Source organism: Empidonax traillii, unplaced genomic scaffold, assembly GCF_003031625.1.
Source record: "Empidonax traillii isolate 1590-97213 ecotype Southwest subspecies unplaced genomic scaffold, ASM303162v1 scaffold797:size354868, whole genome shotgun sequence".
NCBI lineage: Eukaryota > Metazoa > Chordata > Aves > Passeriformes > Tyrannidae > Empidonax > Empidonax traillii.
In genome coordinates, this window is record NW_020955990.1 from 114,587 (window position 1) to 258,765 (window position 144,179).

At 37.5% G+C, this 144,179-nt stretch overlaps 1 protein-coding gene across 2 annotated transcripts; it reads right to left on the reverse strand.

Moving 5' to 3' along the window:
* Nucleotides 1-23,688: 23,688 nt before the first annotated feature.
* Nucleotides 23,689-80,118, reverse strand: KITLG (KIT ligand). 2 transcript variants are annotated; one of them, XM_027901550.1, is made up of 10 exons: nucleotides 79,841-80,118; nucleotides 54,770-54,883; nucleotides 44,782-44,844; nucleotides 40,225-40,404; nucleotides 38,145-38,307; nucleotides 37,167-37,262; nucleotides 30,452-30,561; nucleotides 29,875-29,951; nucleotides 28,094-28,178; nucleotides 23,689-26,971 (listed from the first exon to the last, which is right to left on the reverse strand). In XM_027901550.1, exons 1-9 carry the CDS (start codon nucleotides 79,853-79,855, stop codon nucleotides 28,139-28,141), a joined length of 858 nt encoding a protein of 285 aa, XP_027757351.1. In that variant the 5' UTR covers nucleotides 79,856-80,118; the 3' UTR covers nucleotides 23,689-26,971; nucleotides 28,094-28,138. The 2 variants fall into 2 exon arrangements, with proteins under 2 accessions (XP_027757351.1, XP_027757350.1); XM_027901549.1 differs by having other exon boundaries at nucleotides 23,689-26,974.
* Nucleotides 80,119-144,179: the final 64,061 nt, after the last annotated feature.

Sequence of the window (144,179 nt, forward strand, 5' to 3'; positions counted from 1 at the left end):
CAAATTACCTTGTCCGGTAATTTGTTGTATTGCCTGCTGATTCACAACGTAGTTAAGAGAGTGTGCCAAAGGAATATCCAAACATAAGTCTGTTTGGCTTTTCTCTCACCAATAAAGGTGTGTTCCTACTGCCTCCTTCTTCTCACATTCATTCCTGTCTCATCAAGTTTATTTCCCATGTTGTAAAATGTATACTTTTATTATAATATTTTAAAATTATCCAGTGTACACACCATTTCAGGACTGCTGTATTTAAGAAAGTATCAAAATCATGAGCCAAATCTACTAAGAGCCATAGATGTCCAAATCCCAAACTATCATCTGAAGTACTCAGCAACAACCCAAACATGAAAGTAGCTAAATAGATGCTCTCTCACACATTTTGACTTGACAGTCTCTGTCTATATTTAACAGAAACAACTGAGTGGATAATTCCTGGAATGGGTTTTCAAAAATTGGTTAGAAGGAATACAGAGAGCTGTAGTGTGTGCATAGTAGTGTGTGCAGCTTATGTGCTTTGCTAAAATTTGATTCTTCTCAAAATGAGTTACTGATTACACACACACAGATATAATTGTAGGAAATAGGTTTTTTCTGATGTGATTAAAATACTTGCAGACAAAGCGAGAAGTCAAGATTTAATTATCTCTTACTTGAGAGAGATTATTTTTCTGTTTCCAGGAGAATCATCTTCCTCTACTATCTGAGCATCAGTTCATTTGTTAGATTTAGTCACAAGTCTGTGCTTAGAAAGAAAACACTTTTGCCAAGGAATTTAAGTAAATATTTGTGGTTTTCCACAAAGATTTTTCTTTCTAGATGAATAGTGTGGACTAGAAGGAGATAATCTTATCAACATTTCTAGTCACAGTTTTAACTCTTAAATTTCTAACTACAGAATAATCAGACAAGATTATTAACCAGATATTCACTCCAATCCGATTAAAAGTCCTACAATTATCTTCTTTACTCTAAGAAGCCCATTAAAAAAATGAAGTACCAGCATTATCATTTTCAGTTAAACACCTTTGACCCCAAATTTCTCTCAGTTTTTACTTCAGTTTTGATTTGAAATCACTGGAAATTATTTTAAAATCTTCTGAGCAAACTACTATGAATTTCACATGTAGGCTGGCATGTGCTCCATAATTACCATTGATAACTCTTTGGCCGGCATCTAATATCATTGGAAAGGTAGGCAAATGTTTTGTCTTCTTGCACAGCTAATCATGTACTGTAAAATCTCAAAAGATGACATTTTACTGTATAGTGTGAGAATTTTGGTTTTTTGAATAGCTTTTGTAACTATTAGCTACATAACTACTACTTCCCATTATAACCAGTCTTTCTCAACAGCACCTTTGATAGTTGTATTTTATATTGTTCTGGATATGATCTGACAAACTCAAGACAGTTATCCATATGATTATATGCATACCAGTCTATTGGAGAATAAAACACTATATGATATTTTAATGACTCAGCTGCTCTATACAGAAGCAAAGTAGATGATTTTTTTCTCTAAGACATTTTGGAAAAGAACATACTTAAATGGTGTTTCAGAAGATTAGCCATATTCACTTGGAGCTAAGCTTATTACTAAGTCAATCTTTTAAATCCTGGGTTCTATTCATCTAATAGCAGCATACACATAGCCCTTCAGTGTAAACAGTGCCCTTGTTTAAACATACTGATGCACTGAAAGCCATGTAGGTCTCTTGGCTTCTCTTCACAATGTCTTACCCTGTTAAAAGTATATGGATTGACCTGAGCTATAAATAATTTATTTAATCTTCAAATTAAAACTACAAAGTCATCCTTTTTACCTCCCTTGACTTCAATTATTAGACATAAAGCACTGGATTGCATGCAGAATCTACATGCAGCTTTTTGTAATGTATTATTCAAGAAGTCTGCCATTAGCTACAGTATATATTGCAGTGCCAGCTGCTGTTGCAACATAAACAGGGAGTTGCCACTTCACTCTGTGATCAGGAGTATATGCTGGATCAGTTTATGCAATGAACGAAGGATCTGGCAACAAGCTTTGCTCAGGTCTCTTCCAGCAGGGCTCTTATAAACTCAGAAATTAACTATGTGATAGGCTTCTCCACTGAAGTGCAAGGCCTTGATTTCTCCTGTGTATCACAGACCTGCAGATCAAACTGTCCGGCCCCTGTAAATGGCAGAGTAACTGGGAATGTGTGAGAGAGAGATATATACTATTAGCTGAGATTGGTGTCACAGCATGAAGGTTGTCAGATTACTGAGTAGCACAAGTGGGAAGGCAGCAGACTTCTAAATTCTTGACATTACATCATATTTACATATTTCATTTTACAAAATCAGCCAGACACAAATGACTTGTGCTACTCTGATTTGTACAGTGGCAGCATGATCATGCCAAACTCCTTGGCAATTCTCACTTCCCAGCTCTTAGAATGCCTTCCATAATATTCTGAGGGCAAACACATCACTAAGGGTAAAATATTAGGACTCTTGCCTATTGTGCCCTCCAGAGTATTTTTAGAAATTTGGAAGATGGACATACAGTTTGAAATGACCCCTCTTAAATCTAACAGCATCCTTCTCAAATGGACACATTGATTGTTCCGAATCTTCAAGGAGGCACGTATGTTCCTTTCCATGGAAGAAGAAGTACATAAATGGCTGAAAGGCTTTTTACAGCTGTTTACATTTCTGATCAGATGGTGAGTTGTATTATATGAGGGTAGGACATCAACAGTAAATGAAGGTGCAAGCAAGATCAAAGCTGGAAAGAACTGCTTATAGGTGAGAGGGAGCAGAGAGAGAGAGGAAGAACACAGAAAAATTCTTTTGTCTCAAGCAGGACAAGGTCAAGCATATCTGTAGCAGAAGTCTTGAGGGTAAAAGTTCCGTAGAAGGGATTTTGTGGCAATGCATTTATGCTCAGAAATTTGAGAAGATAAAAGAAAGTCCATTCCATTGCAAAGAAGAAGAGAGGAGACAAGAGGAGAACATAAAAGTTCTGACCCTGATGTGGAAAAGGGCAATATGCATAGGCCTGTATTTTTGTGACACAAAAACAACTGGAACATCCACTAGCCTGAGTAGGACCATCACCTGATAACAGAAAGATGCCTCTTTCCAAAAGCATATAACTTGGTGTTGTCTGAGCAGCATTTCTTAAGACGAGGGCAAGACAAAAACATGCCACGGACTTGTTGAAAGAGTGACAGTCTTGTCTCACATTGTCAAAGGCACTAGGGCTTGGATTTAGAGGGCTTAGAATTCCATAGGTTTCAAATAGTTGGCAATCCAGCCTGACCGGAGAAGTTCTTCTCCCTACTCGTAACATACAGGGGCCATTCTTAGAGATGGGTAACTCTCTAGATGCCCATGCCCATGTGGGTCTTGGTGTCCAGTCAGAATGGCATTCATGCTGCCAGAGGGTCCCTGAACTAAAGAAATGGCTTTTGTGACAGAGAGGAAGAAAAAAGGGAGTGTTTGGGAATAGTGCCTGACGGGATGCATTCATAGAGCAGTAAAGGTTCAGCAGTTTTCTCTGTCCCCTTCCATTGACAGCTCTTATTGATGGCTGTCATAGACACTCAAATTCCAACAGAGGAGAAGCAACCCTTATTTTTTTTAATTGCTCTTTGACCACAAGTTACTGCTATACTGCGACTTTATTCCTTAGCTGCTTGAAAGGCCAAACAATGGCATTGCCGCTATGTGTGTTCTGTGACTTCCTCTGAGTGATCCTCTGAGGGATCTCCCCACATTGTAGCCTGAAAAGAGACTCTGGGAACATAAATCTCAAAGGTTTTGACAGAGTCCAGATGGCCCCAGCAGGAAAGGGTGGTTTTCACTGATGTATTCTCATTGCACTGTGACTGATGTCTGCTGGACAGTAGAAAGGCATGGCCAAGATATTCTCTCTGTTGTTTTCTATTAGTTTTCCAAGAGGGCAGTCGTTTCTTGAAGTCAAGTATGGACTGGTTTTCAGGGCCAACACAGTTTGCACTTGCCAAAAGAAAAATATTTTTGTGCTTGACAGTAAGAAAATATTTCTACACTTTAAAACAGAGTGCCTGTTCTCTTTTGACTTCAGAAAACTTTTAGCTGTTTGCCTTTCACCTCCCTCCGCACTCTCAGTGGAGTGCAAGAGTCATTGGCACGTTGATCTAGGCAAGGAGGATCTGTGCTCCAGCTGGGGAGCATTCTGTATGGCCCTTAAGTCATGTACTTAAGAGAAGAAGGACAGTGCAGAGATATGTGAGTTTGGGCAGTGAGCACCAAGGGACAGAATGCAAACCAACCCCCTCAAGACTTCAGTACCATAGCAACCAGATAGTAAAAATATCAGAGGAAAGTAGGTGGGATGCTATATTTTAGTCACTTACTCACAAATAAGAGTTGTGGGTTTTTTTAATAGAAGAGAGCAGGGAAGACCTGTGTGGGCTGAGCATCCTTAAAAATTGTGATGGCAACAGAGGGAAAGCCTCCATATGCAAATGAGACAGAGAAAGGAAAGGAAAAACTGTGTCAGACTGAGAAATCAGAGTTATTTGGGAGGGGTGTGGAGGATTATGGAGGATTATAATGGTGCACATGCAAACAGGAGGCTCTATGATGAGTGCTTGATGCTACCATACTTATGGGAGCCCTAAGAAGGGCCTGGTGTGAGCAAGCCCACCAAAGGCTGGAGGGAGCTTGCAGGTCTGCTGAACTGCAAGGAAGGAGCAGCAGTAGATGGTAGTGGTCAAACAGAACAGCTCAGCTGTGGGCACGTTTGGGAAGGGACACATAACTCTGTGCTGTAGGTTAAGTTCAAAATCTTATTTCAAATTTCTTTTTCTTGATAAGCTTTTAGTTGCTCTGGAGAAAGTAACTATGTCTCATGAACACTATGTTATGCCATGATTACAAACACTATCTCATGTTAGCATTGAAAGCACTTTAAAGTGAAGGAGGGTGGATACTTGCTTCAGAGCTGTATCTAGCATCTTTTTACACTGCCTGGTATTAACAGCAAGGATTATAAAAAAAATTTGCATTAACTTTTTAACAAAGTATTAAATTGGAAGATGTTATTTTTGCACATATTTATTTAAATTTATTTACTGCATTGAGTTCAAAAATAAGTATTTTATTTTTGTGACACTTGTGGCATCTGTTTTTTCAGCCACAATACTTCATAAGTCTTTTTAAAAGGTCATATTTTGGACAAACTTCTTCAGATTAGGTACGGTGGTCTTTGGATTGTGATTATTTCATTGCTGGACAGCTGTTCTGTGGCAGTCTTTGCCTGTCTTTCCTTTTTGATAAAAACAAGCTTTTTTTAAAAAAATCCCAACCCCATGCATGCAGGTGTCAAGTGTGTCCTATTTATACCAGCCCTTAAAAGAAATTTCTAAAGTACTATGTTTACCTCAGAATCAAAGTATATTATATTTATTGGGCAACAGGGATGATAAACTAAGATTATTGTCATTGACGAGCATTCCCAGAGTGGTTCAGACAACGACTTCCTAAAATTACTATATTATCTTGTCCGTATACCTGCAAAGTAAGAAGTAATAGGTTACTTATGATTATGATGATTTCAGTAATACCAGCTGGGGCTTTCTTCAGCCACGTGTAATGGAAGTAAAATATATGAGGTTTTTTAATTAATTCTATTTATAGCAATAAAAATATGGGATAGTAAAGTATGAAAGTGCTAAAGGGAAATTGAAATTAAATGTAATGCAAGTATCATTAATGGCACCTTTATTATATTACATTGATGGACTAACTTGCATTGCTAAACTAACACTGCACTCAATAATACTTGTGCTCATCACAATAAAACTGAGGTGTAATTCATGAAAGAAATTATCTTTTGTTAGAAATCAAATTATATTAGCTCCTCACCAGAAAAGTCTCTTTTGTTCTCAGACATCTGCATTAACATCCTTAAAATCAGCTTGTTCAGCTTACATGGAAGCATGCTCTTGCTACTACTCTTCAATCCTTTAATTAAAGGCACTGGGAAACTGAATGTTGTCAGCCTGGGCCAGCATCTGCTTTTAAGCCCTCCATGTCAGTAAGAATGGAATGCTGTGGGGTCATGCAACACACTTAAATCAGCTTTTTTCTCAAACAAGGCTATGTAAGAACAAACAGAAGTAGTATTTATTTACCAAATATAAATACATGATACTGTTTTGAAAACATTCAGAATAAAAGGAAGTAACATAAATCCACACAGCATTTTAGCTTTCAAGGTCCATCCACCCTGCAAAGGTCAGCTAGGAAGCTGAAAGATACTTCACAGCCTTCCTGACTGAAGTCTGTTTTGCAAACAACCCAACTTTGTCTGACTACATTCATGGAAGAAAATCCTGGATTTGCTGTTCCTGCCTCACAAATACCATAATTCTCCTGTTCAGGTTTAATGGAATTAAAGTTCCCTCTGCAAGACTCAGGAATTCTGGGCAAAGTTTCAACATTCCTACCACCAGAAATCTGTCTGCTTTATCTAACCTGGAAAAGTTAATGTCTCTTGGTTATGACCCAGGGCTAACCTTATTTGTTAATACAGCAAATGAAAGATTATTTTCAAGGTGAGCTGAGCAAGTAGCTAAGTCATGCATTTTACTTTCCTGCTTCCTAAGTCAATGATTGGTATCCTTTCACACTGATGCTGCTATTTTTAGAAATAGCATTTTCACAACATAGTTGCAAATAAAGTGTGTTGATTACAGCCCTGGATTTTCATAGTAAACAGCATTAGCCTAGTTTAGACTATGCCTATGTGAAAAAGAAAGGACCATATCATGTAAGCAGGTAATATTTGTAAACATTTGATTATGCAAAAAAAGAGATAACATAATTTGTTTAACTTAAAAGTACCAGCTTGGTAAGAACCCTTTCTGCCTTCACAAAAAATTGATCTTCACATCCATCACAGTATATCTGAATACTTGGCTGCAACCCTGAGTTTAGCAGCTTATGCATAAATATGTTCCACAGAAATGAGAAGTGGCAACCTATGCAGAACTTGCATCTACTTTTCCATCTGCTTTTCTTTTATTTTGTGTTTTCCCCTTCTTTACAGGGTCCTAGCAGATTCTGCAGAACTTCAGGCAGAAAGCAATTTGCATATGCAAGTACAAACAGAATGACACTGGAGAGAGGAAGGGCTCAATTTGATTATCTCTCTTAGTTAAAAGCTGAGAAAATCAGTGATCTGAGGGGATTACTTAGAATGTCTTAGGAGACTGTAAAAACCTTATCCTGATAAAAGTTACTTTGAATATATCCTCTAACCTTACTATGTCAAAAAAGGTTTTTCTCTCCCATTGTCCTGCTAAATTCTGGCAAGCTCTTTATAATATCTAAACCCACTAGCATTTCTGCAGCTTCAGGAGATGATCTACATAATCCCAAGGAATCTACATTACCATCTCTGGGGCTTGGCTAGGTTTAGTGTTCCTTGCAGACTGCTCTGGGGATTGTATACACTTTGTGCCAGTGTGTTGATGGATGTTTTGTGATGCTAGGTAAATGTTTTCTTACTTTTTACATTATATTAAACATTACAGGTGGAGAGTAGATATTTTTTGTTCCAGCTAGGCTGACTGTGACAAACCTTATCAGAAAGGCCAGGTTAAATTGATTGCTTCCCTTTAAAAATTCACTTCCATTTAGGACACTAAAAAAATGCTGAGAATGCCACATTTTCTTTGTTTATGCACTTTGTGGCTGTGCCATTTTCCCTAAATATTCCGTTGTGAAAGCACATGGATGTGTTCAGAGAAACACATATCAGGCTACAGGACACATCTTTGCTCTAGCTCATTTGCTGTAGGGTGCCTGACGTGATAATTATCAAGTTAAAAAAGGCACTATATTCTATTTCTGTTGGGCCAAAAGAACGGGATTTTATAGAGAGCTATTCCCAAGGGCAGGCCTGTGGGAAAAGTTGTAATAAACTGCCTCCCACCATTGTATTGTCCAGCAGATCAAAAAAAGTAAACAAATACGTGCCTTCCTTTCTTTTTAAAGAAACATATATCATTGTAATTCTGTTGTCTAATCTCTAGGTATTAAGAGTAATGTACATAAATAAAAAACATTCAGATCTTTTGTCAGGGAGTTACAGAATTACCAAAAATGAGACTGCTCTCTCCAAAGAGGAATGGTACAACACTGTCCTAATTCATTATGAAGAGGTCTTAATTCCTTTAAAAATCTTCTTAGGTGCCCTTCAAGTACTTCTTTTAGTATCAATCTTCTTTAATAAAGCAGTTCTAATTCACTATGCCCACTCAACAGCACGTCATTCAAAGCTAATGACATATTGTCTCATTTACTAGAAAATCATGCAGAAGAAATAGAAAAAACCCACTGCATTTTCCGACAGAACATATTCCTTATATCTTTTCTATTAATGTTTTTAAATGAATGAATAAAAACACCACAGCCAGAGCCAATACACCTATTAAACCTAGAAACACTTTAAGCTAGTTCTTGAGAAGGATTGTCTTCCATAAGGAGAAATACAAGTTATTAAAAAGGGATCAAACCCATATTCTATGTTACAATCTAGTAATGTGCGCTTTCAGTGAAATCTACTGCTTAAAAAGTTGGGTGCTGTTTCATGGGCAGCTTCAGAGTTCCGGTTGATATGGGTTCGGTCTGTGTGTACACTGTAGGACAGCTCAGAATGTGAAAGTCACAGGTTACAGAAGCCAGTTGCTGCAATGGAGAACAAGCCTTATACCTTGCACAAAAACACAGAGTTTTAGAGACTGAACCTAAAATTACTAGTTTTTATGACCACCTAACCTCTAGTAAGCATAAGCCCTTTAATAAGCATTTCTAGATTAACAGATATAAAACAATATTTTATGAGATTAAACAGAAAATTCTGCAAAAAAATCCCATGCTTTTCTATAGACTTTATTAATCTCTTACTCTCACATGAAAGATGGACACACATACCTACAGACAGAAGGAATAGGAGAATTTGGTTCAGACTGTAGTAAATAAAGGCATGAGAGAGGTAATTTTGTTCGGTGAAAAACATCAAGTAAGCTAAGGTGAATAGCTGCATTTAATACTTACTTCCCCATGAGTTAATGAAATGGATTTGGGCCAGGACGTTCTCTCTCTTTCTCTCTCATGTTCAGTACCACTGATGTCACATTTAATCTTATAAAATTTCTAGAGAAATCAATTTCTTAGATTTAGCTCAATGTGTATGTGCATACTTGATGAGAGTACTGAGTTTTCACAAGATTATGAGGGAATTATTTCCATCTGGCATCTTCAAAATAATAGCCAACATACTTTAACGGGAAGTACATTTTGCATTTCAAATGCAGAATTATTCAAGCAGTGACTGAAACACTGCTAATTTCATAAGTTCATATCAAATGGTGCTTCTGTACATTTCAACGCTGTTTCATTTAGTGAAAGATGATATCATGTTTGATTACTATGATGTAGTGATTTTTTTAATCAGATAAGACTGCAAAAATTAAGAGCTTGGACACAGCCCTTATACTCTTGATGAAAATCATCTGATTGAGCTTATTAGCAAGTAATGCTTAAATTAAAAAAAAAGCTAGTTCTGCTTGAGATCTATTTATTTTTAGTCTGTCTTTAATCTAAGTTTATACAGCTTCATTCACTCAAGAGAAGTTCTTATAGGCTTTTCTGAAGGCGGATGGGAATGGGAGGGTGGGAACAGCATAGTAGTAACTCCTTAGTTATTTGCAGGCTTCCTTCCTGACTAAGATATTTTACTCTCTATCTTTAGTGATCAGTTTAACACATTATGCATTCACATCACAATTTTGGTCATTTAAAAAGAATCCAATTATGAAAACTGGTAAAACTTCAGTCTTATAAATAAAAATACTTTTATTGTGTTGACATACCCAATCCTTGAGTTGAGCAAGGGAAAAAAGAGTTAACAAGCTAAACATATCTGAAGTGGCTACTGTTGGCTGTTTCTCACAGTATTTCAGAAATGTTCCATATGGAAGGAGGCAGATTTGATAAGTTTCTTCAAGAGGGAACTAAAAAATAAGAGGATGAAAAAAGACATAGAATCTTCTGTCATAATTAGAAGCATTTGGTCCCTCAGTTTTGACAAGTTTGCCAAGAGAAAAAGTAAGTTTCCTAAGAAGGGATGCTAGGGAGGAAAGAGAGATGACAGTAATACTATCAGTCTCAGATATGAGGATCAGAAAAATAAAAAATATCAGATCAGTCTTTGACACTAAAGTTTTTGAAGAATAAATACTACTGTGCAAGTTTGAGGTCTTTTTGCCTTTGTCAGATTTCTGATTGTTTTCCTAAAATTATTTTGTAGTATTTCTCCAACGAGATGATACAGATTTAACATTTATATATGGAGTTTGTAAATAATGGAGTAATTCCATATGTAAATAGTCTTCTACAGACAATTGTCATTATTGCATTATCATCATATCTTAATTAAACTTAAATTCCATTGTAAATCAATCTGGTTTGATTTTAAGTGGAAGGCTATGAGTCACAGTCTCAGTTAATGGCTCTTGGCATTCCTATTCCACCTAGCCTCTCACGATTCTTTTTCTTTATTGTTTTCCTCACTGACCTGTTTATGTCACATACCTCTTGTTGTCCATAATAAGTCTTATAAAATCTTACACTCAGACCTTATATCTGCATCCCCCTAGGCTGAAGCTGTACACCTGCGAGCAGCTGGGTTGACCTTACAGCCTTCCAGAGCAGATGGAAGTCAGCTCCTGCCTCATCTAGCCCTCCTTATTCCCAGCCCTTCACACCCAGTCTTACCTGGGAAGGGCTCTTTTGCTGGGTTCCTCACACCCTTGTACTTACTGACCCAGCTGCTCTTCCATGAGAGGAAGAAAAGCTTTCTGGGAGCTAGAATGAATTAAGTGGAAGGAGGACATAACAGAGTGTTGAACACTTTGATGGGTATGAACAAAGGAGAGGAGGGCAAGGGAAGAAATGGACATGTGCAGGATGTGGGTTTAGGGGCAGTAAGAGAATAGGGGTGAGAGCTGGACAGAACAGAGGATGGTCATGGAAAGCCTGTCAGAAACTCTCAGAGACTCTTTAGGAATTGCTTGTGGAAGGAGCAGTGCTGGGATCCTGGGCACACTGATGCTAGCTGTTGTACCCACCACCCAAGAGCTATGCTGGCTCTCTTCTACCCACCGCTATAACCTGCTTGCTGTGCAAAGGTTTTATTTTCTCCCAGCTTTCACTGAGATCAGTGAGAGCCTGAACCTCAGCTGAATGGGTATTTCTCTCTGTTTTAAGTCTGCTGTTAATCTGCCCTGAAATGTACTTTTGATCCTGTAAGCTTTGTGAAGGCAGAAGATAGGGCAGGATTATAGAAAGGTTTTGGTTTTCTCTTGATGCTCGGGTGTTACCTCACTTAGTAGACTGCCAATTTGTAGATTCCCTGGTCTACAACCTATCTCATCCATAACTGTACTTCTGTTTCAGAGTTTGCCCTACCTCAGTGCTTGTAACTTCTAGCAATAATTGATCTGTACACAAATTTTACTTAAAAAAAAAACAACTTCTTGCCTGAGAAGTTTCAAACTTTAAGGGACAAATTACTGACATAATTATATACTCATTAAAATGTGAATAGAAGGAGTTAAGGTACAGAGCTATGAATCTCTAACCTGGGCTTTATATCAGGGTCTGCTTTTCAAAAGTTATGGAGAATGCTACCTATGGTCTTCAATGGTTGTTTTTGATACTCAGTAGCTAAGTGAGGTTCTAAGAATGGGTCTTGTAGTAAAATTTAGCAGTTAGGATATGGCAAACACTTTCTTACTCAGATATTATAATTTCTTGTGTATCTATAGATAAATTGTATCTATAAATGTGCTTCTAATTCACTTCAGTACAAAATAAACTAGGTTAATTCAGTCTTTTCTGGAATAATATTGTACCTGAAAATTTTGCTTAAAATTTGAAACTAATAACAAGTTAATGTTTTTAAAGTATGTTTACATTATTAAAGGCCAAAATAGGCCCCTGATACTTTTTTTTTTAAATTATGATGAAAAATGAAACAGCTGTGTTTTTAGTAAAATTTTTATTCACAATATAATCACAGAGTTTTGCTTGCATAACTAGAGAAATAAAAATACCAACAAAGCAGTATTTTTCTTGCTCAGAAATACTCAGATATGTCACCTGAGTAACCTTATTTATGAAAAAGCTTTGGCTTCTTTCCTTCTTCCTAGCACCATGTTTTAACTCCATCTGCCTTTGTCCTTTCAGAAACTCACAGTGTGTGTTGATACTGTCAACCCTACATTGGATCCTAGATTAGATTTGGAAAAAGCTCATGATTAAATGCTTGAACAGTAGCCCTTTTCATCTGCAGCTTATTTTATTATGGACTTGTTTTGCAGACATGATGGAATACCAAACTAAATGGAGACTTATGAAAATCCTCATTGAGTATTAGTGTCTAAGATCTAAGTACTCTGGAATTTCCTTCCAAATTAGTTGTTGTTTTAATATTAAAAAGACCTTGATTGTTCTTCTGTTGAGCCTGATGACATGTGGCTGGGAAAGTCACTGGCTGTATGAGTTGTTCCTTTTGGTTCAAGACTCATAACATATTGCAGCTGTTTGCCCCTTTCTGAAAAACATGTTGTAAATAAACATAGACTTAGAAATACTACCCTGAATCTTGTGTAAGATAGTAAAATTGACCATAATATAAACTGTGGTAAGAGGTCTTCCACAGTGGCTGTTCTAGAGCGTCTTTCTATGCAGGCACTCTCTTTGAATATCGGAAACTCAATAGTTTCCAGTGTAGAGGCAGGACACACAGTTTTGTATAAAATATATGGAATTTCTGGTATAGAAAAAATAATTTTACAGTGATTATTCTAGGAAAATTTCAAATTTCATATGCTACATATTTTCTCATCTTTTTTTCTTTAAGGATCACTCAGTCCAGATAATTTTAGTCTTTCTTACTTCTTGAAATCAGTAAATAATTTCACTTAGCTCTTCCTTTCTCTTCCACATCACCTGTCATAGTGTTTGCTTTTTTAAAATTGTCATGTGGGTTTGTGGTTTGTAAGGTTTTTTTTCACTCTCCAGTAACTAATAAGGAATGGAAACTGAGTTCCACAGAGATCAAACTCATACATTTGAAAGCATGGTGTATGAGTAGCTTTGAAGTAAGGCAGAACACATATTTTTGTTGTAAGGATACAGAGTTAAACTTTTCTATACTTTCTACGCTGTGATGGGCCAGGACGGAATGCTTTCTCCTTGGGAAAATGGAGGCAATATCTGGAAAAAATACAAAGTTTCCAGGCTTGGGTGTCTGATTCATTGCAAGTCCTTTCACTTGTCATACACACAGCCTAACACTTTGTCACAATGCCATGTTAATTCACTTCTTTAAAAGGCTGAAAGCTCTTTCTCTTCTCAGTCTCCCTAGAAAATTATTTTATGTCTTGGTGCCTACATAAAAACAAAAAACCAGAAAACCTACTTCAGGGTAAAGCAGATTGTACATTTAGTCTCAGTCTAACAGATATTCTTCAAAGGGGTGAAGTGAAATATTTAAGTAGTGATCCATGTTCCAGCAACTTTCCTATTAATGTGGAGGAATGTAATCACTGAGTGTATTTCATTACACCTCATTTAATGAAGGGGACAGGGATACACAGTATGAGACAGAGAGCAACGGGTTCTAAGGAAAACACACAGTGTGGGTATGATATCCTTCTGAAAGTATGAGTATTGTTTGGTATTTTTTGCTACATCTTATTCCATTTCCAACTTCCTTTCTCCCCTGTGTTTTTCATTTGTTTTTCTTCACATAATTTAGGTGCCTTCTCCTTGTAGTTATCCTGTACATCTAACTCAGGTGCTACACAAAGAAATCCCACTTCCCACACCAAAAAGTATTCTAACTTTCTCTGGAATGTTAGAATACCCTCTATCACAATGGTAGTAGAGCTGCTAAATGTTGACAAGTGTTGGACCAGACAATCTCCACACAGCCCTTACAACCTACATTCCTATCTATGGTTTTATTTGGATACTGTGGTTTAAACACGGACAAAGGAGCACATACCAGTCAATTGTCCCACTTTGGGGACTGAACTGTACCTTTTATGGCTTGACTGCTGGCTCTGGAATTTTTTATGTGTGATAACATGTGCATGGAAAAACAGATATTCACTTGCTTCCTCGCTAATCTTTCAGCTTTCCTAATGTGCTACGAGAAAAAAAAAAATAGGAAGAAAAGCAATCCACATCCCCAAGCACTGTCAGTATGTCTGCCAACAACGGAGAACTTGTCCTTTCATCGTCCCCTAAAACCCTTTACACTAAACAGCTAGCTCTTCCTTTGCATGCCTGCAGTTGAGACCACTCTGCTGTGTCCAGCCTTTGGAAGCTGGCATCTGCACAAGAATGTTTCACAGGGCTGTGCATGTTCAGATGAAATATGCTCCAGTGTGTTCTGCTGTGCTCGAGTGTCTGTCCTGCTCAGGCAGGAGGAGATGAACAGCTTCACAAATAATCTTTGCTGCAATAGGAGAAAGCCTTACCATTTGGGGAGTTGTATTCCTGGAAAAATGGTGAAAAATAAGGAAGTCAGAAAGGCATATTCTGAATAAAACTGTAGTCCTAAACAACAGTCTCTTTAATGGTTCTTACTGCCAAATGCTGTTTCACTTGCTTTCAGAACTGTCTGCACTAATGACAACTTCCAGTTTCAAGTTATTTACATAAAGTATTGTTCTCATGTCACTGCTAGCAGGTGGATAGCTGCATCTCACTAGGTGAGATGAAAAAGAAATAGATAGAGCAGGTTTCAAATTGATTCAGAGAAAGCTGGATTTAATGTGATGGCAGGAAGAAATATTCCCCCCATAATGTCCCCGCCACGCACAAGAACAAATGCATCACCACTGGGGATTCCCATACATGAGACTTTCACAGATAGGTTTTCACAGTGAAGATGATGATCTCTGCTAAGGTAGTCTGTGCTTCATTAGATCTCATCACTTGGTGTGTTTGCTTCCCAACCTTTCCTGGCAAAAGTGGGTGGGTCTAAGGGNACAACATCAAGGTTCTTGAGGAAAAGTCATAGGAAATAAGAAATTACAGACCTGCTCAGTGTTTGGGCTGGGTAGCACTTTTCCATAATCTCTGATGGAAAAGCATGGTGTCTAACCCTTGAGACTGATTGTGAAGATCTTCATACAGCTAGAGAGGTCACCAGTCCATTTGCCAAGCCTTGTGTTGCCGCATTGTTCCCACCCATGTCAGCAGGTTTGTTTAATATGGAAAAGGCTGAAAAGACCCAATGTTTAGAAAAAATATGTAGAAAGTTTCTGTAGAGAGAAAGGTAATAGTCTGTTCTCCATTATGGACTCTTTAGTACCAGCAGGTAAAAACCACTTACTTCAGAAGTGACAAAGATAACACTGACTCTGTACTGGAAAGAGGATGGATTATTCTTTTAGTCCATTTTCCCAAAGCACCAAATAATAAATTGATCAATTTTAAAGCTTTACAACATAGTAGGAACTTTTGATAAAACATTTAATTTCGTATTTCTAGGTACATGGGAGAGGAGAGCTTACAGATAGTTATAAGTAGGGGAAAGCAAACAGGTAATGTCTCAAAACCTGAAATATGCCTTTTATTACTGTGAGGCTTATTAATATTTTGTATCAAGAAGTGGATTAAGCTTAAGAGCAAAAGATTGTGAAGAAGAAAAAAAAGAAAAAAGTACAATACTCCTTGGAATAAGCAATGCATATACTATGCTTGGCTGAATTCTAAATGGAAAATTTTTGTAGACATTAATCAATTTTGTACATGGTAAAGTAAATATTCCCAATAGATAGATAAAATGTAACTGGTGTTATTTTCTAGGGCAAAAACTGAGCCTTTGTCCTCAAGGTTACAGCAGAAAGTAAATGCTGCATGTCAGTGCTTGCAGCAAACAAATCGGGTGACACACAAGTTTTTTTAAAATGTAATGTTTTAGCAAAAGTTCTTAAAAACCATTTCCCTTCCATAGTTTTTTGCAGCTGCAACAGCCAGTGGATTTGGTTATTTTTGCCCCGCTGGTGCTCTAAGGTCCTGGCTGTCATTGGGAAACTGGAACGAGTAAAGTGTGCCTCATATAATGGGAAACCAGGTAAGAAAGGACAGTTTAATCTTCCTGACTGTTGTAAATCTAGTTTCTAGAGAATAACTTCAAAACTAGAGCTTGTCCTTTGTTTCTGAAGATCTTATGGTATGACCAAGCATCAGCTTTTTTGTTACTATGCTCAGTTTGTTGTCTGGATGGGGCATTTGGCAGCCCACTCTGTCAGCATGTTTGCGTGCTAATTTTTAGAAGCGGACTACAGACAGATGATTGCCACTGGCTGTGATGTGATTTTTTTCGCGTTTTCAGGTGTCCATTAGCAGTTGTCTTTGCCTCTTCCTCCAGAACTGGCAGAATGTGTGATGAGAGAGGTCCTCAACCCCCGTGGTGCTTTATCACCTACTTCACCTTCATTTATTAAATAACAGCAGTTTTTAAAAGTGTTTCAGGTTTGCCCAGTTGATTTGGTACTGAAACAGGTGAGGAAGTCTTACCTGAGCTGTTCTGCCAGCTTTGCTCTGAAAGCATTAACCTCAGGCAGAGGAGCTGTGATAAATGGTGGGAAACTGTAACACACACTACCTCTAGAGACTTCTCTGCAGATAAACTCTCACTAGAGCTGTAGATTTGGTTGATTTCCAGAAGCGCTAAGATCCAAAACATGTTGAAACGGAAAGAATCTTGTAATGAGACTGGAAACAATTAATGAAAAATCCCATGAATGGAGTTCGGGTCAAAAATGTTTTTGGCGGCTTTGAAAGCAAGTTGCTTACCTTACTGATAGAGCAGAGAAGTATTTAAGGTCATAAAAATGGTTGTGAACAGAAAGGATATCCTACACTTTTCAAAGAAAAACCCACTTGTATTTTCTTGTTCTGTTGCTTACTCCTGAAACAAATTTTTACATTTCCTTGAAAAGTACCATCTTATCAAGTAGATGGCATGTTCTGATATTTCAGATGCTTTATGTAATTGCCAAAATAATGTGATACTTCCCTCTGTGTCCTGCAGTTGAACTTTGCCCTTACCAGAGCACTGTTATCACTTCATAGAACCACAGAGAAAAGTTTGAAGTGGAAATTATTTTTTTACATAATGAAAGTTAATAGTTTTCCTCATAGTAACTTTGCTTTCATATCTCTTTCAATTCAGATTAAATGGTTATTTGCAACGTAAAATGTCCATTAAAAATTGTCAGATTAAATTCAGGAATCCCCGTGTGAAGTTCCATGGTTTATGCACAACAGTTTCATATAATTAGCTGGTTAATTTGAATTAATAATTTGCTATGATCTCCTTTTCTTTTAAATGCTTACTCTACCCTCCAAAGAAGTCATAGAATTCCAGAGCTTGAAAATAATTTTTTTCTAAAAAATATATTACCTACAAACTTCTAAAACCTGATGTCTTGAGTGCAGAGCTGCTGTACATGAACTTGTTTATTGGGTGTTGTTTTCTTGGCTTTGGATTGCTTACTGACAATACAGTTAGGTAGACTTACTAGAATTTAAAACACTAGCATTTTTGTGAAGGCTATTTATCTTTTTTTGCTGATGTGCCGTTTCTAAGAGCTATTACATTTTTCTAACCTTAAAAATGTAAAAGAGTCAAGATTTCCAGTTTATTTTTAAGCTGCTGGCATGAAAGTAGACATGATATTTGCAAAACCATCAGGGCATTTGACAAGAATCTTGGGCTGCATGCGGTCATACTGACTTCCTGCATTATTGCTTACCTTTACATTTTCTTTAGAAATGGTGCTTTAATTTTGCTGCTTTTATTTTTAGTATTGGGGATCCTGTCACCCCCATCAGTGCACACAAGGAAAACAATATATATTCCTCCTGTTACTCATTAGCTTAATCCTTAAAGTGTTTACCTGTGAAGGAGGGAAAATGAAATAAAGGGCTTCTCAATCCCCTGCTTACTAGGCTGGGTGCAAGGCCATGCTTCTCCCTCCCTTTGAATCTAGGTTGCTGTGCAAAGTATAACACAGTACTCCTGGGACCAGGACAGATGGAAGCTAAAGGCTGGCACTGCATGGCTGCCCACAGCCTATGGAGCAGCACTGGAGCAGCACCGCTGTTGCAGGGTGAAGAGGCAGTGGACACTGTTTGCATCCAAAGACATATGCCTTGGGGTCTGACCCATCAGAACATGCAAGCCTGGCCCAGAGTACTATAAGAAGGTGAAGGAGGTCCTTGGATGGCTGTGTTGCATGTCTTGAGTCTGGAAACACATATTGCTCCCCAGCCTTGGTCAATACAGCAACACAGAACTAGAGGCAGGAAAAGGTGGGGCTTGAGTCAATTCATGGTTGGATAGGCAAGGTTCACAGAAGGTAGTGATGCAGCAAGATGAAGCTCATACAGCAAAATGAGCTCAAGCTATAATCAGTCAGTTCAGGAAGTTTTATTGACAGGAACCCTGTGAGAGAGGACCACACAAAGACACATCTGATTAATCTGACCAGCTCTTGCTATCTTCAATTTCACAGGCAAATAGTTTTAGGAGAAAATAGGGTTAACATATTTATGCTGCATAAATTTTGTTTGTTCTTCTGAGGAAAAACACTGTAGAAATTTCTATGCTTGCAGCCAGCATGCATACTGCTGTGCAGTACAGTTTACAGTGAGACTAGCAGTATTCCAGTTATAGCTGACCCCAGAAGTCTAATCTTTTGCTAAACAATTTGAAGTGTTTTCTTCCTAAACGCTAACTCAAATGTTTACTGACTACATAAAACTGCTAATGGTAGGGCTGCTAAGTGCAAGTGGAATACATGAGGCTTTAATAGCAGAGTATGACTCAAGAGGAGAGCACAGGGAGTCTGGGTGGGGGCTGAAGGAGGGATTGGATAATGACAGGACACAAAGGTGTGTGTATGCAAGGGAAAAAACCTGGGGCTTTGCTGAGTTTCCAGTTTTGGTCCAGGTTGAAATGCAGAAGAGACCTGTTTGAGTCATGCAACCCGGAGACAGATTTTTGGCTCTCAGTGAAATAACGTTGGTGGCCTATATGGAAATATAGATGGATTCATCTCAGGAACCCCCAGGGACAGGGTAGGTGCGTGTGGTTCTGGCACTTGCAGCCACTGAGCAGGAAGGGCAACGGTGTTGAGCTGCCAGTGGCTGGGGAATACAGTGCAGCGTGGGATGCCCAGCAAGCCTTTTGATCAGCACATGGGACTTGGCAATCTTGAGGCTCACTCTTGCCAAGGGTTGGATTTGTGAAGAGATTCTGTAACGTGCAGCCATTGCTTCAGGGTATATGATTGAAGTTCACAGCAGTTACCTGTAAAATTTGCTAAATCCAACCACTGTCTCCTGCTCCACCCCCACCAGCACCCGCCATCCCATACTACATTACATGTACATTAGTATGCCTGTTTAAAACTTTGCTGTGTATCAGTGATTTTATTTGAAATGCAGTGAGCACCCAATTGTTGCATGTAACCGCATCCTTGATTCACACAACTCTTTTTTTTGATCCAAAAGTTAGAGCATTTAAAATAAAATCAAGGAAACACAGTGCTTACGGACTGAGGCAATTGGATTCCTCTGGAACAATATGAAACAAGACTTAACAACAAACTGCTGAGTGGTACCACCGTGTCAGTGGGTTGCTTTCTTCTCAACTTCTGCAAAGGAGGAATAATTGCCACAAAGAAATCATTGCTTTATTCTTGGGGATGAGATTCAAAAGATTTAGATGCTATGTCTCTGCCTTCACTGATGCTATTAATTGGTTTTGAGACACATCCTCATTTTGTCATTTCTAAAGGTGAAGGCTGTTCTGTGTTTTGTTAATGATGACAGCACTGCTGAGAAAAAGGAAGGTCTAAAATATTTAACTTTAGGAACATGACAGATTAAATAACCTGGGGGGTCCTAATAATCATCATTCACAATGTAGGAGATGACAAGGTGAAATTTCGAAGATGACATTTTGTCACTTGTGGTAGTCACTTAAACTGACAAAAGCTATACATTCTGCTCTGCAGCTTCTTTACTCTAATTGGGCCAATTTTACTATCATGCTATTATCCTGCAGAGCAGAACTGGTGACAAACAAAGAAGCTTTTGTGATCTCAGTTGAACATTTTTTCATGAGCTCAAGAAAATTTCTTGCCAAAAAAGAATGAAAATTGTCCCTGTATTTTGTGACTGGCCAGAAGCTATATCTGTCTGCAAAAAGTCTCATCTGTATTTTAGTTCCTGCTTGCTTATCGTGGGATCTTGCAGAAGGGGCCACAAGTCAGATGAACTATAATTACATTTGGGATTTTTCCTTATACATGTTGTAATAACTTACCTTGGGAAATGGCAGAGGAAAAAGAGGCTAAACTTCCATTCCCTCCCTCTCTGCAGTTCTGGCAGCCTGCTTTAATTTAACCTAATTTTCTATTACACACCAGCACCTAGTAATTCCGTTTAAGTATATAATAATTATACAAGACTTGATTGTGTTAGCACATGCTTCTTTGTAGATATTGGGAAACTTAATCCATTTTAGAAATGTTTGAACTTTGGAAAAAAATTTATCATCAACAGCTACATGAAGAGTAGTAAGGAAGTGATTCTATAAGTTGTTAATATAGTGTGAAATACTGAAAGAACTCATTTTGTTAAGACTAAAAACATCTTATTTATGACCATTCAGAAACTTTGGGCAAAAAATATGTTTAGTAACACACATTTGTTAACATGGAATGTAATTACACTAGAGTGTAACATGGAATGTATGCAGAGTGGGAATGTATCCAGCTCATCCAAAGTAAAGTCATTTTGTGAAAGCGTTAAGCTGTTAAAATCTAGTGCCATCAAGAAAAAGTTGTTTATTATAATATGGGGTGTTCTTCTGCATGACACAAGTAGGAAAACGCCATTATTAATGCTGTCCATGCCTCAGACAAAGATAGCCTTTGTTTTTATCCTCTAAACGAGATGTTTATATTCATTGTTTTGGAGAGACTAAAATTGGAAAACTGAAGGTAAATATTTCTCTCAGTCCTTTAGCACATTTAAGTCTGCAGGGTTCAAATTAAGTGATGGTGGTGGTATGTAGTTAATCAGCATTATGTAAGGCATCAAAATATTATAGTGGTGTCTCTTTTAGCTGAAGATTTACGGCTTTTCAGATTTTCCATCTTTCCCTTTACTCCATCTACATATGTTACAATTCATAGTCATAGAGTCATAGATTAGTTTGGGTTGGAGAAGGCCTTTAAATACCATCAAGTTCATCCTCCCCGCAATGAGCAGGGACAACTTTAAATAGATCAGGTTGCTCACAGCTACATCCAACCTGACCTTGAAAGTTTCCAAGACATCTAACACCTCTCTGGACAACCTGTTCCAGTGTTTCACCTTCCTCACCTTCCTTATATCTAGTCTGAATCTCCCCTCTTTCAGTTTAAAACCATTAACCTTTGTCCTTTTGCAACATGCCCTACTAGAAGTCTGTCCCCATCTTTCTTATAAGCCAACTGTAAGTACTAGAAGGCTGTAAGAAGGTCTCCCCAGAGACTTCTCTTCTCCAAGTTAAACAGCTCCAACTCTCTCAGCCTTTCTTTATAGGAACATATTTCATCCCTATAACCATTTTTGTGTCCTTCCTCTGGACCCTTTCCAACAAGTCCATACTTTTCCTATGGTGAGAACCCCAGAACTGGATGCAGTATTTCAGGTGGGGTCTCAACAGAGCAGAGCAGAGTCACTTCCCTCAGCCTGCTGGCCACAATCCCTTTTTATGCAGCCCAGGATATATTTGGCACCATCCGATTGGTGTTGTCTGCAAACTTGCTGAGAGAGCACTTGATCCCACTGTTTGTGACATTGATATTAAACACTACTGTTCCCTCCTCTGAGGGTCACCCCTCACCAACAATCTCCACACCACAGTCAATCTGGACATTGAATCAGATTATCACTTACCAGCTTCTGACTTCAGTTTTGTTAGCTAAGAGCTCTTACATCTCATTTCCAGGTGCCCAGCTGTTACTTTTGCCATCTTGAAATTCCAGGTCAAATCTGCCTCCTTTTTGCTGCATGAAGTTTGCAGTTTCCACATGAAGTATGCTCATTTCTATCTCTGCAGCTACGTGGTACTCATGTAGCCCTATGTGAACTTGAGCGCCCGTCACACTGTTGGCCCACCAGTGCTGCTCCTCAAGGCATGACTTCTGCTACATCATCAGTGCTACTCCGCTGTTCCATAGTCTCCTTCAAGTCCATCTGCTCTGCATTTCTGGCTGTGTCCAGAACAACAGCTACAGTTCTCATTCTTGTCCATACCCTAAAGTCTGTCATCCCCAAATCCTGTTGCCCTGTGTCCCAGTCCACTAATCCTGCTCTCCACTCTTCCTCACCAATCCTGTCTGTACCTCACTCTTATTTCCCTCTGTATCTGACTACTGCAGCTTCACCTCTCTTTCTTTCAAGGCTGCTTAATGCTCTCCAAGGAAGGCTGAAAGTCTCAGCAGGTTTATCTCTTCCTCTTAGGCCAGAATCCTTTCATTCTCTCTCAGGAATGGAGAGGTGCCAAAGCTCCCTGAGCAGCTTAGTTTTTTCCTCCCAAACTCATCCTGTCCTGGACTTCTTACAGAAAAGCCACAATAAACTGCTGAAACTTGAAAAAAAGAATGCCATTCTCACAGGATAAACTCTGGTTTCTACTGAAAAACCCTGGTAAACGCTACTTATTGGGCAAGAAGTGCACCAAAAACATTCATGAAATGCATCTAGTAGCATATGTTCTGACAGAGAATTCTTCCAGGTGATATGGGACTTTAAAGAAAGGTCTTAAATGGGACTGACACAAAGCAATATAATAATTATTTGGCAGTGCATAATATCTTTATTTAGAACAATAAAGTATAAGTATATTATGTAAATTCCAAATTTGAAATGGTATAAAAAAAGGATGTGGGAAAACATCTATCTTCAAGAGGACACATATGTACACACATCACATTTTATAAACTTTTTTGATTACCTTCAGTCAAAATGTAACTATGCAAAACTGTGCTGACATTTACATTTAAATAAATGAATTTTGTCCATGATGCAACCAGCAAATGTCTGTCTCTGTCACTTAAGAGTCTGAAGTTTCCGTGTTCCATCAATTTGATAACATAATAGCAACATGCCACCATTACTGTAGATCTGCATTTAAGGCAGTTGAATCAGATTCCTGAACTGAAGAATGTCAGATAACTTTAAATGTAAATCTAACTCAAAATACCAGTATTTTATATATACAGTTAGATTTTCAATTTAATAGTTGTATCGTGTGTACTGAACAGTTTCAGCACATTACAAAGAGAGAGCAACAGAGAAAACAGAGCTGGTGAGGATGAGAATCTAAAAAAATGTGCTGGTTGTACACATACTCCATAGTTAAGCATATTTATAGTCAAGTACATTTTATAAGCAAGCTTATAAAATGACCTTATGATGAAATAAGTACCATTAATTCATTCAAGTAAACACAAGTCTAAACAGAGTTACTCAGCATATTACTATCTGGTGGGGTTTTTTTCCTCATAAGGCCCTTAACAATTGCATGCAAAAGTGAACTATTTCAAAGGAAACCTAAAAACGTTAAGTTTCTCACCAAACCACAGATATCCAAAAGCCAAATTTGGCTGACCTTTGTTTAAAAAAGTACAACACCCATTTTCCCCCAGTTTCAAGAGGAAGGGTGTTAATTTTCCAACTGTGTTAATGCATAGCCTCTGTCTACCCAAAAAGAAGACTGAAAAACTGATCACTCTCCAGAAGCTAAATAGCTTACAGTGGAATACAGAGGCAATTAAAGGTCTACTTCTGCCACCCCAACTCCCACTGAACTGTAACTTATTCTGTTTCCATTTATTTCAGAGATGTCTTACAAGTCAGTTTTCCTTCAAAATTTGATTATGTCCAAAGATGTCCTCAGTGGCCACAAAAAGTTTCCAATAAATTCACAATCCCATTTCCAGTGCCATGCTCTCTACTGTATCTATAGAATGTCTAGAAGCACCCTTCTGCTTTGCAAGAGAACTAAGAACAGATGACGTTATGTTCAAATCTCTCAAAATGGGTTGCTGAGAACAGGAAAACCATGAAGTCGAACAATTCTGCTTCTCCATGTGTCATACGACTTTGCTGCATATTCAAAGAACAAAGTTTGTGATGCGAAGGTGGGAAGTTTGCCCATGAATTTTCTTTCTATTCTCATATAGCCTTACATTTGCCTTGTTCCACAGAAAGATTAAAGCATCTAACATTATTTGAAAGTGATTTAGCTACTACTTTAAGGTGTTGCTCTTGGAAGGTGAATATTTTGTCGCAATCTGTGTTTAATGCATGTTTCAATTCATAGCTGATATTTTCTGTAGTATTGAATAGTAGACTAAGAAGCCTAAAATATTACACATTTTGAATACTGAAGTATAATTTGGAGCACACCAGTGTGCAACATTATTGTGTATTTGATTTTCTGGAAGGAATGCATTTAGGAACATTAATAAATACGAGATAATTGTTTGACTGAATCTAAGGTTGTTTTTTAAAACTTCAAATGCATAAACTTGCCTTAATATCATATTGCATGAAGCATTTAAGGTTTTTGTACAACGCTGCTGGATACTTTTCCATTCAATCAAAAACAAAACACAGTTATTCTCTGCATTACCAATAAGGTGCAAATTTCCATCAAATAGGTCATACTGACTTTTTTTTTTTAGGGTAACTCTTAAATAGGTTTGAAACTCAAAGTCTGAGGGCCTTGAGAGTAAGGAACTACACAATGTCAAAGGGGACTTAACCGCAGACAGGGAATTCTGTTGGTTGAGGAATGCACTTGCTTTTTAGATGTGATGAGCAATCTTGATTATTAATTGGATGAGTTCTATAGGAGCATCTTTCTGAATAAACATGAAGCTTCTCACACTAAGCTTCTTTTGATCTTGTCTAAGAGAAGTTCCTCAGATGATGCAAAGTTCTGTTATACTTAATGTAATTATGCTAATTTATACCAGCTGAGTAGGACTTGAGGCCCCTTTTCTGACATCCAGGAAGTGCAAAAAGGGCCTGAGTATAAATAAAAATTCCACATGATCAAATCCTTGCATCAGTGAATTCAAGAGAAGTTTTAACAGTGATCTCAGTAGAGTAAAAATTCCACACAGAGTGGCTACATACACACATCAGCTCTGTCATCAAACATGGTAAGGTTCTGAGTTTTTTTCTTTTTAGTAGGTATGTAAGACAGTTTTACCAATAATACACACACACACACACATACATACATATATGCACACATCCGTATATATTATATGTATGACATATTCTTTTTATGCATGGTTCTCAGGAAATTCAGCAGAAGAAAAAAATTACACAAGAACTCTTAAAAAATTTAGTAACTATACATTTTAAAGAGAATTTCAACTTTATGCAAAACATTAAAAGGGATTTTTTTTAAGTTCTTAAGTGGCTTAAACTAAAACTCTTGCTGACCTGATCAATTTGATCACAGATGACAGTTTGATATCTGAAGTGGGCCTTTAGCCTTTACCTTTCGGGAGTAAACCCCCCTAATACCGATAAATAATCATAGCCATTATCTGAAAAGAGCCAAGATGAAAAGATGCACAACTACACTTGAAACTTTTACCATGGTATTTTTAGGATTTTTACTTGAAAATACATGTCTGTTCATCAGTCCTGTACATATTCCACTGATGCTATAACAGCAACAGATGCAGAAGACAAGTGGGAAACAAAGTCTTTCTCTTTTGTTTCAAAAGAATTAACCTTCAAGAGTGGAGAATGCCAGGATATTAAAGCTTACTTATCACTTAAAACACATTGCAAACATTAATTATAGCTGATGTAAGTAAAAGCTAAATACACTCTCAGTATCTTTCAGATTTCCTACGCTAGACATTTAAAGACAAAGTATCAATGGCATACATCGTCAGAATTTAAAACACATTTCACAGGTTTGTCTTTATTCTGATGTTTGAACGCAATTCAGACTCTTTACTTTCCCTAAGCATGGCTGGAAATTTCACCAGTTTTCACACACCCAGCAGTTACTCTGAATGCTTCGAAGCTCTGTGAGGTACATTCACCTCCTGTTTTCTTCGTCTTCATCCAGTATTTGCTTCTCCTGAACAGAGACCACCAACGCTGATAAATTCTTGAGGCTTTCTGGGGTGGGCAACCAGCCACCTGGCACCCGACAGAGACCACATGTTGCTGTAGACACGGCCTTTGCCAGGCATAAACACAGCTCCTTATAAGTAAAAGTCTAGAACTCTAGTTCATGGCATAACTTTACTTTTGAGTTTTATATACAACATTGAAAAGTATGTTATCTGTATCCATTTCTGCATTTTCTGTCAGTTCCGAGACCTCCATCTGAAGACATCAATGTAAGGTAGAGGACACAAAATTTAAATTAAGGATGGAAAGGTATTTATGACTTGCAATGATTACACATAGTTGGAGGCATTTGAAAGATGCTCTTTGTTCAGGACATACTTTTTTTGCCAGAGTCAGATGAAAGTACTAATGCAATTAGAAATCCTCAAATGTCACACAAGGTAGATATTCACATAAGAGACAGTCCTGCTAAGTGCACACTCTTCTTGTAATTGTTCAATTCACTGTTGGTTTCACAGTAACAAACGTAAATTGTCCTCATTTCTATATCATGTCTACGGAGTCATGGGCAGCAACAACAGATGCAGACTCAGTCTGTCACTCCAGAAGGAATACGAATGTGCTTAAAGCTGCTTCATTTATGAAGCGAACATGGAACTGTTACCTGCTTGAAGAGAAAAACAGAAACTGATTTTGCTGATTAGTCTTCCTCTCCGTGTAACTAAACAATAGAGCTTTTCACAGACATATAACAGAGATGTTTTTTCCTTATCATTTTGGAAGCAGATAAATTTAATGACATTGTGTAGACATTTCTTTACTCAGAAAGAAAAATGTTATAAGATGTACTTTCCTGGTCAAGAACACACTTGCCTGCAAAAGCTCATCTAAGATGATGAAACAACCCCCATGGTTTTACAGGTTGTTTGTGCATTTTGGTATTGGCAATCTCTGGCAGGAAACTTCCCTTTGAAGTCATCTTGGACAAGTCAATACCAAATTGAGTTTACATGTTTGGAAAAACTGAATGACTTTTTCAGTGCAGTGAATTTTCCTTCTCACTGAGGAGAAAAGCAGTTAAGGAGACTGAAACTCACTCAAACACCTGACAGTGACCACTACAGGATGAGCTGCAAAACCTGGATTGCCTGTTTACTCTTACATTGCTCTTTCCACTCATGATATAAAATGAACCATTCAGTGCTGCCTGAATCTTCCAGACTCTTTCATAGACGCCATGGGTTAAGTACAGCACAGTTCCTGTGGTAAGAAGCCCCCTGCCAGAGAAGCACACCATTCTGCAGAGGACAGCTGGAACTGAGAAATCTCACTTGCCTTTGCTCTTCACTCTTGCATACTAAAGCAAGAATGATGCATCTGATGAGGCTACAGAGACTGCAAACTGTGCTGACTAAGCAACAATTAATAAAAGCTCAGCTCTGCTTGGCCTGTTCTCCTACACTCACCTGCTACTTTTAGCAGATTGTGTTTTTAGTTCATATTGCTTTCAACAGCTGCAAGACAACAGCTCTGTATCAGCTCTTGAGCCAAAAAGGAGTAGCAATAGCTATCCTTCATTTTGGAATTCCTGCACATTTCATTTTGAATCATTCAAGTTAAAAGTCAAATGTCTAAATTAATGGTACAGGATTAATTAAATTAGTTGCTAAAGATCTTATGCAGCTTATTGACAGCAAGATGTATTTTTTTTCCTAAAATGGGCTGCTGAATTGCCACAGCTGAAAGTAACTAAGTCTATGGTAAGACTGTCACCAGAGCAACTTACCAGTACATGAAACAGTAACAGTGTTGAGGGGAAAAAAAGCAACAGCTACACTTGTAGATGTTCCTTTTCTTTTTGCTGCAACATACTGGAAAAAAAAAAAAAAAAAGGTACTTTATTAGTATAACAATAGCCCTTTAATTCCAATAGAATAAAAAGGTCCATAGAATCATAGAATCATAGAATCATAGAATAGATTGGGTTGGAAAAGACCTCCAAGATCATCAAGTCCAACCCCTGATCCAACTCCAATTACTATATCATGGCACTAAGGGCCACATCCAATCTCTGCTTAAAAACCTCCAGGGATGGTGAATCCACCACCTCTCTGGGTAGGCTGTTCCAATGCTTGATTACCCTCTCTGTAAAGAATTTCTTCCTAACATAAGTTAGTTTAAATGAAAGGGAACCCAAAGTATTATAATTTATATTTGCTATTAGTTCCTCCTATTTGTAGATGAATATCCCTAATTTCTCACGAAGGTGAAATTTCTTATCTCTGCTGTATATGCCAACACATACGCCATATATTTAAGAAGACATGCGATGGAGAATGCAATCTGTCTAAATTTCCTGCTAAGGCTCTCTCCAGCATTTAACTAATTTTTTCCTCTTTTCTTTCTGTATAACAATGTTTTATATTTCCTGTGAAGTTAAAAGGAAGATGTATGTTCCTTTTCACAGGTTTTAATATCTGTGAGGATGAGGTACAGAATGAGTTACTCGTAGCAACTAATATACCTGGTGAATATACAGTCTTTCATTCTATATATCATACATGAAGGAAATTTGTTTTAAGGATTTATTATTTTAGCAAGCCTAAACACTGAAAATTTCAGCTTCTGTGACCAAAATGGTAGATCAGAACTTTGACTATTTCTGTGTTCAACAGTGGGCAGCACAAGATATTTCACACAGTGTGAGACAACTACAGTTTGTGTCCTTCTACCATCTGCATCAGATCTTTCCCTAAGTCACTCAATTAAAATCTGACCAAACATCATAATATATGAAGTTAAACAATACTCTCAAAATGCTATAGCATGAATATCCCTAAGCCCTTTTCTGGATTTCACGGAGTTCTTTGCCCAATTCATATCCAAGGAGCTTCAAAGTCTTTGATTGTTATTTCTAAGGTATACTTGATTGGCTGAGTGACATAGAACTTTTTCTGTTGAAAAGTCAGATAAAGCCATGTTTACGTATGAGTTTAACTATGAACAAAGCCTTGAATTATTTCAGGATGACAGTTGGAAGTGATTGGGATTTTAATGAGTCCTCATTAACTTTCTACAAGCATAAAAAAACTCCCTGGAAAACATAATATCCTGGGGAATACAAAAAAGTAAAAGAATGGAAAAAACATTATTGTAAAAAGTATTTAACAGGATTTAGGAACACAACCAGGAAGACATTGCATTCTATTTATTTCCATAATATCAGCCTAGCTTTACACCACATAGCAAATAACAACATTCATTTTATTTTGTTGCTTCTCCTATAGGTCTCAGCAATCCTTTTTCACAGTGGGAGTAAGGACAGACAAAGCAAAGGTAATGTCCTCTTTATAGAATTTTGTAAGCAGAAATATTCTCCATATCAATTTCTATATTTACACCAGAAGGTTCTTTAAAGGGCACACCCTAAGCACATATTTTACCTGTGCAGCAAGACCTTGTGTTTGCGGGTTTTTTTGTATTTGTCATAGAGCTAGAGAGTAACAGAAGTAGCTCTCAGAGATAAAATCACACTTGCAAATGCAAATATCAAGTGAAATACTATACCTTATCTCATTTTCCTCTTGACAGTCATGACACTGTGTAGTTTCAACACTTTCTGGTCTGGATTCAGGATGGGTTTTCTAGGAATAAAATGCATTAAATATAAATATTCTAAAGCTTTCTTTAGTAACTCACTAAACAATTGCTGTATGTTTCAAGTTGTTCAGATTTTCAGTATCAAAGTCAGCTTGCAAAATGCAGGTCAAATCTTACCCCCTAACATACATCTGCTACTGATATAATTTTACTGTTGAAGTCTTTGTATTGTAGGCAGGGGCACAAGGAGCAAACGCAAAAAAATTCTATTCCCAATACACAATAGGAGAGATGGAGAACTGGGTGAATCCCACATTTTTAGTTTCCAATTAGAGAGCGATCATGCTGATAAGACAGGATTTGCACTTTGACAGTGAAATTCAAGAATCTGACACACAGATTTACAACTGCATGCCACAGTTCAGTGAAAATCAGAAGAGGTGTCTCTTGTTTTCAACTGCAGAATGGTTCTGCTCTTCCCACCTCCACCATAGCTAAGAAATGTAGTATCACTGTGTAAACAATTAAATGTAGCATTTCTTACCTTCCAGTATATGGCTCCCAAAATAAAGCCAATAAGAAGAGACAGCAATGATGTCAATGCTATGCTGATCCCTTGCAGGCTGGAGCTGCGAATGAAGCCAAGAGCTTCTTCTGTAATTAAAGATACTCTGTTAGTGAAGACAGATTTATAGCAGAAAACTATCCTCAGGGCAACACTATTAGCAAGAGCACTTTCATGCAACACCTACATAACAGCATCTTAAATCGCAGAACAGATACTTCAAAGTGCTATGTGCATGAAGAGCACTTCATACAAAATCTTACAGGAAGTTTTTGACCACGAGGATGCTTCACCCAATTCTGAAATAACTGTGTTGAAAAGTATCAACACTAATTCTCTTTCTGTCACCTGTAGAGAATTATCGCTTTCCCACACTTCAAAGTTTTGGATTTATTAATTTTTGGAGGTCTGAATTTGAAACACAAAGTAATTATCTGGAAAAGAATATATGTCAATTTGTGCATTTTCCTAAGATCCATCAGAGACCTCCCACTGACTGCAGACAGGCACTTTGCCTTGACACTAATGAATGATCAATGTGAGGCCACTTGAGGGTGGTTAATTTAACGAAATAAGCTGACCACTTCTAACATCTTCTTGGAAAGGTGCCACTGACTTCAGCAAAATCAAACCCTTGGTACCTTGAGGTGTAGCTGTGTTTTATTTGGTTATAACCATTTCTTGATAGCTTTTAACATTTTAAATGGAAGGGCAGCAATCCTAGTCTTTCCATTTCCCTCACAGGGAGCTGCATGCATGCTGAGACTAAAATTTGGCCTTGCAGTTATTTAATCAAGAGCAGGATGTAAAAAGTCCTACAGAGTCACCTGGGGATCCTCCTTCTGAAAGGCAAAGCAAGCCACAGACTGTTAGACACCATCCAGACCCGTTCTGTTTCATTTCAAGGTTGGGAGTCTGCAGTTCGAGTGGTGGGTGTATTGTCAGATTATAGGAAAAGAACCAAACTGTAAGCACTGGAAAAGTATAGGTGATTGGATACATAGAAAGGAAAATGAACTGACAGCACTCCAAATTCGTGTGACTCATGCAAACACAAATGTCTAAGCACATACAGCATGATATACTGGGTCAAACAATGTATGTTTAGTACATTATTAAACAGCCTCCAAAAATGCTCTAGTTTGGAAAGGAGCATCTTATAATTAACTATCAATTAATTTTCAACTTTCTGAGATTTTCTGGTTGATATTTTCCAAGTTTTAGACAAATATCCTTTTTAATCTCTGAAATCCAGCTGTGTTTTCTAGCCTCAGTGAAGAGAGAACTAAAAAGACAGCATAAATTCTGCATCTTATATATTCATATAATATATATCTCTGTATCTCATACACTGTTTAAAAAGTATAGGTTCTGACTGTAGTGGCTTGAATTTCACTTAGATCTGGAAGACTCGGCACACTAAAAGAAAGCATCAGTCAAGCAGAACTGATACTAGCGTACCGTGAAAGAAATCTGTCTACAGAGAAGGGAACAGATAAAGTCTGCCTCTGCCTGCTCAGAAATTAAAGACAAAATCAGAAAATAATTGGGGGAACATATCTTTTCTAACTTTCTCTCACAGATTAGGCACAGAGGATGTTTGGTTGCAGAACTGATCTTCAGAAAAACTGGGTAAACTCAAGTGGGGTAGAGCTAGACTAAACAACTCAAAAAAGCCTTCCTGTCATTAGTTTATCTGAACTGTATTCTCAGAAGAAAATTCCTACATTGCTCTTGTGCTCTAGGCAAGAAAAGTGCAACCCTCGTTTGCCTAATGCCATTCCTACCAGTGAGAGACTGCTGAGTTATACAACTAAATTATGTAAATCATATGGGGATGGTCTTGTTTTCCAGATTCTGACCTGCAAACTTCAGAAAAAAATTAAAAAGTGAAATAAAAGTCAAAGGAAAGACTCTTCACTTCATGTAGAGCATAATGTATTTGATAACGTTGTGGTAGAGTGCATAACTTCAGAAACCCTTTGCCTACCTGCAATGTTGGGCAGCATGTCATGGCAAGCATGCTGTTTTTTAAATGAACTTCTAGGGAAATCTTCTGTATGCAAGGCAACCAGTGATAGTTTAGCACCCTTGTTTTTAACAGTATTTTTCACAAACTTAATGGAATCTTTGACAGCAGAAGAAACCCTTTACAATGAGGTATCTAAAATTGAAAAAAAAATCTGATTTTTGAGAAGTTATCTCCAATGCAGACAATTTCTGCATCATCACGGAAAACTGAAAGGAATTCATAATAAGCTTTCCATGTGGGGACCTGTAACCCAGAAACAGAACCTAAATATAGTCCCATTGTGACACCCTTCCCAGTTCATCTTTTAAAAATGACAATAGATTTTTTTTCATGATTTGATATAACATGTATGAATTAATTTGAAAATTAAGTAACCTATAACTACCTTAAAAAGCAGACAACAACAGATTATTTAATTTCGCATTGAAGTCCTGAAAAAAGTCTCTTGAAAGATCTGGGGAGAATGAAATGAATCATGACAGGTTTCTTCATTGCCTTTTATTTATATTAACATCTAAAACAGAACAGGTTGGAGAATTCTGAGTCTGGAGCACCTCACAGAGACTTGTGTCCTAATGAAAAAAAGGGAGATAAGGAAAGTAAGCTGGCTATCATTAAGTTTTTATTCCTTCCATAGGGACCTTTTCCTCTGTTAGAAACTTCAGAGCTCTACACAGAAAGATTCTGACTCCCATGAGTTGTAAAGACAGAGCAGGAGAGGGAATAGGAGGAAATCAGGTGTAACAGGAACTCTGTGAACCCTTTGGGCAATGTCAAAGAAAGTGCTGGCTTTGCAATTAGTATATTATCCGCTTTAAACAGATTCTATCCAGAAAAGTACAAAAGGGGAGTGGATGCAGGCCAGCACCTCTCGGAACTCTCACTCTACATATCCTGGAAGATTCCCTAGGGAGTCAAGCTCAATTGATGCTGATTTATGTATAGTCTTCATGGACATTGGGATGTTTAAGCTGCAAACAAAATATATTTACAGTAAAAACCACTCAACTACACAATAAAGTTACTGAGCTGCTTCCTACCGAGCCCTATGTGATGAGGATTCAAAGCACTGACTTGGGTTTTTTTTGCCATATATGTCTCAAAGGAATTTTCAGTTTACCTCTGCTCAGCTCCAACACAATTACCACAAGATCTTATCTATAAAAAATTCAGAGCAGCTCTCACCTGTTCATTAGGGTTTTCCATTAACTATGAAGTTGGAACAAAGGCACAGAAGGCAACATCAATTGCATTAAGCCACGGGTGAACGTTTTCAAATTGTAGTGCAATTACTGAATTAAACTATGGTATTCTTTCCTTAATTAAAAAAGGAGACCTTATTCCTAAAAGCAATCATAGAGATCTCTGTGTTTACAGACTCTTTGAGCTGCTCGGTATGGAATAACAAAGCTCAATTATTATGAGGAAATTATAGGCAAAATTGGAAGAAGGAAATAGAGAACTTTTCATGAAAATATTAAGAACATCATGGCATTAAATTGAGGGACAAGTGTTAGTAACAGCTAATAAGTTTGAGCTTTAATCAGAGCAATGTGAGATTCATCTTATGGATGAAAAAAAGAGACTATTATTTACTGCTTGGTTCAACCACTGAAAGAAGAGATCAGGACTCTAGTCTTCCTATCCTTTGTTCTTTACATAGGAACCATCTCATCTGAATTCTCTAGGCTGTGCAAGGTATAATGATCCAGAAAAATACCAGCAAGGTTCAACTTAAACAGTTAAATGGAATTTCAATTGGACTACAGTCATGAATCACAAAGAGGAAAAACCAAACCCCTTTAAATAAACTGGGAATGCTAGTGGTGGTGTCTTGAGAATTTTATGGAGGAAAAGATGAAGTGGGAATATGCCACAAATCTACATTCTATATTACAGGAATAAAACCAGCACTACTACCATTAAAAAAAAAAAAAATAGAATAGCATAATTGTTCTACTTTACACTTAGTTGGGCTAAGACTTTTGGTGTAGATTTAATTAAGATTCTACTATATTATTGTAATTTAGTGTTATTTTTGTGTAAAAACAATGGAGTCATGAAACATGGTTCTTTCAACAAAAGTAAGAACAACATTAAAACACATAATTTAGCTTATTTATATACAATTTATATGATAATTATTACACAAATTATTTTATTAGATGATGCACTTCAGGTTTGTCTAAGCTGAATTTAAAATGAGGAGCAGTCCAAGTCATCTGACCACACAGACTTTATTAATAAATTCAAAATTTATTATTAATCTGGAGGGGTTCTTCTGCAAATACTGAATGCTTCTAAATGCTCTAGGAACTATTAAACTAAAAAAATAGCTCAATTTAAAACTACTTAAAATTGAAGAGAGTTATTTTTTAAAAAATTACTGCAGTTTGTATCTGGAGATGCTTTTTTTCAGGCCTCCTCTCTTCTCCAAATATTTTTGGTTTTGAAATTTGAATCTAGTGGTGCTGTTCTGAGAACAGTACTGAAGCCAGAGGACTCTGTGCTGGGGAGTCTTCACATGGGAAGTAATAAAGTTTATTCATTGTTGTTCCTTCCAAGAAGGTAAGGATTAACTAAAAGCAAAACTTCCTCAGCAATAAAGTTAAGACAAAACTAAAATCAGTACTGAAGGTCACTTCAGGGAGTAAAACAGAGATGCCAATAAAGATTTCACAGCTCTCTCCCTGCAAAAAACTCCAAACAAATAACTATAGCGCAACCAGTCAGCATTCAAGTTAATGTAATTTAATCTGATTATGAGTTCAAATTATCCCCAGCCGCAGACATGCAGTCCTCATGTCATTTCTACATAAGGCTGTTAACTGATATCCAATTTTCCAATAAATTGCTTAAGAGAATGATAATCAGTTAAAACACACCTGTACAGCATATGGTAGCCAAGCAATTTCGTTGACTTACTGCATTATTTTAATTAGGCTTCTTTCCTACTTGATTACCAGTTCCAATTATAAAACAAGATTAATAATCCTGCTTCTGTGCTCTCCTCCACAGTACAGACACAGTTTCCACACTCCACTGCACTGCCTGGCATCCCTCCTATTACTGTACTGGGTCAAAATCCTTTCATCTGAACTGCTCCTGTAATCTATCTGTCTGTCTTTTGGCTCCTTGATCCATTCCCATTGCTTCAGGCTGTGGCTGAACATTTTTCCTCTAGCAGTGACAGCAAAAATTATCACATGTTCAGACCCGAGAGAGAAACAGGTATGCATTCTTTAACCCCCTCCTGGTGCCTCACAGTTAGCCCTGAGTTCAGCAAGTACTTGCAGACAGCTCTGTGACCTCTTGGCAGGGAATCTATGGCAGTGAGGCTTCTCTTTTCCAGAGAGGTAGGCTAGCAGCCAGGAGTTGAGGGTGGTTTTTTATTCCAGCATTCTGCTCTAAGGGTTCTGGGGTATGATAACTTAAGACCTTCTCTTAATTAGAAAGCAGTCAGGAAGGGCTTCAAATCTGATAGCAGCTGTGAGCCAGCTAAGAGATAGTACGCATAGTGCTAAAAGCCCAGAGAGTAACTAGATTGCACATTCCCAAGAGAAGGAGCGCAAGAAGAAACTCAGGCTTAGTAGTATCTGTCCCACCAACAATTGTGTCCAACAGGCTATGTCAGGCTGCCTCCTTGCACGTGATTTCTTATGCGCAAGGGAGTACCAGCCATACGCTTCGTCATCACACACTAAGATAACATAGATTTTCGTGAAGTGAAAAGGGGAAATTTTAAAGAGAGACACACACACATTGTTATCCTCATGTGTCTGGGAAGCAGGAACAAGGAAACAATAATATGGTTGAGCTTTGATCACCATTTCAGAAACCACTAAGGAAAATCCCCTTCTTTTGTTCACATGGGAAGCTCCAGAGATTATTCACCTTATTGTATATGATGTCACTAAAAGCCCCTGAAATGTCACTGTTTTCTTCCACCTCAGATTCCTATACCCCTTCTGACCTCATGATGGGTAATGTTGAAGCTCTTAAATCAACTATTCTGGGCTCTCTTATCTGTCAGTGACCAGTCATATAATACAGTGACCAAGACAGATGAGAAACATGGAGATGATTAAACAAGAGAGAAGACTACAGCCTGCCAAAAGCGTAGAAACTTTGTCATTGACCCCAACCGAAAGCGCGCTGATTGTGGAGGCAGCCCTACTGCAACTACAGCAAGCAAACATGGGGACTGTCTTCTGGTGTGGTATAAAAGCAGACTGACAGTACTACCAAATCGCAGTGTACAGGCAACCTCTTTGTCCATGTGAGTACCCTCAGCTGGTTTAGGATAGCTATTCTGTTCACTTGGAGCAACTTCCTTCTCAGAGAGTTAAAACAAAGTGTCTGGCACAGCCAAATTTGCTGAGGCCACATGACTAGTGAGACCTCACGACAGCCAAAACAGAGGCCTGCCCTCTCCAAGTTGTAGAGAGCTGTCACATCACTGTAACTCGATAGTATCTATACATTTTGGTTAGATAAGTTCATTGCATTTCAGTATGACAGCTGAGAAACACATGGCACACCATCAGGAACATGGAACTTCCCATTAATTTGCACAATTAATGACATTCTTTTCCTCTGAGCTCTCATAAAAATCAGCTACTAGAACAAAATGGAGACATATATTTAATCACTTGTACTTACTGTTACTGCTAGTGCTAGTGCCAATGCTGTCATTCCTAAGGGAGCTGGCAGCAACAGGAGGAAACAAAAATGTTTTTGTGACAGCGACTCTGGAATCTAAATAGAAAATGAGTGTGTTAGTATTATGAAACTTAAAATACAGTTCCCTCTATGTAAGTTGATGGGCTATAGGGCTACTCTGATGTGGCTATAGGACTGTTTTTAAAAATTGGATGTAGGGCTTTTTATAAAGTGGATTAAGCAAAAAAAGTCAGTTTTATTAAGAAGCAGTCATGTCTAGAAGCTTAGATGCTGCTGAATAGCTAGTCTGGAAAAGCAACTGCTGCAAACAAGTTCTTAGGTTATGGCACTGATCTACTAGCGGTGTAACTGTGCAATTGTATATATTGCCCTAATTGAAAAGCTAATAGTTGTCAGTGGAGAGAGTAAAAGAAAAGATAGTAAAACCCCTCCATTTACTGGAAGGATGAGAAAAAACTGCAGGAGCCTGCCTTGAGCTTGTTAAAATTTTTAAATGAAGTAAACATGGCCCTTTTCAGTAGAGGTAAGATGAATATGAAGGTGACTTGAGGCTGCTGAAATTTGCAGCTTGTCCTATCTTCCTGTCCTTTCAGTAGTTCAATCATAGGCTCCTTTGCTGCCTTATAAAACTAAATAGAGCATTAAAAGAAGATAAGAGCAATGTAAAGAGACAATCCAGGATATATTTGGAATGAAAAGAAACAGAGCAGTGTACTGTGAGGTTATTTGGATTACATCAAGGAGTGATGTGTCTAGGAATGAATACACTAGTTTTTCTGTCACATAGAACTTGACTTCAAACAGAAATACAACCTTCATTGTCCGTAGTAATTTTAACTTGCAGTAAAAAGGTGACATGGAGGTACAGTATCAGAACCTAAGTATCTCTGAAATTCAAGGAAAATCACCCATTTATATCTACTTAGATTCTGTTCCCCAAAAGAAGAGCCATCTTACCATTCTTTGGTGTTTCTACTGTTGAAGGCAGAATGCAGTCATTCTTATCCACTGTGTCTGCAAACTCCTTGTAGACCTCAATGGTAGTATTAAAGTGCCTAAAAAAATCCTCAGGAATGAAGCGACCTTCTTCGTAAAGGTGACCATTCTCTTTTACAAAATCCTAGCGTAAAATACAGAATTCAGCTTGAAAGAAGGTCAAGAGAGACATTCATTTCAAAATCTCAACAGATGATAAAAATAGCCAAAGATGACACAAAATAGTTTAAATTTTTAACCTGTGGAAGACCAGATTGGCTGTATACAATTTTTTATAAAACATACAAGTCTTCTGATCTGAAGATTTTAAATTAGCTTTGCAAATAGAAATGAATTATTAATACAGTGTTGTAAAATTGCTAAGGAATGATAGACAGTCTCCCATCCTACACTGAAAATGAAGAGATGTTTTTTTAATTCCCTTCATTAAAAAAAATGCCTTGATTTCACATTACTTGGCAATGTTTCACAAGATCCTTTTAACCTGAACACATGAAAACAACACAATCATTGGTAATGTCATTAAGAGAACAGGGAACAGAATACAATAGCTGAGATACGCCACTGCACAGAAGCAGGCTGAGATCCCTGATAACGTATCTAAAAATAAGAGCAGGACTATAAACAAGGAAGCCCAATCACTCTGATGTCTAACAGACAAGTGCGTTATACCACACTAAACAACAAGATTGAGATCCATGTTAAGATGATTGATGGTTATCTTATTTTTTTTTTCTTTTTACCTGATTTCGGGTTTCATAACAGCTGTTTCTTATGCCAGGAGGTCAAATTTGGCCTGGAATTACTCTGTACTCCCAAGAAGGAGGACAGCATTAAGAATGTGGTTTAAATATGTCCTGAGGAAAACTTCCAGGTTTTGGCTCCAAAATTGTTTTATATTTAATGCTGAAAGTACTAGACTTAACATAATTTTTCTCTGAGGAAACCAATAGCTAGTTTTTTCTCTGAATTACAGAATATTTACTTCTCTGTTCTACAAAATAAAATTCCTTTTTCCCAACCACATCCCAGCTGAGTGCTTTGAATCACCAGGACAAAAATAAAAAATAAATATATATACATTGAAGATTTAACAGAATTCAGTTTGAAATGGAAAGTAGGGAATGTCTAAATATTCTCACCAGTGTAGTGCAAATACATGACAAGGTTACACAGTTTTTCCACTCCAAATGCACCTTAGTGTTTTAGTTAATTTGATTCATTCTGAGTGTTAAAAAGGTGCAATTACAACAGCTAAGAACTTAGCTGACAAAAATAAACATAGATGGAAGATGAAATCCTTGCTCTAAAGAACATGATAGATTTTGCCTGTTTTATCAGTGGAAACTTCAACTACAGAACTTATTTTTAATTACGGATAGTCTGGTTACAGCTGTATAAGGGACTAGAAAACTAATTTCTCCCCACACCTCCCCGCCCCTTTACACAAGAGAATCAGCTGTCTCTTGAGCACCTGGAATCCTTCCAGCTGCTGTAGGAATCCAGAAACACATGGAAATGGGCCCATATGCTATGGTCTTCACTGTGCCTTTGTATAAAAAAGTTCATTAAACCATGGCAAAGCTTTCAGAGCTTCACACACTGTGATACATACTAGGAGTATATTAATAGCTTCAACACATCATCTTTAAATTTTACATTAAGATCACTAGCAAAATCAATCATTCAAGCTGGATGCACAAGGAATATACCTGTTCATTTCAAACAGTCCATAATGAATGGATTATCCTAAATATGATGGTCACATTTTTAACTATTTAAATAACTGTATACAGGTCATTTTATACACTGTAATACCTCCTGAGCCATTTTTGTTTGAAGCAGGAGATAACATCTAGCCAACGTTAGAATAGTGTAGACTGTTTCTAAACAAAGTAGGATTTCAGATGTACAGAAATAGAAATGAGAACAAATCTAAGGAAGCTTTGGACATTTTTAAACTACTACTGAGTACTGTGTAACAGCAAGTTAAAAAAAAAAATATCCAGTATAAAAGCAGAAACTCAAGGTATAAGGTTACCTTGTTTTTATCAAAATCGAGGCATGCCATAAGATCATTAATTATCCTTCTGAGATTATTGATGATTGAATAGTTGCTTAAAACATCTGACATATCTGAAATATCCGAAAATTTCTGGAGAAGATTATGTAGACTCCTTGAAAATTCAGGCACCATCAAATGCAACCAACAGTGATCAGGCTGTCAGGGGAAAAAAAGGGAAACACAGGTAGATTAAATATCAGACTTTTGTAAAAACTGGTTAAGCAGCTCAATGTGCAAAAGCAGATTAGACTGTTCTTTCCAATTTAAATTATGCTGAGAGTCTAAATTAAAATTATTCTTCTTTAGTGTGGCCAACTTTCTCCTCACTCCTTTTGGTAAAATTTCTATTCTCACTCATACTGACATATTTATGGTTGTCTGTTAAATGACATTCATTAAAATTCTTAATGAATGCCAAGTATCAGTGTGTTGAGAGTTTGAGCCTTGGGACATGTTGCTATGAACCCTAATCCATGGTTTCATTAACCTATTTATTTTATTCAAATACCCATTGCTTTAACAATTCTTTAAACCAATATCAGTTTTCATTTTATTATTGTTACCTTACATGACTCAGTTAACTCCAAAGATTCTTGATTTAAATTTCTTCCCAGGAAGGTTTCCATAAACATTTTGCATTAAATCCCTGTGTGCTTTCATCCACCTTTAAACTAGTTAGTTTAGTTAATTCCTTCTCTTCAGCTTTTTCACTAAATACCATTACTGGGAACAGTTTCTAGATCTAAAAGCCTTTTTTTCCCTGACAAAAGGTTTTTGATGACAAAAGTGTTCTGTGCAGCCTCTTGCTGTATGTGCCACTGGAAAAGAGTTCAAATCCTTTCACTGACACCTATGCAATTAGTTTGCAGACGAAGTTTGTACAGCTGTTCACGTGACTGAAACCTTGTAATTCATCTTGCTGTTTTAGAGGGAGCCAATAAATTCTTTGACTTAGATTTACATAACAGTAGGCAAATAGATAAAACAGTGGCCCAGCCCAGGAAAAACCCTAACTCAATATGATCAGCAAAAATACAGGTAATGCAATAGTTGCACTGCAACTCATACCTGGAAATCTCTTCCCAATAAATGCTGAATTTTTGCTGGTAAATGTTGTGGGAATTTATTCCATGTGTGAAGTTACTTTTTCTGTCGTTAAAAAAATCCTGGCCCAACAAAACCTAAATACTCTCAGTAACACTAAGTTTCCAAATGCTGCCCAGTGTGTGGACATCATCCACAGAATCCACCTTCTTCAATGCATAGCAAATGTTTGGTGATGTATACACTTCTAGGCTTAATCTCATTTTACTCAATTTCTTTAATAAACCCTCATACAGATCCTTTGTTAAAAAAAAAAAAAAAAAATTATCCACAGGTGTTGTTCTGCTTTGATGTGTAAATGTTTTTGACAAGAAAAAATATACTTCATGTTTTTGAAGAATAATCAGAGTATTAGACTTTCAGGCTTAGAGAACCAAATGTAAATACATTACTCAGCTCCACTTGACTTCCCACTTCTGTGTACAGCTCTCTCACACAGTGGTAACAAGTGTCAAGTCAGTGATACCACCTTCTGCAATTATTTCAACAATTACTTTTTTTTTTAAGAATTAAACAAAAGCAAATAAATCAGAGAAAGCTTGTTGAAACATACTCTGTTCAAGCAGCATATGTTGTGCCACATCCCACTGCCACCACGAGACAGAAAACGCATTTTATTCTTCTGCTTTGGTGCAGGAACAGTGACACAGAACTACCGTGCTTCCCTGAACTGGAAACCCTTTTCCTCTGAGGTTTTGAAGGTGAGCTTTCTCCTCTGGCAGGAACTAGAAGCTCACTGCTTCTCCTAGTGAGCATTTGGCAATTCCAGCAGGGAGTCTATTTTGTTGCTCCTGCGGTTTATCATGTGTGTAGGAGTCTCCTCTGAACTGTTCTGACCTACAAAGCTGTATTTCATGAGAGCTCTAAGTTTTCTTTTCACTAATTTCAGGCTGTGCAATCACTTACTACCTTAACACTTGCCAAAACAAGGATGAAACTGCTCAAACTGAAAAATGTCACGTTGTTTGCTAGGAGAAATGGAGGTTTAACTCTGAATTTTTTTGTGTAAACTTTGACCAAGATTTACATTTAGGGCGACTGCAAACCTAACTTATCTTTTACTGCTAGGTAGCCCTAAGTTAGCTTTTACTTACAGTTTGAAGTTTATATCATCTTCTGAATTCAGCCTCTTCTGCTGTCATCTTTGCCTTTTAACCTTCAGGCTAGCCTACACAGTTCCCTCTATGTAAGACTACTTTTAAAGACACTCAGTTGCCTTGAGCTCGTGCATAATGCAACAACCTTTCTCATTAATGGATGGGTCAGTCTGTTCCCGTTACATGCACTACACTGGCTTCCCATCTGCTTTGCACTCACCCTGCCTTCCTACCTCTAGTCATCTATATTTGAGACTTGCTACTTTGGGTACACTTCCCACTTTATGCATGCACAGAAGATTGAAATCTAGTGAAAAAAATTGCAGAGCACCATTTCAGTCCCTTCAGAGCCAAGCAAAGGGCATTTATTTTAGGGAAAGCTGTGGGTTTCCCAGCTTGCAGGAACCTTGCAGAACCCAGAGCAAAGCATACTTATTCCACCAGCCTTTGCTGTGGTATGCATAACACAACCTGAAATTCCCAGAGAGGAATTTGGCAGAGTGGGATGTGAATACCCCTGCAAAGGCATGTGGCCAAGAGCCACACCTCCCATTACAACGACTGAAAGTGGTGTACTAGTGAAGTGAACATGGAAATCTCAGCTCTGAACTTCTCTTCCTATTTATTTCTTGGCTGCTCGTCATAAATGTAAACTGGATCTAAGTTTCTGGATATGACACATCGAGATGACATGGCATTTAAAGTACAGCAAAGAATCTGCATATTGGCAGTCAAAACAACCACAGAGAGAGGCAAGAATTAGGCAGTGAGAACAACCAGGACTCATCGCTCAAGCAGGCTCCCTGGCCTTCTTCATCTGCAGTGACAACCTCCCCAGGAGTGCAGCGGAGGGAGCAGCCTCAATCCAGTCCAACAGCTACTGTGCTCATTCTGGAAGCTGGGGGAACAGCATTCAGACTATGGCTGCCCTCCACAGACATGAATCTCATCACATCCGGCACCAAAATCATTGAATTTCAAAAGGCACAGCAGCCAGGGGATGGTGGCAGCCAGTCTTATTTCCTTTCTCTCTGAATATTGGCCATCATAAGAAATGGAAATTTTTCCGTTAGTTTTATTTATATAGGATCTAGTACCTGACTTCCACAGCTTTTGTTTTGCACAGTTTTTCTCTCTAAAGAATAAAGTTTAAACTGGGTTTTCTAGAGTACTCTAATTTTTATTAAAAGCCTTGAGCTTCCAACAAAACTCATATCGTAACCCCTCATAACCTCACAACTCAGGGCCATTCACTAACCCTCAGCCTCCTTTTCCTCCTCCCATATTCTTGTTATTCAGCACTGAATATCGCTTCTGGCATCATTCTCCACTATCAATATGGAATATTGCTAGATTTGCTATAACGTTGTAGGATAGGATGCATTTTTAGATGTGTGTCACACAGAAACTGGGCTTTCTTAATGAAAACCTTGTACAGACGCAAAACCAGCTTCTTATATCTAGCAGATGACTTTCAGCTACTGATGTATGTAAAATGATTCATTCTTAAGACAGGCACAATATTGTTAAGTTTAACTGACAAAATCATCCTTTTCTTACTTTTTCCTTTCCTTAAAACAATATAGCATACAGCATAACCTGTACTTTCACCTTGTTTCCTTTTCTCCTTTTTCTTGCAGTGTTTCCAACAACCAAGAGAGCATTTACAATACATCATTCTAAATTTTTTTTTTGTTAAATTGAGGAAAACCAAAAAAGTATTTAGTAGATTAAGCAATAAGATAATGTGATTTTAACAGAAAATGTTATAGAATTTTAAAATATATAGATGATGTTTATTTTAAAGTATCACTATGTATTAAACATGGGATTATACAGAAAGAATAATACAAAGAAAGTTGTTTAGTTCCTGATGCTACCATTTGCTGAACTTAAGGTTCTCCTTACTGGCTACTCAGTATTTGTTGTGCTTTAATGGTATTTCCACTGGCTGAAACAAGAAGGCCATCGTGCAGCAGTTGCAAAGTATAATTAGAGAGAACATACACAGGAAATTATTAGTTAATAAATATTATTTTCAACTGATATAATGAAATAATACTGTAGTTTGACTTTTTCCAGAAAAAAAAGGTTAAAAAATTTAATGTGAAGAAACATTTTTCTAAGATTCCTGTAATTTAAAAGGCTTTAAGGTACTGTGGGAATCTCTCTACATTTCTTTTAAATAAATACTTGGGAAGCTTATGAAAAGTTAAATAATCATTATTTAACTGTAACTTACTAAGCCATAGGACTAAGCACAAAATGTTACAGCCATCACTGGTTCCAGTGGGCTATTTTATTGGAATTATTTTGAAGTGGTTGTACATACCAGACTATCCATCTTTGGGACATATTTAAGGGTTATCATATAATCATTTGGAAGATTTCCAACCTACAATAAAAAGATAATAAAAATGTTATTACTGACTACACAAAACAACACTTAATTTCCATTACTGCATTCAACAAAAGCTACCAAATATTCAACACAAATTTTCAGTAATTTACCAGGTGCAGGTAAAGTTAAAGGTTTGTCTCCAGTAAAGGTGCAGGTAAAAAAGGTTACTTACATACCCAGTTTCCTGTGGAACTGTTATTTACCCTTATTTGTTCACGAGTGAACCACCTCTCCACCATAATACACCCAGATCATGTTCAATGCTACCGCTTCCCAGCTGAACTAAAGTCAACAGTGTGTTGAGGAGTGGTGATCTGAAGTTATTAATTACTAGAGAAACCACTGCATTTTCATCTTTTAATGGCATGTGTTGAAGTGTTTACCTGACAGTTTCTACATAACCCCAACCCCTGTAGACAGTAGAGGACACAGAGGCAGGTAACTAACCCCTTTTCCTTCAAATAATTTCTAACTTCAACATGCATCTGTACCTAAAGAAATATTTAACTGCCTTGTGCTTAGTTACGTACCAGGTCAAAAAAACACTTGTTCACAACTTTAACTTTGAAGTTGTTTCTCTTACTAATGATGAGCAAATAGTTATGTCACAGCAATGTCCTGAGGCAAAGGAGAACTTCCATACATGTTAGCTGAGTGAGGCTTTGCAGATGTGGGAGAGCATGGAGTGTGGTGCAGCAGAGACAAGGAGTGGAAGAAGGATTCTAATTGAATTATACAAACCAATCTGCCACAGATGGGATCCAAAACTACTGTGAGACATGGCTGAATATCTGGGGAACATGAAGACTTGTGAGATGAACAGTCCAGCAGTCAGTGAACTGCCACAGTCTTCTGAAGTATTTTTTCAAAAGGTTTACCAATAATGTGGTGCTTAATGATACAGTAAATCTATTTTCTTTTGTATCAATGAAAGATTCAATTGATATTTCTCATCCTCATTTGAAATCCATTTACTTAAAAACAATATGCACAGACATAACTCCTTTGGTGCAAAAGCATTTTTACTTCAGGTTAAAGATCATTCTGTTATGGTACTGCTTTTGATTCTGCTGCTATAGCAACCAACACAGGAATCGTCTTTTTTCCCCTGTGCAGTTTTTAGGTAATATTTTCTTTGACAAAATATGTTTTATTTGTTAATTAAAATTTAGTTTCAAATAAAAATTAAAACGGTTGTTTCTAAATGTTATGGTTCTAGAAATGATCAAGGACAATACTAATGCACAGTCAAACACAAGTGAATTCCAATTCCAAACATTTTTTTTTTTTTAATTTATCTGGGCTAAGTCACAACCTTTCAGTTCAGTGTCATTTATCTTTCTCCTGCAGCTTTAAAAAAACCCAATTACTCTACAAATGATCCAGGTAAAATCCTTTCCTTTTTCCTTTTTTTTTTTTTTTTTTTTTTTTTTTTTTTTTTTTTTTTTTTTTTTTTTTTTTTTTTTTTTTTTTTTTTTTTTTTTTTTTTTTTTTTTTTTTTTTTTTTTTTTTTTTTTTTTTTTTTTTTTTTTTTTTTTTTTTTTTTTTTTTTTTTAATACCTACACATTCCCAAGGTAGCAGTTCCAGAAGTGTCACTAAAATTCTTTGTATTTCCATTTACCTATAATTTTGAGAAGTCGATTCAATATGCTATAAACACTGAAAAATATTCCAATATATTTGTTCTCTCTTTAGAGCATCTGATTTATTCTAAATCCTCACCCAAAGTTTTTGTCTATTTTTCCTTTCTCTAAAAATATGGCATCATGACATACTAATAAGTAATCCAAGTTTTTTTCTAGCTTCCTTTGCGTGCCTAGAGAGGTAGGATTAGCAGCACTTCATGCAGCACAGATAGTGAAGATGCTACTCTATGTGCAAAGTTTCCTATACTCACTCTAGAGGGATTCCATACTTAGCAATATCAGCAAAACCACTGCTCTGTAAGAAAGGTCACTGGAAGATTAAATTTGTTCCATATCAATGAACACTACAAGAATTGATATGCATTATGTATACAATCTACTTTTGTGGCATGAAAGCCTGCGAAACACTTTCCATGTTTAGTTAAAAAAACTTAACTACCCAAGAGCTCAACTTCTCAATCAAAGCTAAACAATACAGCTCAGCCTCAGATATTTTTCTCCTTGACAGATTGTGAATCAGAAAAGATATTTTTGAGTTTACTACTAGAAATGAAGATCACTGGGGAGACCATGGCAAAGACAAAATGTATGCCCTGCCTCAAGACAGAACTTGTTAAAGTTTTATCAACTAAACTCCACATGTCAGATGCTCTGCTGGTAAATGATGGATCTCAGTCTAAGTGAGAGAGTAACACTTGTGTCTCTCTTGCACTTCCTAACTCACACACAGAAAATAGGGTAAAGCCCCTGACATAAGCGTGAAGAAGTCTATACTAAATCTCTGCATTTTGTATTCTCTTACTTTCCTGAAATGAATCTTGACATTTCCTTGAACACTAGCCATTGCTAGCCAGCTGCTGAAATAATCCTGAATGGAACGAATGGACTCTGCACACCCACTCAGTGCAGGGTGCCTGACTGCTGTGGCTTCCAGAAGGAGCAGATGATGAGGGGGTTCTGACCTGCCTTAGCAAAGGTGGTTGGAAAATGACTGTCCTCTGAGACTCCCTGCATCCTTGAATGGCTTTTCTATTAATTCTTCTACTCGACTCCTTAACTACAGTGACAAATTTGAGGGGCCATAAAATACCTGCCTGCATGATTTACCTTGGTTTAAACAGAAGTAACAGTTTTGATGATTACAGAGAACATCAACTGATAACCTTGGAAAGGAATGCATAGAACTAAAAGTATTCTGCATTGCAATTAAAATGTCACAAAATCTTTATCTGATTTAGTGGATGTGTGTACTTGTAGAAATCCTATTAGACTCTGAGAAAAGCTGAAGAGAAGGGAATCCACACTTATGTCTTCAAATCCATATAAAACCAACATTAAGCACTTTATTTCCAGTTGAAACAAAATCTCAAACTGGGGAATGTAAGACTACTTTTGACATAAAGCAATCTGAATATTTAATACAGCACTGTTTACACTGCAAATATACTTTAAAGAATATGCTCACAATCACATAGATGGGAGAAGAAAAAAGAATGAAAAAGTGGTTTGGGTTCCATAAACTACTCTTTCATTGCAAGAGCAGACTTAAGAGAGATGACTTATCTCTGCAGTCACACACTTTGTAATGAGGGCTACTGTTCTTGCAAATTCTCTTTATTGTGACTGTTCTGAAAATTATAAGCAGACAAGCATAGATGTCATTATTTTTTTATACACATTTCAAAGATAAAGGAAGTAAATAAAATAAAAAATACCATTTTCCATTGCCAGTGTTTTCTTTTTCACTCCGAGGCATATGATGGGCAAAAACATACTATGCTTTTGAATATCATTTCTTGTTTCCCTTTTCCTATTCTTTTCATAGAATTTGAGAATGGTTTGGGTTGGAAGGGACCTTAAAGATCATAATTTAATTCCAACCCCTCTGCCATGGAGAAGGACAACTTCCATTAGACCAGGTTGCTCAGACCCCATCCAACCTGGCCTTGATACTTCCTTAGACAGAATATCCATAACTTCTCCAGGCAACCTGTTCCAGTGTCTCACTGTAAAGAATTTCTTCCTTATATCTAATCTAGCCTACCCCTCTTTCAGTTTAGAGCCACTCCCCTTTGTTCTATCCTTAAATGCCCTTGTCAGAAGTCCCCCTCCAGATTTTTGCACCTCTCTATCTTCCTTACTGCATCCCTGGCTTTTCTTTTCCTGCAATAGCTTCCATCCTCTCTGTTTCTATCATCTCTGCAATCTACTCTATCTCATCTGTTAATGAAGCAGTTAATAAAATCTTCATCATTTGGCTTAAGACAACATGCTAACGATTTCCGTTCACACTTCTTACAGTCACAGTGGCAGGTTATTTGCAAGATAACAACACTGGGTAATTTTTCATAACCCCTTCATGCATGAGAGTTAGATCCATTTTAAAATAAATATCAAATGTTGCAGAGAGTGTAAAGTACATATTTACAGCAAAGATGTAATGTGAAAGCAAAGTATTTGAAACAGCAGGTCTCAAACAAGCAACCTGGTCAGTAAATGCTGACTATTATTTGGGCTTCCAACATTCAAAAGTAGAAAATTGCTTTAGAGAAGTAGATCACAGATATCTAGGTATATTCTGTACATACTGTAGAGCTCAGTGAAAATTCTATTTTTTATATGTAGGTTTTATGTTCATATTTAAAAAATATATATACAATAGATTCCTAATTCTTATGCAAAATCTAAGTCACAATTACATCAATGCAGCTTTCTGCTGACTTACTGTGCTGAAAAGAACAATGGGGACAGGCTTTATTGACAGGTGCTGCAATTACAGTTTTATAATACGGAACATTTGTTCATCAAGTAATGTGTTTCCCTCCAGACATCTTCATTAAAAAAGAAGCAGGCATTCAAGTGATTAGTAGTGCAGAATGAATACTCTCTAAATACTTTCATTCTGCATAGGTATGAAATTATGCTCCTTTAAAATTCTCATTACTAAAAACCAAAAATGATTGTTCAATTGTTTTTCGCTTCTTAAAATCATTCTACTTAGGACATATTCTTCATATGACAAAATTATATCACATAGATGTTAATAAATTTAATCTTACAGAAAATACGAGTCACTTTTTTAAGAACAGATACCAGTCTGGTTTGGTAAACCTTATTATTATTGAATTTGCTCTTCTTTACAATTTTATCTTCTGGTATAAGTCTAGCATGATGCTAGTGAAAATCCAGCTTAAGACCACTGAAAACAAGTTACACCACACATCTGTCCTCAATTTATTACTCAACACAAAGTTGATTAGGCAAATGACCCACATTTTCAGGCACTGCACAGCATGCCTTATTTATTCTCTGATAGCTTAGGCTTAGTAGACATCCCTGGTCTACATTCACAGAGCATCTTGACTGAGGCATGTACTTCTCATGCCCCTATAATACAATACAGCTGAGCAGAACACAGCCACAGCCATGCTCAGGAGTTTTCTAAAAGTAATGAAGAAGGTTTACAGTACTTGGAACAAGCCCAGTACCAAATAAAGGAAGACCAGGTTGTAGGGAATTGTGGCGCTGTTTTGAAAACTGTAGGCACACTGCAGGAAAAACAGGGAAAAACATAGTAGGAATAAGAAAAAGGAGGGATATGGATTCATGCTGCAAGGAGTTTTAGCAAAAGATAGGAAAAGGATGAGAGTCTGCCTGGAGTACATCAAGGAGCATCTTTCCTGCAGCCACAGTGTAACAGATACCATGGATATGATGAGAGGCTGGTACAAGAGGGCAAACTGAGCATGTGTTACAATAACACAGGCAGTGTTAATAGTACCTTTGAAGATAAACCCAAGAAGCTTGCCATTGATAGTAAAAAAAAAAAAAAAAAAAAAAAAAAAAAAAAAAAAAAAAAAAAAAAAAAAAAAAAAAAAAAAAAAAAAAAAAAAAAAAAAAAAAAAAAAAAAAAAAAAAAAAAAAAAAAAAAAAGGGAGGAACAGCTTGAAGGATAAGGTCAGAGCAGCACATTAACAGAAAGAAGGGCAAAACTATGGAAGCTGAAGATAGGAAAAGACTTTTCATAGACTGGATTTTTATCCACCAAGAAATTGGAAGGAAAATATATTTGTATGGACAGAGAGCTACAAAACTCCCACATTTTTTCCTATTATGACAGGAAAAACAATGAAGGTTTTAACAGTGAACTCAGAAGGGTCTATGAAGCATCAGGAGAAAAGGCCCAGGGAATACGAATATTTTGGGGACACAAAGAAATCATAATCTACCTCAGTGGAGAATTCAGGCCAAACTGAATCTAGGCTGCTATCTAAGAATTTGTGATGAGACAGGAGGAAGAGAGGCCAATATCCTAAGCTAAATTATGCAATTTGCTTGCTGCCACCATACAGATAGTTCACTGTACACAGATACGGGACTGCGCAAAAAAAGGTTTAAAGAACATGACTATGAGAATAAAGCGCTTAGAAGCAACTATTCTATCACTGTTGGTAAGTGGGACAGAGCTTGTGGATAACATCACAATAAATTATGGGCAATAATTGCACACATAACATTATTTGCTCTGAAATCCTCTGTGCTACAACTTGTTCTCAGTGTGAAAGGGGAGGATATTTGTTAAAGACACCATGTTCTACTAGAACAGATTCCTTGGATCAGCTAAGAAATAAGACTTTCAAAGGCCAGTAGGATCTCCAGTCAGAGAGAAAGTCTGTGAATTTAGTCTACATCGATGTAAGGTCTTTGATGCTGTCTCCCACAACATTATTCTGGGGAAGCTGGCAGCTCATGGCATGCTTTGCTGAGGTGAAAACTGGCTGGATATTTGGGACCAGAGACTGGTAGTAAATGGTGCCACATCCAGTTGGCAGCCAATCACTAGCAGTGTTCTCCAGGGATCAGCCCTGTTTAATATCTTTATTGATGATTTGCTCAAGGGGATCGAAGGCACTCTCAGTCAGTTCACAAATGACACTACGATGGGTGGCAGAATTGATCTGCTGGAGGGTAGGAAGGCTCTGCAGAGGAATCTGGACAAGCTGGACTGATGGGCTAAGACCAACTGTATGAGGTTCAATAAAGCAAATTGCCAGGTCCTGCACTTGGGTCACATCAACCCCATGTAGAGCTACAGGCTGGGGGAAGAATGACTGGAAAGCTGCCTGGAGAAAAAGGACCTGGTGGTGCTGGTTGAGAGCCAGCTGGACATGAGACACCAGTGTGTCCAGGAGGCCAAGAAGACCACTGACATCCTGGCTTGTATCAGCAATAGTGTGGCAAGCAATGATTGTCCCAGGTACTTGGCATTTTTGAGGCCACACCTTGAGTGCTATGTCCAGTTCTGGGCCATTCACTTTAAGGAAGACATTGATGTGCTGGAGTGTGTTCAGAAAGGGGCAGTGAAGCTTGTGAAGGCTCTAGAGGGTAAGTCATATGAGAAGTGTCTGAGAGGTTGTTTAGCCTGGAGAGAAGGAGGCTCAGGAGAGACCTTATCGCTCTCTACAACTACCTGAAAAGAGGTTGTAGCAAGATGGGGGTCAGACTCTTCTCCCAGACAGCTTCCAGGACAAGAGGAAATGGCCTCAAGCTATGCAAGGGGGGGTTCAGGGTGGACATAAGGACAATTTTTTTTTCACTGAAAAGGTGGTTAGGCATTGGAATGGGCTGCCCAGTGAGGTGGTGGAGTCGCCATTCCTGGAGGTGTTCAAGAAACAACTGGACACCATACTTAGTGCTATGGTTTAATTGGCTTGGTGGTGTTTGGTCAAAAGTTGGACTCTATCTTAAGAGGTCTTTTCCATCCCTAATGATTCTAGGATTCTAATAAAGAACCCAACCACATATGGGTGCAACATCTAATTTTGAAGATACACGTCATCAGAATATCATTCTTTAATCCAATGAGCATATTGTGTTTAGAAAAGCAGAAGTGGTACAAGACTTTTACTGTAATTTACATGAGTTGTAGGGTCTCCTGAACCATGCGTTTAAGCAATATAATGTTAGAGTCCCTATTATATTTACTAAGGAAATAGTCCATATAGCATAAAATATTGTACTTGCTGCAAAGTAATGTGATCAGTCAGCATTCTCTGTGTACTTCTCCCTTCTTGTATTTATACTTTCAGCTAATGATATTTTGTTTTAAAAGTACTTTAAACCTTATTATATATTTTTCCCTTTTATTCTGTGTCAAGTTGTCATGGTGAAGAATTTCAAAACAGAATGACCAACATATACTATAGTCACATTAATTGAAACAAAGAGTTCTTATACTAAATTGAAGATACTAAATTTATTTTCACCTTATCCTTTCAATTCTCAAGTAGCTTGATTGAAATTGTTTCTGAAAATATTAATACAGACAAAACAGGATACAAACTTTCCTCAAAACATTCTCAAACAACTCAAGCAAATCAAAACAAAGACAATCCATGCATCTGGGCTTTGTATTTCTTGTATCTCTCTGTTCTTTCTCCAATCCAAAATATCTTTGAACTTGCTAGTTAACTTCACCCAAATTTTGCATTTGGTAGGAAGATCTGAAAGATATGGGTCTAAGTCAGGAAAAGGACCATACAGCATCCTCATGGAGGAGCATCTGGAGGAGCTCAGCCCTACCCCACTCTGCTCAGGCTTGGCAGCAGAAGCACAATGCAACCTGGACAGTTGGCAGGGGTTTTCTTGCAGGACATGCAGCACATACACCGTAACAATCACCACACAAAGTCCTTTCTGCCTAGCCAGTAGCCCAAGAAAAGGGGCTAAAAAATCCAGCAGGCACTGGTAGGCATCATGCCTAGGGGGTATGGGAGGGAACTAGTCACCATGCTGCATGTGCAAGAGGGCGCATGGAGGGTAGGGGTACAGAAAAATAATGCTGTGGGGATATGTGCAAGAACTGCAGCTGCTGGATTCTGGAAGACAATGTAGGAAGATGATATGGAAAACCACAGTCAAATTAAAGACTTACCTAATTTTTACAAGATTAGGTTTCCTCCAGAATTTATCTCAAAAGCAAAGCATGATCATTCAAGCTGCATGCAAATTTTTTTGAAACGTGTATTTATAAATTCTTAAGTTTAAGTTGTACTAAAGGGAAAGTTAAAGCACTTGTTCTGAGGAAACTTAAGTGACAAAGTTATTGATAACCCTGCACGGCACAGTTTCACCAGCCCTCACAGGAATTCTTTTGCTCTTGCATGCTTTCAAAAGGTTTACATCAAAGCTTAATACTCTTCCAAGAGATGAAATATTATCTGGAATAAATATGCCAATACTTCAAAATTCTGCCTAAAGGGACTAATTTGAAGCACTGAGCACTCGAGTACGACTATAGAGCACCCCTAGAGATTTACACTATGTGCCAATGTATATAAAAATGCTCAAAGAAGACAAGTTAAGAACACTGCACTGGCAACAAATGCTAGGGACGCCAATTTACGTGTTTGATAATAATAACGCTGGTGTTGCAACTCTTTTCTGAAAATGAAACAAAAATTTTCAGCTAGATTCCATATGTAGATGAAGATATGCTTATTAAGTGTCCAGTGTGTGTTATTTCTTAAAAACTTTGGTGTTATATCCCACACTACTGCAAGTTAGCATAATTGCTGACTTCAATGGAGTTAAATACCAACTGACACCAAAAGAAGATGAAGTTTTTCAGGTTAATATAGCAGTCAATTAAGTAGTTAAAATCTACTTAATTGAATTCAGTTCTTATATGAAGCTTTGAGTCCTTCAGACTTAAACTTCTGGGTACAGTAAGTAGAGAAACACTTAACAAGTGTAACCCACTCACACCAAAAGGCTGCAAAAGCTGTTCAATCGTCATTGCCTTGATTGCTACAATGTTGTCTAACATCACATTATTTTTACATATGGCACTAGTCTCATATACACGAAGTAAAGACTTCTGGTTCAATTCAGCTAGTTTGCCACCAGTCTGCTTCATGCAAATCAGCAGACAGACAATCGTCTTTCATCTGTGTGGGAAACAATCTGATCCTAAAGAATGTTTGATGAAATTAGGACTGCTGACAATTTTTATTGAAGTTTGGAGTCAGGAAACCACATATGTACCTACACTCCATCTTGGTCAAGGTCACCTCTTCAACAAACACTGAAACTACTCTCCAGTCTTCACAAAAAAGATTTTGTTTAAGTGACAGATTATGACGGATTAGTTTTTCTTTTAATATTCCACTGATTCTAATATAGATTTACTAACTTCACTTAGAAATATAAGCGCCATTAGACACTGATTATTGTTTAACATAAAGAATAATTGAAAATAAAAGCTACTTACCAATTTTGCAATGTCATTCACATCATCTGTGACTGGATTCCCGCAGGAACTCTGGGCTTTGACAAGAGGATTAAGTAGGAGTAGTTGAAGACAAAAGCAAGTGATAATCCAAGTCTATTTAGTAAAAAAAAAAAAAAAAAAAAAAAAAAAAAAAAAAAAAAAAAAAAAAAAAAAAAAAAAAAAAAAAAAAAAAAAAAAAAAAAAACAGAAAGGAGACAAGAAACCCCAAGTAAGCAATCACCAAACGTGAAGTAACTACAGATTGTAGTAAGGCTTTTCATATATGAAATCTAGATGCAACAATACACTTTATATTTCACAAGGACATACCCATAACTCTATAGTATAATCTTCATGGCAGGAATCCAAGGAAATGCACTTAACTGATCTTTTCTGGAAGCAACTATCTTTAGAATCTTTAAAGTAATAATGGAAAACTTGGTATCGAGCCATCAGATTACTTGCACAGGATCTTGTTTAGTTTGAGTTTTTGTAAAATTTTCAGATACAAAAGAGAAAAATATATAAACTTTGCAATATTCTCTATCAACAAAATAAAGTTGACGAAATACTTGTCATTCATCTGACAATGTATTCATTAAATCTGCATCTCTAATGCGATAATGGTTGATAAGGAACAAAATTATACCAGACCACAGCAAGATAAAATGAGAAAATTCATAATCATAGCCATTTCATTTGAGTACTTAAACTGCAAGCAAACCCACAACTGGACTCTGCCCAAATACTGAGATCTCAAGCAGCAATACAGTACATTTTCTTCAAGTGACGTGCCCTGGCATCTCAGAAGTGCCAGCTTGGCTTTGGCACTACATTCCCCTCCTAAATCCGATTAGAAACAGCAATCCAATGTACTCACACAGGCTTGTGAGACTCAGCCAGAAAAGCACCAGATAACTAGCTGTGATGCACCTGGGTGTCTCCTTGGCTACACTGCCTGAACTTCCTTGCCTTCTGTTGTTCCTTGTGCTTCACTGGTTTCCCATAGAGTCTTGTGCCAAGTTTAAGCTGCAGATCTTTATTTCCAGAATGTTAAAGCATTTAAGCTATGGATAATCAAAAGTTGCCTCAGGTTGTGAAGCTTCTTGTGCCAGCTGACTGAAGCTGTCAGCAAAAGTGGATGATGGTGTACATTTATGGCAAGTATGGAATTTGCCTGTGCAGGCTCCTCAGCCTCCATGAGGGAACGACTGAGATCAGAATTTGCTTTTACACAAACCAAGATACCTCTCAGCCCCGTCAGTTCCCTGTGAAAGGTAAAGAACACCAAGTCTCCAGCTTTGCCTTCATACACTATCTAACCTTTCAATTTAACACCAAAACAAATGAAACAACATAGACAAACTTTCTAGGAAAACAACAAAAAAATCACAGATTAAAAAGATTAAGTATCATTATAGTAACCCAGAGGGCCTAAGAAAGTATGATAATAAAGATCAGTCAGGAGCTACATAAATGTCACAGAACAGTGCCAGGCACTTTACCTAAAAGAGCTGCTAAATTACAAGAGTAATCTCTCTCTTGTATCTCTTAAATCTTCTATCTATCATACAAGTAAAACTGGTCATTTGCTTTCTTAGAATATGGCTTCCTGACTCATTTAGTTAAAACCAGTGTGGGCTGTTGGTGGAAAAGACAATCCAGCCTTCTCTCCCTACTTCTTTCACTGGCTCTGGTGAGATGGTTTAGTCAGTTATACCAGGCGGACAACTTCCATTTTTGTCTTCCTTTTCAGACAGACCAGCTCTCTGATCCAGGTAACTGAGACAGCCAAAATGCTCTGTAAAGGATGGGACAAGCTAGGGCTGCCCATTACCATGAAGCCTGCACTTGGCTTTCCCTGAACTGTACCCACAGGCATACATAGGACATATAGGGACAGAAATCAAAAATATTCTGAGCAAAGTGCACATTCAATATGCAACATGTTTTTTGAGAATGTCTCTTGCTTCAACAAAACTAGCATTTAAAAATACTTCTATTTTAATATTTGTACAAATCATTACTGAGCATAATTCCCTGTGTGAAGACTTAAAAATAATTTACAGTCCTTCTCACAAAATCCCTGTATCTTATGCTATACAAACCTTTGCATTTTTACATATATGAACAATTTGAGGTCTGGGGAGATGCAACAAAGATGCTGTTAGTCTCTGAAATGACCCTTGAGAGCTCCCTGAAGTGTATAATAGGTCAAAGCTGTTTAAGAACTAGCTTGAAGTGGTCAGAGAACCACAGTCCTCCCCTCATGTAAGATCCAGAATCACAGAGGAAACCAAAGGGGACCTCAGGTTAACAGACTATCTCTTCATTCATGACTTTTGGAACTAAATTGTTGGAAAAAGGCAAGGAGTTAATGACAACCAGTTCCAAAATTACCTACACTGCTTTCAGTAACAAAAAACCCCTGTAGTTCTACTTTCAGAGTTAAACAGTACACTAGCAGTTACATTCAGTTTCCCTGATGTGTTCCTTGGAGATGGAGCTCACACCAGAAATGGACAATTTCTTTACTGAGTTCCTCAGTATTGACTAGTAAGTAAAGATGGGATTTGCTCACTGTGTCACAGTCATAGGATGATGCTTAACTTAACAATCAAATAATCAAAAAAGTAACAAAACTCTTTACCTGGAAATACTTTTTCACCAGATCAACTGAGTAATATTAATAAATGCAGTAGAACACTTCAAATAAGGGCAGAACTTTGAAGTACCCTGAAAATTTTCATACTTCTCAATCTAAAGACAGTCCATACACTGAAGTCTAAAATCACTACACATTTTATAATTATGCAAATCAATAAGAATACGCTTTTCCCCCCTATGTAAATAATGGGATTTAAAAACATACTAATTTTATAGCTGCTATTAAAACCAAATGATTTGTAAATTTTGAGATTTGAGGGTTTTTTTGCTTATTTGCTCCCTATGTTATCCAACAGGAACTGAAAATCTTCAAAATACTGCTAGTTTCAACATGTCTATTATCCAAAATCCTTTATTTATTTGCACTTACAAAATATTTATATTACACATGCCTTCAGGCACATTGTACGTAAAGACTGTACAGATCAAAGAGCTAAGCTATTTTTGCGTTATTTACTAATGACCAAACCTGCTGTTTGAGCAAAACTTGAATAGACCGAATTAAATCAAGGACAGAACAAAAGGGAACCTTAAACAATAGCTTTATAAATAGAGATGCTAGTTTCATACTTTACTAAGCATAAATAAAAGTTACCCACACAGCACTCATAACAGATTTCCATATATAATTACCTCTAAGCTAACATAGGATTTTTCAAAGCTTCCCTCAGGATTTAATCACACATCATATATTAGCATTAAATTGAAGAGCTATGGCAGACAGGAGGCAGACCTGTATACCAAAGGGCCTCTTCCTGTTTTTGGCTCAAAAATTATTTAATTTTTCTTAGATTCTGTAATCTCTTAAATACTTTGTGAAAGGGGAAAAATCATGATTAGACTGAAAAGGATAATTAAAACAGAAGACTTCCAATATCCATGTTTGATAATTCTGAAAATGTTTTGCACTATTGCCTGTAAGCCACAATCTAGAATTTGAGGAAATAGCATTTTAGAAGCTTAGCTAGCCATTCAGTATGTTGAAGGCTATCCTTTCAGATTTAAAACAACATCCTTTTCATTTCTATTCTTCATTTACCATCTGAAGTGTTGACAAAGGCTGCTGAATGAGTGGTTTACCATCTCTTTCACAGTATGCTATCAAAGATACTCAATCAGCTGGTTAATGTTCAGCTAATTCCTGAAGAGGGAAGTAAAAAGGGGAATACCACATTGCTAAATAATGAACACTGGAAAGTTTGGACATTGCCAAATATCTAGTTTGTCTAGTTTGATAACAATTCTAATCACAAGTAGCGAGAAATCATTAAAAAAAAAAGGGCAAATAAACTGCAAAGAGCATTAAACATAGGGAAAGGTAGTAACTAAAGAGATGAATGGGTTCTCCATCATAAAAATTTTTGCTTTTAAATCACATTGTCCACAGAATTTTTCAGCCCAGTTTCCTGAGCAAATTACCTAATTAACCACAACCAAGCCACTGCTGCAGTAGGGTTAGCTGACAATATGAAACAACATTTAGCCTGGAGCAGGCTTCCCAAATTTATTTTTCACTTTTGTTAATGCTGAGGTAGCAACATCTCTTAACATCAGCTCATCAGGAAGTGTTTGCATGCTGCTTTGCTGAGGTACAGCTTGTGAAGTTCTGTCACAGACAACATCAGTTGGTCAGTCATAGATAGCTAACAAGCTTTATACTTATGACTCAAAAAGCCTTTTGTAAGGAGATTCAGAGGAAATGAAAATAGCACAAAAGATATTTCTCATCTTTTTTTAAACCACAAAGCATTGAGATGCATAAACACACAGTAATTCTCTCCTATGCCTATTAATCTATTCAGTTACATAGCTGTGATAGAGATTAAATAATAAAAGTTATGGAAGAACTGTCTTTAACCAATTAATAAATTACTGTCAACACGGAAAAATCTTAAAATGAAAGAAAAGCATTTATACAGACTGTAATCCAATTCCCATTTTCATGGTATACAGTGATACCTTCACGCCTGCAAATTACAGGGGTAACATAACACATTTAGGCTGTGCCTAAATACTGCTTAAATGCTAGACATTGCTCAGGCCCCCCAAAAATTGAGTTAAGTTTGGAAAAAGAAGTCACCCACCCATGACCACCTAGACTTGGAAACAGTAAAGTATTTTGGTAACCGCATTTGGAACTGGCAATGTCCCTGCACACTCTCAAGTATCCAGAGGAGTAGCTGAAGGAACCACTGCATTAACACTGAGTAACACAGAGTTGAAGCATTAAGTCTAGTGCACACCCACTGTCCATCAAAAGACTGGCACTGGTTTCACCAAACATAATAGCCTATTAACTAGGGTGCTCACTAACAAGTGTCAGGCCTGCGTTAAAATTTCTATAACCAAGGTAATTCCAACTTATGGGAGTTGGGCTCTGTTCCTCTTGTATCTACATTCTTATTACCACAGAATCATTTAGGTCAGAAAAGACCTTTAAGATCATCAAGTCCAACCATAACCCCAGCATTGCCAAGTCCACTGCTAAACTATATCCCTAAGTGCCACATCTACACATCTACCACTGCAGCTACTTTCCTATCTATGATGACTTCCTGGATAAAAAGGGCAAACTAGGTGTACACTGGTATTCCCATCCCTTATTTTTCAGAACATTTATGCATTTTATACTATCAAGCCAAAACCCAGAAAAAAATACATGTTCACTGAAGAGGTATCAGAAGGTTTATGTGTATCCTTGCCTCACACATGCACTCCCATTGGGCACCTTAACTTCTGTAGAGCTCCCCAGTCAACATGTGAGTTTTCTTGAATGTCAGTACATTGAACAAAATGCAGACTAGCTCCATCTCTGTAAGTCATTCTGCTGGGGTGAGACACCTAAAAATCTCTGATCACGCCCTACATGCTTTATTATGATTACAAAATACAGTTGCATAGTTTTCTAGTGACAACACTCTTCATTTTTTCTTTTTAATAATGATTTGTAGTAGGAAGCATGGTAGAAGTAAGCAACGGAGTATCAGAGTGATTTATTTAGATTCTGATTTAAACACAGACTATAAAAATGCTAGTCACTCTTTCTCAGAGTTAAGTTTTGGAGTGTTTTAGATGAGATATACTTGAATGTATATTCAGTTATTTATAAAACATAGAATACTTTTCTACCCAGTTCATTATTTAATATCTCAAACACATAACATGAGAGTAATTCAAGGGGTAAAGTGGAAGGAAATTAACAAATTCTTTTTACATATATGAGCAGGGGAAAGTGCCATTGTTCCCTACATTCAAGTGAGTTTGTCAGGCAACCTGCTTTCACAGCTGTTTGATCTTTTTGTGACAATTCTGTATTTGCCTTTCCATGATTTTCCCAATCATAGAACCTCTTTTCCCACACCTTTTCTCTCACTTGCTTACCCATATGGCACTCTTAAAATGCCTAATGATAACTGACAAGAACAGGACTTTTCATCTAATTTCTCATTTGGTGGCAGAATGTTAAAGCAAGCACTTGCTAAACTCTGCCAGCCACGTGTGTAAAAGCAAAGCCAATTGCATTCAGATCCTTGTAGACCATCTTCTCTTGTAAAGTACACTCTTAGTGAATTGGAAATAATTCTATTCAGGTCAATGGATAAAAGATAGTCTCAAAGCTGTTCAATGCTAATGCAGAACTACTTTTTTCAATTATGTCCTTTTCTTCAGCTGGAAGGAGAAACAATTCTCTAGTTCTGCCAAGTTACGCACATCTATTTCCCGAGACAGAAAAATTTAAGATATATAGTCTTACTGTGCTGAGAAAATGATGAATCACACCATTTTTTCCCACCATCCAGACCTTGGGAAAACTAGGAACCTGCTTAGACTATGTGCCAACTTCATTTCATGCAACCTCAGGCTAATTGCTATCATCTTCTACTCCTTGGAGCTCTTCTCCACAGATGCAGAAGCAGCTGGCTGCTCCAGCCAATGTGCTACCGTTGTACTTGGTAAGGTGCACCCAAACTCTTGCTGAGTTTGGTTTGTGTGTTTCAGCTGAAGCCAAGATGAACATGATAAGCAAGAAGTGTAAATTGATATAGAGTTTGCCTTGCAAATCAATGCAATCCAGGTATTTTGTAATTACATCCAGTAAACTACAAAACAGTCTTCTTAAGGTGTAAATTAACATATTTATTTTCAATCACTGCAAGGATACCATTGAAAAATATTTGGCTGTTCTAAAAATATAGGCTTTGGTTCTTTAAAAATGTTATCTGATCCACAATAAATTCTGTCCATTCTTTAATCTCACTTGACAATCAGGTAGCTTCCATGCATCCTAAATCTGTCCTGGATGACAGCCAGTGAGTTTAGTTCCCAAATACTGGCAAGGGAAGTTACCAAGAGACAGGTAACTATACATGAACGTTGCCTCTGGTACTTGTGTTAATGGCGTCCATATAAGTATTTACTGATGATAATCTATCAGATGGTGTTTTAGTTCTGTAAAAGAACCAGGAGTTTTAAAGGACAAAAGTGTTTCAGTTGTAAAATTCTGTAACAATCATCCAGGATTGCTACTGAAATTTTTCATTTTTCTATCCAATTTTAGAATGATAAAGGCCAATACTTGCTTGTTCTATTAACAAAACACTGAGATTCAAAATACATGCACAATGAAAACAGAAATAAGCAGAAGATCAGACTTAGCTGACTCAACAAAACCTTCCATAAACTCCAAAGAGGAAGTTATCTTTTTTTTTCCCTCTTGGGAACTTATTGTGGAGTTTTCCAGCATAGATCCAAAGGTATTTTTAAGTAATTGAAAAGGGAAAACAGCATAAGGTACAAGATTATCTTTGCAGGGAGGACAAGCTTCTCACACTGTATGGAAATGGATGATCTGACTTCCTCAGGGAATGAAAAGACATTCTCTTAAATAAAGTACTTAATTAAAGATTGTTTCTAAAGATCTATTTCAGAGGTCTTGCTTGTTTGCCAAATTCATGCAAAAAAAGTCCACTATGCTGAATATTCTTTTGAATTATAATGAAAATATATACAGAGCAAACTTTTTTAATCTTAGACCTTCAAGCACCAGTAAAGAAAATGGAGTAAGACTTGTTACAGAAATTCTGTACTGGATATTTTCCATCTGCTTTAAGGTACCTGGAATTCAGGTTGGAAGAACTATTGCACTGAAAAAATAAAAGAAAAAAGATATAATTATCGGGAAGAGTGAAAACAACAGCCATTTTATTACTGGGCATACTCTAAAATTCATGTACATGATGAAAATGTCCTCCTTGGTACTTCATTCTCTTCTGTTTCTGAACACTGAATTTTTTTGATAACACCCCTGATAGGTGCTATATCTTTATAGGGATACAAATTCAGAACTAATTTCTCCAACCTGCTTGATATGACACCTCATTATGAAAGGATAATTTCTGAACACAGACTAAAACTAGATGCCAGTATAGTCGAGACTAAGTGTGTTTCATCCACCTCTCTTAATTGTACTACATCTTTACAATTACAAGCTTAGATGTGATTAAAGGACACTATTTGAATCTCTTGGATGAGCTAACATCAGTATAAGCTTTGACAGTGCTGATGGGTGATAATTTTTCACATCAGTATTGCACTATATACTGTGAGATAATTAATTTCCTGATTTTTACAGCTGCTGTCTACATTGGTGGTCTGCCAAGGCATTCAGGGTCAGGTGAGAAACAGAGGTTGCACTAATGATATGGTTAGCATCATGATAAAGATCATGTGATTTAGCACCAGCCCCTCAGTCCCTCTGTCACTGTGAAGATCTCATGACCAACATCAGGCAAATGTGGTACTCTGCGGTCCATCCAGAAAAGCTCTGGCATCAACTAGTACCTGAATTCCAACATACAGGGAAGTTTTCCTCAACAGGCATTCAGAAGACTGGTATTCTTGGAGCATAAATCTCTTCACTGACTATCTGCCACCACTCCACAGCAGGTATCAGCTTTCAGAGTCACCGTGGGCTTCAGGTAACTCCGGAATAGGTAGGTTCCAGATAACAGTTCTGTTATATCCCACTCCTTTGATAAGATAGAGTACATTTTTAATAGGACTGGATAAAACCTAATAGAGGGGAGGAGTAAAGTGGGAGTGGAGGTAATAATCACAGAATCATTTAGGTTGGAAAAGACCTCTAAGATCATCAAGTCCAACTCTTAACCCAGCACTGCCAAAGTCCACCACTAAACCATGTCTCTAAGCACCACATATACATGTTTTTTAAATACTTCCAGGGTTTAGGACTCCACTTCCCTGGGCAGCCTGTTCCAATGCCTGACCACCCTTTTGGTGAAGAAATTTCTCCTAATATCCAGTCTAAACCTCCCATGGCACAACTTGAGGCCATTTCCTCTTGTTCTACTGCTTGTTACTTAGGAGAAGAGATTGTCTCTCACCTGGCTGCAACCTCCTTTCAGGTAGTTGTAGCAAGTGATAAGGTCTCCCCAAGCATTCTTTTCCCCAGGATAAACAACCTCAGCTCCCTCAGCTGATCTTCAATAAGACTTGTGCACTAAACCCTTTACCAGCTCCACTGCCCTTCTCTGAACACCCTCCAGCGCCTCAGTGTCTTCCCTGTAGCGAGGGGCCCAGAACTGAACATAGGGTTTGAGCTGAATCTTGGGAAACTGTCCCAGATCCTCACTGTTCTGATGCTTAAAAGCTTAGTGCTGTGCAGTCTTAGTGTATGACAGTGGTTTTTACCAACATGTTCTTGTGGCAACGCTGCTCCTTTGCTTATATATTTATACTTCTCTCTTTCTAGTTTGTTCTCTTCATGCACTTGTGAATATCAACCCTACTATCTGAGTCTTTTTTATGCATAATTATAAAATCCATTTGACTTTCATTGCTTCATGACACAAAAAACAGCATTACCACCCACCCTACCCCCCCCCAAAAAAAAAAAAAAACCAAAACACTCGTGGAAAATAAACAAAACATTCTCTTTCTCTTACCTCTTTTCAGATTACAAATTGTACTTATTTATTCTTTCCAGCACCTTAGTTTCACAGGCTCTCCTCTCTCCTCTCCAGCAAATGTAAGTAGAGGATTACCCTAACTCTTACTGAGTATTATTGCAATTGTCACAATGGATGCAGTATCCAGCCAGGTGGTTGCTTTCTAAAGTGAAGACGAGCAAATCAACAGTAAGTCATGTAACCTTTAAATGAGATCCCTCCTCATTATTCAGAGCAGTTTCTCCCATTGATAAGTAACTGCTGACTTAAAAAATACTCCAAATTTACTTTTACAAAAACTGGTTTCTTTGGATATATTCCAGACAGTAGCACCTGCATCAACTTAAAAAGGTTTGAAATAGGAAAGGAGAAGTTTTTACTTTGATCCTCCAAAACCTCAGCTGACAAATTTCAAATTCTGATGTAACACTTTTTTTGGTGAGTAAATTGATTTTGTATTGTGAATAATGTCACGGTTTAACCCCAGATGGCAACTAAGCACTACACAGCTTCTCATTTACTCCTCCTCCCCAGCAGGATCAGGAAGAGAATTGGAAGAATAAAAGTGAGAAAACTCATAGGTTGAGATAGAAATAGTTTAATGGGACAGAAAAAGAAGAAAATAATAATGGTAACAACAGTAATAAAATTATTAGGATATACAAAACAAGTGACAAACAATGTAACTGCTCACCACCTATTGACCAGCCAGTTCCCAAGCAGCAGTTGCCCTTAGCTAGCTTTCCCCCCGAGTTTATATGATAGCTTACCATGTGGTATGGAATATCCCTTTGACTACTTTGGGTCAGCTGTCCTGGCCGTGTGCCCTTCCAGCTTCTTGTGCCCCTCCAGCCTTCTTGCTGGCAGAGCATGAGAAGCTGAAAAGTCCTTGACTTAAGGTAAGCACAACTTTCTAACAACTAAAATCCTCAGCATGTTATCAACATTATTCCCATCCTATATCCAAAACACAACACTATACCAGCTACTGGGAAGAAAACTGACTCTATCCCAGGTGAAACCAGGACAAAGAGATGTAAAAAAAAAACAAAACAAAACCAAATAGATAGTTAGCCAGGCTTATGGTCAAAGTTTTCAACACCAACTATAACATGCATGAAAGAAGGTCATTCTGCTTTTCCATTGCTTTAAATCTTGGTTCTTTTCGGAAATACTTAAGGGATATTTTAGGTTTCCTTCTATCATCAGTAGTGACACCTAAAATTTTGAACATAAGTAATCAAAGCTGTTAGTAGTTCTTTCAGAATTCAAAACATACTTTTACAAGCACTCCTCTCAACCTAAATTATTACCTTGGGGCATGTAACAGGGATGAAAAGTATTTTGCACACCCTGATCTACTCTAGCAAAGGGAATGCCAATACACAACTTAAGTGGCAGAAATGGGGCCAGGTTATGGTCTTCCATAGCAAAGCCTGAGTTTCTGCTCCTTCGCACTAATTTTCATTTCATTGAGAAATTTACTGTATTCCACATAATGTCTAATAATGATGTGCTATTCATGATTTAGAAACATGGTTTTACAGATTTATTGCAATGTTTTACAAGTATCTTGTAAATGCTAAGTCAGTAGAAGACTTCAGTATGTGCCATAAGAGAATGAATGAGGAAAACTCAACATAAACGGTTTCTAATAAATGAGGCACTGTTGAGTTTTAAGATAAATACATAACCCTTTCCACAGTTAGGCAATGAAGTCAGCTTCTGGTCCCATAAACAGCCACTGCAAACATTTTAACAATAATCTATAGTCAGCTTTTACAAAAGCTGCAAAAAGTTTCAGGAAGACAATTTGTCAGTGGAAAAGATTACAAGCACTTAAAGGAAAGCCGCTCAAAGGCCAGCATACTGAAAACGAACAAAAGTGAAAAATGAAACCTGTATCTCCTGACTCTGGTGCTAAGTTTTCAACTTCTTTCATCAGGAGATACAGGAAAACCACTGAGGACTTTCAACATGTTGAATTCATTTGACACAACAAAAATTCTGTTCTTCTTTGTACATAGCATTTCTTGGTACAGTAGTTAGCTAACTAAAAGCTAGCATAACATCTGCTGGGATATTTCCCTGGGAAATGTGTATATTTAAACCTTACCAAGGTTTAAAACTTGGAGCCCATGATTCCATATTTGTCAATAATCAAATTAAGTTTCAACTAGCCCTTCAGAAACATTACTAGGCTTAGATTCTCCCTAAACCTACTTAAAAGTATACATTTTGGAGGTTTCACTAGATGTTGATTTTGTACTTATCACTGTACCTGGCAAGCTGAGCCATACATACTAGTAGTGTTCCAAGAGATGTTTGTGAGAATCATGTAAGTTTATCTCATCTGTTTCCAAATAACACAGAGGAAAAGCAAATCAGATTTAAAACATTTTCTGATTGGGGAAAAAAAATAAAACAAACAAACAAACAAACAAAACACCACTACTTTTCCAAAATCTTGATTTCAACTCTGTTCTCTCATATTTTTTTATGAAGGCTACCCAGTAAATAATTTTACTTCCAAAAATGCTCTAAGCTCTCAGACAGCGTTTTATTTCCTACATAATTTGAATTGTATGTCTAAATACTCAAAACCAAAGTGAACAATTTAGTTTTAAGGTAATGATCTGTAAAAGGATAGCACATTCTTACACTTACATTGTCATTAAAAAATAAGTACATTCAAGATGGATCTATATTTCTTTATGAAAAGAATATTTATCCAAAGTGATGGACCAATAGATGAGAATAATCTCAAATGCCTTGAAGCTTGTGGGACTGCCGACAAATCAGGTAAGTGACACATTAAATTAGAAACTAATCTTCAAAACATTTAAGTATGCTTGCAAGACAACGTAAGCACTGGGCAGCCAATAAGCCATTTACCTCAGCAAGCTGGAATTAGACACATTTTGCCTTGTCTTAAAGTAATTACGCTCGTATATTAGTAAGAAAAAAAAAATCAACTACTCTTTTTCAAGTTTTTGATCTAAACTGAAAATATTTTCATATGTCAAAAATGTCATTGTTTTTCAAGATTTACTAAAATGCATCATGCCATTGTTAATTTTAGAAGTTCTTTCTGAAATTACTTTCCCGAGTCATAGGCTTTTTTTTAAGAAAGCAAATTGCCAGAATGGCCATTTTAGGAATTTCAATCCACATGTAAGATTTTTTTTTTTTCCAGGATAATGAAAATTGAACATGGCAAAACATGGGATGGGACTGATCAAAATGCTTCCTTTAACACAAAAATCCAATAACTTCATTACTGCACCAGAAAGCCAAGTACATTTTTAATTCCTATGCACCCCTAAAAGGGGACAACACACTTTTAAGTGCTTTTTCTTGTTGATACTGAAGTGCTGTACAAGAGTGTCTTTCAGGGACAGTACATGGAAACTCCACTGTTTTTCGATGACTAGAGCTATGCAACATGACAATTTTGCATAAAATTTTGAGTTCTCACCATTCATAGTCACATGCTAAAAGAATGATCTTTCAGTATAAATGTCTCAGCTGTCATTATTTTCACATGTAATTTGAGTTCAGCTACAATATATCTTAAAGTGTTTTCGTTTTCTCAAAGCTAAAGGCTGAATTGTTACAGATGGTAATTTTGGCAGATGGTTGTATATGAAACTGAGTTTATAATTAGGCCAAATCTGACTGGTACAATTAAGGCAATGACGATTTGGAAAATGAGAAGTGTCAGATTGGTACATGATTGGTCTGGTGGCCAACAAAAACTGAAGAAAGTTGATCATTAACATTTACAGGATATATTGTCTATATGAAAATTTCTTCCTAATCACGTGAATTAGAAGATAAACAACCTTTCATGCTCAGAGTGTAAACTCAAGTAACCATGGCTTTTTTACCTACTTAAGTGTATAATCCCTTTTCTTCACTCGAGGTTAATGAGATGGTCTGAAGCAATCTAACATCTTCCTGCTGCTGAGAGAGGGCTCTCAGCTACTCCTTCTCCACAGCTTCCCTCCCTCTGACATTCACCTGACCCCTAAGCAAGTCAGTACATTCAAAGACAGTGACCAGCCAATTCAGCTCAGAGACAAAAAATAATCCCTGACGGATGAGGGGAGGAGGAAATGAGATGTGCAAGGATGAGAGTACTAGGACTACCCATTTTTCTGGAAGTGACTCTCAGGCTCACTTCAACATTTCAAGTCGCATTACATCTAGTGTCAAAAACCTTTCCAGAGTGGTAACTGTGTGTGAAGGTAGCATTGCCTGTTTCAGCATCTTCTGATTTTCAGCTGTGTTAAACATTTATTTGTTCTTATACCAAGGAAGAATCAGTAATATCCAGCCATCTTTCTCTCTTCTGCTTCTTGCATACCATTCAGTAGTTTCCTGCCATCAGCTTTCAGTCCCCTTCATATGCACACTGTTCCCATATAATATTTGTGCTTATTTTAGGACTCCTATTTCTGTTATGCTCTTTTTTCCAGTGGGAAAAACAGAACTTTTTCCACAGTGGCTGATGATCACCATCATGAAATTACTCCCCTTTCAAATTTCTTTCTGTTCCTACTGCATCCCAATATGTTGGCTGATTTGTTCTAGGATGGGTACAATACAGGGATTTTTTCACTCCTTTTTCCCTACCAAGCATTGCTACAGGAACATTAAAAAAGAGCTTGCAAGTAGCTTTTATAACTCCTTGAAACTGCCATTCTTAATGTAGTTACAATTAGTTCAAAACATTCCTTCCAAAATGCATCCCCCTTGCTCTTCAACACAATGAACTCCATTTGCCATCATGCCATCTGTTCTCCTGTCTTCTCTAAACCTTAACAAAGTTCCTCAGAATCTCTTTTAGTTTCAATTAACCTGAGTAACTTATGTAGCTTGCACATATTGTCATCAATCTGTGAACCCTCTTACCAGATTGAACTATATGAGGTTACTGACAATTAGAGAATATTACCTCTTAGGTTTTTGCCATGTTACAAATTAATGGCTTAGTCCTACACTTGCTTTCTATGGGGCTACTTAGGATTTTTTTCTTTGATTGTTAAAAAAAAAAAAATCTAAAAAAGTAATTTTAATTCTTTCTTCTTACGCATGCATTTTGAAACACAAAGATTTTTAGTGCATTAAAAAGGTTTCCTTTACAGGAATTGAGCTTTTCTACTCCTTTCATTGAACTCTATTAATATAGATTTCCCATCTTCTTTCTACCAAGTTTGCTGATTTAAGTACAGCAAGATCTGCTGACAACACAAGCTGGTAAGAAAAATTCTTTTAAACATAGTCACTAACCCTAAAGACAAGAACTAAGAGTTAAAGTGTTAAGAGTTACTATATACAAAAGAAAATTAAAAAATAAACACCAAGATCACCTATTTTTATAGAGTTAGAAACACCTTGCCTTTACACTAAATTTAACCCAATGTATAATTTATATAACTTGACTAATAATTTATATCCTCCCCCAAACCCGAGACCTGTACACACAAACTGTATTTTTAACATCCTGGTGGTTTGTGAGTGGGTTTAGGGTATTCCTTTGGGTGGTTTTTAGTTTGTTTTTAGTTTTGATTGGGGTTTGTATAGGCGAACAACTACAAACTCCATTAAAGCGTTTCTGGTATCAGTGTTTCCCCATAATTCTCCTATGTTTCCAGGGAGAACAGGAACATTCCATGATATATACCAATATGCAAGTGCTCTCAGCTTACAGCAGAGACATGGGATATGTTGCGGCTATCTTTGTTGTCACAGAATTGTGTTCACAGAATTAATATGAATGTAGTTCAAATGCTGTCTGGATGTTTTTGCTTGAGTTATGCTAACTAGAGAGAGGTTTTCCTTAAAAAACACAGAAACTGTGGGATAAACATTCCGAAAGAAGTTGAGTCACTCAGTTTGCAATTCTGTATGACTATGGAGATGCAGATATAACTGGACAAAAAAATAATCTGAGAAAAAAAACCTCCCTAAGTCTTTGAACAATTTTGAAGAAATATAAATGTCTATTAGATACAGATGCCTATAATTCCCTCAAACCAGTAACACAGTACTCTGAATTTAGTTAAATACACTGACTCAAAATATTAAGTATCCTCACTGCATCTGCAACAATACAACAGAATGCAATACCCTGACAAAACTGCTTTTTTACTTTAATTTTACTGATAATTTTCATAGAGGTTACTTACTAAAAAAATGGAGTTTGAAATTGTATGTAGTGTGATTATACCCTTTTTTGGGTATAATCTTTATATTTATATATAAATAAATAATATTTATATATAAATAAATAAATGTAATCTATATATTTATACATAAATTTTTGAGCTTTACATTTGATCAAAAGTATTGATGTGAATTAGAACATGCAGTTGTCAGTGGGGAAATAATTCCGGTACATTTCAACAGTATCCTTGTTACAGATGTGCTGATAAACTCATACAAATATTGACACAACATAATATGATTTCTTAGGTTGTTTTTACGCCTAGTTCTCAAATGTTTCCTAGGATCACTCTTATTAAAGAGCACACTTTAAGTTGCCTGGCCTATTATAAAATCTCTTTTGCTTCCTTAATTAGGAAAAGAAAATATCAAAGTCACAGAAAACATAACCCATCATTAAGAAGACTCATGTAAATCTCCACAGAACATATACTTTTTAACGTATATACTCTAAAATTCCAGTAAGACTAGTATTTTCGTAACTGATGACATTTCTTAGCAAGTTTACTTGAGTGATATTTGTCAACTTGTAGAGAAAAAAAATTCTTCCCAATTTTGTAGGAATTGTGCCATTTACTTTGAAGTAAGTAATAGAGTATGCACGTTGAGAAGACAACTATCATAATGAATAAAGCCAAAAAGAACATAATTGTTTGATAATTAGCACTTTAAACAGGTACTAATTCAACAGTAACCGAAATAATGTTCTTGGATACAATGGACTTGTTTCAACAGAAATAAATCAGATTTTAGCAGGATAAAATAGATTAACTTCACATATGTCACCATTTGTAAATGTCAGTAACATTACGTTAAAGTGGAAAATGGCCAAGAGTACTGTAGAGAATCTGAATATTACTGGCAAATGTCTAGTTGATCCCTAAAACCTGTGTGTGAGAAGACAAAGGAAAAAGAAGAAAGACAGGAAATTCACTTCAGTTGAAAGAACTTTTTAGACCAAAATTTTTTAAAGGTCAAATGAAAGCACCATATCAGGTATTTCTGACTTGGTTAGGTACCGAAGTTGAAAGAGGGGAAAGCAATAACAATTACTTCTAAAAGGATTTCCTTTCGTCTCAATAAGTATATGACTGAAAAAAAAAAAAAAAAGAGATAGGAGTTTTCTTAATATATTAAGAAAATTACTGACTTTACAGAGTAAAAGGTATTGTCTCTTCTAGAAATAACAGACCAATATTTCAGAGGGCTTCTCCTAACTGTAGTAATAGCTGGTGAGTGTCGTAATACAAAAATACAACAATACAACACATCCCACAGAACAGTGGATTCATTCTTATCCTGAGACATTTGGATTTTAAAGACGAGACAAAATACAATAAGAACATTTCAGAGGACTAATATTTGAAGTGGGCCTCAAAAAGATACTAGGAAATAAAAATGGCCACTGGATAGACTTCTACGAAAATATGTAGAGAACATTCACTGCAGATGAAGCTTAAACTTCATGGGAGGAAAGATGCTGATACACACACCTTCAGTATTTTAGATGCTAGAAGTGCAAAAGTTCTATTATAAGAGGTTAGAATGCTGACTTAAACACAGAGGTGCACAAAGGAAAGATACACAAAGAAACAAAGTTAGTTTTTTGTTTTAAGGCTGGGAGGAGAGAAACTTGCAGGATAACCAAGTATCCTGTTTAGTAGACTGAAACAAGGGCTTTCACTGCCCAGTGTTATGCTATCAGTGGAACAAATACTGAAGAAATGTATCTAAAGTTTAGAATAGACTACAGTTATGGCTAGAATTTTTAGAGACTTCATGGCAAATCTAGGGCAAATTCTTTGCCAAGGATTATAATACAGAAGATCAAAACAGCTTCAGTGACAGTATTTAAACTTACCATTTATTAGGAAGGTTTGTATTTCCTTGAAAATGAAGCAATACCCATCAGAACCATTTAAACTGGTGTCAGCTACAGTGCTGATAGTTATTGCTATTGGAATGCAAATGCAATCTACACATTGCTGAACCACAGTAACTTGAAAAAGGCAGCAATTATGAATACTGGATATATTTTTTTTCTCCTTTTTAAAATAACCACTAAAAATCTCTGTTTATTCAGGAACACATTTTTTAATCCAAATGAAAGATGGTGCCAAGCAGTGTTATACAAGCTTCCTAATTTCATTTGGCTGACTAATGTTCCTATTCCTGCGTGCTTCAAAGTAGTTAAAGAAAAACAAATCTCAGGAAGAACTGACATTCAGATCTGTATCAGTTTAAAGACATAATGCATAGTATTGTCTGCTTGCCATTTAACGCAAAAGACAAATTTTGCTGAGTTCACTTAATAACAAGTAAGTGGAGGCTGGAAATTAGAGGGCTGGAACTTATGACTTCTTTACAATGGACTATTAGCATGTTTAAATTTCAATCTTCTTAAATTTCTAAGCACTTCTTTTCATTTCCTTAATTATTTTGCATATTTACAACATATTATTAATTTAAATGTATCATGCCTGACTCCTTAGTACCATACTTCTATTAGACCACAAAAGTCAGCACCTTGATATTGCACTCCCATTTTATACACAATTATGAAATCTTCATAAAGAGACAGGAATTTTTTTGAATCAACATGAAATGGAGGAAGAAACTTCCCTACACACTTTAAAACCTCCACATTTACAAGCACTGTACAACAATAAACATTATTTTTGGTTTTCATTATTTTATATTAATATTATATAATAATATACTAAGGTTTATACAAACTTTTTTATCAGTGTATTACTCCATATTTTCAGTATATGCTGTATACACATCATTAAGTTCATTCTTTTGTACAGAAGCAACCGTAACAAAAAGAGTTGCTCTATGGTTTGTAGAGTTCATTTTCTGTTTTTAACACAGATAGATTGTTAGGACATGCACAACTTAGTTTCACATTCTGATTTATACTACTAGAATAACTTTTTCCCAAAAGTAATTAGAAGTCATGTGTTCCTTAACAGACAAAAGAATCCATCCAGCGATGATGTATCATGCTGCAAACATAAATAGAAGACATACCTTGGTCTGCTCCTACCAAGGAAGCACAAGGTAGTGAGGAAAATTACAAAATTCATTTAGGAGGAAAGACACCGGAAGATTATCAGTACAAGCAGTCCTGACTACATCGAGTAGAGAGATTTCAGACATAGCAAATGCAGAATGTAGGTCCACAATAAATACACTCATATTCTTAACATATTTCTAAAGCTATACTTAGGGTGCTTCTTAAAATATATCTAAAGAAGAGATCATAGAGCTAATTGGACTAAACTTATCTCTGGCCTTAACTGTCAGTGAACTGATGTCCCTGGAGCTAATGTTAACAGAACAAATAAAAAGCAGAGGGCCCACTAAATACGGCACTGGATGAGGGTTTACTGTCATTGAGACAGTTAAGGTGAGTGCATTGAAGTCAGGTTCAATCACATGGGACTGGTCAAGCTACATGAACAGACAGGACTGACAGTCTGGTATTTTCAGACTCTGACTAGAAAATGCTTAATTCTTTCCGAATGGAGGTTCAGAGGGTGGCATAATTCACAATCTGTGAATTTGGACCAGTGGTCTGAAATAGTCCCCCCACATTCCTAGCTCACATGTAAGCTACCCTCAAGACTGAAAAAATAAACCTTCAACATAACAGCTTCAATAAGACAAACTGGATAGTAGAACCTTCCTAGAGACCTAAGAGGCTACTCAAGAAAAGATGTAAACCTATCTCTCTCTCACTTTAGTGAGTGTGCTCATGCAAATTCTTCTAGATTAGCTTTTTTCTGTCTGTATTGAATCAAGGTTGTTCGCAAACCCAGAGATGATCTCTGTACACTCATCCTGTTGTGACAGCACAGCCTAAACCTGCAGGCTTTGCAGAGCATCAGTCTAAGCTAAAACATGTAGCCCAACTCCAAGACTGCCAGAAAACCCTCCTCTCTGACTTTCTAGCTCTGCTGCCCAAAATCAGTGAAAAGCCAGTGAAGGTAGAATAGTACTGAGATACCCAGCCAGACTCCTGGAAATGCTTCATTGGAACATTAAGAAATACAGTGTGAATGACTGTTATACAGGTGGGAGAAGGGGTAGCTTTTGTGGCTTGGGCTAAATATGATCTTGAGGGTCCTGAACCTGATCTTCTCCATCCAGTGGGTTTTACAGCAAAAAAATGAAGAAAAGTAACCAAATACTGCAGTCCCTGCATGCTTACAACTGCTCTTTAGCAGCAGAGAAAGTTTAGTGCTAGGAGTTAAGTAAAAGCTGGGTCTACAGAGGACCTGCTTGAGAGAGCCTTCTGGGAGCACTGACCACAGTGAACTTGTAGTCAGCTATTGGGCCTGCAAGGGAGGAGCCTGCACTTCATCCCCTAAGGCTGCACCACCTGGTCTCACTTTTAGTGTCACTTCAAGTGGTGATGAGATAGTTGGAAGCTCAGAATTTACCCACTTTGCGAAACAGTGTGCTCCAAAGCATGGCTGCAAAGCAGTGAGAACCACAAGGGCCTTCTTCAGGCAATACCTGCAGTGACATCTTAGACCTGATGCTATTTTCACCTTGCACTCAAAATTAGGTCTGCTCCACACAGCAGCAATAATGGCAAAACACATATATAGCAGAAAATTCCTAATCAGATTTAAAGTCATTACCACATCCATCTACCTTGTATAATTTAAACATGGTTCAAACTGAAACAGCAACCAATCGTTCACTCGGTGTTTATTAGATAACAATAGGAAATTAGATGATGATTTATTTCCTATATTAATGTGATCCAAAGTGTGCATTAATCTGAGTTCCTAAGACGGCTTGTATTTAGACATACAATAGAGATAATGTCTTCATTAGCATATCTGCTGTCATCGGTCTCTTAATATTATGCATGCTATCAGCTTGAATCAAATAAAATAATTCACACTATTTTTGTTTTCTCATCTTTTCATTCACATACTAATAGATGTCTGATACTATTTACATTTGTCAATAGGTAAAACCATACAGCAAAGAAGTTTGTATTTCATGTGCTCCCTGCAGCCAGTTATTTCAGCATCGGTGATATTTACAAAAGTTGGTTTTGCAGGTTTACATATGACTGGGTAGGCAACACAAGCACAGGACAAACAACAAAATTAAAGAGAAGTGCTACCCTTTTCCACTCACCTTACATTTGTCCATCTCCTTTTCCCACAAACACATGAAGAAAAAAAACAACCAAACAAAAAAAACCCCAAGCACTTAAAGCACTTAAAAGGTTGACTAACCTCAGGTTTGGGCAAAAACAAGTACTTTCGTTTTCATGTCAGCTCCCACAACACTCAAATGGAATTGCGTAGGGAGACTTTTCCTGCCCTGCTTCAAATAAATGGGTGTTGTGTTTACATACTGCATACTGAGCATTGCCTGTTCAAAGCCAAGGGCTGCATCTTGCCAACTCTTAACTTTTGTACAATATGGCGATTACATGAGCCAGCATACCATTAAATCACATAACAAAGCTTGGAGAATGGCACTGTCAGCTTATAGAACTGTACCTGAAGGATTATAATTCAGTGCATAAAAGGAGAAACTAGATTTCAGTGCAATGGCAGAACTGGGTCAGTGGCCTCTGTTTAAATTACAAAGCCAAGTGCAAAATAGTTCACAAAGATAAAAACTTGCAGGCCCACAATACAAACAGGCGAAGAAAAAAAATAAATAGATCACTAAACATGCCTTACAAAATGCTTCTCCCCCTCCCCGTCCCGCTGTTTATTCTCCATATGACTCTTTATTCCAGGATGTTCTTTCCAGCGGCAGTACTCACAAACCGTCATCCCTTAAGCAGAGTCAAAATAAAGGGATCAGAAAAGATGTAGTCCATTGCTCAATGTGAACAGAACAGCATTTTTCTGGCTCCAGCAAATTCTCTTTTTCTATCTAATGAGCAGCAGATCTATACCCATCATGAGCTCCAAATGTCTTCCAGTGCCTAATGTTGATTTTTTTTTTCAGAATAAGCAAGAAAGATTGGTGATCAGAGCTCACTATTTCCTCTAAAAGCAAGCTTGCACCAAGGTATCAGGTATCTGCTTTGCATTTCTGATTTAGCCTGCTCCTATGAAACTGGAACGGGAAATTTGTGTACTAATTCTTTTTCCAGGTACTGCTCCAAAATAATTTCTACACAGGCTTCCACCTCAGTGACACGAACATACTACAGACAAGATAGCCTAAGAACTAATAGCAATAATGTGCACATTCAGAGGTAAAAAGCTGAGCTGAGATCAAAGACATTTTTAATACTGATGTTTCTAAGAGGATGTGCATCTAAGTCACTGCAGATCAAGTGCCTGAACTATGTATCTGTGACACCTTAACATCAGCAGCCTTCAGAGGTACCCCATAGGTGACCCCTCTTTGCAGCATATTTCTTAGTAACTTAATCCTATTTAGATTGTCTTCAAATCAAACAAAGAACAAGCAAATCAGAAAACTGCTACACCTTTTTGCAAGATCATATGACACTAGCATCACTCATCCTGTTTAATACAAAATGTAAAAGGCTGTACAGACATCGGTGATATTTTTTTTTATATTAGCATGCAAAAGGATATAAACTCACTTCTGATAATAGTTTTAATTACTAAGTATATAAGCCTGCAAATCCTCTCATTCAAGTAATCCTTCAATAAGATTAATTCATGGAAATAGCCCCATTGAAAAAGGATTTGTATGACTAGACCCTAAATGCTTAATCACATTTTTAAAGACATTACAACTTTACCAAAAAAAAAAAATCCAGGTGTTGGTATGTTTAAAACAGGAGGGGTTATATGTCAATCAAATCACATAGTTTCAAAAACATCACTTCTAGAACTGATACTTGGGGAACATGCTTCTACAGTTCCTGTGGTTTCTCAGGTTAACACTGATTTAAACAAAGGGACCAACCTGCTCACTTTGAGTCTAGCATTCAGCACGACTTTTCTTTCAGCACTTTCATTACACTGATGTATGACTCAGCTACTCTTTCAGCTGCACTAGTTATATATTATCCCTGTGCAACATCAAAACCCCTGAGTTATTTTAAGCACTATCCAGGCATTACCAAGTCTTTTCAAGTCTCAGTGATGTTGTGGTTTTTGCTTTCTGTACTATGTCTATTGCAGAATATTTTATTAAAAGAAATGTTAACTTCTTTCCTGGCTTCCCAATCCTATTCTTTTCACTATGCCAGTTACAAATCTAGACGATGACCCAAGTAGCCACAGGACAGCATATAGATTAAGATTTACTTATGTGTCGAGTGCCCCCATGTGCTTAAGTCCACCTTCTTGTACCTGCTTCACTTGCTCTCCCTCTTTGTACAGGGTCTTCTTGAAGTATCTCCTGCTCTGATCCCCTTAGAATGATTAATGGTTTGGTATCACATTTGTTTGCTAATCTTTAAAATATAGGAAACAACCCTTTGGAGAAGTAGGAGTCTGTCACTGAGTCCAAAAAGCAGGAAGTGTAACTGCTTGAAGGCTGACAGATGCTTCACCACCATGACAAGAAGCTGTTCCACAGCCTATAGTTTGTGAGTCCCTGAGTCAAGCCATATGGTCCTGAATGCCAAGACTGCCTCTCTTTCCCAGTTTATTAGGAGAGAGGGGTTGTTCCTGCTTTGCTCTGAAATTGCAAATGTACTCTGTTGATTTTTAAAAGTTTACAGTTTGAATATAATAAAACACTTGACTGCCTGCACTCATAAATCCTCATTCATTTGCTCAACATTTTTTCTTCATGAAAGAAACAGCCCTACTTTATGCTTCCATGGGCTAGGATAACAATCTTATGACTTTACTGCTATCCATTCCAATATTAAATGAATTCATATAACTAAACACACATAAACATGGCTCTCAGACTTTTTTAAGAGGCCCTTCACAATTAATAATCTATTCAACATATTTAAATACACTAGTATACAAGATCTGAAACAGCTCTGTGGTACAAGACATCTTTAGTAATCTAGTGCGAATAACAGCAATGGATACACACTGCTAAAATTCAGAGCTGATAATTTAAGATAAAACCCCACTGTACTTCAGCATCACAAAAATTAAGTCTTCAGGTTATAACTCCTTAGACACGGGTACATTCTCCAGTGCTTTGGTCAGCTGAGATTTAAATATTTCAGAAAGTGACTATTTCTAATTCCTGTCATCTCTTGAAAAATTATTTAACTGCCCAAAATACTTCAGTAAGATCTTTCTTTTAAAATATGTCTTATGTCTTTTCCAGTGACTGCATGCTGAGGTGTCTTCAGGCTACTGGTGTGTAGGCGACCCAGCAGTTGTCAAGAAACAGACGGAAGCAAAAAGTATCTTGCTTCTAACCAACAAGCAACGGAAGGGGGGAGGCAAAAACCCTCAGCGCAGAGGCAGCGGTGTGCGTGTCCATGCATTGTTCTCTCCCGGAGCAGTCCTGGCTCTCGCTGGGGTCTACCAGGATTGAGGGTTTCGGCACCTTGCAAAGACCAGCCTTAAACTTTCTCCCGTCAGAGTTTCCCTGAGCTGCTTCTTGTTACAATTCTCCACTCGCGTCTGTCCCTGTCCTTCTTTCTAAAAAACCGCATAGCATAGCAACTGAAATCTCTACAGAACCTGGAGAAATAATGGCAGGGGCCGACGCCGAGGCACTGAGCGGGACTTCCCGGCGAGATGCGGGAGGGCGAAAGGCGGAATGCCGCGGTTCCCACACCACCAACCCGGCGCCGCACGCTGGGGCAGCGTGCCGGGAAACACCGAGCACCGCAGCCACGGCGCTGCTGCCCCCGATTGTTTCGTGTTCTCGCACTCGCCCGGGTAACACAGACAACTGATTTATTACAGCAATTTTCCCCACTGCCTTCCGAGGTCTCCTAAGTCTCGGCCGACGGTCCGGCCGCTTGCTGCAACTTTTCCACAGGCTGCGGGCGCCGAGGGCAAGACCGAGCGATAATTCTCTTCTCCCCCACGCCGAGCTCGCTCTCCCAAACCGCTCATCGGCGGCAGCAGTTCCCAGCCCCGGCGCCCCTCACCTCTCGGGAGCCGCAGACCCCCGCGGATGCGCACTCTCACCGCGCGGCTGCCCCGGGCCACGCAGCCCCTCCGCCCCCGCCGGCCCTGGCCCCGCTCCGCCCGCGGGGCAGGTGGGTGTCCCCAGCCGCCCCCCGCCGCCAAAGCCTGGCCGCACTCACTTGTGCCTTCTTCATAAGGAACGGCAGCGCTGCAGTCCAGCCCAGCCAGCCGTGTGCAAACTCCCTTCAGCGGAACTGTAGCTCCAGCATAATGCAGCAGCCGATAGTCCACGCATTGGGGTTGCCCACGGCGAGCCCCGCGCTGCCTCCGCCTGTCCCGCCGCCGCTCTGCGCGCCCCGCTGCGCCCCCTCCCCACGACCTGAGCGTCTGCGCTGACTGAAAGCACAAGCGATCCCCGGCCAGGTCTTTTATATCTCCGATCTGCCTCCAGCAGCGGCGGCGGCGGCGGCAGCCTAGGCAGGACACGCCTTTCCCCACCCTCTCTCCCTCCCTCCCTCCCTACCGGAGGACCGGGAGGCCAGGCAGACCCCGCGGGGCGGGGGAAACCCGAGTTAACTTGGGCGAAGTTGGAGGCAGGAACAAGCCAAGCCTGCCCCTTGCTAGCGCCCGAGGGGAGTGGGGTCGCGGGCGGGCCGCCACGGGGAGCGGCGGGCGGGGATGCGGGGAGGGCGGGGAGCGCCGGGTACGGGCCCCATGGGGGTGGGTGCAGAGGACTTCTCCCACCCGGTGGCTCGGCGGTGCCCACGAGAAGTGACCGCAGCCGACCGCGGCGGAGTGGGGCGGGGGTCTCCGGCCTCCCTCGCGTGGGCTGTGGCAGCTCTCAGAGGAGCCGCCGCGGCACCCGAGATCGGCCAGGCTGCCGGCGCCGAGTCCTTGGGCTGGGTCCCCCCACTCACGCTGGTAAGAAGGGGGATGCCCTCTGCGGGACCCACCACCGGGCGCCGTCTCGGCCCGGGTCGGGAGGGCAGTGGGCTCGGAGGCTGGCGGAGCTCCCGGCACTGCCCGATGCTCTCAGCGCAGCAGTCGCTGCAGCGGCGCGCACAGCCGGGAGGCAGCCCGGGCTTTGCCATGGTCATTCCAACGCTGCCTTCCCATAATCGGTGAATGTGAGTTAGGCACTGGGATGAGCATTTCAGCTCAGCTTAGAAGCTCCTTTTACCTGCTCCAGCCACAGAAAAAATTGTTGAGCAGTGCCTCCTAACGCTTCTGCTTAAGGTGATCTTGCAGGTTTTTTCACATGCTATTACAGTTTGCATCCTGTGTAAATAATGTATTAGTGTTGGGTGTGGAAAAGCGACTCACAACTTTTACTGCGTGAGGTCTTTTGGCAAATCCATCCCAGCAGTAGCCACAGAATTTGAGTCCTCTAGAGAAAAACAGTTCCTGGGTTAACGTGGATTAAATCTTAAGCGTGCATTGAATGTGAAGTAGAGCAGTTTATGGAACTAGTATTTCCTGACACAGTGATACTTGGTGAAAATTTCAAAAAACATTAACACAAAGAATAGTCTACCCAAGTCAATGGTCATTTCCTAAGGGAGATTGGGTATGCTCAGAGTACACAGTAAGAGATTTCATTAGAAAAGTTTGTCTAGTTTTCACCTAGAATTAATGATAAATTTTTAAAAGGCTATATTTCTGCCAAAGTAAAGGTGGGCTGTTCGGATACAGAAAGATTTTAAACCCATCCCCAACTCTGCTATATATTTGGGTTTCACAGTAGAGCAGATAAACAACTAGTCTTTTTTTGCTTCTACATCCAATCCAGGAAAATAGGTCAATAATTTTCTTAAAGTATGACAGTACCGATTAATCAATACTTTTTTTTTTTGTTTCTTGATTATTACTGTGATGAATTAACCTGGAGTTCTTGAGCTCTCTGAGCTTTGTCAGAAGCTGTTTTATATATATATATACATACACTCTGTTTTATGTATGCTGCTTTATATATATATAGTAATAGTCTCTCTCTCTAAAGCAATACACAAGCAGTGAAAGGGAGGAAGCCTGTAACAACAAAAAACATCAAGGACCTCACTCAGTGAAAGGACAGTTTGTGTATCACTTAGTAGTGATCAACCAAAGAAGCTTCCACAGTCTACACATTTAGCAAATAGAGCCAGGAAATTAAAATGTTATGGCGTAATTCCTCCTTAGAACAGATGACCAGTTTAGTCTCCTGGGGAGAAGCCCTGGAAAGTGTGAAAGAGCAGTCTGTCATAGCAGCTACCTACCTTATGGAAAACACTTCTGGTCTTTCTCTACCTTGAGATAATGAGCCTAATTAAGTTTCTTTACTACTCTGACATCAGGCACCTTTTGTCTCCATCCTGATCCAACTTCTTGAACCTGCCCTTATGTTTAACCAAGCCCAACTGTAGAGGAATAGTGCCCTTTTCTTTGTGCTGGTAATTTTCAAGCGTGTTACTGCAGACATCATCCTCAATTTCATTTAGGAAGTCTTTTCTATGAAGTTCAGAATGTAATAGTTTAAACTTATTAATAACTTATGTCCATAACCCATAAGAAAGCATAATTTTATTAGTCTTGCCCATTTCCAACATAGTACCAACTTTTGACTTACCAGGTGAGAACTGATTAGCCATAGACCATTGATTAGAACTGATTAGCCATAGTTCATTGAGTGGTAGGTTTCCAAAACACAACTGCAAACTTCATTCAGTCTTTTATGGCCTACCTCATTTGCATTTCTAAATGCTTGAGAGTGAGCACAGGCCCCTGTTATAGTTTTCCGAAAACCTATTCCTTCACAGGGAGGATACAGAAAACAGTCTTGATCATTACAACTCTTCATAGAATTTAGTTTCACCCACTCAGCAGGATTGTCCTCCCCAGGAATACTGTTCAGCATATATGGAAATACCAGCAACTGAAAATTAAGCCTGTCCAGTCTAGCATGAATGGAAGACCCTCACCATCTTCTCCAGCTGAGAAATGGCTTCTAAGTGCTGTTTATTCTGGAATTTTATGGAATATCTGCAGTGCCTTCTATAGCTCTAGCTATGAGAAGAGCGACCCCACTCAGTCTATTGATAGCTTGGCTGCTGGCTGGAACAGCTGGAATTTGGGAATATGCAGAATCATATGCAGCCTTGGCCACTGAGATTGCTGGATTAAAAAGTGTTCTGTTTCAGCTTGGAAAATTGAAAAATTTATTCTATGAAAGCATTTAGACTGTGAAGGTAAACACCAGTGTGTGTGTATTAGAAAGATAGCCCACTAATCCAATCTAATTGATTACAGATTCTGAGCATGTGAGGGTTTTGCTGGCATAGAGACCCAGTCTGTAGTGTTAGCTGAGTTAATTCACCTCTCTCTGGTCTTTTTAAAGTACACAGACTACTAAGTACAAGCTTTCTTAACCTACATGAGGCACATAGAAATAATAAGTGTTAAAATTGAAGAAGAAACTCAAAAGATGCCCTCGAACTTCTTTAGGTTTTATTTACAAAAGTGCTTCATTGTAGAGGAATAACTTCTCCATGGAAAAGAAAAACCTTGCAAACTTGCAAGATCCACAGAAAGTTATATGTGTTACTTTGATATTGAGGAAGTACATTTGGATAACTATCTCCTTAAGAAATCTTCTCTGTCTTGGATGCCACAAAATGTGGTGTGATGACACAAAATCTCTGTGATTGAGAACTCCTTTATTCTAATCTCAGAGCACAACCATAACTGAGTGTTAATACTTTAATATTGGATCAAAGAATGTATTTTGAATTTTTAATTGAGCCTTCTTATGCTTAATGGTTACCAAAGTGACTTGGTTTCTTTTGAGCATCATACATCCTTTATGCTTTATACAAACAACTGAACTTCTGCAGTTATTCAATATCACTACACAGTAAGTCATACACCACTGTGGAGCCACCTGTATTTATTTGACCACCAAAAGAGCACAGGATTCAGGTGCATTTTTTTTCATTCACATGACCTGGCTTTAAAGCTTGATTTGCAAAAGCAGTTTCTACATAACTGATTCTTCATAATGTATTAGTACAGACAGGCATTTTAGGAATAATATTATATGATAAAATCACTAACTGGCCAGTTCATTTGGCAGACTAATTGGCAGACCAGCTCTGTGCTTTCTGAAGAGCACAGTTGTCTGTCTCAAACACTGTTACGGCCACAGAAGGACTTTGCCATGAAATAGACACTAAGTGGAGTGACAGGATGATGCTAACTCCAAGCCTGACAGAGGCAAGATCTGGTTAGTACATTCTGGTTAACACATCCAGACAAAAATTCCCACTGTGGCAAACTGTGTAAAGAAGCAACTGCTCATTCACATATCACTGGTCAAACAAAGGTCATCCAAAGTTATGACACAGATGCCACCTGCAACCACCAAAAATCACTGAAGCTCCCCTGAATATGCCTCCATGGATACCTGGAACTTGGACTGTAATTTAGCCACCACAGTGGGAACTTGAGATAAGATAAGGGTGGTACTGTTATCTCGGACGTAGGGGGAGGTTAAAAAGCTCAAGGAGAAAAATGTAGCGCAGATAATGGACACAAAGAATGCAGAATTTATGGGCCACGAGGAAAGCCAAGTCAGCAACTGTGCTGAAATCAGCTCAGAGTAACATGTAGTTCTGGCAGAGGGAGATTGTGACCACCAACTCACGGTCCACTGACCCAAGACTAAGCATATGAACAAATTAACATTAGAAGTGAGAGAATCATTTAACCAACAGAAAAATAAGCAAAAAGTGCAGCGTAGAAGTGGATCCAGGTTGCTTCAAACTATTAGAAATCTGTTCAAGAAGTGCCGGTGAAGGAGGCCGGAGTTATACAGTTGTGTGTAAGATTATTTGCCCAGAAGGAGCTATGGAGACAAGCAGGTAGAAAAACCTAGAGTGAAGTTTGTTGTCACTAGAAGGAAGGTGGATTTTATTTGAGTACCATCCTGGTCTGAAATACTGATGGAGTGAAGGAATGACATATTTTTACTGAAAGCCTAAAAGTTCTTCCGTCTTCACTGGTTTATTTTGCAGTAAAATGACAGTTTATTTACATGCAAAGGATACTCTGTTTTACTAAAAAAACTTTTTGGCAATGAAGACAAGTCCAAAATAGGAAATTGCACTGATGCTGTTAAAACGCAATCAGGGGCTGTAAAAATATAGCTGCAGATGCTAAAAAGTGACCATTACTTGACTTCCATGAAAGCTTGTTCCTACTATTCTTTCCATATACTATAGTTTTAAGCTGGTCTAAAATGAACCTCTGAAGATTTCACTGGCATGGGAGAATTCTTAGCTGGAAAAGAAGAAGTAGCATGGAGAACACAATCTGGGAAAAGCTGATGCTGATGGAGTTTTGTGATCCTTGGCAATGCCCCCTTGGCTTATGATGACTCTCCGAATGTTAATGGATGTTAGTAGAAATGTGAGGCTCCTTGAAACTCTGGTAAAATTGTGCAGCCACTAAGATTCCAAGAAGATCAGAGGACAGTAGCATTTCAAAGATGTTTTTGGTCTTAACTCACAGGTTTTTTTTCATGTCTGTGATGAGGGGTCTGATTCAGCTGGGATTGCACTCAAAACCACTATGTTTTCTTTTGAGGGATTACCTTACTCTTCAATGAAAAACTGATTTTTTTTTTTTTTTTTGTATAAAACATTTATTCTGAATAAAGGGAGAGGTACAGTATCAGGTACGATGACTTCATTGCCATATTATGTCATCCCTTCTTTCTTTGTTTGATGAAGTCTGATTGTGTTAGGAGTGTTGCAAGGACTAAAATGTGTGTTGGAATAGAAAGACTTTCTAGGCTGAGGCCCCTGGCCACCAAGACAAACTGTATAATTCAGTCTTTCTTTTGAAGGTTTATCCATTTCCAGCATACAATGAGTTAAGTTCCTTGCTCCTGCTCTTCTGTGGGAATGTTGTTTTAGAATTTGACTCACCTTGTTATTGGAATCCATATTTTAATTTGAAGCCTAATATATTCATTGGTAATTTATACATGTTTGTTCTTGAGCAGAAGTTATCCTTTATCGTAAATAGCTTTTTCTTTTCCCTACTGCTTTTTGATCCACCTGCCCAACCTACTGACAATACACTAACAAATGAAACAGAAACAAAACCTGAGCTCAAATACTGGCATGTAACAGTCTCTGGAGCTTAACTTTTAGTACTGAATTTGGCATGGTTCTGGTCCAGCCAGCTGGTGATGTCCACACCTGAACTTAGCCACAGGAAGAGTACAAGCCAGAACCGGTTTCCAGCAGGCAATTTCTCCATGTCCTGGGGAAGGAAGAGAGTTTTGCTGTGTGGATAAAAACCATCCTCTGCTCCTTACCCTGGGGCCAGAGAATGGGTCCAGGCCTAAAGCTGTGGTTTGGACTGCCTCTATTAGTGTACACATTAAAAATAGTATTTGCAAATTATATTGAGAAAAAAAAGTTTGGTAAAACAGGTATTCAGGAAATGCCCAACCACAGCACCTGTGCAGTAAAATTCAACCTTAATTCTGAAATTTCATCCCTTTTGAGGTTTGGAAATGCAATCAAAGCATTGTATTAACATGAACAAAGGCGAGAATGCAGAAATGACCTTATGCTGAAGTATTCTCTCCCTGACTAAGGTCCTCTGCTCTTAGAGCTTTCCAAGTGAGTGAGATCTTGCTGTGCCAACAAGAGGCTGTGGTGCACTGAAAAACTGTTATGTATTACTGCAGGGAAACACTCACCTGAAGCTTTTGAACTTCTGAAGAAGGAAGGATGGGGAAACCAGGCGATGAATCCAGACCTTTTGTAGAACAAAGAGAGAGAAAATCTAGAAAGTTAATGATTTTTTTCCATTTACAAGGGCTCAGTGCCACTAGCATGTCTTTGGTGTTGCTGTGGAGACAGACCCTGTTCAGCACAGGAATGGTGAGAAATGTCTGAAATTGGGTTTGGGTGATAGTTCAAATCCCCAAACTGACAGTTCAGTTTATTTTACTTTGTGTTTATTTGCATAAGAAAATACAGAACTAAGCTATCCTCCTTTGATTTTCATTTTCACTTAGATGGCAGTGTTAATCCATGCACAAGCCCTGAGATCTGACAGGATACATCCTCAAGAAATGTGAAGATGAGATTTTCTCCCACCTCTCAGTTTTGCAATTAATGCGAAATGGAGAGCTGTGATACACGCATAAGCCTGAGTCCTTCCTCAGATGAATTTCATGTGCGGTTAGCCACTATATTGCTCTTCCATTGGACATAAAAAAGTAACACGTTTATGGTGAAAGGGTGATGTATTTTCCTGGGGTTTTTTTCTTAAGATTTTTTTAACAGTGGTAATTTTCATTGAATAGATTCAATTTGTTAAATCTTCCACTAATTTTAAAGAGTGGTTAAAAACAAGGATATGTAATTCAGTCAGCTTTCACTTATGTAGTGTTTTGAGTTCAAAGTATTGTTTTCAGAAGGACAGAATCATGTCACAACTCTTCCCCCAGAGTTTCCATCTCTGGTAGACATGCTAAATGAATTTCATTTTCTTACTTTTTCTCTGCATCATGCAATAATTCTAACAGTTATCATCCTCAGTTGTTTTCAGAGGGATAATTTGTCATATTTTCTCACATAGTCCTAGATTTAGTGAATGCTTATTTCAGAAAGCATTGGAAAAGCAAGTAAGAGAGAAAGGACATGTAATGCAAATATTTTTGTTATTCACTTAATCTTACTTAAAATTTCAGAAGTTATTCCTCAATTATTGTATTGGTATCAATTTCACAAGGTAACTATTCATCTTGTAAATAGAAGTGATTTATTTTAAACAAACCACCTTTCAGCATCATCTAGTTACCTCGTGCACTTTATTGTAGAATTTACAGAAGAGCACTTAGTATATTTTTGGTGCATCATTATTTGTTATATATCTAACACATATCTGCTTATATTTTCTCTAGTCTATTAATTTAACCTTTTTAGTGCCTTTTTATAGAAAAATCATACAATGACAGATAAATTCCATTATCTACCTTTTATCATAGCTTAGCCTGTTAAAAAGAGGCTGATAGAAGAAGGAAGGTATGTGCTTGTTCTGTCAGACAGGAATTGAGGTTATGTAGTGATGCAGACAGCACACTTCAGATTGGTACTGAAAATGATGTAGTTAAATATGACAGGATCCAGCTGCTAAAAATTGCCATCAACAAATTCTGCTGCCCCTAATATCAACATTTTCTCAGGAGCCCTGCCTCTCTGTGCTTGAATGGCCTTTCCTCATCCTCAGACTGAGCCCTAGCTGGCCCCACTTCCCTGCACATCCATTTGTCTGTATAGGAAAAGCAGTGTATGCTTGCAAACTTCTTGCCTCCTGGCCCCAGCCCTGAAATTGGTTGTTGTTCCCTTTCAGTGTGTGATCCTGGAGCTCTACAGCTGTGTACTGCGATTAGTGACAAATAGACAGCTTCGAGTTTCATCTTCTCTAAGACTTTTATTTTCTCAGCACATTCATTTTCTCAGTAAAATGAAATATTAAGTGTAGTCCTAAAAGAAAAAAAAAATCACAAATCTGGAAAACAGAGGTTTTCTTTAGTGTTTGAAATAAAGTTTTTAGTGGAAAAAAAAAAAAAAAGCTTTGTAAAGAAAAAAAAGTAAGATCAGCTGTACTTTTTAATATTTTAGAGACACTTGTATCTGTAGAAAATGTAGATGTTAGTTGGTCCACCATACACCCTGCAGCAATACAGTACTGTTGAGACACAAGGCTCTCTTAAGTTCTCACCTCTAATAATAGATGAAGAATTCTGCTAACACCACTTAAGAAAAGATTTATAAGCTTGGACACCTGTAAAGAAGGCTTATTTTGGAGAGTCTGTTTTGTGGAAAAGTATAACGAGATTTTGTTTGCTTGGTCTCGTAGATCAAAAACTAAGCTACAGGCTGGTGGAAGAATAACTGGAAAGTTTCTCAGTAGAAAAGGACCTGGGGATGCTTGCCAGCAGCAGGCTGAACGTGAGCCAGCAGTGTGCCCAGGTGGCCAAGAAGGCGAATGGTATCCTGGCTTGTATCAGCAAAAGTGTGGCCACCAGGACTGGGTGAATGTTTGTCCCTTTGTACTCAGCACTGAGGAGGCCACGTCTTGAGTGCTGTGTCCAGTTCTGGGCCTCTCACCACAAAAAGACTGAGGGGCTGGAACATGTCCAGGGAAGGGCAGTGAAGCTGGTGAAGGCAGTAGAGAACAAGTCTTTTGAGGAGCATCTGAGGGAGCTGGGACTGTTTAGCCTGCAGTAAAATGGGCTTGGGGGGACCTTATTGGTCTCTACAGCTACCTGAAAGGAGGTTGTAGCCGGGTGGAGGTTGGTCTGTTTTCCCAAGTAACAAGTGATAGAACAAGAGCAAACACCCTCAAGATGTGCTGGGGAGGTTTAGATTGGATATTAAGAAAAATTTTTTCACAAAAAGGGTTTTTAAGCACTGGAGCAAGCTCTCCAGGAAAATAGTTGAGTAAGCATCCCTGGAGGTACCTAAAAGACACATAGATGTGGCACTTAGGGTCATGGTTTAGTGGCGAACATGATGCTGCTGGAGCAATGGTTGGACTTGATGATCTTAGAGATCTTTTCTACCCTAAATTATTCTATGATTCTATGAAGGGGATGATACGTTGTGCTTCTAGGAAAGAATTGCAGATTGCAAGAACTGGAAGGCAGTGTCATCTCTTTCTGTCCTGTCAGAAGGGGGATAGTAATCATAACTTTCTGGTGAATGTTAGTGCATTAAATTCTTTCATATCTGGTTTTCCCCAAAAAATTAATATCCAAGTATACCCCTGTAGACAGTTATGTGATGTCTCTTTACAACAAAAAGTATTTCCCTTTCAAGTGTTATCACCAATGTTGTTTATAATCTTGTGTTTGTTCTTTCAGAAATAGAACCATCTGACGTGATTTTATGTGGGATGCAGGGGGTGATGCAAGGATATAAGGTCTAAGAGAATTTTCTTTAGCCTGCACAAGGTAACGGCATATATCTTGATTACTGTGGGGATCAGTATGTGTTCTAAATTCTTCGTAAGTCATATGTTGCTATGCTGTGAATCAGGAAAAATACCTAATTACACAGTAAAGGTAAGCTAGAAATGAAATAAATTATGGTGGAAGGAGCTGTGAATATCTTAAACTTGTCTTTTACAAGACAGTAATGCTGACTAGAAGTGATCTTCCAAAACATGTATGAATGTGTGCATAATTTATAATAAGAGAGACTGATCGTTTGCTGGTGCTGTGACATAAACTAGAACCTCAGCAATCTAAACCCCTTCTCTCTGTGCTTTCCATTTGTGTGGGGGAGATATGACATTTCAGCTTTGGATGTTTCAGACATGTTCAGGTATCCTCAAGGAGTTCTACCTATTTCAATACTCTGAGAGGGTGGAGGGGTACTACAAACTGAAGAACTAAGAATGGTGTTGGAAGCTGATCCTATCTCTGACCCAGGAGAAAATGTTTTTGACGGATTTAACAGTGGATCTTACCTCTGTTAATTTTACAAAACCTGCACTAATCAATGGCCAAAACACAGGATTAAAAAGGACCACACTGAATTCTGAAATAATCTGTTTTCTTAATTTCCTGGGCTGAGTAGTCAGAAAAGGTTGAAAAATTAAACTAAATGGGTTACAGCAAAATATATTCATCCTATTGAAAAATTTCTTTAGCGAAATGAAGTTTTTATTTTGAGCAATTTAGGCTCCATATTGGATTTTCTTGTAAACTAATGGAAAATGCCTTTATATTCTTCGTCTTTTCCCGTTAACTTTTAAAGGGAAATCTAACTGTACAGCGAGATAATGTTATATATCCTAGTCACTTTATGAGTGTCCATGTATTTATTTCTAATTGTTCTTTCTGTGAGAGCCACAATAACAAATTAGATCTTTGGCCAGCTATTCCAACAATTTCATTTTACTCAGTGGAAATAGTCTTGATTTATATATACAGTCACATGATCAGAATTTGACCTGCTGTTTAGTTTTTTGTTATGCTGTGTGTACAATAACAGTATAATGAACTTACGCCATTTCAGTGGCTGTGCTGACATTAATAAATGATCCCGGAACACAGCAAAGATTCCTCAGCAAGATAAGATACTATAAATTTAGCTACTAGAGCATTGCAAGTGATGATGCCGAGGTTTGATTTTTAAACAGAATAGCTGTGTTAGTCCAATCTCCATTGAATGCACAAAGGAAAAATTTATGGTAATTAGGAAGAGACAAATGGCAGCATTCAGTTCTGGAATTCTGGGCCCGCAGGAGCATGCAGTAACCACTTTAGATCTTTAGGCTTCTTACTTGGCAGAAAAGGAATTATATACAAGGGGAACTTTCGTACTGGAAGGAGGCTCCGCTCTGTCTCCAGACATACAGAACTTCTACAGGATGAGAGGAAACAGGTTTATAATAATTATACAGGGAGCTGGAAACAGCATGGTTGCCTAATATGTTCCATTTTCATTTTACATTTTTCTTGTATCTGTTAAATGTTCTAATACCTCCTCTAAGGCTACTACAAATCAAAAATTTAGCCCAGAAAAATGTGTTTTCCTTTGTCTCATGAAACTCTCTTTAAGTTCGTCTAAATTAGAAACTGCAAAAACTGAAGTTTCTTTTCTGGGACCGGTATTCCCCAGGAAAACTTCAGCAATCTGCTAAAATGCTAGCTGAACACGAGCAACCTGAGAGTGAACCTGTTCTGCTCTGTAGAGGTACATGAAAACTGCAATTGCCCTAAAGCTTTCAGGGACGTGATAGTGGAAGTGGAAGGTGAGGGAGAAAGATGAGTATTCTGTCTCTGCGTTCCAGACTCAACAAAGCACAGGGTTCTAATGATGGGAAAGAAAAGGAAACAGGATGGACTTGGCTTTCTGGAATGGTGGTAGTGGTGGTGGCTCATTTTCTGCTGCAGAGTAGAAGCTGGCCTTGGCTGTTAATTAATTCAAATGAGACTGGCAGCTCAAGCTCAGGTCTGCTTGCATGCTGAAGTATTGAGTTTAGGGGTTTTCCCTGGTCACATCACTTAATTTGCAAATCAGAAAATTCTTCACCCACTCCCATCTTTTAAATAAAAGATAGGAAATTCTCTACAGAAAGTGTAATGTTTGGACCATATTTTATGAATGTTCCAGAATTTAATTTAATAAATGGTACATATACTGTGTCTGTCTAAACTACACTTATGTGTCTTTGGCAAATTATTTGTACTGAATGACTAATTATATGTCCATCTTCTGCTTTCCTTTCATTTAAAGTGTGGGATAGATGCATAAAGAAATAAAGTGTCCTGACTAACCAATGCAAAACTAAATATTGATTTGGCATTTCATCAGATTCTTAGTCCTTTTGCATTCTAAAAATATTTTAATAACAGCAGGATGGCATTGGTTTTAGTATTTCATAGGCTGGCAAATGCATGCCAGAACAGCTTTAATCTCTGCATATGGTTTAAAATGATAACTCAAGCTTTGTGATTCTAGAGGTTCTTTATATAGTGACACTTTATATTAGTGTTTCTTGAGGGAGCAGAGATAACAAAGATGCTTCACTCAGAACATAGTTTCCCTCCCTGTGTGTGTATTTATAATTTAATCCAGTCTCTAAGTATGTATCACTCTCTACAAATGAAAAAGTTAAAATGTATTAATTATCACAGAAACATATTAGTCATTTTGATCAGAGTTAAAACAGCAGAGAATGGGAAAAGAGTCACCTTAGAATAAGTATGCTGAGGAAGCAAAGCTAAACTCCATCATTTTACAAATTTTTAGACAAGCAGAATTTATACCACATTGGATGTCAAAGAGCAGACTGTGATAACATAAATGCACAAAAGGAATTAATTGCCTTGTGTGTCAAATGAAGTTTGAAGTGGCGCCTGAGCACGGATGTTTTGCAAAAGATTATTCAATTGATGTATTTTAAGTTGTGCTTGTATATTGATATTCATATATTTGGTTTTGAATCCTACACTTTGATCCTCATATAGAAATTCTTTCAACTTTTAAAATGCAAAATACTAAAACCTGATATTTTAAAGAATTCTATTGAGTGTTTATATTTAGATGGCCTAAATCCCAGTACTCAACCTCATGCTTATAATAGGAAAGAGTTGTTACATGTGGAGTAAAGACCAGGTTAATATTTGGCCCTGCTTGCTGTTAAATTTGGCATTAGAAACCTCTCCAACAGCCAGGGTACAACTACAATGGGTAGTTATCTCTAGAATTTTCAATTTTTATTAATTGGGAGTAATCCTTACCTAACTATTCTATTACTATTCAGCTTCTGTTAAGAGTAATCACATAAGTGTTTATTGTATTAGATCCTTGAATTGTGGTTACAAGTTCTGGTATAGAAATAAGTTAAAAACTTACTGCAACCTAGCTTTATTTACATGCACTGAAATAGGAAAGAAACAGTGAAAAAAACACATTTGTTTTGACCTAAGCCTATAATACCTACTGAGAAGGATCAAGTCTCTTCAGAAATTCACTCAGAAAAATAATCACCCGAACATACCAGTTGTCCATATGTAGAAAACAAAGTATTCTCACATGAATATGCTCTTTAAATTCTGCAGTGATTACAGCATGGGAGAAAAGAAGAAAAGGCAGATTCAAAAATCCTTCTCCTAGAGCTGCAAATGTCTCCTTGTGAAGCACTGGGAAAATAATTAAAAGCCTGATTTTACTAGCAAAATTTTTTAATAAGGAGCTACTCGTTTTGTCCATACAATCTTTCAAGATGCTAGGTTGGATGGGGTTTTGAGAAACCTGGTCTAGTGGAAGGCATCCCTGTCCATGGCAAGTTGGAACTTAATTATCTTCAAGGTCTGTTCCAATCCAAACCATTCTATGATTCTGTGATTCTATGATTCTATGCTTTATTCATGCAGAAATTTAATAGTACTATTTGATGTTGTTGCCATTGAAAATTTACTTCCTTGACTTCCATGGAAGCAGTATGAGGTTAGTAATATCGATTTTGTTTGCTCTATTGATCATTTATTTGATTGGCTTTTGGATTAGGTACTAAGCATCTTTCAGATCTGCAGTAGCGGCATAGTTGGAAGGAGAGCTCTGCGATACCACTCTGCTCTTTTTTCATCATCACAGCAAGAATCAGTAAATGGGCAACTCAGAGGTGAATTATGATTTATAAAAAAAAAAAAAAAAAAAACTGACAAAGCTCCTCTCTGATATCTCAGAAGAAACACTTTGTACACATTATGATGAAAACAGTGTAATTAGTGCCATATGCTGAAGTCAGCTTTTGGAAACACCTGATTTAGTTCTTGGGAGCTCCCAGCTGCTTGTTTCTTCTGTCCCAGGGACACCAAGAGGGCTTGTAAAATATTTTCAGATAACTATTGAGTTAGAGGCATGTGTGATTCTTTTCTAATGACTGTTAAGTCAATATACTTACTGGAATTATTGGAATGGAATCCTCAAGCTGTGGTGTTCCTTGTGCCTCAGTAGAAGGTTCCTGCATGCCCAACCCATCTTCCTACTGAAAACCTAAAGAAACAATATACCTGTCATCACCAGAACTGGACTTTAACTGCTTGTTTTCATTGTCCTGATTTATGTTACTTATGAGTTCATTCCCTCTGGCAGAGACTCAAACAGGGAAATCTGCTTCTCCTCTTTCAGGTTATATTTCTTTAAAAACACTGTAATCCTTTTCTTCAGGAATGTTACAAAACAGCAGCCAGAATATCAACCAGTGTAAATTGACCAGCTGTAGTGACTATGATAAACTCTGCTAATTTACATTTGCTGATGATCTGGCCTATGTTTTTTAACTTTCAAAATGCAGAGGGCTTTTTCAGGGACCAAAAGAGTTGTGCTCAGTCTTACACACAATCAAGACGAGAGAAATGCATGTGTTTGTTCTTAATCCCTTACTGCTTTAAAATTTAAACAAGTGCTTTAAAAATAGTCAAGGCCAATGTTAAGCATGTTGGTGGGGCTAACAACATTCTCATTTTTTCTCTTTTTGTTTTCTAACACCTTCTCCAATTTCATTTTAGCCAAAGTTAGACCTGTAAGTGCTAAGCTAACTTTGCTCTGGGGAATAGAGGAAGTCATATACCAAGAAAGGCATTTGGGTGTTTGTCTCTAAATAAGGCAGTGAGTGAATAAAACATTAGAGTAGTTGACCTAGAAAAAAATTCACAGATATAAGTTTTTCTAATCATAGTGCTCAACCTGAGAAACAAACTGCTCAACAAAACTGCTGTCTTTCCCTAGCTTTCATTCCATCAGGTTTTCCAGTTATAACCATTTTAACATATATCTGGCCTTTAGTACCCACCATTCTTCCTTGACAGTGGCAGTGATATATGTCTGACAGTTTTTATTGCCCATTAACACAAACTGAGTTGCATGACTTGGAGGTTTGGCGCTTTTGCTTCATTACCTTGTACAGCATTTAAATTGTCCTTCTGGTTTCCAGGTCAGCTCTGTTTGGCCAATATCAGTAGTACTCCGGATTAATTCTGCCTTTGCGTTGTTTTCACAGTAATCTCTGCTCAGGGTGACAAAAAAAAGCACACAGAATTATATCATACAGTAAGTTAAGGACACCAGGCAATGCCCTTACAGTTGTTGTAGGGCTAAGAGCCTGAAGCTAAGAGAAGTGGAAGTATCATGGCTTGTTACAGTGGGGTGATTCTCCAGACTTTGTCCTTCTTAGACAGAACCAAGTGGTTTTTCTTGTTCCAGTAACAGTCAACCATAGCCCTGCTGTTTGCAGGGATAATCCTGCACTTGTCTGATCACTCACTTTTACTCTGTCCCATCTGTGCTGGAGAGGAGGCTGTGCAAGTACTGGGGAGCTCCTGCAGTAGGAGGAGGAACACAAAGCATGGAAGACAAGGTGTTCCCTGTCCATAAGCCCTCTCTGATTCTCTCCTGCAGATGTTTGCATTGCAGCCACACCAGCCCTTCCAGCAGGGTTTTGCCTAAACCCTCCAGAAGGGCGGTGTCAATGCAGTATGTCCATATCTCAAATGGATGTAAATTTTGCTGCTCTGAAGATGAAGATAGAACTTGGTTTCACTTGCACAGATGAAGTTTGGAGCTAGTTTTTTACCAGTATAAATTTTACTTTATGTGCAGTCAACACTCCAATATTGGATATAGGCTTCATGTGCCTGAATGTATTGATTCAGTGCAGTACTGTAGTTTTGAAATTAACTCTCAGTCATCCCTATTTAATACATATTGACTTGGTCTGTAGAGGAGCTTTTTTGCATTGCACTTGTTTTTATCTGTGCAAAATTAAACAAGAAGCTTTCCTCCAGGAATTTACAGATGTTCTCTAACTCCTATGGTGTGTCCAGTCCTTGCAGCAGCTAGGAATCATGTATAGGATGGAGATATTCTGTTCAAGGCATCAAGACCAGATCTAGTCTGAAGGACAAGCCCTGGAACATACAATGGGGATGTAGGAGCATCAGTAGCTTCAGTCTGCCAATCTGCTTTTGTTTGCAAAATTACATGTTAATGTAGATATAGGCTTAGATGCCTGAAGAGCGATTTATGGGCTCTCCAGACTTTCTATGGAGCTAGTCCAAAGCTAGAAGGAGAAAAGGCTAAATTGTCTGTGGTAGATGATGTCTGTGGGAATACCTAGAGGCTTATGATTTGTAGAGTTGTTTGGTGGGAATGCATATTTTTGCCTTCATTTCCTGGGAAACAAAAAGAACTGCACAAAATAGATGCCTTTTTTTTAAATGCCCTTCTTTAATTCCATACTGAGAGTTTTAACTGTGATCAGTTTTGAACTTGCCAGTGGGCAAAAAAAAAAGCTCAGAGGCAGACTCTTATATGCTTTTGGAATCTTTTTTATTGAAAGTGAAGAAAGTCATGTCACAGAATGTAAAAGACAATAACTTCTAAGACAATATTTTTATTTACTTCTGCTTGGTTCCTGATTGGCTGGGATGCTTCACTCCTGAATAGCTATATAAATAATGCCATTTTTCTATCCTTATCTAAAAAGTAATTATATTTAGTGCTATACAAATGTTTAAACATATCAGAACAAATATAATTTTTTGTTTACATTATTTCTGTTATAATTGTTTAATAAAATTCTGATTGCATAGCCCATATTAAAAAAAAAAAAAAAAAAAGAAGAAACCCAGATGGGGAAGAACAAACTCTTACATTTCTTTTTTTAACTTGTTTGTTTTGATTTTCTGTTGCATCCAGAGAGTGAATTCCAGATGTTTTCCTAGTGTTCCCACTTGTTTCTCATGCTATACTATGTATTTAATTAGACATTTTTTGCCTTGTGGGAAGGTTTTTCTCTTTTGAATCTATTTTAAAGAATTCATATGATTATATAAATAAATATCAAATTGCATATTAAATATTACATATTCTATGATATATATACACATATTGGTTTTAGATGTATTCTATATATATAATGTTTTATGTAAGTCCCATCATTGCAGTCTACACACATATAAGAAGAGAATCACATGCTGTAATATCATATATCACATGTAGCATAAAATTTGAACTGGTAACGTGACTATAGTCCAGCAACTTGTGTTTCCTCTAAATGGATCTTTTTGATGACAACTTCATAGTGATTTGAAAATCAAAGAATCACAAGCCTTTTGCAATCTATTCAGTAATAGAAAAATCACAATGTGTCATTAGAACAGTTAGTCATTTGAGAAAAAGGGATATTGCTCTTCAAGTTCTTCACAGTGTTTGACCTTAGCATCCTGTGTTTTTTTGTAAAATGAATAAGAGAATATGAATTCTATCTATGAACACTTAACTCACTGGAAACAAGAGAGATTTGTTCTTTTTTTATCCATGCCTAAACTGTGAAGATTTATTCAAAATAATGTAATATCTGAGTTTATAAAGAAACTGATGAATTTACTGGTAATATTCTCCATCATTTGTCCACTCAGTGCAACCATGAATCTCAATATAAACTCCTTATGTATAAAGTGTTGGTCACATGTCTATATTAGCAAGAGTGGTATCAGTATCTCCCAGAACAAGATACACAGTCATGAGGGCAATGTTAAGAAGCTGGGTGAAACTGCTTGAGTCCTACTTGTTGTAGAATTTAATTCTCAATAGAGTTCTAGTAAATTTAAAAATTATTGGTAGACTAATAGAAAAACTACAGAGAAATTACATTATAGAAAAAAACTAGGTAGAATAGCTTAATAATTTAATGTTATTTTGTATAGGATTGTTTGTTATATGACTTCAGATTTGATAGATTTTGTAAAAGCTTCACCCTTTTAGAAAAGCATTTAAGCAAGATAGTTACTCATAATTAGCATGAAGAAAAAGGAGAAATATCTTCAAGCTTGGGAGATAAATGTTGATCTAAATTTTTGACAAGGCATTGACTCTTGCTTTTTAAAATATCATTAAAGAACTTAGAAAGGGCAAGGAGTAAAGTGCTGTGTTTGCCTGATGCTAAGAAGTCCAGAAGCCTTTCTTTTCCTAAACAAGTATATGCAGTGCTGCTGTTTCCAGTACTGCGTGTTTTATATTTGAATGAGACCTGTAAGGCAGAGTAATGACTTTCCAGAATATGTTATGATTTTGCACTATGACACATCTTAATAGCAAGTTTCATATGTATCAAGGAGGTATTCAGAAAATCCTCAACTTCCATAAAACAAATGCGAATGACAGACTTCTATATGCCCATGAAGTAAGTCATATATCACTAAATCATATTCATGGATATGACTATCAGACTACAAAAAAAGTCTCATAATTAAGAGTACTGCAAGTAAAAAATGAAATAAAAACTGTTGGATTTTGATTAAGTCATTCTTGCATTGGGCTGAAGTAAATCTGGATTAAATACTGCCACATAAATTTGTTGTGTGGCCTTCCTGTAGAAGCCATATATGTGCACAGAAATTTCTGCTTTCTGCCATGATGTGACAGTATGTAGGTTCTTCAAGGATATGAGTGCAAATCATATCATTGCCCCTATCCACAGAGTACCCAACCTATGCTATTGTAATTCCTGGGGGCTCCAGCTTTCAGCCAGGAAAGGCCCAAAAGGCTCATCAGCCAGTGCTGTAATTCCTGTGATGTATTCCAGGCACTCACCAGCCCAAGCTACTTTCAGCAGATTCAGGAAAACTTAGGCCAGATTATTTAGTATGCTGTGCCTCATAGGCATCAAGTCTGACTGGATTTGATTTCTGCACAAAATACCAGAAATCCTGAAATGGTAGAAAAATGGCATATCCTTAATATGGCCCAGGCAGTTTCTACACAGCTCCTCAATATTTCCCATTCCAGGTCATACATATTCTGCTTAGCCAGTTTTCTGTAGGATTGGGAGTTAAGGGATGTGAGCTAGGGCATTCCTCTGTTGGCCTTCCTTTAACACCATGTTGCTTTGTCTTTTAGCACTTCTGCTAATTCCTTTCTCTTCCTATCCAGCTCTCTTCACCTGCTACTTCTCAATGATTTAACAATAGCACTTGATGTGCATTTTCTTGTGTTTCACCTCTTGTGTGATTCATTTCTGCTTCAGTTGCGCTTAATGAAGCAAAAGACATCCCTCCTCTCTTCTTTGTGTATATCAGATTAGTTGTGTGCTTGATAAGGTTTCTTTCAGTAACTACTTGCTTCCATGCTTTGCTTTCTCCTTCCTATACCTTCCCAGGAGATCAAACCCACACATTCCTGAGTTAGATTTTATAACATCTGTTTTGTTTTCCTTATTTTGTTGCTTTCAGTCCTTCCCTTCCTTGCCCTTTTTAGAGTGGTACTGCAGAATTTTCTGTTCAATTGCACGCAAATCGTTGTCCATTTTCATTTTCTCAACCATTTCCTTTATCTAATAGTCTTGTCTAAGGTAGTAGCCCCCAATAGTTTCCTCTACCTCCAAGACAAAAAGGGAGCCAGAGTATTTTTCAATATCTTGTTGGAGAGCCTGGAGAAAAAAAAACTTCTTTTAAATTGAAGTAGCTATAGGACTCTCAGGTACTGATAATACACATATTCTTTTTTCTCTTTTACTTTCATTTGTGCACATTATTTCATTCAGCTTTTTAGCTCTTCCTGTATGTACCAGGTAATGTATTTTATACATCTATACATGCTGTACTTCTATAAAACATGTAGCAGTGTTAATTTTCAGTAGAGTGCCTTCTGCCACATTTCCTTGTTTGGTCTTCCTGAACATGTCACATTTTTGGCAGCAATATGTCAGTCCTGTAACTGGCTTTTAAATTGCCAATTAAACTGCTGTCTTCATTATTTACCAAAAAAAAAAAAAAAAAAAAAAAAAAAAAAAAAAAAAAAAAAAAAAAAAAAAAAAAAAAAAAAAAAAAAAAAAAAAAAAAAAAAAAAAAAAAAAAAAAAAGCAAATGTTCAGTTTATGAGTTTATCTCTAACACTGATTTTCTCAGAGGACTCAAATAGGATATTTGAATCTATATTTTTTGTAAGGACTTAAGTACTATTTCTTAAGTATTATTTCTTCTTGAAAGCATAAAGGTAAAACTCAGAAAGTGAGTCTTATTTCTTGAAGCTGAAAATATAAGTGACACATTCAGCTTGCAGAGATGATGAGTTGCTTCTGAGCTTGAGTTTGACCATGGGTTTCTAACAGTGTATCTATTGCATACATGTGCATGAGATTTGGTATACTGGGCTAGACCAAAGCCCAGATAGCATAGTAGCATATTTCCAGCATTGCTGAAACTTAATGCATCATAGGAATATAAAATCATTGAGGTTGGAGGGAACATCAGGAGACCTCTAGTCCAACCTCTGTCTTCTCAGTAGCCTTTTCTTAGGTACTGAAGACTGTTACTAGGTCTGTCCTAAGTCTTTTTATCTCCAGGACAACAAATACAAAAGTAAAGAGAGCTTGTGGTATTACTTTCCTGGAACACTCTCTGAACTTTCAAGACTTTGTAGCTTGGTGAGGTGACTAAATTTCTTTGTGTCAGGGAGGATATTTTTTTAATTGACATTGATCATTTTGTCTTTTATTAGCTCTTTGAAATTTTTTGGCATAAAGCTTCTTAGCTCAGATACATTATCTTGTTTCTGACCCAGCCAATTACTAGTTGTATTTGTGACTCCTTTTATTGAAAGAAGGAGGGTACAGTCTATTTAGTGTCATTGTAATGTTCTCTGTTTTCTTCTTAATACTTTTAGACATTGTTTGTTTTCCCTGACAGTTACTGAGTACTGAGCACAGAAACATCTACTATCCTTGAACTCATTCCTGTGGGGTACTGGTCCATTAGCACTTTTTGTTTTCTTTTGTGCAGTGCTTTTTCTTCACTGAATTTTATCTGCCATTTTAATATCCAGTCACTACATTTCATGCTTTCCTTCTACCCTTCATTGATAACACTTATCTTTGCTATCCCTCAATAAGGTAATATTCACAGGAAACACTGTACTCTGACTACTTTCCAAAATTTTAAGCAGTACAGTCTCAGCATGCATACATACAGACCTTCTTCCAGGGATCAAATTAATCCTACACTGTGTTGTCTATCATCATCATATCTATAATTCATGAGTAAATGTTCTCACTTATTCTAAGTCTTACAAAAACTTTAGATGAAGCACCTCGTTCAATGCTTTCTGGAAATTCAGGTAGACTGTAGCAACTGTGTTTTGGTTTAACCCCAGCTGGCACTTAAGCACTATGCAACCACTCACTCACTCCCCACCCCCAACAGGATGCGGGGGAAGAGAACTGAAAAGGGTAAAAGCGAGAAAACTCATGGGTCAAGGTAAGAAAATAATAATAATAAAAACAATGGGAAAATAACAAAGAGAGAGAAGTAAACCCCAAGACAGACAAGAGATACAAATAAAAACTATTGCTCACCACCAAACAACCAACGCCCATTCAATTCCTGAGCAGAAGCTTCTTGGCCAGCCTTTCCCCAGTTCTATACAGTGAGCACGACTGAATATGGTATGGAATATCGCTGTGGCCAGTGTGGCCCATTGTCTCAGCTGTGTAGCCCCTGCCTTGCAACCCCCTCAGCCTCCTTGCTGCTGTATTTACCACCAATTTCACAGAATGGCTTAGATTGAAAAGAACCTTAAAGACCACCTAGTTCCAACCCCCCTACCATAGTCAGGGACACCTTTCACTAGATCAGGGTTCTCAGAGCCACATCCAACCTGGCCTTGAGTACTTCCAGAGATGGGGCATCCACAACTTCTCTATGCAACCTGTTCCAGTGCCTTACCCCCTCAGAAAAGAATTTCTTCCTAATATCTAAACCTACTCTCTTTCAATTTTAAACCATTGCCCCTTGACTTATCTCAACATACCCTTGTAAATAGTCTCTCTCCATTGTTCTTGTAGGCTCCTTTCAGGTCCTGAAAGGTCACATTTAGGTCACCCAGAAGCCTTCTCTTTTCCAGGCTGAACAGTTATAATTCTCTCAGCCTTTCCTCGTAGGAGAGGTGCTCCATCCCTCTAATCAACTTAGTCGCCCTCCTCTGGACTTGCTCTGACAGTTTAATGTCCTTCCTGTGCTGAGGACCCAAGTACTCCAGAATGCAGCACTCCAGGTGGGGTCTCACCAGAGCAAAATAGGGGGTACAGAATCACCTCCCTTGTCCTGCTGGCCATGCTTTTTTTGATGCAGCCCAGGACACAATTGGCTTTCTGGGCTGCAGGTGCACATTGCTGGGTCATGTCCAGCCTCTCATTCACCAGCACTCCCAAATCCTTCTTGGAAGAGCTGCTCTCCATGTATTCATCCCCTAGACTGTATTAATACCAGGGTTTGCCCCAATCCAGGTGCAGCACCTTGCACTTGGTCTGGTTAAACCTCATGAAATTCTCATGGGTCTACTTCTTGAGCTTGTCCATGTCCCCCTGGATGGCATCCCATCCTTCAGGTGTGTCAACCACACTAGTCCAATTTGGCCAGCGCAGACAATAAGCTTACTAGTCCTTAGCTCATTGATTCTGTCCTGGAACCCATTTTAAAAAATGGCATCACATCTGTTCCCTTCCAGTCCATAGGCACTCCAGCACTTCTAATTCAAAGGTTGTACATCACACTTACTTGCTAAGCTATTTTATCCTTGAGTTCCTTGGTGAATGACATCTGATCCTGGCTGTTATCATTCTTTTTAACTATTTCTTCTGTAACTTAAATTTGAGTCAACTTCTGTAATGAGTTCTCAGTACAGAAGGTTTCTGGCCTGAAAGCCTTTTCATTTGCAACCACAGCGAAAAAAAATCCAGAGATTTAATTTTGTTTCTTTTTTTATGGTCCTGTCTTCCCTGAGTGCTTCTTTTATCCTCTGAATATCAGGTGGATCTTTGGACTCCCTGACGGACTTCCTTTGCCTGATATATTTGAAAAAAATATTTATTGTTGGTTTTTTTGCAAACTTTTTTCAAGTAGTCTTCTGGTTTGTCTTACTCTGTTTTTATATTTAACCTGTCAAATTTTCATCCTCTCTAGTTTCCATATTTGGGCACTACTTCAACATTTTTAAACTTGCCTTCTTGTATTTGCTAATCTTCCTTGTACTATTGTTTAGCCATGCTGGCTTCCTTTAGCTTTTCTCAAATCTTTCATGACAGGAAGTATGCATATCCTTTTTACCTTCAGTGTAGTCTCTAAATTGTGCTCATGCTGCTGTCAGGGATTTAACTAATTTAGTCAACTTTTTATCATCTTTTAGCTACCCTCTTTAGCATATTTTTAACAGGCTTCATTATTCTTAGATAACTCTTTTCAGAGTTGACAGCGATTATTATTTTTTTGCTTAGTTTTGTTTTGTTGCTGCTGCCAATGTTTTAAAGCATATTGTGGTCACTTTCATAGAGTTGTTCTTTGTAAGTAAATCATGAATAGAGCTGATTTGAAATAGAACATATCTTTAGAGGGTAAAAACACACCAAATTTTTGTCCAGTTTCTTAAGTACAATTATTTCTACTAAAAGTCTTCCTAGAATTCTTCATTTTGGACTTAAACCTCCCTTTAATTGGAATTTCCAAATTGGAAACAGGTTAAGCAATTCTGTGTAGTGCAATCTACTGCATCAGTGTCTGTCTATTTAAGAGCATAAGAAAAGCGTACAGGCAATTATTTTTAAAATGTTTTAGTATATCTGGTTAGACTCTGTTGCTGAAGCATCCTGCCTGTCTTGGCACAGTCATATGCTAATAAATGTCAGAAGAGCAGAATAAAACAGGCTGCTGGGACCCTAGGGATTCATCGAACCTGGAAGAATCTTCATAAGACTCTTTAAAACACAGTTATAGGTCTTTGCTCTACTGCATTCAATCTCAATAATATTATTTTAATATAATTAACAACATATTCAGAATACATAAAATAGAGTGAAGATTTTTAAAATAAATTGATTATATCTACCTTTAACCTCTCTTTATAAATCTTCTCTTATCTCCAGTAATGGACTTGGTGAAATAACCAGCTGAATTTACTCTAGCAAGCACTGTGATATCCCCAAAACAGTAATTTTCACCATTGTCTCTAATTAACCAAAAACCAGTTGTGTTAGTAGTGCTAACCACCTCTGACAATTTTTATTCATATGGGATGTGATTCACTGGTGATTGAACATACATCAACTTGTTTTGCTTGTTGTTTCTTGCAGAATTAATGTCTATTATTTTTATTTAAAAAATAAACTGCACAGCTTCATTTTTTTCCCCAAGTGCATAACACAGCAAAATAAATCCATGTAGTTATGTTAATACTTTCCTAGTCCTATTGCTATAAGAACTGTCTTCTTCAGCTAATTGAACTATGACTGCATATTTTTAGTGACTCTTCTTCAACCCAGTTGGAGCCCTTGATTGGATAACCCTGTATAGCCCCAGGAAGGGACAAATGACCTGAAACTACAAAAAAAAAGAGATGATTTGCATAGTGACTGGTAGAAAATTATGTTTTGAAGGGAAAAAAAGATATATATTTTTTTACAAAAAGAAGAGAGGACTAAGTGAGAATTCAAAACTTCCTTGCCTTCAGTTATGTTTTTTCTTACCTGCTTAATAAAACTGTAATTTTCACCAATTTCTACATTTTCTCACAACCTTGTTAGAACTGATACATTCACTAAGACACCACAATTATTTTCCCTGTAGCTGCAGTTGGCAGAAGACATTTTAGAACATATCTGGGTGAAGGGATTGGCATTACCCATGGTTTACACTGCATGTTGTATTTTTAGGAAAGAAAAAATAAAAACATTTTCTTTCAATGAAAGGGCAAGCTATGAGAAAATTGCACACCAGAAGTTGTGCAATTCAGATGATTATGAAATCTTCACATTTTTGTCCAGGATGTGATGTATTTAGCTGCCAAGTCTGGAACTTCTGTCCTTTTGTTTTCTATTTACCACAGAAACTATCCTGTGATGAAACTATCCTCCTCCAGAAAACAGAGACTGTTGACTAAGATGGAAAACTCAGAAAGCAAATATCAGATCCCTCTTATTTATCATCGTACATTATCTTTGTTATTGCATGTGACAGTTTCCTGAGTATCACTTCAACTTATTGCCTGCCCCTTCTCTTTATATATATATATATATATATCTATATTGAAAATAAAAATGGTTAATTCTTTTATGTTCCCAGTTTCAGTGGCTGGACCACATTGGATGAGAGACTACTGCAGCTACAGCTGCTTACCAACAACAGATCGTGTTTGAGAGAACAGTTGATCAAAAAATTCCTTCTTCTCACTGTTCCCTCACAAGAGTCAACACTTAAGGAGAAATAGTGCACATTGTCCCTGCTCTTAGGGGATGATTCCTTTGTCTTTCTTGATGAATAGGGCTTCAGCTGAAGAACAGTAGTGATTGAAAAAGAGGACATAAACTGGTTGCATTAAAAGCACTGCTGGCTGTACAGTGTCTCTAGTTGAAGCACGGAGCCATGAAATAATAAACCTATGTCCAAGATCGTTACCTGTTGGTTTGTAGCATGTGTATCTGGATGACTGTTCTGTTTTGACTGCTTCCAGTCCCAAATGTTTTGGGTTGGATCTTCATGTGTGGTGAAGGAGAATATGTATCTTTGACTCACTGATATCTTCCTTCCTTGTCTTTAAACATTTTGCTTTATCCTCTTGTTTTTATGGTTGGAAATTCACATTAGAGACCAATTTGCTGTCGTTTATGGGAAACATTTGAAATATTTTAATTTGATTAACTTGACTTTTAGTCCAAAGATATTGTGATCTTCTACAATGATAGTTTGCCATATGGTGCCAGAAAAGAAAAACTTTTTAGTTTTGAGCTAAGCTACCTTCCTGGTACTTCTTTAATGATTGTAATGCAAGGAGTCAGAAGGTGTTAAATGAAGGAAGTTAATGGGGAGATGCATTAGAATACTTTCAATCTCTTAGAGGATTATATTTAGTTGCACTTTGGAAGCAGGGCAAAATGGGCAATAAAGGCACAATATTTTAAAAACCACACAAATTAATTCTAAATTTTAACAAACATTACAGTTTCTTGAATTTCAATCAGTTAAAAAAAAGGAATCATTTTAAATATTTTTTCCTCTCATGTTGTTGCATTAGTATTGGTAATGTCACAAAGAATTTCTTTGCCTAATTCCTCTGAAAATAAAGAATTGTTTTGGCATCTTGCAATTCTCTTGCTCGGTCAAGCATTTCGCAGGAGGGAGCAGGCTGGTCCACAGCAACCACACCTGTCAATAGGAGTGGAGGGGGCTGCTGTTCTAAGAAGCCATTGTCTTCTGCTGCTGGGAGCTGAACACGTGGTTTCAGAGGTTTCACTGGGCAGATTTCTGCTGGAGCCGAGGACAAGTGGAGACCTTCCCAGGCAAGCATATACTGGGATTTATGCGGCAAGAAGGAGGAATTTGGAAAAGGGTATGGTAATTTTTGAGGAAACAGCTTGGGAAGAAAGGGGCTACAGTGCTAGTGCATGGAGTTTGGGGCAGACCTCAGAGGTAGAAGCCTGGTAGATTAGCAGTGTGACTCCTGATATTGTGGGGAGAGAAAAAGGAGGAGGGTTTGGTTCTTACGAGAAGCAACTTTACAGCCTGCTAATTGTATGACCAACCTTCCTAGTGAACTGGGCTTGGTCTTTAGGTTGATGATGGCCTAGTTGAGACCTATCTCTGTTTGTGATGTCTGTCATCATAGACAGAGAGAAATAGAGAGTACTGAAAATTTAATTAACAATAAATGGTTACTGAGATGTGTCATTACAAACCGGTCATTGTGGGTTTTTTTCTAATTAAGCTTGAAAGTTTGTTCTCTACATTTCAGTTCTGGATTTCCTAATGTTACTGCAGGATTATAGTGGTAATAGTTATGTTGTCTCACATAACTGTGTTTAGGGTATTGGTAATAATATTGGAAATACAGAGTCCTGGTAAACTAATGCTTATTTCAATGTCAAAGCCATTTTTAATGTGTTTTTATAAGTATTGCTGTGCATGCTAAATATCTTGCTTGTACACTCAGTGACGGAAATTTGAAGATGAAATTGTTTCGTATATTGACATCTCCTCTGTCCTTTCACATGTTGTTTTCCTATGATTATAAGCATTTCTACAGAGGGGCTATGGATTGGATTGCACCCCAGGTTGTAGTGCTGAGTGAGGATAGCTAAGATAGCTTTAAGGACCATCAGCAGCATTCTGGCATGACACTCAGGACGGTTAAATCTCTGACATACAAAGTACATCGGTTTGTACTGGATCTTGTGACTAAGTATGTTCTCTCTGATTCTTGTTTACAACTGGCTCATGTGTCACATCAATACACTGCCATCTGTTTTGTATGCCAGGCTATTTGCTACTTTTCTGTGCTTATTCTGGATACTTGGACAGCTGATTGAGATCTAATTGTATCCCAGGCAGATATAAACAATATTTGATATTTATCTTGTGTATCATGAAAAAAATTAATTCATGTTGCACTGTGAAATTCTGGGATTATTCAAACCTTTATATGCCACTGAAAATGCTGGAATTTAGATTAAAATTTTGTCACTGGAATCTTTAGGTCTGGTCTTATGCCTGTTGAATATATTTCAGTATATTCCTACTAACTTCAAGTTGTGTTTGTGCCAGTTCTTTGACATACACATGAGAAAATGTGATATTTCAGAATGAATATGCAAGGTTGGCACAATTATGAGAACATTTATTGTTTGTAAACTGAACAGATACAACATACACAAAAAAAATTGAAGCATGATGCCAGTTCCACAGTTTACTTTTCAAGAACAGAATAATAATTTTAAGACCAAAGATGCACCTTTATGAATAGATAGGAGCAAAATCAATCTTTCTGTGCAGGGGTATGAGGTGATTTTAACAGCTTCTCACCTTAAACTGCTTTTAGGAAGGGTAAATTAAGATTCCTGATGATGTCAGTGTAGGGAATTACTTCATTTCCTTCCTCCTAAGACAGTAATGACAGAAATATTATATATAACCTCCAGATATCAGAGGAGGAAGTTACACCTATTAGTAGTGGGAAGAATAATATAATCATCCTTGGTTTTCCATCCTGGATATGACTTCAGGGACAGAAAACTGTAAAAGTATTTATGACTCAGTGGGTCTCTCCTTTGTCTATCTGAGAGATTAAAACAATGTTTGGTTCTACCTCTGTTACGATGTTGCTCACATTTTGTAGCAAAACTAAAGGAAACCTTTAAGATGCATTTATTGTGTAGCCACCAGATCTCTGTTGCTAGAATTGAATCACTTTATTATGGGATTTTATTTAACTCTGGCCAAGAATATAGCAAAGCAGATTGTGCAACATTTTGTTTTTACAGTTTCTCTTTAAGCATATTAAATAGATTTTTTTATAAAAACTTCATGGTGCAGTCATTTATTAATAACAAACAGATACATCTGGTTTGTTAATGACTTTTAGAAATTTCGATTATGGGAAACTTGCATGATTAAACCTGAACATTCTAATTCTAAACAGTATCAGGATTAAGCTGAGTGAGGCTCAAGCCATGCCAGCTCCACTGCAGGCTTTCTGCAGAAAAGATGTCTCTTGTGAATACATATGTTTCTGCCCATTCTTTCAAAGCCTGTTCTGCTTTCTTTTTTGTGTGTTCTCTGACTTGAAGCCAGGATCATTCCTGTCTCTTTCCCACCCTTGATTTCTTCCCAGTCCCATTTTTCTGGCACAGACAACTCTATTTACTTCTTTCTGGCTTTCTTCTAATCTATATATTTCAACTGTCTTCTGGTTATAATCTTTCTTTCTTTCTGGACTCTACATTCCACCTCATCAACCCTTCTTCAGCTCCTCAGTTTACCTTCCTGATCACCACCACATCTTGTCTTGTCTCCACTGCTTTGAGAGTTGTCTCTCTCCTACTTCTAGTCTCCCAGTTGTTCCCATCTCTCTGTGCTACACTCCCCTGATTGCTGCTGCAGATCTCAACCTGTCCCAGTGCCAGACTTAACATAGAATCACTGAATCATTAAGGTTGGAAAAGACCTCCAAGATCATCAAACCCAACCTTTGACCAAATACTACCTTACCCACAAAACCATAACATGAAGTTTATGACACCTTTCACTTTCTTAGTTGTAATGGTCTCCGTTGTTCCAATCATCTTGTGAGTCTGCTCTAAAATGTAATGGTACTTTACAGAGTGGGGTTTTTTCTTATTTTACTCTACTAAAATTCACTTACTGCATACCCGTATCAACTTAAATTTTCCTTCTATTCTTAGTGCCTTACCCTCCATGAAAAAATCAGCATAGCTATTGTGTTCTCAAATAAACTGCACAGATGTATACAAGCTGAGGTTTTGGTTCTAAGCATTCGGACGTAAATAATAACTGTGAATAATAGTCCTTTTCTCTAACCATTTCTTAATAAAGAAAAAATAAAAGCTCCAATTATTTCTTTTTGTAAGTCTTTCTTCTTTAAGCACTTTAAAAATCTGTGGTACACTTTATTTCACATGTTGTTACCATGTGTCTCCACAGTAATAGAGGATACTTTCTTGTAATGTGCTAATTCTTCCCTGCGTGAAGCTTAGATGGCACTATTTGGCAGTATTTTTGCTGCCAAATCTCTCACATTTAATTTATTGAACATGATATCTTTCAGTCATATAACAAATCTCAACAAGTATCTTGTCTCTATATTTTCTTCTCCAAAATTTATTGCGGTTATTTGCATTTGAATAACATCCTGACAGTTCTAATAAAACTGGTACAATCAGCATTTTATTTCAGCGGATCTGATAGCAATATAAGATGACATTCAATGTCAGAAAGTCTGTTTCTTGAGATATTCTGCCCATGTTTCTACTCTTACTCAGGTCTTTATAGTGATCTATTATTTTCAAATATGTTGGAATTCCTAAGTGATTAGAACCTGTGACTTTTGCATTTTAACTTTTATATATTGCTGATTTCCAGTAAATGATATTTTCTGAAAGCTCAAAAGACTAAGGGTGTAATACATAAAAGTTAGAGAATTGAGATAAAATTACAGATATGTGATTACACAGTTTTGAATGTTGTATTTATGGTCACATGAAAAAATATTACATGACTATTCTTTAACCACTTTCTTAAAGATATCACGAAGAGTCTTAGGAAAAACATTGACTGATTCTTTAAAGAATACTAGAGTATTTTAATGAATTAAATGAATTTTAAAACAAATCAGTTTTTATAAGTGGAACTGCAGAAAATGGAAAGGCATCTCTAATCGAGTGTTGCATTTCTGGAAGAGTAGAAGGTGACTTGAGGTATGGCTGAATAACTTTCAGGACACTAGAGTAGCAGAGAGAATAAAACCTTTGATGCTGAGAAACAGCAGCTTGAATTTTATGGAGAATTCAGAGCAGACATAGAAAGATCACAATGAAGGAAAAAATGTGTTTGTGTTTAGAGTAGCTTGAGCAAAGTAGGTGTCAAGATACTTTGACACCTACTTGTTTGAGTAAAGTTCAGAGATGAAGACTTGAACAAATTGCTGTGCATTCAAGAAGAATTAAAAACTGTCTCCTCCACGGTAATTGAAACGACTGTGCAGTAAAAGAATAGCACTTTTTTAATAGAGAGACATGGTTTCAATAGGGCTAATAAATAAGAATATCTAAGGGGACAAATGTAGTACTCAAAAGGTTTGAAATTACAGATTCAAGAGTTTCTGCGAAATTTAGTTCATGGTTTTCTCCCCTTATGCCTGCATATTATGGTATAATATTCATTTGTAGAACAGCATGCCTTCTTGGCAAGGCGGGAGACAATCCTTTACTGAGGGAATGAAAAACTAAAGTAGTATTAGCATTCCTAATTTTCATGGAGTCCTGTAAGGAATTGTAATTTGTGTTGCAAAGGTAGAATCATAGAATAGGTTGAGTAGGAAGGGATCTTAAAGATCATCTTGTTCCATCCTTCTCTACTAGAACACCTTCTGCTAGATCAGGTTGCTTAGAGCCCCATCCTACCTAGCCTGGAACACTTCCAGGGATGAGGCATGCACAGCTTCTCCGGGAAACCTGTTCCTGTGTCTCACCACCTCCACAGTAAAGAATTTCTTCCATATATCTAATCTAAATCTACCCACTTTACCCTCTTTTAGAAGCTGAGAACAAAAAGTTACTTAAAAATGTGTGTGATTGTCAATATCAGTCCTCCTGCTTGGAGGCTGAGAACAAAAAGGTGTAACTAGCTGTCTTGTCACTGCAGGTTCTGGTTACTGGTGATACCTAGCAAAACGACAGGACTTGATGTAAGCAGAAAAGAGCTCAATATATAACAGATTAACCGATAGTGGAAGATAAGCCATGAGCAATGAGGGAGCTTTGAGAAAGAATGCAAAGAAAAATCTGCAGAGAGGAAAAAAAGAAAGTCAAAGCTTATGTTTATCATTACAACCAATGATTGCAAAGATTTTCTTAGCATGAATACTCCATCCACACAAAGATCCTGAGTGTTTCCTCCCCCTTTCTCCTCACTCATCTCAGTCCCAGTCTTTTGTCTGCTTTTCGACACTGCAAGCAAAGGTTTCTATTAGTGAAAGCTGGGAATCGGAAACTGTCTGGCATGCCTCCTACTCAAAACTCTCAGGAAGCAGGGGTAAAAATACCAATAGGACAAGTTAAATTGAAAAGCATTTGAGAGTAGTTGGCACAATCAGCCAAGTGTGATGATGATGGCAAAGCAGCACCAAGGATAAATTGGCTGGAAGGAGCAATGCTGCAGAACCTCAGAAGGTGGACCAGTTTCTCTACAGGGACCAACGGGGCGCTATTCATCATTTACTAGTCACCACCCCTGGTGGCAGATGAAAAAGGCCTAGGAGAAGACAAGGACAACCTAGAACAGGAATGCCTTCTTAGATTATGGTATTGGGAAATGTTTTGGTTTCCTTAATCAAGAGTCAAATTCTAAGAAAGGGAGCGGAGTTCATGCCATGAAAAACAGGAAGAATACCTTTGACCACAGATTAGCTAGTCTTGTGAGAATAGCATTAAATTAAGATTAGTGGTTTCAAATAACACCACATCATCAATATTAACAAGGCAAATGCATAAACAGGACTAAGAATTAGGGGAGATTTAGATACTTATAGTAAGGTCCTAGAAGACACGAACAGGAAAATAGTATGATAATCTGAAATATCCTCAGTGTTCAAGCAGCACAGCGAGTAAATGAGAGGACTTGGAGATCTTGATACGTTATTTATTTTCTATATAATTTTCATTATTTACACTTAAAGACATTTGCTTTGGAAAAAGTAGTTTCTGTAAAATCAGCCTATGACAGTCTGCCATAGACCTCCCAGGCAGGACAATGATACTGACAAATTATTCTTTGTGGAAATCAGGGACACTTCCAAGTCCTTATGGGGGACTTCAACTTGCCAGAAATTAACTGGGAGCATCATAGAGCTGGTACAACCTGGACCAGAAGATTCCTAAAAAACCTGGATGACAGCTTCATGGAATAGGTCCTTGGGGAGCCAACTCAGAAAGGTGCTCTTCTTGATCTGCTGCTTGTCAGCAGAGTGGATCTTGTGAGCGAAGTGGAGATCAGTGGCTGTCTTGGCCACAGTGACTATGAGGTGATAGAGTTTAAAATCTCTGTTGAGGAAAAATGTCAGCAAAACCTCAACTCTGGACATAAAGAGAACAGACTTCAGGCTGCTCAGGGAATTAGTAAGTAAAGTCCCCTGGGAAAATTTTTTTGCAGATGATGGGGTCCATTCAGTACTGGTCACTTTTCAAACATCACCTCCTAAAGACACAGGAGCTGGCAATTCCTAAATGTCAGAAGTCAAACAGGAGAGGCAGAAGGCCAGCTTGGCTGAGCAGGGATCTACTCTTCAAAAAAAAAGGCAAAAAGGTGGAGGCAAGGTCAAGTGACATGGGAAGGATGCAGAGATGCTGCTTACCACTATAGGGAGAAAATTCACGTTGCCAGTACTCAGCTAGAGTTGAAACTGACTAGAAACTTGGGGGCCAATAGAAAGAGTTTTTTCAAATACATTTATGGCAATAGGCAGTATAGAAATATCATCAGCCTGTTACAGGATGGGGATGGTCACCTCACAAACAGGGACAAAGACAAGAGGTGTTTAATGCTTTCTTTGCCTCTGTCTTCAACACAGATGACAGACCAAGGGTGTCTCAGTGCCCTGAGCTGGAGGACCATGACAGTGAGAATGATCAACTCCCAGCTGACCCTGAAATGGTGAGGGATCTGCTGCTCCAGCTGGGTCCCTGCAAATCTATGGGGCCTATGAAATTCATCCCAGAATCCTCAAAGAGCTAGTTGATGTTATCATGAAACCTCTCTCGAGGATTTTTGAGAGGTCTTGGGAATCTAGAGAGGTCCCAGCTGACTGGAAGCTGAAGAATGTTGTCCCCATTTTCACGAAGGGTAGGAAGGAGGATCCTGGAAACTAAAGGTTGTCGGTCTCATCTTCAGTGCCTTGTAAATTTATGGAGAAGATTATTCTAGGAAGTATTGGAAAACAGCTGAAAGGCAACATAGTGTGGCTTCATGAGAGGAAAGTCCTGCTCATTTAACCTTCCTTTTATGGCAAGGTAACCCACCCAGCTGATCAAGGGAAGCCAGGTGATGTAATCTTTTCGGATTTCAGTAAAGCCATTGATACTCTCTCTCACAGGATCCTTCTGGACAAAATGTCCAGCACACAGCTGGATAAACACATCATGTGGTGGGAGAGCAATTGGCTCATGCGTCGAGCACAGAAGGTAATAGTGAACGGAATAACATCAGACTGGAGATCTGTCACTAGTGGGGTTCCATGGGGCTCCATCTTAGGCTCTGTGCTCTTCAGCTTCTTCATAAATATCTTGGCCTCAGGACTGGAAGGGATACCAAGCAAGTTTGCAGATGATACAAAACAGGGAGGGTTTTGTAGGGTTGACTCCTTGGAAGGCAGGGAGGTCCTGCAGAGAGACCTCGACAAATTAAGGACTGGGCAATCACCAACCATATGAAGTTCAACAAGCAAAAGTACTGCTTTCTACACCTGGGATGGGGCAACCCCTGATGTTTTTACAGACTGGGAATGAGATGCTGGAAAGCAGTGCAATGGAAAGGCACCTGGGGGTCTTGGCCAATGGCAGGTTGAATATAAGTCAGCAGTGCCCTGGCAGCCAGGAGGGCCAACCATGTCCTGGGGGCATCAGGCAAAACATCATCAGCCAATTGAGGGAGGGGATTGTCCCGCTCTGCTCTGCACTGGTGCAGCCTCACCTTGTGTGCAGTTTTGGGCACCACAATTAAGAAAGATATTAAGAAATTGTCTAAAGGAGGGCAATGAAGATGGTGAAGGGCCTTGAGGGGAAGATGTATGAGGTGTGGCTGAGGTCACTTGGCCTATTCAGTCTGGAAGAGACTGAGGGGAGATTTCATCGCAGTCTACAACGTCCTTGTGAGGAGAAGAGATGGGGAAGGCACTGATCTCTTCTCTGTGGTGATCAGTGACAGGACCTGAGGGAATGGCTTGAAGTTGTGCCAGGAAAGGTTTAGGTTGGATATTAGGAAAAGGCTCTTCTCCCAGAGGGTGGTTGGGCACTGGAACAGGCTCCCCAGGCAAGCGGTCACAGCACCAAGCCTGACAGAGTTCAAGACGCATTTGGATGATACTCTGAGGCACATGGTGTGACTCTTGTAGATGGTCCTGTGCAGGGTTAAGGGTTGAATTCAGTGATACTTATGGATCCCTTCCAACTCAGCATATTCTGTGATTTTGTGAAGTACTCTTGATACCCATTGGAGTGGCAACCATTTCATGACACAAGTCACCCCAGTTCCTAATCCTCTAACAGACCTGTTTGGAGAGGGAAAACCCCCGAGGATAGCCAGGACAGGCAAAGATTTCCTGGTGAGGGAAGAGATGAAAAGAAGAAGATCACATGCTTCAGTCAGCCACTTGCTTTTGGGAGAAGAGTGAGAAACAGACACTCACAAGGACCATGATGAGGGAGAACTGGGTCCTCAATCACTGGGGTGTAGCACTGCTGTACTAAATAACAATTCTGTCAAGACTGCTCTTTTGGAGAACACTGAGTGTGCTTACATCCAGTGTCATCAGGAGACACCATTGGATGTGGGTGGCCATTGCCAGGACAAATTGCTGACAGCTGCCCGGGCACACTTTGATGATATCAGTCTTATGTGGACAGAATCACAATGATGGGATGTGGCATGTTTCATTACCAGGAGGTCCCTGTGCCTCAGACCCTCTCCTGCCAGGCCTGGATTTCCCCTTTGGAGCCAACAGAGACAAGGAGGTGGTGGGGAGAAAGAGACAGGAGGACAGGATCCTGAAGCCTTCTTACTCTGGGGGCATGTTGATGCTTTTCATGTCCTGGCTGCCAGTTCTGTTCAAAGACTCATTTAATGGGTGTCCCTGAAGCCAAGTTTGCATGCCATCAACTTTTCATCTTCCGATACCTTTTTGCTGCAGTACAAGAGCATAGACTGCCGTGTGCTAGCCACAACTTGTTTTGCAGTAGTTCCGTAGATCTGCATTGCCCTACTTACCCTGAGCCCATCCTGAGAAGAATGTAGTAAGGGAATGGCCACATGCTGGGCTTCCAGTCATCTCAGTCTGCAGGTGGTGAAGAGGGCCAATCCCCAGTGTCCTCAATCTTTTTCATGTCATGTCTACTGTTCTTACTGTGGAGTGGACGGATGGGGGAGGACAAATTAGGATTTTATCAAGTTGTCAGTAAAAGGGGCAGTTATGCTGTTGTGGCCTGGCCCATTGCAAGTAGGGGCATAAAATTTGCTTGGGGTTTATGTCTACAGTTTTCTAAAAAAGAAGTGAGGTTCCTTACTTCATCTGCACTTCCACTACAAACAGGTCACAGTTCTTACTTGATTCCAGGGACCAGTGCACTAGAGTTAAGAGCAGAAGTCAGAAAGCAGGAAGATTTTGTTAATTTTTATAAATGAGATTGTTTACTAGCAATGGAAAAATTTAGGTAATTGATGATTCTCCAAAACAGATTGGAAGAATACATATCACAAATGTTTTTTAAGGATGGTTGGTTTGGCTGTGGGATAGTGGATTGAGTTAGAAGATACTTCAGGGTGCCTTCTTTCTTTGATATCTGCTGTTCTATTCTAAATAAGCTGCAAGAAAAAACTCATAGTTTTGGTCTTTATTTTGGTATTATTTTATTTACACAGTGCAAAAAAGTACTATCAGGGAGCAGCTAAGAACACTGACTCCTTCCACGTTCACTTCCAGACCAAATCCTCATGTGACAGCAATACAAAAGAGGCATAAGAATGATTTAGTATTGAAACACATAGGTGTTTCTAAAGGGTAGAAACACATAGGTGTTTCTAAAGGGTAGAAAAATGATTTGAAATGCTGTTGCTATTTGATATCAGTAATAACCAGAGGAAAATATTATGAAACAAAACTCTGAGTTTTGTTTGCATAACCAAAACTGACTATCATGTTCAGGATTATTAAATGAGAAAAAGCTTTCAAGTACATAATACCAACACCCTTTTAAAACAAGTTCTTACAGAACCTTTGATAAAGAAAAAAGTCAGTAAGCCTGTATAAGCCTCTGGACATCTACAATTAACTAAACCAAAGATGAAATATCTAATGAGGGACAAAAAATTGAAAGTATTTTTGCGTGTTTGAAAATCAACTCTGTGTTTATTTAGTATACACTTTTGATGCTAGACTATTACTATTATCATATATCTAACTAAGAAGAAAATGCTTAAACATAACAGCATTTATTAGCCTCTATAAATACAGTCTGGAGTAAGGAGCACATAAACTAAAAGGCATTTTTATTTGAAAAATCATTTTTCAAGTTCTTTGGCTTTAATAACTGAAGAAGTAAAAGACTTGTAATTAAAGTTTCATGGAAGTGTGATATGCACAGGCACAGCACAAGCTTCGTCTCCCTTGTTTAATACAACACAGTCTGTATCCTGACCTGCAGCAACCTTGCTTTCATTTTTAACTAATTCTTGCTTATTTGAAGAGAACAAACCCATCATTAAGCTGAGAATAAGTTTTGTGAATTGGATGAAGGCGATGTAAAGCAAGATCAAGGCCTCATTTGTGACATTCAACAAAGACAGATCTAGCTTTCCATTGGAAAGTTCAGTCTTGAACACTGTGATCCTCAGGTCTGCAACCTGAAAGGTTCTCCCTTACGTTCTTTTTTTTAAAATATGTCTCTGTGAGCATGAGAGCATTTCTCAGCCTATAGCTAGCAATTAACATATGGTTAGCCATATTTCATTTTCTTCATAATGCTGAAAAATGTATTAAAACAAGAAATATCAGAGGGGGAAAATGCCTTTTATTTATGTGGCTTATGTACGTTGTGGAAAAAAGAGTGTTAATATTCTACAAAAGAACTGGATTTAAATTCAAAATATTTTCTGGATGCAAGTCTGAACTTCTTTCACAAAAATGTACTTTAAATAGGACCCTCAAACATAAATATTAATGCACTAAAATAATGTGTTTCTCTGCCAAGGAATAGTACCATGATGGAAAGTAGACGGTTGTCCTTCTGCTAGTATCAAAGTAAAACATAACACTCCAAATATGAACAATAAGAGAGACCTGGAGACAGAATGATCTTAGAAGTCTGGTACATGCAATTGCTTTCTCATGTCACACCAGACAATGTAGAGCAATGATATTGACCTCAGTTTCCATTTTCTTTGTCTTTCCATTTTCTTTGTCTAGATTAATCTCCCCAAACTGGGCACTGTGACTGGATTAAGTTAGAGATGGCAAGTTGAATATAAGTCAGCAGTGCCCTGGCAAACAGGAGGGCCAGCCTTTTCCTGGGGGCATCAGGCAAAGCATCACCAGCCAGTCGATTGTCCCACTCTGCTCTGCCCCAGTGCGGCCTCACCTTGAATACCGTGTGCAGTTTTGTCCAGTTCAGTCTAGAAGAGACTGAGGGGGGACCTCACTGCAGTCTACAACTTCCTTGCGAGGGGAAGAAAAGGGGCAGGCACTGATCTTCTCTGTGGTGACCAGTGACAGAACCTGAGGGAAAGGCTTGAAGTTGCATGTTGGGAGGTTTAGGTTGGATATTAGGAAAAGGTTCTTCCCCCAGAGGGTGGTTGGGCACTAGAACAGGTTCCCCAGGCAAGTGGTCACAGCACTGAGCCTGACAGAGTTCAAGAAGCTTTTGGATACTCTCAGACACATGGTGTGACTCTTGTAGACAATCCTGTGCAGGGCTAAGGGTTGAACTTGGTGATCCTTCTAGGTCCCTTTCAACTCAGCAGATCTGTGATTCTGTGATTTTTAAGCTAAAGCTTCCATACACAGTCTTTTGGTTTGCTAGACAAATAGCTCAGAGAAATGAGCCTCTGAAATAAGTTATTAGGGTCAGGTATTTAAAGGTCAACAAGGTAAATATCTCCAGTTTAAGCTCCTGTGAGAAGAAAGAACAAACAGGCCTACAATATTAGGGTTTTTTCGTACTTGTGAATGAGTCTTCATAAAGTATATTTTCAATATATTTGGTTTAAAATACGGTAAATGGGGTTTTAGTCACAAAAATTACTGCATGCAGAGCTCTGACACAGTCCTTAAGCAAGAAATTTCTGAGGTGTAAAGTCCTGGCCAATGCTTTAAAGATAAATTCAACCAAAATTTGATACAAGATTGACTCTGCTCTCTGTCTTCTCTCCTATCAAAAATGACAGAGGAGAATGAGGCAACAATTGTTGCCCAACTTGAAATACATTTTTCTTGAAAAGTCATTCCTGCTGATCAGCATCTGCTCCCTCTGTTTTGCCTCATACAGAATAACCTTCTCTATTTAAACAATTTGATCTAAGAGAAGAACAACAGATGTTCATTGAATTGCATTTTCTGTCTATTGATAATTTGATTTTTAAATGGAAACAGGAAATATATTCTTTTTGTTTAAAATAAAAGAACTAGGTCAGCCCCTCCTTCATCTTTTTATTCAAATGCCATAGATTAGAAATCTTCTCCTGAAGAAAAAAATCTAAAAACATCTGATGCATATCTTCATGGATTTTTTTTTTATGTCCCTTTCTATTAGGACAATCATATGAAGGTATTTAAAGACCTAAACAAAAAAAAAGCCTAAACCAAGCCAATGTTGCCCAAAAATGAAAATACTGAGATTAATAATTAAATAATTTATTAAAAGTTTTGGTTTAGAATGAAAAGAAATTAATTGCAGTAGGAATCTGGAAAGCATCTCCTTAGTGTTTTTATAAAATAAGATTTCCCTTTCATGTTAATAGTTTCCTCTCACTAAATGCTTAGCCCTGTATTCAGTGCTTTCAGACAGAGAGGACAAATGATCTAGTCCATTTTGAAGTACATTAATGATTGCCAGACTCTCATAACTGTAGAAAATTATATTTCTGTATAGCTACAGTGGAAATCTAAGTACCTTGTCAAATTCATATCTGAGATCATCTCCTACCTACCAAGGCTCTAGACTGTCCTGAATTCATGAAGGGAGGACAGTTAAATGTAGGCTTAAAAAGGAAACAGGCTAGAGAAATCACTACACAATTTAATGTAGAAGAGTTTTAAGCAATGTAAATGGCTTTCAGAAGATTGTCAACACCAGGTTTTTAAAAAAATCTGCCTTTATTAATAAATAACACTGTATAAAAATGTAATTAGTTTGTAATGTAATTTGTTTTATAGCAAGTAAGTATAACACTGAAAACTCTTCTATGTGGAAATTTGTTAAACTAAACCTAGAGACTTCGTTGTAGAGATAGCTACATAAAGTATAACAGTATGTCTCAACCTGTTGTGTGTATTGTGATTTTAATGCAGCAGATCAAAAGTATTTTTACAGAAAAACTAAAGTGAAAATATCTCTGGTATTAGAGGAGTATATTCTGCATAGCTGTCTTGCCTATTTGAACTTAATAAAACTGTAAGTCTTCAAGTACATAACAATCTAAGCAATGAAGGGTCTGCCATCAGTCTTTCTCATGAAAAAAAATGAGTTAAACAAACAAATCCACCTTCTGGGAAATAACATGCTCTCCATGAGGTGGGAGGCTAAATGGGATGGTATTAATTACTTTGCAGGGTGTCTAATTTTATGTTTATTATTCAGAACAAACTTCTTTTCACCTTTGACTGGATATTAAGTGTGTTGGAAAGTTTAATGACCTTGTAGATCAAAGGCTTAATAACTTTGGAAAGGAGATAGCACATAGTATGTAGCTCTAACTTGTTATCAAAGTTCCACAATCCTTCATCTAATCCTTCATCCTTGTTAGAGAGTCAAAATGCTTGCTCTGCATCTATCCAGTTGACCTTTTTCTGTGAAACCATAGAAGAATTGCTGAAAGAATTTTGATGTTCTGATATTTTTCAGCTGTGGAATGGGAAACTGGAAAAAGGTAACAATTCACTTTTGCACAGACCATTGATGCTACTTGTGTATTCCACTCCAAAAGTCTTTCTATCCTCTCATCTTCTCCTAGCTTGGTCTTTGTGGAACCATCTTTTTGCTCTAAGCACATGTAAGAACTATTTTTCCAGCCGCTTTGGTTGTATTTATATTTTTTGTCTGTACATTTTAGAGTTTTCTTCTCCTACATCATATTGATAGATGGTTATCAACGTGATGTAGAAAATGCTGGCTAAAGCTCTGCATGGGCTCTGTCAGTAATTTTTCTCACTTTGTCAGTAATTTTTCACTTAGTCCTGGAAAGCTGGTTCTCTACTGTGCTAAGCTTTTGCTGCCAGCCTCCATTGCATGGTTTCTCAACTTTTTAAGAAGTACTTCTATTTTTCTTGGCCAGTCATGCACACACAGATTGTTTCTCTGAAAATTCTGTATTTCCAACTAATTCTTCCTCTTCTCAGTTGTCCTTCAAACTCTCCTTTGCAAATAAAATCCAGACAGACTTTCTGGAGTGTGTTGCCAGCATGAATTTTAGAGGAGAAAATCTGTATTTAGATGTAGAGAGTATATGAAAAAAGCAGTAATGAGTTGAAGAAGAAATTATGCTTGCAGCATAGTTGTGCCCCATAATGGAGTATCAGATTTGCTAATTTTAAAGTACTGTAAAAATTGAAGAAGGGTATAGCAACGTAAAAAAAAAGCTCTAATATCACAAAATTGTTCTATACGGAGAAGCTCAGTCTTTCTATTATTAAAAATGAGATGATGCAATGACTTGATAGAACTTTCCTCACATGGAAAAGACTGGTTCATGCTGTGCCTTACTGAAATGTGATGTGATGTATTTTTCGAGGAAGAATAAGGCTCAAGTTTTTAGAAGACAATGTAAAGAAGTACTACTGCTTCCCTCTCTTGGAGTTTTTATTGCCAAAACTGAATGCCTTTATCAATTATCCTCTGGATAAATGCCAATTATTATACCTGTAATGGAGTGACTACTTGTGCAGCTTGTAGGACTCGTTGATCTAATAAAATTGTATAATTTAGTTAATTTTTGTAACTAAAGTAAACACTTCTGTAGGAAATGTATAAGGATCTCAAGTATTTATTGCTGACTACTGCATCCTTTGCATCCCAGTTATTTCCAATGTGACACAATAGTCAAGGTATAAGACATTATTTCATCTGCCATTGTGTTTTTTTACATTAGCTTTTTCTCTGCTATTGCTTTGATGTTTTAATTCCTTTAATTCTAAGACTATGGGTGGGCTTTTTTTTTTTTTTTTTTCCAAGTGAAAATATGTACTAATTTACAACAGGGCCTTTCCACAGGAGCAGTCTGCATATTCCCACTCTGTGGAAACATGAGAGAGCTTATCCTTTGGAGAGAGGAATAACCTCCCTATCATTTACCTACATGTGCCTCAGGGTAAGAACATTGCATATGGGTAGTTCCTGAAGAGAAACTGATGTGGCAAAGATTCAAACATTAGTGTACCTTGGAACAACTTGTTTGTTGGCTTATGTCTTTAATTTTCTAATTTCAGGAATGTTTTCAAATGCATTTGTTCACAAGCACTATGATGGCTACTACACTTCTGTGAAATTGAAGAGGATATATAGTATGAAAAATATTTTTTGTAAAATGAGAGAACAGTACATTTTCATGAGTCTGTATTAACTAATCTAAGATGCCATTTTTTTTTTTTTTGTAAAACAGAAAAGAAAAAATGACTCATTATCCCCATTTAATCCCAATAAAATCAATGCAAAAGTAAGTGTGAGAGCAAGATTTGCTTTTCAACCTCCCCTTGTTTTTATGATATTTCTGGTAAACAGAAGTATCTTAATTTCTATTTATTAATTTAAAATTTATACTGGTATCTCGAAGTGTTTAACTGATGTGGAACTAATAATTAGCTACTAACCTTGAAATCAATGTAGTGTAAATTTCCTTGATTGTTTTTGCTTTTGAGAAATACATACTGTTTTGGCACCTGGACTACTCAAGTCACATGTTTCATCTGTCTACCTAATTGAAAAAAAAAATTCCTTTTAATTTTGATTTTTTGAGCTAGAGTACCTTATATCTTTCTTTCATGGATGGCTAAGCAATTTCCTTCAGGCTTTTTTCCCTTGTAACAGACTTATGTACTACAGATTCAGGATGTTAAGTGAATCTTCTTTTTAAAAGAGTGGTTGGTTTTGCTCACGATTGTACTTTTAGATAACATTAAGGTCTCCACTGAAGTTGTTTATATCATTCATTTCAATATTTTCATTATTTAGTGTCCAGGGGATATTTTTCCAGCCGTGTCTCCTGTAGAATTTTTATCTCTAAAAATATAACCACTGAGGTACTCATTTGCACAAGGTCTTACATCTTAGGGGCTTTAGACATTAATAATTTAGAAAACATAAATTTATAAAACTGATTTTTAAATTCCACATTGATCTCACAATTTTCAGCACAGTACAATAATTCTGTTGTTATGCCTAGTGCCAAGGGAACTTCAACAGTGTTGAGAACAGTGTTGATAAAGCCAAGGTCTAAGTTGGAAAAACATATTTCTGTGACCTTGCTTCAGATTAATTTTTGGTGTTACAATGCCCTTTCAAACATAAAAAGTTCCTGGAAAAATTCTACAGATATTGCAAGAGTTGAGAGCTCATAGGTTTCTTCATAATCTTTCCTTCTGGTTTGTAAAGAGATAGGGGGAAAAGTTTATTATTTTGATGGTTTAAGAGAGGCATATCTCTCACGGTCCACAGGTTTTGTGAAAGCTCTACTGAACAGTTTTAGAAAACCATGCTGTGTTTTAATAATCTACTTAACTTTATACTGTCTAGGAAATATCTATCTAATTCCTATTCTTTTTAACACCCTGTTGTATTGTAAAGTGTTTTGTTGGCATTGGAATTGCTATTTATAGGCAAGGAATGAAAGTAAACTGTGATTTAAACCATTGTTTCAAATCAGCAGGAGGGTTTTTAAAAGTCACTGAGAATATTTTTCTGTGATCTGAAAGGGAAGACTTGGTTATCAAGGCAATCCAAGCCTAGCTTCTTCCATTGCAAAACTTTAAAAAAAATTTGATATGCTCTTATGGATTATTTTAGAAATATTACTGTTTAAAATATTTTGTTGTAATGTAGTAATTGCCAATATGTATATTATCTAATTTTTCTTTACCTTTATTTTATTTTTTTCTGCATTTATATAACAATTCTGTTTTCAGATGTCAGCTTTTTAGTGTTAATTGTTCAAATGTCTAAAAGGATCTAAGCTTCACTGATGATGTCAGTTTTCAAGTGTTTCAAATGCTAATACTCTAATACTGTTGGCACTGCTGTGTAAGCAGTATTGTTTTTAATATGGCAGTGGGAAATCAACTGACCTTTACATAACCGTGGCATGGATAGTAATGACTGAACAGCTATGGTGTACCCTTTGAGAGCTCTCAACTCCCTAATCTGTCCCCCATGATGAAGATGAGTCAGTAAAACAACTTTACAATTCGTAAATAAAACCAAATACAGTTTGTTTCTTTGTCAGTAGAAAACTGTCTGGATTGCAGTGCCTTGGGAAAGACTTGAAGAGAAATTACTGCTGTGTTTGGGGGCAGTTTGTCACTTTAAAGGAGGCATACTACTTCTGGCTTGGATGTTAAGTCAGAAAGGGAGTTTAAAGCTTGTCCAAAAAGATTTTCCTGTAGAGGTCTAATGAGATAGTTGTGGGAAAGAAACTGATACCATAAAATGGTTTGTATCCCTGTCCCATCCAGGAAAACAACTAGCTTTCAGCCCAGTCAGTCTTCAAGGGAACAGCAAATAGTTCCTCTTATCAGTCCTCATCAACTTACTCATTTTCTGGAGGGGCAGGAAAAGCACTAGCAACTGCCAAAACTTTAGGGGCATCCTGGAGAGAAAATTAGCTCTCCAGGGTATAAATGCAAAATCTCAGACTCTTTCAACCAAATTAAGAGTTCAGACTGGCAAAGTAATGAACAGTTGCTTATGATTATGGATAACAAGGCAATCCATTTTGTAGCACAGGGAATTCTCACCCCACATCTTTGTTATACTTTAGCTTTATTAGTATTTTAAATTCAAAATTTATTTAACTGTTTTTCTTTTTCATTTTGATCAAAAGACATTAAAATATTTCTCTCAGCCAATAGTCCTGCGTCTGTATTCCCACATATACTAGAAGCACTGTCATCACATTCCCATCAAGGAATGTTCTTATTTACCTTAGATACCATTAGATCCATGTCTGCCAATGCATTTTGCAAATGGTCTTAGAAAGCATTTTTCAAACCTCTGCTTTTAAATTATTTTATACTGTGCCAGTAATAATTCTTATTCTGTCTACTCCAGTGGGTATCCTATCCTTAGCCCTAGTATGGGAGTATCTGCTGCTAAAAACTGCAGCTGTCAGCTAGTACAAATGTAAGTTTACAAATCTGTGAACAAAAACTTTAAGAGGCAGTGATCACCTTTTGAAATTTAATACAGAAGGAATTGTGCTTACCTAGTCAATATCTTTATTTACCCTTTTGACATGTACTTATGTAGACAAGTAGAATGGATATAATTCTTGCACAACTTTTAAAAAAAGTCTTTTATAAATATAGTGTGACATGCCAGAGGTAACTAGGAAGGAAATTCTACTTCTTTAGTATTAAGAACTTTTTTATAAAAAATTTTGGTTTATTGTGGCAATTATACCAGTTTTAATGTTAGTTAGATCTAGCTCATAAAAGAAATCGTACCTCTTTTGACCTCATAAGGAAAACTGAATGGCACCTAAACCTAACACGTAGCAAGAGAAAACAGAAGTCTGATCTGAAATCTACAGGTTTTTCATCTGTAGATGTGTTTTTCATTTCAAAACTGACCTCATCTAAGGAAGAGTCACTTAAAGTGTCACTTAAGTGTTTTATGGATTTGTGGGGAGGAAGAAAAGGAAATCAGATCAACCAGAAACTAAACTTCAGAGTATTTTTAATTTGCCAGATTTCCTCTCCCCTTTTTCTAGTTCAGTATGAGCATTCCTCTTTCTTGTTCTGTGATCTCTGTTCTTTCAGTGATAGTGCTGATTTCTTCTCTTTTTTAGTGTCAGCTTGCTCATACTTAAAGATAACAAAAGGTAGATATTTATATTTCTTTCCAAATCTTTTTTCATTACTTTTTTCTCTGTGTTTTTGGCAATACCACTGTTCTTGGATTCACAGATATTTTTTGTTGAGATATTTCTTTCTTTGCTATACACCTATGTATACAAACTTTATAGACAACTTAGTGATTTTTTCAATAATTTATTTTGAGTATCTAAATTTACATGTCTAATTGACTCTTTTTTTGGTGTTATTGCTGCAGTTGCTTCTTGGCTGTATATAAATCTGTTAAAAATACAGTTAATGTTATTCTCTAAGCTTACTATTTTTGCTTTTCTATTTCTTCTGTGAGTAACATTATCAACTCATCATACTGTACAGCATCAGGAATAAGCTTACCATTCTTATTTTGAATACTCTTCAAAATTTTTACCTTAATAAATAATAAATCTTACATCTCATCACTTTTCCCAGCCACCCTACTCTGCAATCATTATAACTTTGACCATTCATTACTCATTTTAGCTCAGTTTCCTTACAGTTGGTTACTCAAAAAGTTATGACGCTGTGCTTCACACCAAAGATTATTCTGTTCCTTAACATTATATGCTTGTCTATATCTTTAAAAATAAATTTACAACTCTGTCAAACAAAGTGTATGGAACTAATTCACCCATTAATAGGGCATTTCATTGGAAGTGGGTTTTGGTAGAGATACAATTTTGTTTAAAAAACCCCAAAACATGAAACATGCCTTGCTATTCCTAGAAATTTGCAGCATTTCATAAAGTGAACTCTTCAAAATCATCCAAATTTAAAATGAGTATTTCATTTCTCAAATATCTGCCCATGAATGTCTAAGTAATCTGAACTGAATAAGATACAGAAGGCTTCTAAGTTGAACACAAAAAGAAGTTGATTTGACTGGGGTCTATCTGTGTTCTTTTTTCTTCTTCACTGTTGCACAGTGGGCCACTGTCTTCAGAAGAAGGCCCCTGCTTTCCTGATCCTCTTGGCATTTGGAGATGGCTGCCAGTTTTTAAGATCAAGCTACAGGGGAAGATAGCTAAGAAACAACTATGGTTTTGGATGTTGATTAAGAGAGTGTGAAGTAGTCTTTTACTGACTAAGGTATGCTTAAGAGAAAAGAAGGGGAAAGTACCAGAAGCAGAAAACTGGAGACACAAGTGAGACAGGATTAGATCAGGAACCATGAGCTACAGGGGCAGAGATCAAAAAGACCCTATGGGTTTCTAATCTGAGATCAAAGAAGTGCTTCAAACTGCTGAGGAAACTGAGACAAGGGAAAGTATGTAGGTGTTTTATCTAGATTTGTATACTTACCCTAATGTTGGAGGTGTAGATATTAGGTATCCTTATAGAGCCTGTGAGGCTGTTTGCTGTAGTTATCATTTGCCTTGAAGAAATGAATTATCCCTCCTGGGTTTTCTTTTTTTTTTTTTTTTTTTTTCTCCCCTCTGGGTAGTCAATCCTAGTCTAACAGTAGCAGTGCTGTGAGCTGTGAGATTGTGTGGTCTTTCCTATGTGTAATGATGAAGACAGTGTTTCATAATATCCTGTGGTGGCAGATGGAAACAAGGATTCGTCAGATCTAGCACTGTTCGAGGGTCTTTAGTGGGCCAGGACCTAAAGAGAGCAGCCCAATGAATATAATTTTGAGAAAGAAGTATCAAAGCTCATTTGACTGTGTGTGATTGTGGTAGTCCTTTACACACTGGTTCCAGTCTAGGTGGATGCTACCCCAAGTATTACTGCGATACTTCCTGTGGGGGAAGAAAAAATTAAAAAATTCCAAACCATCCGGAGCACCAAAAACCATGACCCCCATCTTCTTTGAAAACACATATTCAAAAAAACAAAACAAAACAAAACAAACAAACAAAACCACATAAACAAAAACAAAACAAAACCCACAAAAACCCACAACACAAACAAACAAACACACCACCCCCCCAAAAAAAACAAAACAACACAAAAAAACCCAACCAAACAACAGATATAGTTTGTAACCATTCTATTTGCAGGAAGAGCCCCCAAGAATTAGTCCCCAGTAATTTCAACACTCATTTTAGCAGCTGGTAGATACAAGAGAGAAGAAACTTTGAAGAACAGGTGACACAAGGATGAAATTCCCTAAATCTGTTTAGCCTGTGGAGTCACCTTTTGCGTGATAATAATTTCTCTGTGATTCAGAGAAAGATTATAGTGTGTAGTAATTTGAACCCCTATCCAGCAGCCATGTTCTCCTTAGTTCTATGCAGGCTGTAAAACTCGCTGTTAAATTCTATTTAAGAAATTGTATGTATTTTTTCATGTATTTCTTCAGAAATCAAGTTATGTATCTCTGGAATGTTGGAAGATATGTGTGTTTGCAAATTATCCTGAAACTGCATAGGGGCATATATATAAACTCTATGCCTTTTGGTTCAGGTCAGACAGCAGGACTACCTTACAGAAAATTTTCGCAGAGATTTTGAAAGTTTTGGAACATATAACCAAAAACAAAAAGGCCCTTTTTTCATGAAATAGCTGCATGGCTTTTGGGAAAGAAGTTAATTTTCTATCTAATATTGGTCTAATTCACAAGACATTTCTGCCTTGAAAAAACTGTCTAGAAAACCCAGCATCAAACTGTATTGTTTACTAATAATTCAGATAGCCTTTTGAAAGTGATTTCATTAAAAATACTTCTTGGAATAGAAAAAAATCATACATCTAATAATCCACTTCTATCAGTACAATTACTTTAAGAACTTGCATGTCACAGTTTAATATTTAATATGGAACCACTAACACTCTGCAGGACTTCATTTTGGTGTGATATAAAGAGTGCTTTCTTTGCACTTTCAAGGGAGTGTTTTTAGCAATGTCCTAGAGAAGGCTGAAAAATCTTCAAATATTTAAGAACGACACATCATGATGCTTTGAAAATGTTTTGTTAGCTACTCAGTTTGCCACCATGCATTCTTATAAAACTTTTCTCTTCCTCTTTGATTCATTTATGAGCTTATAATAATATGAAAATTTAAAAAAGGACTTATAACTCCTTTCTATTATGACTTTCTGGTTCTCTGTATCCCATTTTACACTGCAATTGTGTGGAGCAAAGTTGTTTATTAGAAAATCCAAACCAACACAAATGTACATTCTTAATATTTAAGTTTATTATATCAACATGAAAAAACCCAGAGCTGTTTCCTAAACAGTTCATTAACTGCAGCCAGAAATAAACCCAGTATTCAAAAATTACAGCTACATGTCTGAAAGAATGCAAAAATATTTGGAAGCATATATGAAAGTGTTTCTTATAATTATTGAATTATTAAATGATCATCATTAAATATATTGAGTGCTCTGAGTAAATCACTTTTCAAAATTATATTGAATAGATGATGGCATGATGTTTCAAAGATATTCTAGGAGAAATGAACTGCTTCACACATTTATAACAAGTTTTTGGACTAAGATCAGAAGTCAAATAAAGACGATCAAAGGTTTCCATATTTTAATTCTATTAAGATAATTATCTCCTAGCAATAGATTCAGATCTCTCATTCTGTGAAGAATTCTCTACAAGTATATTATTCTCATATTTAAGAACTGCTGAATGTACTTATACATGAATTTGACAGTGTTGGTATATTGCAAGCAAGTCAAATGTTTGTTGAACATGACAATATCTGAATTGTTGATTGCCTAACTTACCCAAAAGTTTAGCCATCATTACTGCTCCTTGTTCAAGAGAATGTAGTAGGGCAGAAGCACCCTGCAGGAGTCACAGCTAATTTATGCACTATGCTTCAGCATAGCGTGGGCTTCTTCATGAGCTGCAGTGAGGGGCAGTCCTTCTCTAAAGTTTTGTTGTGTTTTTTGTTTGTTTGTTTTGTTTTGTTTTGTTTGCTTGTTTGTTGTTTTTTTTTTTTCCTCTACTCTGTTACAGAAGAGAAGGGGGGCCAGACTTGGCCAGGGTGGGAGGTGCAAGCCCAGGCCCACCAGAACCGGCTGCTACGCTGGTTCTCCCATTTTTCTTCTGCACCACAACCTTCTCTTCCATTTTCCTAAATATCTAATTGGCAGAGGCATTACTAAAATTTTTGATTGGCTTTTTCTCTGGAAATCTATCTAGAAAAAAATATTTTCAGCCCCAGGGGGGCTAGCTGACAAACTCATGACATACCTTTACCTCATTCTACGAAAAGAGTAAGCAGCAAAAATAAACTCTTTAATGATTCAGTCCTTTGATTTGACAGGTTGTTCTTGCAAAACCTTTCTGATGTGTGAATGGGTGGCTTCTCAGAATGAGATGCCATTAATGTTTTACAAAAGAGAGATTATTAGTGCATTAATCTGAATCTCTTCCTTTTATAGATAGCATAATATTTACTGAGGAACAATAATTTCTACTGAGTTTTTAGTGTGATGTCTGCAGAAGTATGTAATGTGTTAATAGAGGGAACCTGTGTAATTGTTTGGACATCTAAATTTGAGTCAGTAAAAAAAATGCTGAGAAATTACATGTAGAGTTGATCATTAAATGTCTTTTTAATGTTAATTTTTATTATTATTATTTTTAGATGACATTAGGTTTATATGATATATGTGTACTTAAAAGAATAGACTTACCATCTGATATCCTAACATTTCTCTAGTTGTAAAAATATTTTCCACAGAGTGTTAACACTATTATTATTTTCTTCAGATAGATATTGAAATAATAAAATATGTAAACCCAAAATATAGCATAATTTTACATATATATGATGTGGTTTCAGAAATTAATTATCAACTTAAATGGAGAACAGTAAAAAGATATACCTTCCTTCTTTATTCAGCTGTTAGCACTTTCCCCTCTTTTATCATTTTCTGCTTTAACCTTCTTTTCCTTATTCCTTCTGTATTGGACTTTCTTTGCTTTTTTTTCAAAAGTTTTGCCTTCAACAGTGCAGCTTCTCAGCTGCAAGTTCTCTCTGTATTCCTACAATGTCTTTTAGAATCTCACTTGTTCTTTATTATACTGGTAAATCAGAGAACATCAGATGAAGATAACTAGTACAAATTTAATTTATCCTCCCTTCCTCCTCTATGAACATATCTCAGATGATGTAGTCTTGAATTAAACAGCTTTTTTCCATATTTTCGATCTTCCTTCAGTAGGTAGGATTGCTGATAACCCTGGAAGTGGCCACCCAGTATTTTATTCGGTATATGCTTCATTACAGTAAAAGGGACTACATCTAGGCTCTTTTCTAGAAAGGAAGTCAAGGTTCCAGAACTTGATTTATGTATATGCTTAAGCCTGATATTCTAGAAATCTCCCTCAGGTGCAAAAAAAATCCTGGAGCACCAAAAACCCACCTCAGGGAACTCTCTGCAGAGCACTGTGGTTTTCAGGGCTCCTGGAGGAACTAGTCTTTTGCTTTTACGCTGTAGGGCATGTTTACTACAGGCACTTCAATAGACACAAGCTCACCCTGCTTCTGTTCCAAAAGAAGCAAAGCCAGGAGAATGTGGCATTAGTGCACTAGCAGTGCCACCAAGCCCAGTCAGCTCTGCTGCAAGGTAGAGAGCCTGTGTTCCAATCTGTGTAAATGCAGAGGGGAACCAGTTTCTAAAAACATTCCCATAAGGATATTAAGGCACAAATAAGGTCAGATGCTGGATCCCAAAATATGATTCAACTTTATTTTATAACACAAAACAGAGAAGAGAAAGAAGGAAGATAGAAAAGTGGGAAAAGCTAAGGGTAACTGTTAAAAGCACAGGACAGGAGTTACCACCATGAAGTGCCGCTGGCTTGCAAGCTGGTAGATCTGCTGGGCTTCTTCCCTGGTCTCCTTGTATCCTCCAAGGAACGAGCTGAACCAGCAGGGTAACAGGGTGACAGCAGCTCCTGCAGCAGTCCCCAAACAGCGTCCCCAGCAGTCCCCAAGCACAGCCCTAAATACCCTCGCCGTGGTGGCCTCTGGATGCCCACTGGCCAGTTCACCAGTATCCGAGTAAAGATCACCTGGTACCAAGATGGGCCCTGAGTGTCCCTTAGTTGATTCCCCAGTCTCCAAGCAAGATCTACCTGGCATACCTTATTTGGGAGAGTAAGTCCTTGCTGGGTTTTTTTGCTGTTTTTCAATTGTAACAACTTTTTATCTTTTTTGCTTGTTTGCCTGCCTCTGCTGGCTTGCCTAGGTGTCTCCTGGAGCTTTTACAGCTCGGCTCCTGCAGCAGCCTGGCTGTGGCATCAAAGTTTTTTAGCTCCATGCTCGAGACAATGGCAAAGCAGACTCCATCTTGTAATCAGTCCGCTACACTTGTCTTATGAGGAAAGGCTGAAGATTCTCCCTTCGCTGGAGGTTTTCAAGGTGCAAATGGACAGGGTGCTAAATAATCTCATCCAGACTCCCTTTCCCACAAAGGGTTGGACAAGGTTCCCTCATAGCTGGGCTATTCTGTGATTTTGTGATCCTTCTCTCTTTTTCCAAAGCTCACATGGAATGCCTCCAGACCCTTGAATGCCTTCAGAGAGTTCATGTTGTGTTTGTATTTACTGAGTCACATGACAGCTTTTAAATGCCAGCACTGCACTGTGCAAGTATAAACTAGGACAACTGACCCGTCTGTGGAGGTCCAGCAATTCAAACTAGCCTGGTTTGGTGTCCAAGTTCTCAGTTTCTTCTTATTTGAAAATGTAAGTCTTTTTCTCCCCCCTGATTGAAGAGGTAGATATCATTCCTTCCATCGTGAGTTACCCTATGAACCTTTGTCTTCTATTAGTAATTATTCTGGAGAAGTTCATATTACACCCTTTAGTTTCAAGTTTTCTGGAGGCATCTCCTTGCTGAATGCACTGCTTTTATAGACAGCAGTCTAGAACACCTAATTCTCAATATGTGTGATTTGGGGATACTATAAACAAGTTGAATTGCATTGTAGAAGCTGCAAACAAAGCATCAGTAAGTAAAAATTCGAGAAGTGCCATGGGTCCTTCTAAAACTCCCTCCTAACAATACACAAATAAAATATGTTGCTTGGTCTGTCCAACTATGTCTGATATTTTTCGGATATTTCTGTCCTGTAACTTTCTGAAACTGATCCATGTACTGTAAAAGAAATAATAATTTGTGACCCAGCAGAAGCAACCCAAAATTTTTAATGAAAATATGTCTAACATGTTTTTCACATTTAATTAATGAAAATGTTTTAGCCTGTCATGCCTTCATACTCAGTTTGTGGAAAACACTGGGTGTTATGAAATACAAATTCTAATATGAAAAAAATCTTTTTATTGATTGAAGGGAGATATGGAGAGTAAGATAATGTCATTTTACTGGAACATGTCATGCTCAGCTTTTGCTGGTGAACACTGGATTCTAACTTCAAGAACAACTCGAAAGATATCTTTAAAGAATTTTAGAAGAAAAATCCTCTCAGAAATCCTCTCAGAAAGCTTCTCTATGCAAGATGACCTTTCAGGATGCAAAAAGCTCAAACATCTTAAGTAATGTTTTGAACCCACCTTCTGTTTCCACAGGACATGTTCTCATTCAGGAAGTCTGGTGCTAATTACTTGGAATCAAAAAGCCGGACAAGCATATCCTTCCAGTTTGTAAGATAGGCATCTGGTGGTGTTAAGAAGGGATTCTGCTAACACTTAGGTAAATACTACATGGGAAAATATTACCACTCATTCTTCTGTTTAGCAAAAGCTATTACTCGTGTGTGTCACAAATAAATGGAGAGTAAACAGAAGAGATAGAATGACCTTTTAATTCTTCATCATCTTTTTCCACATATTTGTACAGAATAATTTTCTGGAGTGCTGGATGCTTTAGCATAGGAAGAAGAAAACCCAACAACAAAACAAGGGAAAAAATTGCTTTTGTTAGGTACATTTGCTAGTGATTTGAATGAAATTAAAGCTACTCTGCCAAATCAAAAAAATGTGGTCAGGGTCTTGCAACTATTTGTTAGGAATTCCACTGTGAATTGCTGAATAATAATAGAGTCACAGAATCACAGAATGACAGAATGGTTGGGGTTGGAAGGGATCTCTGGAGATAATTCAGTACAACCCCTCACCTTTAAGCAAATTCACCTGGAGCAGGTTGCACAGGATCGTGTCCAGGCAGGTTTTGAATATCTACAGAGAAGGAGACTCCACAGCCTCTCTGGGCAGTCTATTCCAGTGCTTTGCCACCCGCAAAGTAAAAAAGTTTTTCCTCCTATTCTGATGGAAATTCTTGGGTTTCATTTTGTGTCCATTGACCCTGGACCTTTCACTGGCCACCACTGAGAGGCCACATATGGAGTGCTGTGTCCGGTTCTGGTGTCCTCAGGAGAGATACTGAGCTCCTGGGTAAGGTCCAGCAGAGGGCCATGAAGGTGATTAGGTGACTGGACCAGCTTTTTCATGAAGAAAGACTGACAGAGCTGGGCCTGTTCAGCCTCGAGAAGAAATGACTGAGAGGCAACCTCATTAATGTGTATAAGTATCTGAAGGGAAGGTGTCAAGAGGATGGAACCAGGCTCTCCTCGGTGGCGCTAAGCAATAGGACAAGAGGCAACAGGCACAAACTGATGCATAAGAAATTCCACCTATATATGGGGAAGAACTTCTTCACTGTGCCCGTGACCGCACATTTGAATAGATTGCCTGGAGAGGTTGTGGAGTCCCCTTCTCTGGAAATACTAAAGAGTCATCTGGACACAATCCTGTGCAATGTGCTCTAGAATCAACCTGCTTGAGCAAGGAGGTTGGACAAGATGAACCACCCTGGTCCTGTCCAACTTTACCCTTTCTATGGTTCTGTGAAAAGAGTCTGGCCCCATCCTCTTAAGACCCACTCTCAAGTTATTGGTATTAACTGAAAGGATCCCCACTGAGTTCAATATTATTCTCAGGTTGTCTCTGTGTTCTTATATATTGTTGATAAGTCTACAAATGAACATTTCATTCTCCCATACTATAAAATACTTGAAGTTTTTCCTGCAAGACCTTTCCTATGTAACCATGGAGTCAAAAATTGTATAATTTCAAGTAAAACTTGTTGCATCTTTTTTTCTGAAATTGACTAATATAAAACTGTATGTTTGTATAAATATTGCTTGCATTTACTGGATGCTGCTGTAAAGATTATGCACCTGCCTATGCCACACGTTGCTCTGTAGCTTGAAACCCAGTCTACTTTACCAAAATATGGGTTTACTTTCAATACTACCATTGCTTTTATCCCATTCTTCAGCTTTCAATAATAGAAAACATGATTTGCCACTTTAAGTCATACAGTGCTGCAGCTTTTTCCCACTTTTAGAATCACAGAATTATAAAATAACTTGAGTTGGAAGGGATCCATAAGGATCGTTGAGTCCAACTCCCTGACCCTTACAGGACTACCTAAAACTAAATCATGTGATTAAGACAATCATCCAGATTCTCCTTGAATTCTGGAAGGCTTAATGCCATGACTACTTCCCTGTAAAGCCTCTTCTCGTGACTGACCACCTTCTCAGTGAAGAATCATGTCCATTCTGAACTTCCCCTGATGCAGTTTGTGTACCGTAGCTGGTCACCAGAAAGAGGAGATTGGGATGTCCTCATCTGCTGATCCCCTGAAAAGTTTAGACTGTGATGAGGGCACACCTCAGCCTTGTCTTCTCCAAGCTGAACAAACTAAGTGAATTGGCCACTCCTTGGGAGTGTTGCCCTTAAGGACTTTCTCTATCTTGGTTCCCCTCCTCTATACACACTCTAGTAGTATGATTTCCTTCTTATATTGAAGTACCCAAAAATGCAAACAGTGCTCAAGGTGGGGCCACTCCAGTGCACCTCCTTCGACTGGCCAGCTATGCTTGGTAGATCGCTGGTCACAGCTGGCTGTTTTTGCTTCCAACTCACACTGTTGACCCATATTCAATGTGTCAAACCAAATCATTCCACAGTGCTGCTCTCCAGTCTTTAACCTCCCAATTTGCATGTATAACCAGGATTACACCATCCCAGGTGCAGAATCTGGAATTAGTTCTTGCTAAATTTCATATTGGTAGTTATTGCCCACCCCTATAGTCTATCCAGTCCCTAGTGATTTGAAATGTATTTCTATGTCACTGCAGGTCCTAGAAGCTGCCATAGTATAGTACCTTGAACTTCTGTGCTAGAGAAAATATGTAACTTGTACTATGTACAGTTTTTCCAGGAGTAGTCACTGAGTTTTACTTAAATACAAAGTGTCTGTAGAAAAAGAGCGCAGTTTTTTCTCTGTATCCACGGTGGATGGAAGAAAAAAATGAGGGCATAATCATCAAGAAAAGGTCTGATTTTCATTTGGAGCAAAATTTTTATAGCTAAGGAGAGTGAAATATTGGAGAAGATAAAATCAGGATTCCCAAAACCATGTAAGTAGAGTTTAGGCAGAGATCACTTAGAGGTGACAGGAAATGGACTTTGGCCTCTCAAGAGTCTTTGCTATTTTTACTATAGATAAGTGTGTGATATTGTTAGTGTGACATGGTCTGGATTTGAAAACTCCAGGAACAAAAATACGGTGGGTTTTGGGTTTTTTTTAAAGTTATTTAAAAAGCAAAATAATGATGAATAATGATGAATCAAGCCAACTTCAGAGTCAATAAATGTTATATAACAAATTTTTAATTTTATGTACCAGATTTTTCTGGTCTTTATTTCATTTTAATTAAGGGGTTATTAAGGGGTTAATTAAGTAGGAAATTAATTATTTTCAATGATATTTTTATCTTTAGGCATATAGACTTGTCTGAAAGATTCTATTTATATTCATTCTTCTTCCTGTACGTCTATTTATTTTTGAGTCAAATCCCCTGGTAGAGAGAAGGTACCTGGGAATTTTGCAAGCTTTAACAAAATGAGCAGAAGCACAGAAAGCATTCACAGAAGTACATTTGTTTCTGAGACTCTTGTTTAAATAGGCTGTAAGCAAAACAAAAATTAAAGGCATGAGTTAATAGACTCATCCTTTTTTTGCTTTGAACATCTGAAGCTTCACGGAACAGATAGAAAAATGCCTAAAAGGATGAAAAGATTAGTCTTATGAGAGTCATGTCAGAAGATAAAGAAACCACTGAAGATCAATGTAAAAGCTACCATTAAATTCTTGGAACTTTGGCTACATCAGCTGTCTGCAATGGTCAAAGCAATGTGGATAGAATAATCAATTATATTAAATCCAACTCCTATGTTGCTTTACTGTAGGAACTGAGCTGTTGTACCTTTGGGCAGCAGTGATTTAGTGGAACAGAAATGTTGTCTTGTTAATTTATGTTTCTCTATATTTTCTTAGTTAAACTGAGGGCAAATGTGGCATAGCTGATTTTCTGAATCAGTTTCACTGAACTGAATAAAAATCTCTTCTGCCTTCTGCTAACAATTTTTTTGTTAGCAGATGCTTTAGTTTTTTTAACACAGCCTTTTGCTTATCTTCTGAATGTTCATGAATCCATAATATCTTAATTTTTCTTGTGAAAAGGCAACCTGGAGATGAAATTAGGTTGCAGACCTTGGCTGCCAACTGGGTGAGGAGGGGACAGTGCTGAGAGCAATTGGGGCACTTTTAAATGGCTCCAAAGAGTTTGAACAACCCAGAGCACAGCAAACAGGAGCGGGCAAATGGGTGCAGCACAGCAGGGAGGGTGTGGCTCAACAATTCACACAGCAGTTCATGCAGGCAGGGTGAGCAGGAAGGGTTCTTCTCTGACCATCCGGGAGCAGCCCACAGAGGCAGCAAACAGGCTCAGTAGCTGGTAAGGAAGAGCAAAGAGATCCTTTCAGGCCCAGTGTTATCAACATATTAGTTTAAGCTTCCTGAGTTATGGTGTTGATGCACTGTAAAACTCTGTCCCTGGTAGCTGCAGGAATTGCCTAACCAGCTGTGTCACAGCCTCTGGGCAGACAGACCTGCTGATGGTAGACACTTTCAGATCACAGGAGTGCCTGATACCTCTTCATGAGGCTGGGACCAACAAATAGTTCTTTTGCAGAGGGTGTGCTGTGGTTGAAGAGCTTTGGAGGAGCTAAGGGAGGAAGTGAACAGGCTTTGTAGTATTCGGGTGAACAAGCAAGAGAGAGACCGATTATTTTCAGAGATGCTACAGCCTCAAGACTCTTGGGAGTCTCAAACCTCCATTGCAGTGGAGAAGCAGGTGAACTCAGAACCCTGCAGGGTAATTAGTCAAAGGACTGTTGTTCAAGGGTTTATTAAAGATGAAGGCCAGAAGCGAGTCATGTACCAGGAGGAAGGTTCTTCCTCCTTCTCAAAATTTGACAGGTAGGACTGGCACCCTTTACAACAGGTATGAGGCTCTGGAACCAGAAGGCCAGACAACTGATGAGGTGGGCAAAGGTCCTTCTGGGATTGTGAGGCCTCCTAAAACACCACCACCTTTATCCCACATCAAGACCTCCTCTGTTAAGAGGAAAAGAAGGGCAGATGTAATAAGAGGTTCCCTTCTTACGGGAGTGGAGGGCTGGATATGCAGGCCAGACCCAACCCACAGGGAAGGGTCTGCAGAGTCCCAGGGGCTTGGGTAAGACACATCACTGAAAAACTCTCAAGTCTAACAACACACTCTGATTATTGTCTGTTATTAGTTATTCAAACTGGCAGCAGTGAAATAACAGAGAGCAATTTGAGGCCAATCAAAAGAGACTTCAGGGCCCTGAGATGGTTGGTAGAGGGATGAGGAGCACAGGTAGTTATTTCCTTGAATCTTTCAGTAATGAGGAATAATATTGATAAAAATAGGCAGATCCATCAGGTCAACGATTGGCTCTGAGGTTGGCATGATCAGAAAAATTTGGGGTTTTTTGACCATGGGATGATCTATTCAACACCTGGCCTACTGACACCTGATGGGTGTCTATCTCAGAGGGGAAAAAAAGAATTTTAGTGCAGGAGATAAAGAGACTTGTTGATAGAGTGTTAAATTAATTTGGAAGGGGGAAAGGAACAAAACCAGGTTTGCCAATGATGAGTGATTGGATGATGTGCCAAAACTTAAGAAAACCAGCACTCCTAGGATCCCTCATTCTGCTTCAGGAGGTATTGGCTACAGTTTACCTCACCTGAAATGTTTCTACACCAACACATGCAGCATGATGACATAGCCAGTCATACACTGCATCTCTGAGAAATTAAGTATTAGTGGTATACTCTGAATGGGATATGTTAGAAGAGTGAGGAGTATTCAAAGAAACAATGATCTACTAGACATGGACATAGAATCTGGGAGGTTGGGTACCAGATGCAGTGGATCATGACATCACCAAAGAAAATATTTTGTTTGTAAGACAGACAAGTGGTAGATCTGTTCTTGTCTTTCAGCATTAATAGTTTTGTATCCTCCTGTTGTAAAGCTGTTTTTAGTTATCTGCAGATGCAATGTTTTTAAGAGAGGATTTATGGCTTTCTTAGTGACTTCAAAAAGAGGTGTGTGTTTTCCCAGATTTCTGGGTAAGGCTTTAGCCACTGATTCAGTTAAATTTAGTTGAACCCTAGATATTTAAAACTAGCAAGAAAAGCATAGTTATGCATTGTGAAAATGAATGAGCAAACGAATATTAAAACTAAAAAAGCAATTATTAAATGTCCTCAAGGAGTATAGCAAGAATAGTTACGGGTCCATTGATGCTATGTTGTATTAATAGTCTTACTTTTTTTTCATGATACTTTAGAAATTAAATGTGTTGACACTTCACCCTTTATTCAGCTAATTATACTCTGTAAAAAAAACCATTTTGATATCCAGCCAGACTGCCATGCCATCACTCAGCTTCACTCATAAACAATTTATTATTTTACCTGTGGCAGTGTTTTAAAACAATAAATAATTTTTAAAAGAGCCTTGATTTTGTTAAAACTGTCCTAGACCCCATTATTAACCTGTCAACTATAAATTGTGGCTCTCAGTGTATATCCATAACTTTCAAGCTCACATTGACTCAGCATCAACCAAACATACCTAAGGTTTGGTTGTTATTTAAAAGAGTAATTTACTGGCTCAGAAATTATAAAATTGGTTTCCATGTAAAATGTGTCAGGCAGACATATAAGAACAATTGAAGTTTTCCTCTGGGAAACAGATAGTGATCGGATATCCACACTGATGTTTCATAAAGTCTGCTGATCTGTTCTGCTGATTAACTTTAAGATGCACCTGAAGACCTTGACAAAAGCAAACAGAATAATTCTTCATTCCTGTCCTTAAATGAAATCTCAGCTAATAGTCTATCCGAAGTGAGGTCTCGAGTATAGATTCTACTTTTTGTCTTTAGTGTGTATTTCTGTTGTTAGGGGAGCTGTTGGGAGGCAGAGGAAATGATATTATCAGTAAACTGCTTGCATGTAGTCCTGTGTCTGAGGCTTGGATATTGCAACAAAGGACTGTAGATATTATCTACCTGAACTAGAGGCCTGAAAGGGAGTGACTTGTCTGAAACTGAGACCATGACTGAGATTGTCAGAATGCGGATGTTAAACAATGAGTTAAGGAAACAGATACAGAAAAAGGAAACAGAAGATGACTGAGAATTAGTCTGCCAGTGCTTGCTAAAATTCATGAAAATGGGAATTTAGGACAATTTTAGGCTTCCTAAATACTGTTTGGTGATCCTTACCCAGTAAGAATATTATGACCTGTGTTTGCTTAGTAATGGACCATCTTTTGAAAGCAGTTTTTGCTACTGTTTTTTATTCTGTTGCTGCATTGAAATTACACTATTGCATCAAGCTGGTATAAGCAGTCAAGGACTGAAACTGATAAGGAATAAAAGCACTCAAATTAGTGAACTATCAATTTGTGTGAGGCAGGCAGCATCACATCTTCTAAGGTCTACTCTGCTTGCTTAATTGTTTCTAGAAGCTGTTTAGGATGTTGCAAATCATGTTAACCTACAAAATACTGTATTATCCAAGTTCATATTACCACATCTGCTGCTAGGAGGGGCGTCAATGCTGATTTCGTTGCATTCTCCCCTCCCTTTCTCCTTTTCTGTTCCCTTCTGCCTGTACACATGTGTACAACTAGATGTGTTCTCTATACCTGCTCTAGGACTGTAAACATTGCCTCTAGCACCACCTGAGTCTGTAACTTCCTGATGACAATAATCTTCTTTTTCAGGTTGCAAAGGACATCATTTTGAGAGAGCACAAGTAAAGGTGTTGGAAACTGTACATCTCACAAAGATGAGAGGTTATAAAGGAATGTCTATATATTTCCTGTTTGCCAAGTTTCCAGTTAAATTGATGTGGATTTTATTTTCTGTATTGTGTTATTACTAAGCTAGTCTATTTGGAGGTTTGGATAAGTGTTATTTATTTTAAGTAAACGCATCTTAAATTCTAGTTATAATAGCAATTTATAATGCTATTCATTCTTAAGTATTTGCATAAAGCTCTAAATCCAGTGGAATGAATTCTAATAGTTGAAGAATAGAGTGTCATAGCTTGTACTAAATTATAGTTGCCAGTCATGTACCACTTCTGGATAAAAATGGAGTATTTTGTGTGTACATTTCCCTAGTTGAATTTATGAGGTACAAGAAATAGGTGTATTTCATTGCATATGAAGCAAATGGCATATGCAACAAGAGTAATTCACTGGTTTACTTAATAAAATATATTTTTACAGACCATTAAAAATATTTAATAGTAGAATGTTACGTTCAAAAACCGGAGATCCATTAGGATAATAACAACGTAAGACATATACACAAAAGGAGGATGATGGTAGAAGTCAGAATTTTCATTCTCATTCCTTCTACACATTAACATTCCTTTACTGTTGTTTTGTAGCATATATTGTAATTTTATGTTTTATAACAATATTAAAATAAATGAGCAATAAAATTACAAATAAAAAAAAATTAATCTTAGTTCTTGCACCTTAAATTACTTTCTATACCAAGGTTTTTGTAGAATAGAGATGGAAATTTTTACAGTGGGATAAATCTCACCTAATATTAATGCTTAAGCCTACTCCAAGTAAAATTTCTAGGCTTCCCAGAAATTCCCAACAGTTAATGGAAAGAGATAAACACGCTCACCTGAGACATATTTTAACACCTAAAATTAAGTAGGAAGAATCTGTATTTCTCTATTTTTATTTATGGCTATGAAACTTTATATGTGTTAGTATATGTTGCTGTTGCAGCACAGCAGCAGTTTCAAATACAGCTACTTAACTGAGGAAAGACTTGTATGAAGTTACATTTAGATTGAATTCAAATCTGTCAAAAACCTATGGATACCTCTAGTGAGGTCTTGGGTTTGCATTTTGTTTGTTTCAATGTCTATATAAGATTTCCATTAGTGTGCTGAATGCGAGTGTGTTCAATTGAAGGGTAAGTATCAAAAACTAGGTTTGAAAGCCTGTATTTGTTATTTGATTTTTGGTTTTTTTTAGCAAACAATGACCAGTGAAAAGTAATATTTTTGTTTACATATTTTATAGGAAATATTACAAAACTCAGTAATTCTATAATTTCTACTTGCCTATAAAATGTTGTGTTTTCTATTTTTTAAAGTGTAATAGTTTCAACTGCAATTGGATACAGCACAAGAGAAATATATAGAGGGAAACGTTTGGTATGGTGGTTTCTCTTTAGTGTTTTGAAATTAATTGCTTCCGTTTCTTATTTAGATATGCTTTAATACTACTAATCTCAGTGCTGTAGCTCATGTGTAACCAAAAATTAATAGTAATGGTAAGGCACAAATGTTTTTCTAAGAGTTACAGATGGATGATTATAAGAAAATATTCCAAGTACATTGGGGTTATTAAAATTTTATTTTAAAAATAGAATAATGAAGTTATGATAGTGAACAATGAACATTTCTTTGTCTCATGTAGTTTGAGATAAAAAGAATATTGGAATTATTTTGCTAATTTTTTTGCAGCTGACTCTCCAAAGGACAGTGTGTATACATTCTGTTGTAGCAGTGACAGAAACCTGATATAATGATCCAAAAACATTTTAATGACATTAGAGCTCTGGAAAAAATATATAAAAAATTGAAGAATCAGAATAACTTTCAGTTAGTAATGCATCTTTCTACAGCATTCTTTCCTTGCATACAAAACATCTAAATATGAAATGCTATAGTAAACGGAGCACAGGAAATGTCTAAACAAAGGTTAATGGTAATTAACTACAGGAGAATGGTTTTAACTTCTGCATCTACCACTTATTCTCTTTTGCAGGCTGTGTTTAAAAAATTATGGTACAGAAAAAAATTAATTCCAAAATGGGCATTAGAAAATCACAGACCAAGACTAAATTCTTAGTTTTATACACCATCAAATATGCTGACCCAGCTGCTAAATTTCAAATATAGTTATAAATTATGAGGTATGCTCTGGCTTCTACTGTTTATATATATAGCAAAATTCTTATGGAATGAAATATAATAATTTGAAATTTCACCATTAGAACAGCTTCCAAATATATCCCCAACTATTGTGTTCTTTGTTATGAAAATATACATTTTGTTATATGTATTGTTGACTATCCTTTAAAAGCAAAATGTAATGGCTGAGTTCTTATTTGAGCATAAAACTTACTTTGAACAGAGAAAAGATACAGATATGTGTTGTGTAAGTCGTTATGCTTAAAACTCAAATTGTGGCATGGGAAAATACTTTTTTCAATATAGCAGATGCTCTTCAATGTCTTCAGGGTAAGTTGAATTATTTTACTGACATCAAAAGAATGTAATTAAACAACTATGATGTCTAAACAAAATAATAGCAAGCAGAAGCTTCTTCACATTACATTAGGTAACTATACTCTCACAAATGGGTTGGGCATTTCCTCTGACAGCTTACATATGAAATTTGATTTGGATTAATTAAAATTTGTGGTGAAAATAGCATGTACATTTATTCCACATCAGAAAAATTAAAATAATTAACAATTGATCTCTAAGTGTGGGCTTGTTACTTCGAGCAGCTTTCTAGTATAAAAGGTGTTGCCTGTCTACTCAGTGTACTGTAACTGAGAGCACAAATAAAAACACAGGAGAGAATGCATATGGCCAACCACTACAAAAGGCTGTTAGACAAAAATCCTCAGTGTAGAATTTAAGTTGGGAAGAACTTTAGGAGCCAAAATTTGTTTACCTAAAATTTTAAGACCTAAAAATTCTGATTCCTCAATTAATAACAGATATATTTTCCGTCTTTAACTTATTTAATCCTCTAATAACAATCTTCCAATGTCTTTTAATTTCTAGTTTGTCTCTAAATGTAACCCCATGCAGAGATCCACTCTGTGGGTACCTAACATGGCATGTGAGATGCATCAACTGCTCCTTATTACTCCCAAATATTTAAGAAATAGACTATGTGTAAGAAGAATTGTTTA

What these genes read in the sequence shown, in the direction of transcription:
- KITLG (XM_027901550.1), bottom strand. An exon ending in TCCCAAAGATGGATAGTCTG is followed by an intron (nt 40,405 to 44,781) that starts GTATGTACAACC and finishes TTCCCCTGACAG; the next exon opens with CCTGATCACTGTTGGTTGCA. An exon ending in TCGATTTTGATAAAAACAAG is followed by an intron (nt 38,308 to 40,224) that starts GTAACCTTATAC and finishes ATTTTACGCTAG; the next exon opens with GATTTTGTAAAAGAGAATGG.